At 51.9% G+C, this 142,562-nt stretch overlaps 2 protein-coding genes across 7 annotated transcripts in view; both read right to left on the reverse strand.

Moving 5' to 3' along the window:
* Positions 1-1,406: 1,406 nt before the first annotated feature.
* ACTN1 (actinin alpha 1) lies at positions 1,407-87,867 on the reverse strand. 5 transcript variants are annotated; one of them, XM_071222017.1, is made up of 22 exons: positions 87,451-87,867; positions 42,067-42,181; positions 37,781-37,900; positions 30,972-31,058; positions 29,094-29,181; positions 28,470-28,548; positions 25,059-25,140; positions 23,828-23,913; positions 16,336-16,428; positions 14,742-14,972; positions 12,953-13,100; positions 10,657-10,807; positions 10,035-10,143; positions 9,405-9,545; positions 8,199-8,381; positions 7,774-7,908; positions 6,420-6,599; positions 5,547-5,693; positions 4,497-4,577; positions 3,951-4,016; positions 2,576-2,734; positions 1,407-2,319 (listed from the first exon to the last, which is right to left on the reverse strand). In XM_071222017.1, exons 1-22 carry the CDS (start codon positions 87,553-87,555, stop codon positions 2,161-2,163), a joined length of 2,745 nt encoding a protein of 914 aa, XP_071078118.1. In that variant the 5' UTR covers positions 87,556-87,867; the 3' UTR covers positions 1,407-2,160. The 5 variants fall into 5 exon arrangements, with proteins under 5 accessions (XP_071078118.1, XP_071078117.1, XP_053784002.1 ...); XM_071222016.1 differs by lacking the exon at positions 4,497-4,577; XM_053928027.2 differs by lacking the exon at positions 4,497-4,577 and having other exon boundaries at positions 37,781-37,895; positions 42,062-42,181; positions 87,451-87,864.
* Positions 87,868-137,973: 50,106 nt separating this feature from the next.
* DCAF5 (DDB1 and CUL4 associated factor 5) overlaps positions 137,974-142,562 on the reverse strand; it is a 114,107-nt gene continuing 109,518 nt past the window's right edge. For both annotated transcript variants that reach the window (XM_053927596.2, XM_024568316.4), the window contains one exon: positions 137,974-142,562. This exon is cut by the window's right edge and continues 16 nt beyond it. In XM_053927596.2, the coding sequence (XP_053783571.1) occupies positions 140,818-142,562 (1,745 nt within the window). In that variant the 3' untranslated portion in view covers positions 137,974-140,817.

Below are 142,562 nucleotides of genomic sequence, written 5' to 3' on the forward strand. Positions count from 1 at the left end.
CTTGTTTAGACTTGCATGTGAACAGCTAAGACAAGCTGTCCTGTGTACTGACCTCTTCCTAACGACTGGAATCTGAGACCAGGCTCTGGCCTGCACTATGATGTTCCCTGGGGGCTGTGGCCACTGCAGACCTACTGTGAGCGTTTCCTAGACCCTTTTATCTCCCAGGGGTAGAACCTATAGGAATTCTTCTCAAAGCAAATGCTAACATCTCTCCCCATGCAGCCCCCTTTCTCCTGGGTAGCCCCCTTGTCTTGACCCTCTTCCCCAGGGTAGTGGGTATTCCAGAAACTTCCTGCACCAATTCCTCAACAAGAGGGCCTCACACCAAAGACTGTCGTCTGTCATCGCTGGCCCCAGATCAGTAAGCTCTGATTTCGTCTCCATCCTCTTCAATGAGGGGACAAGATCATGTTAAGGGTTTTAAGAGATTCAATGAACCCCTTAAAACTTAAAAAAAAAGGATTGACCACAGCCCTGACTGGTGTGGCTCAGTTGTTTGGGCATCACCCTGGAAAGCAAAAGGTTGCCGGTTCAATTCCTGGTCAGGGCACGTGCCTGGGTTGTGTCCCTGGTTGGGGCGCATACAAGAGGCAACTGATCAATGTTTTTCTCTCCCTCCCTTTCTCCCTCTCTAAAAATAAATGAAATATCATTTAAAAATTTACTACGGCTGATATGTATATGTACTAATATTCTAGGAGGTCAGTGTGTTATACCATCGACTTCCCAATAGCGCTGTGAGCCCCTCTTAATACCCGAGAGAACAGGAGTGCAGCTCCCCCATGCTGGAGTCGGCAGTCACGGATTGGGACCCTGGCAGCCTCCCCAGACCCAGCTCCCTGTAACCACTGCACTAAACTGACTTAACTCCTAGACACAGCTGTACCTGGAACACAGATCTACGGCTTCAGTTGCTAACTTGTATTTCTGCAACCCACAGCGCTGTAATTATCACCGTCATTGACAGCCTTGGGAACGAGAGACACGTAAGGAGGAAAAACAGGAGAAGCCAGAGCCAGTGCCCCCTGATCCCCTGGGATTTTGTTAAAAATGCAGACTCTGATTCAGAAGGTCTGGGGTGGAGCCTGAGTCTGCATTTCTCACAAGCTCCCAGGTGACTCTGGACGCTGCTGTCTGTGGGACTTCTTGAATAGCAGGGGGTGAGATGACCCTTCGTAGACAACTCAATTTGTCCTCTGTGACAAAAATGAAAGGAACAGGGGACATACCAACATCACAGAGCTGTCTGACGTTGTGGAAAACAAATGAAGAACCTGAAGCGCAAGAAGATGGAACGCACCCGAGTCAGAGACACATGAGGGGCGTGTATGGGTGCCCCACACTGTCCTAGAGCGCCCCCTAGAGCCCCCCCCCACACACTCTGCAAGGAGCAAGCCACGAGCTGCCAACACAGTTATGTTACTTTAATATGGCCTGGGCCAAGCAACATTGAAGTTGTCCACACTCCAATTCCGTCCTGACCGTTTTTAATAGGCAATATTAAATTTTTTTAAAGTGTGTGCTAAATTAAAAAAGTAAAAATAATAATAATAATAAAGTGTGTGCTGATGAAGAGGCCAATCACGCCCCTGGACTTAAAAATGAGACAAGCCACATAAATTCTCTTCCTTAAAAAACAACCATTTCAAAAGATTTTCTTTAATATCATAAAATATCTTCATGGACAAGTGAGCTGGCAAACACATGCACCGATGTGCCTTTTGACAGGATTCCCCCCACCCCCACCCCTTTCCCACAGCAAGATGGACATGAGATTGGAGAAATGAATACAGCAGATGGAACAGATAGAAAAAAATCGATAAAAAGGATGGAATATAACATTGTGCTTGGTTATTTTCCTATGTCACAACAAAACAAAACATTTTGGTGCAAACAGTTAATTTTTCCTCTTTTCCATTTAACTCTGGTGGAGAAAAAAATACTTTTTCTATAATAAAATATGCGGTTTTTTGGTTTTTTAACTTTTTTTAACGTAACTTTTTTCTTTTTTGCAGAAAATAACTTTGTAAACTGTCACTTGGCGGGCAGGGCGCTGGATGCCACGTGGGTCCCAGCTCAAAGGACTATGGGGCGGGAAGCGGGGCGGGGCGGGGCTTACAGGGGTAGGGGGCCAGGGCGCTGGAACCATGGGGCGTGTTAGAGGTCACTCTCGCCGTAGAGCGCAGTGGAGAAGGACATGTAATCCAGAGCACCGGGCACGGCGTCAGGGCCCGCGTAGGGGGCCATCCGCGCGATGCAGTACTCGGCCTGGTCCGGGGGAAGCTCGCGGCGCAGCTCGTCCACCGTGATGTAATTCTGCGGAGAGAGCGCAGTCAGGGTGGACGCAAAGCGCGGCAGCTGTGAACCTCACTGTGCCCCGTGCTGCTCGCATTCCAGCCGCTCCTCGCACTTCTGGACACACGCTGCTATATCCCGCATACTTATGTGCACACATCCACATAAGGAGACCCCGGGAGAATGGGCAGGGGAGGTGTGCAGGATCCTCCCTGCAGATGGGAGCCCAGCCAGTGCCTGCCACCCCAGCACAGCACGGACACCCTGGCAAACGCACCTTGTCACCAGCCAGGATCTTGAAGGAAGCCATGACTTGGTCTGCTGTATCTGTGTCGGCCGTCTCACGGGACATAAAGTCGATGAAGGCCTGGAATGTCACTACCCCCAGGCGGTTGGGGTCCACAATGCTCATGATTCGGGCAAATTCTGCCTCTCCCTGGAGAGAAGAGCCACCCCAGGCCTGTCACCCTCAGAGCCACAGCCTGCCGGGACTCTCTGTAGGGACCCGAAGCCCCAGGTGTGACAGTTAGAGGAGGGCACAGCGGCCCCTGACCTCACCTGGGTTGTGCTGAGGGGATGACAGGGACCTAACACCCAACAGTGAAGGTCCCACTCAGGGCTTCCCATCCCCTGCAAAGCCTGGGCCCCCCACCCACCCCCAGGAGCACATTCCCACAATGCTGATAATGACAACGATGACAACAGTGACAGCTGACACCCACACAGTATGTATTAAATACCAGGCACCGTTCTAAGTGCTGTGTATACTTCCGTTCATGGAACCCTCCTCACAGCCACACTAGGTGGGTGTTTACTGCCATCAGGTCTCTAGATGAGAAACCTGAGGCCCAGACAGGCTTAGTGACTTGCCCAAGGTCACACATGGGCAGTCTGGCTCCACAGCCTGAGCTCTCCCCACTGTGCTGTACTTTCTACGTGCCAAACAAATGCATAGCACTCGTGTAAGTTCCTTCATTTAACCCTTACAAGACTCCTGCAGGGTCCCCCTCTCCTCGTCCGGGCCCCCAAGCTGCTGATGGTAGAGGCGGGATTTACTCCTTGGTTCATTCATGGCTCCTAGTCCGTGCTCTTGTCCCTAGGTAGCCCAAGGGCTCTGCACTTTGCACCCTGGCCCAGGAGTCACCTGGCTGCCCGGCTAGGGCCCCTGCCCAGCTCAGATGGCCTGTTTGAGGATAGGCAACTGAGAAGGGTGGGAAGGAGCCTGGGGCAATGGCCGAGGGGCCACAGGTTCGGCTGAAGCCCTCACCAGGGAAATGGTAGAACTCTCCAAGCCTTGTACAAGATGAAGCATGCCAATCCAAACCCAGAGCATCCAAACCACCAGTCCCGGCTAGCCTTGGGGTCAGCCCAGCCGTCCATGATGGGCGTGAGAAAGCCAATCTCCACAGTAAGTACCAGAAGATGAACCGGCACAGACTCGGGTGGGATAGCCCGACCTTCAGGGCACACACAGGCTCTGCAGGGCGGCCTGGCCTTCAGGGCTCTGTCTTCCCCAAGGACCAGAACCTTGAGCCCCGTCTGGGGAGGGCAGGCCCTAGCCTGAGGGCATCCAGACCGCCACGGGTAGGACTTGGCCTCTGCGGCCGGCTGGCTGATCCTCGCCAGGACCGAGAGAGTGAGGTTTACATTACCATGTTGTAACCCATGGAGATAAGGCAGGCTCGGAAATCATCCGTGTCCATCATGCCTGTCTTCTTCTGTGGGGGCAGTGGCACCAAGACGCAAGGAGGAGGAGGAGGGGCCAGCCCAGGGCCAGGAAGACAGGGCACAGATGGCCGGAGGGGAGGAGGAGGTGTATGGTTTCGGGGTCAGGAAGGGGAGAGGAACAGAGGAGGAGTAGATGTAAATACACATCCAGGAAAACGTCCACAGGAAGGAGGAAGACAGAGCAGGGAGATGCAAAAATCCGTCCACAGGATGGAGAACGGCGAGGAGAGAGGATGGCGGGCACCGAGCAGGTTCCCACGAAAGACAACCGAGAGCAGAGTCAGAGGTCGGAGTAGTGGGAGGAGCCCGATGCGGGCCAGGTGGGGGCAGCAGGAGAGGACGAGCCCCATGGCCCACAGGAAAGGGGGACAGGGAGATCCGGACAGACAGAGAAGAGAAAAAGGAGAAACACGCGTTATTTGTTGCCCCCGAGGCCACCCCTGAGTGTGCTCCATGCAGGAGGCAAGTACCTGGGGGTCGTTGCCAATATCATAGCCCAAGCTGATGAGGCAGGCTTTGAACTCCTCGGGACCCAGCGTGCCGGAGTGATCCTGGGGCCGCCGTGCGTCAGGCAGCGAGCCATGCGGTGCCAGGGAGGTGGGGGCCGTGAGGGGAGGGGTGGGCCATGCCCCGGGGGAGGGTGTCATGTGAGGGGGGACACAGAAACAAAGGCATGCATACGGAGAGGGTGGAGGGTGGGCGGGGTGGGGGAGGAGGGGAAATAAAAGTGCACATGGTTAGACACACGGACGAGACCCCGAGGGCGCCCTGTCCCCAGCACACGCAGCCCTGCTCCGGGAGGCAGGCCAGAGGGAGCACGAGGAGCCATGGGGGTGAGAAGCCCCCAGAAGTGCCCAGCCCGCCTCCAGCCCGGTGCCCCACCCCAGGTCCCAGGAGGGCTTCACCCAGCCAGGGGCTGAGAGGGCAGTGAAGCAGGCAGACCGGTGGGCAGCACCCGACCCCATGCTCCCTCCTACCCCCTGTGGTCACCCAAAGCCCCAGGGCACTGGGAGGAGCACCCAGGTAAAACCCAGCCTGTCCCAGAGCTGCATGAGAGCCCAGGAATGAGAGCTCTGACATCCCCAGAGTGTCCCAAAGGGGTGGGGGTAGGAGGGAGCCTCCACCCCTGTGTCCTCAGGCAGAGGCAAGGGACAGTACCCACAGCCAGAGGCAAAAGGCCTTCACTTGAGGCCATGGTAACCTTGCTCCCAAGGGCTGATGATGCCTGGTAGGAGAGCAAAGGTCAGGGCTCTAAGGTCCTTTCTCCACCCACAATATGAGCTCTCCCTCCAGGAAAGCAGAGAGGCTCATGGGACACCGGAACTGGCTTTCTAAGGCCGGCATCGTGTGATGCAGCGTCAGGGCAGGCTGATGGCAGTTCCTCCCTGTCCTTCCTCCTCTCCCCACCTCCCCAGGAGCTGGATCCAGCATGGCTGCCCACACCTAGGGCAGTGCCCTCCAGGGCCCTGGGGCAGGGGCTGGGGGCTGCTCTACGCGAGTGCAGGGGGTGGGTCTCTCACCCGGTCAAAGTGGTTAAAGGAGGCCCGGAACTCGTTCATCTGCTCCTGGCTGATGCCCTTGGCATCCCGGGTCAGGATCTGATTCTCCACCTCATTGATGGTCCTGGCGATGGTGGTCAGCAGCTGCTCCCAGCCCACGCGTATGTGCTGGATATGGGCAAAGGGCCTATCAGCAGCGGGACCCTACCCCAGGCCCGGCTGCCCCTGCCCACTCCCTCCCCCGACCATCGAAATGGTCCAAGCAATCAAGCCAGGCCTCCTGTGCAGATCCGTAGTGTCAGCAGACACAGGGGAACCAGAACCAGACACCAGGACAGAGGACCCAGAGGATGAAGCGGGAAGGGTGGGCTGGGTGGTGGCCTCTGCCTGGAGCAGCAGAGACCAGAAACACCAGCATGGGTAGGGATAGGAAGGAAAGAAAATTTGGTATCAGGAAAGACTAAAGGATAAAAAATTGGGTAACTCTTTGACTATCCAACCACAGGACCACACACACACCTTCACAGTCAAAACCGTGGCCGATTAGAGTGCAGGTGCCCAAGGGAGCGCCTGGAGACCACTGGCATCAGAATGAGAATCACCTGGCTGCTCGAGTTAAAAATATGCATTCCTGAGCCCCACCCCAGACCTAGCGGATTCTAGGTGGGGCCTAGAAATCTGTCAACAAGCTCCTTGGGAAATTTAGAAGGCACTGAGGACTGAAGACCCAGAGCTCCTGGGCTGGGAAGTGAGCATTCCCTCACTCCAAAGTGAGAGTGGGTCCTGTGGCCGGTTTCCTGGGAAGATGATGGCCTCCTCCTGCCCCAGCCCAGGAAGAGTGGGCAGAAGGGCATCTGTGACTTCCTTCCCAGAGAAGCACAGTGAGACACCCACCTCCATGGTGTAGTTGGTGTGCTTGTTGTCGAAGATGAGCGCCTCCTGGATGAGCTGGTGGTCGCCCTCCAGCTGGTCAATCTTGGGCTTGTAGTTGATGATGCTCTTCTCGTACTGTCGCAGGTGGCTGAGCTGGTCCTCCAGGGTCCCGTGCATCTCGATGGAGATCCTCCCAATCTCCTGTTCAGCCGGGAAGGAAGCCCTTGTCAGACCACCCTCTTCTATGCCCCTGGGGTGGGGACTGGGGCCACCATGTCATTGGTCAAACCCTCAGATGATTCTCCGGCCCCAGGTCCCACTCCGGCACCTGGGAGCCTGCCCATCAGGGGTAATTAGTAAGCTCAGAGCTAGACACACTCAGTAAGAGTGCTCTGGGGTGTGGAAATAGCACCACTGAGGTGGGACAGGCACTGCTATCACTGGATGAATCACTATCCCCCCCATCCACGATCTCTCAGTTACCTGTCAGCCTCAGGAATGGGATTCAAGGTCAGCTGCTAACCTAACCTTGGCTTGCTATTCAAACTCCCTTCCCAAACCTTATTCTCGACCATCACTCAACTCAGGGACCTTTACTGGGCCCACTGAGCCAGGCCCTGGCAGCCTCAGTGCACTCAGCTTACCTGCCCCGTGGCTGCCTCAGCCCACCATACCACCGCCCGTCTCCGTGAGCCAGGCCTACCCCACATTTCTGCCGGCCCTTCATCCGTGTAAACAAACCCGTTTCTCAAACACTCTCTGTGCACTCAAATCAATCCAGCAAGTATTTCCTGAGAACTTACTATGTACAATGTGCTAAGCAGGTGGGGGTGGGGTGCAAGGCAGACATAAACATGAACTCAACCGGGGCTCTGCCCTGAAGAACTCAGAGGGATGCCATGCTGTAACCCAAGAGGAGTATCTGTTCCTTGACCTATAGCACCCCACGATCTGGCTCACAATTCAGCAGAAGGTCCCACACTTGCCCGAGGGTCAGTTCTCCCTCTGGGGACATCATCTTCTTTGCCCGTGCTCATGGCTTAGGAGCCGTGACAATGAAGGAAGAGACCTGGTCAGCCAGACCAGCCTAAGGGTAAGCCAAGCCAGCCACCCAGGCACTGATCCTGCTGGTGTGACTCTGTAGCGGTGTCCCTCTGTGGGTCTTTGCTCCCAAGCCAGACACCGGGATCAGCCTTTAGCCTTCCTTACGTGAGCTCCCCACCCTCTGCAGGGCAGCCGACCAGTCAGAGGCTCAGGGTCGGCAGGCTGCCCCAGGTTCTGCCTGGGAGGAGACAAGACAAGCCTTTCTGGCTGGGACGGTGCTGGGAAGGGGGGTGGGGGGAGCCTCATTCCTGCCTTCCACGGTGGGACCCACCTCCATCTTGGTCTGGATCCAGGGCCCGATGACGTTGGCCTGCGCCCCGAACTGCTTGCGTAGCCTCTCATTGTGCTGCTGGCGGGCGTGCTCCTCCGTCAGGGCCTGGTCCCTCCGAGGCACCAGCTGCCGCACCTGGGGCAGGAACAACCACGGGACACTGGGGGATGGGCCATCTGTCTGCCCCACATTTCAGATGAAAAGGGAAGGGGCCCATCAGTAACAGAACAGAAGTATAGATGCTGACTGCCGTAGAAATTCAGTCATTTGTTAACTTGACAGCATTTTGACCATGTGACAATAACAAAAAAAAAAATTTGAAATCAATTAAAAAAATATCAACCAACCATAAAAGGGACACAAATCCCTGCCTTTATGAAACTTGCAACAGCTCAGCCAGAGCCCCGTCCAGCCCTTGGACTCACGTGGTCCCATTTGCCATTGATCTCCTGAGGTGTGATGGTTGTGTAGGGGTTGGTGCCCGCCATGTTGACGTGGTAGGTCTGGACAATCTTGGACACCTCGTTGTGGATGCCCAGGATGGCGAGGCGCTCCTTGTCGGCATCAGGGAGGGTGGCCTTGAACTGCTCATGGGCTGTGGTCAGTCCCTGGACAGAGATGGGCATGCAGGACAAGAACAATGACTGGAGGGGCCGGTGTCTACCGTGGGCAAGATGAGCAGAGAGCACCCTGCAGATCCCAGAGTGGACATGGGTGGAAGGGCCCCCAGAGGCCGGGAGGTGACAACCAAGGCTTTTCATGGCTCAGAACCAAGGGGCAGGGCTGGCCTGGGAAGGTAGAGGCACAGACACCAAAGCAACAGCTTCATGTTCGGGGCTCATGTAGTCAGCAGCAACCCCAGGGGCGCTCACCACCCCATAGTGAGGTCAGGGAAAAGGGGTGCTCCAAGGCCTGCTCTCTGGTGACCTCCCTCAATATGGGCTTCCTCAGCGCTTTGCAAAAACACTTTCAATCTAACACTCTGAAGCTGTATAGAGGAACAACGAAGCGGTTCATCGATATGAAATAAGTTCCAAGGTAACTGTTAAATTAAACTTAAAGGTTCAGCCCTGACTGGTGTGGATTGAGCACCGGCCTACAAACCAAAGGGTTGCCTGTTTGATTCCCAGTCAGGGCACATGCCTGGGCTGTAGGCCAGGTCCCCAGTAGGGGGCGTGCAAGAGGCAACCACACATAGATGTTTCTCTCCCTCTCTTTCTCCCTCACTTCCCCTCTCTCTAAAAATCAATGAAAATGTTAAAAAAAAAATTCAAAATACAGTATGTTATACAAGCTACTTTTTTGTGTAAAAAAAAAGGGTATGGAGGCGAATGTGTTAATAAATGTATTTGCTCCCATATGCAGAGGCTGTGTGGACATAGCTTTCCTCTGGGGAGGGGCACTGGGGCCAGGGGAGAGGGGACAGGACCCGGAACTTGCTGCGTATCCTTTTTATCTTTTAGGTGTTAGGCCATATGCATATGTTCCCTAATCAAAATAAGTAAAATGCAATGGCTTCAAATCTAGGGAATCCTTGGCACGCTGTCCTCAGTCCTCTCTGCAGGGGCAGTCCTGCGGGAGTGGGGCTGGCAGGGTGTGGGCCACGGGCAGCTGGGGGGGCCGCAGCACACCTGGATCTCCTCGATGGTGTGCACGATGAAGGTGTCCTGAAGGTCCTCCATGGCCCCCTCCATCCAGTTGTTGAAGGGTGCAGCCCTCTTGGCGTACTCCAGGTACAGCTGGTCAATTGTTTCCAGCAGTTTTTCTGTCCGCTGGGAATGCCGAATGGGGTGGGGAAGGGAAGATGTTAAGCAGAGTCATATCCAGAATCCCTCCCCACCCCCCAAGTGCCTCCTGACCAGGCCCAAGTGATCCAGGTCTGAAGTACCAGACTAACTCAGGCAGAAAGAACAGGCTGCCTCTGGGGCACTGGTTTGTATGTGGAGTATATAGGCCACCCCACTTTAGAATCACCTAGCCTGGTCCCCAGAGTCCAGTTTGTAGACTAGGAAAGTTCTCAAAAGGCTGGAGTTGGACTAAGTGCTCTACACCAGGGAGATATGGTTACGGCAAGAAAAAAACACCTCCCCAGAGCAAAGCCCAAATCCAGCACCGATGTGAGCCGTCCACGCTCAGACCATGACTGGGGGGGCTCTGGGGGCCCAGTGGAGCCTTTTAGCCCAAAGCAAAGGGAGTCACAAAGCAGGAAGGGGCATGCAGAGTGGCGGGAGGCAGGCCTCCATCTCCCTTGGGACCCTCACCTCCAGGGCTTCCCTCCGCTTCTGGGTCAGGGCCCCTAGATTGTCCCACTGGTCACAGATCTTTTGGCACCGGGCGTTGACACTGGGTGAGTCGTAATAGTCCAGCTCACTGGGAGGGAAGAGATGGAAGCGTCAGGAGACCCAGGCTACCTCTGGGCTGGCTCTCCTCTTCCTGAGGCTGGAGGAGCTGCTGGTGTTGGGAAGCCAGGTGTACTCGCTTCATCACGACCTTCCAGAAGCCCTCCCAGCCTTCCAACTCCTTGGCTTTCAGGAGACCACTGAGAGAAAATCAAAGGCCAGTCCTCCTCCCTGAGGCCCCCCACCCCAACCTCAGCTGGAGGCAGTGCCAGTCTTGAGCTGATGCACAGCAGCAAGGAAACACTGACACAGTGGGAACTCAGAGCCAAGACTTGGTCACCTTCTGGTCACACGCCAGTTACAGGTAAGGACCAAAGGCCTTTGGCAGGAAGGGTCACGGGCTCATTCCCTGCTTGCGGAGATGTTCTTAGTCTTCCATACTGGCGACCTCCCTGACCCGGCACCAGGCTGTTCCCACCCCTCCCTCATTAGGGCCACTCGGCCCATCTCCAGGCCACATGGCCCATCTCCAGGCCACGCTTACTTGAGCTCCTGTGCAATGGCGGCGATCTGCTCCACGCGGTCCTGGTGGGCAGCCAGGTCGCTCTCAAAGGCTTCATGCTTCTTGAGCAGGGCCTTGATCTCCGAGAGGGTGGCCGTCTCATAATCCTTCTGCCGCAGCATGGCCTCTTTGCCTGAGTTCAGAAAGATGACACAAGGCTGAGCTGAAGCTGGGGCATGGGGGAGGGTGGACACCTTCTTGACCTGACCACCCACCCCTCAGGGCCCCAGGAGCTCCAGTTCCAGGGGCAGGCCCCAAGGAGATGCCCTCTGTACACTGATCGATCATCTGCAGTGCGAGACGCCAGGACGTCCACTAGGGGGCCAGGCCAGGGCAGTTAGTGTTCTCCATGGAGTATACATGGCGGAGCGGCATCTGAGTGGTTATGGACAAAGGCTCTGCAGGACTACGGGGACCGTATGGGGCATAACGTTAACTCTACAAACAGCAGGAAGCAATCTGTGCCCGGTAATGTGACCAGGAAAAAATAAGCCAAGCAGTCAGGAGTATCGCATTTTACAGTCACTCCAGTTACTGTTACCAGCCCCCAGCAGCCCCGCAGGGACCCCACCCCCCTCAATCACTCAGTGTGGTCAGCATGTCCAGGGCCCTCTACATTCGTTCAAGGCCTGAGCCTTCTCCGACCACCAAACGCACTGTCCTCTCTCTTTGGGGGCGGGCAGCTTGTATTTCTTCGATTTCTGTTTCCCAGGAGGAAAACAGGATGAGATATGACCTCCCAGGACTCCTGTTAGAGGAGGTTCCCAGCTGCCGTGTGAAGGGACTAGACCAGGGCAGGGACTGACCGGCCTCACTGCCCACCCCGTGTTTGAGCCCATGATGGTTGCCTGGCCCCTCTCAGTAAACGAAGGCTGGCCTACGAGGCCGAGGGCCAATGTGGCATTTCTTCCCTTCTGTCTACTCTTTTCTTTGAGTCAGAATAATAATACAATACAAAAAATCTACCGATGAGCCTACGTATCTACTCCTTTCCTTCTTTCCTTGCACGGGTGTTGTAAAACCACAGGGTATATGTAAGGTTTGCTTCCTGCTTTGGAAATAGCAGCACGTCATCCGAGTGTCTGCCTTGGCTGCAGTCCTCGCAGGGGCCACCGCCAGTGCTGCGTAGCCTTCTGTCGAGTGGCTGAATCACCGACTGTGGGCGGTCAGGCCCCTCAGCTCACTCCACTGTGGGTGGTCTCACCCCTCACATCTCCAGACATGAGATCTCCCCCATGTTTAGGATTAATTCTTTAGACGGTCTCAAGACACGGAGTTCCCGGGTTGGTGGGCAATACATCATTAGGTATGAATCCACGTGGCCAGACTGCTTTTGGCAGGTTGTACCGGCACGCCAGCATTGGTGGCTGGCACACTCACAGGGCAATCCCTGCTCTGTACCTTGTCTGAGCTGTCCCTTGGCCCCGGAGAGGACAAGATACAAGTATGTGGGTGAATCAGTACAACCTCCACCACCCCGCTCCTACTCTGCACCATCCACGCTGGGATATGTAACACCATACACACAGTGTACAGAGCCTAGCGTATGTACTGACTACAAGGAGCTAAACCCACCCCCCTTGGCTGAGTCCAGCACACTCCTATCCCCTACCAAGCCAAGCCACTACCAAGTGGCCACGGGGCGTGGCTGTCCCTTCTCGTCTCTAGCCTAAGGTGTGAGAGGCATAACAGTGGCGCAGGGAAGTCTCAGAGCAGTGAGCGCCGCTGGCCAGTGGGGTCTCCCCCGGGGCTCCAGCTGACACAGTCGCAGGGCCCTACGATTAGAGCAGCCCTGTTCCTCTCTCCACCCCCAGCCCAGGTTCCGAGGAAAAGACTGTTCCAGTATGACTTGCTCTCTTTGGAGTTACCTTTAGCTGACAATAAGCAGACACCGGACATACCCACGAGTGCCCCCAGGTTGGAGTAATGGAGACGCACACACGCCAAGGCAAAGGCCCTGCTTCTCTGTAACTGGAGGCCAGAGCAGGAAGAGGGAGGGCAGTGGAGGAAAAATACCCGGGAACTTGCCTCAGTGTTTCACGTGTACCAATTCATTTAATTCTCCGAAACCTACCAGACTGTTCCCATTATTATCCCCACTTCACGGATGAGAACACTGAGGCAACCAAAAGGCTAACTGAACTTGCCTATATCAAAGAATGAGTAAGAGAAAACAAAACTGACAAAAAGCAAGAGAAGAGAGTTGTGGCTGATGGGTGGGTTGGGGGAGCGTGAAAGTCAGAAGCCTCAGGAAGCCAGGAGGCCCGGCGGGCCTTACCATCCGTCCAGGCCTCGTGAATGGAAGCCTTCTGCCGGAACTTCTCTGCCAGGTGGTCAAGCCGCTCCAGCCTCCGGATCTCGTTCAGCAGCCACTCCTCATAGCCCTTCTCCGCCTGCTCTAGGCAGCCCCAGGCATTGTTGATATCCTGCAGGGACGGAAAGCACACGGTCAGTCCCACCTGGTCGCCGAGCCCCCCATAGCTGCTCCACACTTTGCAGGGGGAGCCTCTTCCCCATATCCGGTCATACCCACCGAACTCCACTGGTATTTCCCTGTGTGCCTGGGTACCAAGCAGGGAGTGGGGACCCGAGTCCACATGAGCGACCCAGCTATGGGGCTTTGGGTGTGCAGCTCTGTGGGGAAAGAGCCCAAGACCCTCTGTGGCCCCAGGACTGACTTCCACCAAGATTCTGACCAATCACAGAGCTTGAACAGCCAGCCAGGGAAACAGGGCAAGGAACTGAACCAGGCAAGCAGGCATAGGAGCCTCCCGTGCTCCCCACATTTCTTGATTGCTGGGCAGTAGCCTGGAGTCTGCGGATACCCTAACCTGGGTGAGGCGGCCACAGAGCAGAGGACAGTGACATGCTGAACACAAACCCGTAGCTCTTTAGACAGGGAGCCACTGACAGGGCCACCCACTAGTCACCATGAGGACACCAGGCTAGGTAGCAATGGGCTGAATCTGGCCTGCGTGCCCCTTGAGCCCCCAACTCGGTCCCCACCATGTGCCTGGGGGCCAGGCTGCATCTGCCCAAGGAGGGGTGGTGGTGGCACTTTTCCTAAATTGCACAGAGCACCCTCTGGTTGGCAGTGGCTCTGGTCACCTAAAAGCTGCTGATTCAGCCTGGAACCCATAAAAGGACTGCAATTTTCCCAACCGTACACACAATGCCAGCAGCCTTTTCCCCTCTCCTCCAGGCTTCCTGGGGTCCTGCCTCCTTCTAATGCCGTTGGCAGGTTTTGCCCAGGAGTCCCCCTGCCCCACTTCCTGCCTTACATGTCCAGGTCTTCTCATTACTGTCCATTTTAAAGGGCGAACGCTCTAACCTGGTGAGTTTTTAACATTTCTTTTATACTTGTCTGTGGCTTATAAAATTTCTCCCTCAGTCCTGGGAAGAGGGGAAGGAGGGAGAAACAACATATAAAGTGACACGTACGTCACGAGGACGTGGAAACTGGTCACAATGTTAGCTTTTTTAAAAAGCAGTTTATTAAATAAAACATGTTTTAGGATTGCCTTAAAAATTGTATTTATTTAGAAAACTAAAAGAATCTCTCCCGCTCCAATTTTTTCAAGTTAGTAACAAATAATTTCTAGTTTCTGTATTTTGATCTTTGAAATATCTTACCACAAAAATCTGTTACTTGTTTAAGGTAATACACATGTTTTTAAGTGCTTCAGCAAGATTCCACGGAAGTAAAAATTACCTTTACCACTACCGAATTACGCCCCGTTTTGGTTCAGTATGTCAAGCGGCATTCTGTTTGCAAAGTTGAGTTTTGTGGGAGGGGGAAACCGGCAGTCCTGAGGAGTCTGGGGGTGGACATTCAGGGGCCTGGAAGGGCAAGAGTGGCCTGGAGCGGTCAGGAGCGAGGGGGCTCTCTCCCTGGGGAGAGAAGCTGCCCCACATCGCTGAGTGCGGGCTGGAGCCTGGGGGCCACCTGGAGGGAGAAATGACTCTGCAGCAGTGTATGCAGGTCGGGCCCGCTGCGGCGCCACATGGGAGCAGCTCAGGGATGGAGGCCAACCCGGCTGGGGACCTGGGCCAGCCACGGGGCTCACCGAGACCATCCTGCCCTCGGAGGGCATGAAGGCGGGCCGGTTGCTGAGGCGCAGCTTGGTCTGCAGCGTGTTGAAGTTGATCTCCAGCTGGCACTTCTCCTGCACCTTGGGCGGCTTGTGCAGGCGCCGGTAGTCGCGGAAGTCCTCCAGCTTCTGCTGCATGGCGTGCATGGTGTTCTCGGGCGCCCGGTTCTCCAGCCACGGGATGGTTCGGCGGATCCACTCCAGCAGCTGCAGGGGGAGGGAGTCGGGGCGTGAAGCGGCTGGGAGGCAGGGGCCAGGCCAGCTTCCCTCTCCTCTGGAGTCCCTTCCCACACAGGAGGCGCTGGCAAGAGTCTTTCCTGAGAGCACACTTCCCCAGCTACCCCCTAGGCCATTCCCAGGCCGCGAGGCCAGGCCCCAGGTTCCCTCTGAGAACCTGGGCTTCACGAAACCCGGTCACTAAGCTATGTTAACTGACAGCCAGCATCACAGCCTCCCTGCTCGGCCATGGGAACAACCATAGATCTGGTGGGAAGATGGCTCGACTAGGAGCAAGAGACCTGAGCTCTAGTTCAAGGTCTACTTCCTGGCTGGGCTTCAGCTTCCTCATCTATACCACGGAGAGGGTTAACAGTTGCTCCCTGAGGGCCTTCCACATGACCTTCTAGGATTCTAGAATGTGGTCCCTGACGTAAAAGTGGCTGGGTTCTGGGGCACCCGCAGGAAAGAGCCTGGACTCTTTTCCTTTGAGTAGCTGATGAAGGAGGAGTAGAAGTGATGATAGGTAATATATCAATCACCTGCAAGCCACCAGGCACGTCTCCCCAACGAAATCATCTGAACAATCATGGGAATCACATGGGGTTAAGCGCTGTGACTCCCCACTCTCCCCCACAAAGTACAGAGGAGGTAACCAAGGCCCTGAGAGGTCACATGACTTGCCAAGGTGCCCCAGCTGGAGTGGCGGAGTAGTGATCACACCCAGGCACTCGGGCCCCAGAACTTGGGGTCCTACTCTGCTGGATGGCTGACCCACCGAGAGGCGGGGGCAGAGCTGTTCAGAAAGCTGCGTTCTTTTAAGGAAGAAACAGGTGGAACCTTTAAAACCCAAACGTAGTCAATGGCAGGACAGCAAACCCAGCCCTGTCCCATCCTGTCCCTGTGGGTGAGAGGGTGCCCAGCCACGAAGCACACCTGAGCCGGCACTTATCTGTGCCCAGTTCACACCCTCTTGGAACCAGACATACTGCTTTGCTAGTTTAAGCGAAACTCCCAGACCAGTCCACTAGGCTGGAAAGGCCTCGGAGACCCCTTGGCTCTCTTGACAAGTGAAAAAAAAACCAAGGCCCAGAGAGGCAAAGGCTCAGGCCCACTGCTGACAACAGAAAAAGCCAGGAACTCACTCCCTGAAGCCCAGAGACTGGCCCCTGACCCACCCTCTGCTTTCTGGGAGGGTTGGAGTAGAGCCGACACTCCCCTGGGTCAGGAACTGCACCGGGCCTGGGACTGTGTTCTAGGGACGGATTTGAAGGCACAGGTTCAGGGGCTCCCTTTCCTCCTGGGGTGGGGTCACAGGTCCCTGCTGGGGCTAGGGGACCCCGGGGGCACCTACATCACTGGCCAGCTTCTCGTAGTCTTCCATGAGCTGTTCATTCTCCTGGTTGACGGCCAGCACCTTGCAGATACGGTTGGCTGCTGTCTCCGCCTGGCAACAAGAGAAGGGGTCACGGTCAGCCACCTGCAGCAGGAGCACCTGGTACAAACGTACACCGACAAAGCCTCCTTCTACCCCTGCAGCTCACAAGACTTTGAATTTACTCCCTCGTCCCTCCTCTTTGACAGCCCGGGCGTAGTCCCATGGATCAGGGATGCTGGAGGAAATGTCTTCGTGGGTGAAGTATGTAGGCCCCTAGAGAAGGGCCTGAGTTTGAGACCCAACATACATGTTGGAAAAACACTGATCCAGTGACTGATAGAATCAAAATGCTCAGATCAGGCGATGAGGTAGTTTCACGCCCAACCTGTAGTTCCAAGTGGAGGCCCTGGATCCCAAGGCTCAGGATCTGAGCCTGGATTTGCGAGGACCTTGGAGATGCAGAAATTCAAATCAGGGCGTCCTGGAATAAGTGCTGACTGGAAGCAGTGGGGCCTCTCAGGATCCCTGCAGACGCTCTCAAGGCTCCTAGCCCCAAGCTCAAAACACTGTAGAGAAAACGGAGGCACCCACTACTGCGCAAAGAAAGGGCAAAGAAAGGGCAAGACTCACGGAGGAACCCAGCATGAGCAAGATGCCCAGAAAGCAGGCACGGGAACCTCTGGGAAAGCTACACACATACCGTGCCCTGGGAGGTGGGGCTCGGCAGCCAGGGGAAGGAAAGGGGACTGAAGGGCCACCACATACAGGGGTCCACGGCGCACCTGTCACCAGCAGGGGGCAGGGGCTCCTAATCCACTTCACTCAGCAGACTTTTAAATTCAGCTGTGCTCTCCCACACACCCTAAGCCAACTCCAGGGGAGGGGAGCTCAAAGCCTTTTGGGGCCTCTGGGGTAGAAAGGAAGACAGCATAGGGGTGAGAGCAGAGAACACCTGTGAGAAGACAGAAGCACCTTATGGCCCCAGAGAAGTGGGACCCTGCTGATGACAAAGGATGACAAAAGCTTAAGGGGTAGAAAGATGGGCCCTCACAACCGGATGATGAACAAGACAAAACGGGTTCCCACCGCAGCGAGACAGACGGAGGCCAGACATAAGGAAGGACTTCTGAGACTTTTAATTGGGAAGAAATGACTAAGAAAACGTAAACATTGTTTCCTTGCAGAACTTTTGAAACAGGACACACACCAACCAAATCATGTGATTCCTGGGGGACTGGCTGGGATGCATGTGTGAGGGGCGGAATGAGATCGTCACAAATGACCTTTCAAGCTCAAAGCTGAGAGACTGCACCCTGCAGGGCGAGGTGTCAGAACAGGTGGGCCTCCAGCAGGAGAACTGTGGGACCGGTCCGAGGGGGAGCAAAGGGTCCTCTGGTCTCAGGAAAGAGGGAAGGAGTCACATCCTCAGGCCCTCATCGCCCACCCCCAACTCAACTCTGTGCCAGAGATGGCATGGCCACTTGGTGCACAGAACTCCCAGATGACTGTCCTTCCTTTGGAGGAAGAACAAGTAACTAAGGGGAACCCCCAGAGGTGGCAAGGAAGGAAATTCCGTCCAGGAGTGTGTCCCAGAAGACGTGGGGCAAATAGCAGGGTCACGGAAACCAGGCAGACGTGTCCCATGAGGCTGGCTGGGGGCAGCAGTCAGCCTGAAGTCACTTGGGCCACTTCCCTTGAAGGCCAGGGCAGAGGACCCGAGGTAGGACAACACTCTCCTCTGCAGACATCTATGTCAGAATGTGGGGTAGCCGCAAAGACCCCTGCCTGATGTGCTTACCCCAAGAGGGTAAGAATAAGGGGGCAAGGTGGCCCCTCATCACAGGCAAACAGCAACAGCCTCTGTGATGTTTCAAGGATGAGACCCAGACCAGCACTAACGTGCTCTCCTCTGGCAGGCAGTCCTCTGCCACACCCCTCCTTAACCTTGTTATCCTCCTGACTCCTGCTGAAACTCTGGGCTCCCGGGTCATCGACTTCGATTAGTGTGTCCGTTTATCAAATTGGAGGGATGCCTGCACTTGGGGGAGTTCAGGAGACGTATCCTATGGGCTTCAGGAGCCTTGCCTGGCCCTCCAAGCCTGCCGGAGGTCCCACGGCCAAAGAGGCTCCTTTGGAACCAGGTCTGGGGGAGTTCCCATGTGGGCCTCCTGGGGACTCTTCACAAAGACCCAACCTCTGTCCCCAGTTGGCCCCTGCCCAGGCTGGCCTCACCAGGAGAGACACACGGAGAAAACCCATCATTGTAAGCAGGAAATCTGCTTTTGGAAAGAAAGCATGGCCATAATGGATCAAAAAAGGGCAAACAGAAAAGGCAACGGGCTGTCTGCAAACTCCATCAGGGGTGCCTCCCGCTGAGGGACAGCCAGCTCCCACTGCTATCGGAAAGCAGGCTGGAATCCGGATTTGACTTAAGAAAAAATGGCAGGTAGAATCTTCAGAACCTTGACCCTCCCTTGCTCTCATTGCTCAATTCCACCCTACCCCCCAGCAGGCAGGCACCCCTTGCAGAAGCCTGCCAGGCAAGGGGTTACACTGGCTCCCAATGGGTCCCTTTATAGAGAAGGGTTCGGTCCCCCTCCAACCGCAGCCTGGGAGGTCAGAGACCAGCCCAGGGCGCACAAACTTGGTAAGGCCTCCAGGACATAACCCTGGATGGAAAGGCAAGAGAGACTCCTGAGGATTGGGATCCAGGGCTACCCCGTCACCCCAGCTTCCTGGTGGTTTCACTTTTTTCTCCCATGGCCACAGGAACCCCAGGCCAGGAGAGAGGCGCTCAGTCCCACCACGTCCTAAAGAGTCAGCTTTGGTTCCAAAGCTCAGGGGAGGCTTGCTCCAGGGTGAAAAAGACCCTTTTCTGAGAGAAGCTCAGAAACTGAAGCCACTTCAGTTTTGGCTTCGGGCTATTTGCACAGGAGGAAAAGGAACCAAGAAGCAGAATCAGAACACCCAGCCCTTTCTGACAGGTGACAGAATTGTCAGGAAAAGGGAGACAAGCACAGGCTGTCTGTAAGAATAGCCCAACTGATTACTTCCAAGTGCCAAAGGAAAAGACTTGTAGAAATTTCTGTTTACTCTTCCATAGTTTATATTTTCACAGCCCAGTGTAAGCTGTGCTACCCACAACCTAACACAACCATATATTTGGCTTTATATTACAATCGTTTTTGTAAAAGCATGACTATTATTCCCAGAGTCCTCTGAGATCCCAAATGACGCCACACCTCGGCTACGCCAAGCCAAGCGCTCTCGAAGACCAGTGACTGTGCTCATCCGCATCACGTAGCCGCCACAGGTAGAGGCTGCAGAGGAACCCTCCTCAATCAGGGTGGTGTCAACCAATGCGGCCAAATGAACACCACCCACCCACACCCCACAGACTCACAGGAACGCCACAGAGACCTCATCTGTGATGTCTGTAGTCAACAGTTTCCCAAGTCTAACTAATTGCCTATTTTTCTCCTCCCAGGCAGCACTCACCCTGGCATCCCTGCCAGTGAGCCCCCTAGACCAAGGCGAGCTGACCCCACAGCTGCGCAGCCCTGACCCCCTGCCATCCCTGGCTTCCCCAGCACATCCTACTCCAGGCAGTAGGAGGAGACCCAGACCAGCACTCACTGCCTCTCCTCCCGCCGGCAATCCTGTCACACCTCGGAGCGTCTGCACACGCGGTGACCACCTTCCTCAACAGCACTGGCTGCCCTTCCCCACCCTCCTGAGCCTTTGACTTGTAGACCCCTGTTCAACCCCTAAGACCCTCAAGTCCAACTGTGTCCTGCCCAAGACAGTCTCACATCCTGCGGCCCTGAGCCCGCCCCACTCAGGTCTGCAGCAGAGCACAGCTCCAGTTAGACAGCAGCCACCCTCAGCATCTTTTTTTCCCCTTAAGACACTATTTGCTTATTTATTTATTTACTTTAGAAAGAGGGGAAGGGAGGGAAGAGAGAAACATCAATGTACGGTTGCCTCTCACACGCCCCCTACTGGGGACCTGGCCTGCGACTCAGGCGTGTGTCCTGACTGGGAATCGAACTGGCGACCCTTTGGTTCACAGGTTGGCACTGAATCCACTGAGACACACCAGCCAGGGCTCAACATCTTTTATGAAGGGTTTTCTTAAAGGGACCATGAATTCCTTGAGGACAGTTGAGGATTTCTTTCTTCCCCTTAGAAGATTCACAACAGTGACTAAAGCAACTGATAGGCAAAGGGAGGATGTCAACAGCACCATCTCCTCCTAAAACCATCCAGAAATACCTACGGCAGACCCACTTCACGCCTTAAAGTGTAGTTTCTCGGAAACAGTTCCCCCTAGATCATGACCGTGAACTTCAAAAGTTTCACAAACTGCACAAACACAATCTACTTGTGCTCTACAGGGGGAGAGGAGAGGAGAGCTGAGAAAGAATCCGAACCAAAACCACCGGGTCAAACGAACGCCAGGCCTCATCAGACTATGAAAACCAGCCTTGCACGTTTGCGTACCTCGCGCCTGGGTGGGCACACGGACTGCCACCTATGTCAGACTCTGCTGCCTTTCTAGCCCCACCATCCAAGGCTTGACCAGAGAAAGACAGTGGGGCGCTGGAGGGCACTGGGCATGGGTTTCGGAAGACTTCCCTCACCGGCTCCAGGCGGGGAGACGGTCAGGACTAGAAGAGTGTGAGAGTCTGAAAGAATCCCCCTTCTTCCATGAGAGTGGGGGAAGACACCCCTACCAATGGCCTGCTTAGCTCTAACAGTTGCCTGAATCCTTAGAAGTGGTTATGGGCAACTCTGGGTGAGGCCCCTGACCCAGGACACGGAGGAACACCCCCAACCCCACCCCCGCCACTCCCCTCCCCTCAACCGGTGACCCTGTCCTCAGAGGTGGACGAAAAGCGCGTGAAATGGCTGCAACAGGGATGAGTGACAGGGAAGAGGGCATGGGGGAGGTGGTATGAGATTCCGGAGGGAGAAAAGCAGGCTGCTACACACGCACACGCACACACACTCCCTTCCGAGCACTGTCATCAGCCAGGACACAGGGAAGCCTTCAGAGACAGGGAAGGCCAGTGTCAACAGGCATGAAGCCCAGGATGGAACCCGTGAAGGAGGAGAGGAGGAGGAAGGGGAACTGGAAAGAGGGGAAGCCAGAGCAGAGAGCTCAGCCCAGCCATGGACACGGGCAGCCAGGCCGTCCGTGGTTATCTGGGCTGGGAGCCGACCAAGGCAACAGATCGATGCCGCTCACATCCTGGCTGAGGACGGGGGGCGGGAGGGGGGAGGCAGGGTAAGAGGGGCTGGAAGAAATTGACGAGAGGGAGCAGCAGTAGCAGAGGTGGGACGAAGAGGAAGAGGAAGCAAAAAGCAGGCCAGAGAAGAGGCTGCAAGGGGCTAGAAGGAGTTGGGCATTTTGGGAGGGCCGGGACACCGTGAGACAGAGGGAGCCTCTGTCTCAGTCCGTGCCCAAGAGGCCTGGGAGGAAGGTGAGGAGGGCTTGGGTGCCCATCCAGGCCCGCAGTAGGGCAGCCACTAGCCCAGGTGGCTGGTGCCTTTGTGTAATTTTTTAAAGGCACCTCTTCCTGAGGGTGCTCCGCGGAAAAACGGTCACCTTGATTACGTAAGAAGACACTGATGCTGCCACACGCAGGACCTCAGTGATACGCAGTCACTCCTTCACTGTCTCCGCGCACACAGGGCGCCCTGGTGTAAGGTGCAGCCTGCTCCACTGCCCATGCAGGCCTAGGTGGGCAGGGCCAGGCAGGGCTCGGAGCCTCCGGCCCAGACCCCAGGGAGAAGGCAGGACAACTCCGCTCTGCCCTAGCTGCCGGATTTGAGGACGGCCTTGCCTCCGTGGGCCGGAGGGAGACAGAGGGGTGATGGGGGCCTGGGTATTGACAGGACTACTCAGGAACTCTTAACCAGGGAAGGAGCTGGAACCACAAGCTTCCTTTGGGTTTATGACATCCACTATGCCTGGGGGGCAGGGACAGGGAGGCAGGAGGCTGTGCAGAGGCTACAGTTCTCTGGCACCTTCAAGTGTCCTGTCCGAGATTCGGAGAACGCCCTGCCGCCAAAGGAGGTGGCTTCTCTAATTGCCTCTTTCACTCGAGGCCGGGTATCCAGGGAGGAGGAAGAGGTGGGCAGGGAGAGTGGGTGAGGCCGAGGGGAGCTCACCTTCTGCACACCGAGAAGGCGCGGCAGTGACATGAACATTAGGTCACATGGCCTTCCCATCCCGCCTTAGCGTGCCTACACATCTGCACAGAGAAGGAGAACAGGTTGAGAGGAGAAAGTGGGCAGCAGTAGCGCAGAATAAACAACCACAGCCACGGTGGACAGAAAGAACACCAGACGGACCGACAGAAACGAGGGAATGGGCAGAAAGAGGGAAAAATGAGCCGGTGGGAGGAAAAACGGGGTGGGATGGGAGAGAGCACAGGCCGAGACAAGGGAGGGAGAGCATGGGGGAGGATTGGGCAGAGGGCGGCAGTGGGGAGAGCGCCCCCAGCAGGCATGTCAAGATGGGTCACTCATGCCACGCTGAGGATAGGAAATTTGCCTGAGCACGGGACAGGGCCACAGCCAAAGCCATGAAGGCCAAGCCTGAGGTCCTGTGTCCATGACAACCTGGGTGTTGTGCTTCTAGGGTCCTGCCTGTGAGAGACACCCTGGGAGAGGGGCTCCTGCTGCCTGCGCTAACCTGGTACGGAGAACGTGCAAATCTCCAATGTCTGCAGGGTGGGCACTGCCCAGTAGTTGTGCTCCCCTCACCCAGTGCAGACCTGGCACAACTGGCCCTTAACCCCAGGCCTCCCCGAGCAAAACAGAGCTGGGACACTTAAAAGGGCTCACAGCTGCCCACCCCTCCCTCCCTCCAAGGGGTTGTGCTCATGTCCAGGAACACAGAGTGCAGAGTGACCCCGCATGGGGGTCCCAGGCAGGATATAGGAGAAAGCACCAAAGCTCAACGGGGATGCGCACAGACCTGCTCAGTCATGTCCCTGAGTGGGAGAAGCGGGGGCTTCCTGACACCTTTGCAAAATCGATCAGTGAAGACAGGAGACAGCGCCCCATGTCGGCCTCCCGGGGTCCTGCTGCTCTGATAAAGCCTGTAGCTCCACAGAGGTGGTCCCAGCGGGTGCTGCCACCGTGCCTCCCAGAGCCACCCCTGGCTGATCTCACCCATGCAGCCCTTCCTGCTTAAGATAGTTGTCTGGGTCCCAGAAGGTGAGCTCTTGCCTTGTTTTCTCGGAGAGAGCAGAGGAAGATGAGAGAAAGAGCGGAGGGGCAGGGTGGGAGAGGGCTGAGCAAGAACATGCCGCACGGGCACCAGGGGCTAACTCTACCGAAGAGACAGACCATCCAGACCCTGTCATCAGGGGGAGGTGGGGGGCAGGCAGGAGGGCATGGGTTCGGGTCCGGCATGAGGTGTGCGGGGCGAGGAAGGAGCAGGGGCCCCCGGTACCTTCTGGGCGCCAGAGAAGGCATGGTAGAAGCTGGACACGTAAGTCATGATGGCTTTCTCATCCGGTCGGGCGGTGCCAACAATGTCTGTCAAGAAAAACCTGGAGTTAAAGGCAGCTGGCGAACACACGAGACGCTCCAGAACCCCCCAGTCTTCGTGCCAAAACCGGGCCTGAACCGAACCAGCTTCTGCATTCCCTTCCACTTCGCAGGCACAGGAAAGGCAGAGGACCGAAACGGTGCCCCGAGGAAGCAGCCAGACAAACCCAGAACAAGAAACATCCCACGGGACAGCTGGCCCAGTTACTGCAACAAGCTCAACGTCGGAAATAAAAAGGGCGGGAGAAATACACTGATTAAACACCGCGTGCAGACCTTGGTTGCATAGTGGATGTATCAAGTCCTTATCAAGGACTCGCTGTCAATTTGTAAGGTGTGAACACTGCTTTATGGTTGCCTAAGAAAATATCCGTATTTTAAAGACAGATAGTCTGAAGTATGTAGCAGCGAAATGCTGTGCTGTCTGGAATTTGCTTTGAAACATTTCAACAAAGAAAAGGAAAAAATAAAGAGAAAACCTCAGTCATTGTTTTATCTGGATGACGGTTACAGGGAAGTTCATTATATTCCATTGTCTCTCTGCTCCTGTATCTATTTGAAAGCGCCCCCCACAGAGACAGAAACTGCCCCTAACGATCACATCTCCCATCTAGTCTCCGAAGGGGCCGTTCATCTTCCCAAAAAGTTATTTGCTTTTCTGTAAGTGCCCGGTCTTCCCCCACCATCCCTCATGAAGTTGCGTGTGTACACAGACCAGCCCCTGAGTTACTTCTCACGGCAGACTCCCATGCGGGTGAGATGCCCATGTTGGTAAACGTGTTCGCTTCTCTCTTATTCGTCCGACTTTGTCAGCCTAGCTGACGGGGCTCCCGCTGGGGAACTTAGAAGGGCATCAACAAAAGAACCCATGTCCCACGCCAGCACCTGCTACCCGATTCCAAGACAAAGGGGAGACCCATCTGTAGACGGTCAGGGAGGAAACCACTCCCCAAACACTTCTCAGCACCAGCTCTCACCTCTCCCTCCAAACTCCAGGGAACCACGGAACCCCTGGCAGGCAGGGGACCCCAACCTCCCAAACGAGGTCCCCCAGACCAGGCTTCTCCCTTCCCACCTCGGGCCGCTGGGTGGCCTGTGGGAGAAGAGCTGGAGCCCGGAAAGAAAGCCTTTACCTTCAGCATCCAGCATCTTGGGGATGTCCAGGTACTTCTCTGCCACATCGAAGGCCGTGTTCAGGTTTGTGAGAGGGTCGTCCTAGAGGGAGGCGGGGAGGGAGCAGTCAGAGAATGGGAGGTGTGATGAGACACCGACCACCCCCATCTGGGGGATCGCCAGTTCTCAGGGTGCAGAGGGACTGCTACAACCCTCCCACAGCAGCCAGCTCCGGGTGTGGACGGTTGGCCTCGCTGCCAGGGCTCAGTGGCTGAGGGTTAGAATGCCGCCTCTCCTCCTCAAGCCTCAGTTTCTCTGTCACAAAAATGGGGTGAACGGGACGAAGAATACTGGCCTGTAGCCCAAGAAAGAACGGCTAAGAAGTGAGTGTGAGAGCAGGGTGCCGGCCTAGGGACCACCCGTCTGGGCCTCTGGTCTCAGCTCTGCCACCAGGGGAGAGGCTGCTGAGTGTCCTGACCTCAGCTTCCCCACCTGTTACTGAAGCATTGGACCAGGGGCTCTCAGATCAAAATCCTGGGGCTCCCAGCCCCGAAATCCTGGGGCTCCCGCAAACAGCCGCAGCCTTCTGACTATGCTGATTTCTGCAACTTTCTCAAGGAAACCTATTTGGCGCTGGCGAGGATGTGGGGGGGTTGGAACCCTGTGCTCTGCTGGTGGGGCGGCAAACCGGTGCAGCCGCCATGGAAGACAGTATGGAGGTTCTTTAAAACGCTAAACACAGAACCACCACGGGACTCGGTCTCGCAAGATGAGAAGAGCTCTGGAGACGGACTGCGGTGACAGTCGCACACCAGTGTGGGTGTGCGCGACACTGCCGCACCATACACACGAGTGGTCTCAACAGTGAACTTCATGTTACACTTCACCACAATTTAAAAACAAAAGTTTAATGTGGGAAACAGCCCACAATGTAGTGCGGGGAGTTCCTTGTAGGCCTCCCACTCTATGCTTGGCTCCCCAGAATAATCTAAAGCAAGCTGGTTTTGTCATCCTTGGACGCAGTTTCCCCACATGCTCAGGTGGGAATCGCAGGACACAAAAAAATAAACACATTCATTTGGGATGCTTTCAGGAAGAAACTGCTCAAAATAGAGAAGGTGGAACCCTTCTGGGAAAGTCTCCCACAGCTTCCAGAGTGATAAAAAGTGCTGCCAAGAAGTGAAGGTCATTTCCGTCCAGGGCCTCAATACTCCTCAGACCAGGGGTGCCTGACTGACCCACCCAACCCCAAGGGCCTGCCAGGCCCCCACGCCCACCCACGGCTGGTGCAGGAAGGAAGAGCCTCCTGTCAGAGCTCCTCAGCTCCACCCCCCCACCCCCATCCCGTGTCCAAGCCCCAAGACCCTGGCACTCTGTGCTTTCTGGAAAGTACCCATGGTTCAGTGGGACCACATCTGTGCTAGGACTTGGGCTAGATTTTATTTTTTTAGTCCTCACCTGAGGATATGATTTTTTATTGATTTTAGAGAGAGAGAAAAGGGGAGAGAAAGAGAGAAACACTGATCGTTGCCCCCCATGTACACTCCAACAGGGGACGGAACCCACAGCCTAGGTGCATGCCCTGACTGGGAATCAAACCCACAACCTTTTGGTGCACAGGACGTTGCTCCAACCAACTGAGCCCCCTGGCCAGGACCGGGCTGGATTTTACTGATGCTACTGAATTAAACAGAGGAGGAGACAGACAAGTGAAACAAGGAGAAATGAACAGACACAGAGAGGGACAGAGGGTGGGGACAGAACTGGCCATGTATCAGACAAAGGCCACTGGACCCCTAACTCCCAAATGGTAGGGGCACCTGGAGCCTGTGGAGTGATGGGCAGAGGGACCACACAGCCCCAGTCAGCCCGGTCCCGCTGGATACGGGGGTGGGGAACAGCTGTGGATTAACTGGCTGCTGCCGCCCCAGCACAGCCACACAGGGACACACACCTGTCACCAAAGGGCAGCAGCTGAACAGTATGAACAGTTCGGAGATACACAATAATGCCTTTAAAAGAAAAATCGCCACCTCTAGGATTTCCGTCCTCTGCCCTGTTTGGTTTGGCCACGTAGCTTTCAGGTGGTTCAGGGAGTTTTTACATGGACTTTTTTTTTTTTTTTTTTTGCAAAGCTGCTGAGTCAGAGAGCTGGGATCCTCCTATCCCCCAAGAGAGTAGCTTGGAGTTGCCACCAGCTTGTCAGGCCCTATCACCCTAAAGGTGTCTGATCCCCAAGGGACCAGCCTAGGATGGGCTGCCCCCATCTGCCCACATCTGGGCACAGCCACACACAGGGTCAGGCAGCGGGCACCTCTGCCCCCAAGGGTGGGGGGCAGAGGCCCTAGCCTCAAGCTTAGGCCCAGCTTAGGATGCCCAGAGGGGATGGGAACCTGCTCCTTCCTCTCTCACAAACCCTTTCTGGCAGCTTACCCCCGCACACCCTGGAAACAGAGGGCCCAACACTGCCACGAGTGGCCAGAGAGGCTCCCACACCTGCAACGTCATAGCTGGCTTGGCCACCAAGAAGCACCAGAGGCCCCTCATGGGGGCACAGGTTAGGGGGGCTCTTCGCCAAACACCACGCTCTCCACATGTCAAGGTCAAGTGAAGAATACAAGAACAGTCATTCCTAGGAGCTGCCCTGCCAAGGGATTCGAGCACAGACCAGCAACAGTCCAACCCCAGCTACAGGTCAACCGTGGGCATGGGAGGCTTCAGGGGTGGCCTCTCCCGAGATTCCCGTGCCACATGCTGAAGCACAGGAGGGACCGAGAGGGGAGATGGGCCAAGTACAGTCGCCAAGGTCTGGGCCAGCATCCCTTAACCAGCCCCAGCCCTAAGAACCACCAGGAGGGTGTACACCTAGCTCCCACCTCCTAGTCTCCTGGCTACACACACACACACACACACTCACGACAATCCCCCAACAGCTTCATGACAAAATATAAATGAAATCAAGCAGCAGCAGAAGAAAATCCTGCAGCCGAACTTCAGCAAGGAGGGACACAACATCCGCCGTGGGAACCTGCCTAGGACTGCACAGCGAGTCCCAGACACGGCTGGGATAATTGCACCCACGGCTATGCAATATTTTAAATTGTGACAGCAATAGATCCACCTAATAAAACCCAGAAAACGGGAGCAGAAAAACTCCACTTACTTCTCCACCCTCACAGGACTGCTACAGTCGCTCGCACACTCCCTTGTGGGCTGCGAGCGTGGGCACGCACACGCATGCTGCCCACACGTGGCGCTGAGGTAGCCCTAACAGTGAAGGGGTTGTTCTCTTACTTCTAAACAGGCTGTCTTCTTGGCTACCCTAGGAGGCTGACACCCCTCGAGCTGGACCACGGGCTCTCAGAGCAGGGGCCCTGCCCCGCCCCTGCCCACTAGGGACGAACGGTGGGCAGTCAGGTGAGTGCACGTACCTTCCGCAGCTTCCCATAGTCAATCAGTTCAGGCCGGTGTCGGTGGATCAAGGCACAGAAGCCAAGGCCGTCCTTCCAGCTGCCCAGGGGAGAGAAGGGGGCACAAGCTGGTGAGTGCGGCTAAGCACTCACCACAAGGAAACTGCTCAGCAGGGCTCGGTCTCCCTTTTCCCAGAGGTGGATACACAACCCTTCAGAGCAGGAGCCAGGAGGAGACAGGATGGGCAAGAACTTTTCTATCTGCCACAATTCCAGGTACTTGGCTCAGGACTCTAAGGGGCTTGGCAAGTTGATACAGCTGCTACATCCCACGCTACCCTCCACCAAGACCAGGGCCCCGTCTGCTCTGTTCTGGAGCCCGAGGCTGGAACTTCCCGGACACCCTCCTTGGGAGCTCCCCAGGAGCCCGAGCACAACCAAGGTGTATGAGGCAGTGGCTGTGTCCGTCTGAGACACTGCTGGGAGGGACAGGGGGACACCGAAGGGTCACCAGCACCCCCTTCCCACAGCAAGTGAATTCTTCCCCAAGGGCCTCTGCTCTGTCCGAGAGCTGAGACGGGCCCAGCCAAGGGGCCTGCGGGGCCTTGCGGCTCCGTAAGAGCCCCTCAGCTCCCAGTCACTCACCTTATGTGGAAGTTCTGGATGTTGACGTTTTTGTAGGGGGCTGTCTTTCTCTGACACCACAAGAGCAGCCCTTCCTTCGCCGAAGTCTCTGCGGTGAGGGGAACGACAAGCAGAGAGGTCAGGGGGCAGCTTGGTGGAAGGAGGGCCATTGACTCGGGGGAGGCCCCCTTTGCCACACTGTTTCACACAGGGGGTTCACACAAAGACCCCTAAATTCCAACCCTGCTGCTACCAGGCCGTGAAGTCTATTTCCTTGACAAAGGCTGAGAATTCATCTGACAGAGAAGCAAGCCAGGAAGCTTTTCAGAGCCAGCCGCATCACGCATTGAAATGCTGAGATAACGCCTTTAAGGCCATCTCCCCGACACTCCCTTTAATTCAAGAAACGGTAACGATACAAAATAAGGTGGCCACCTGTGTCAGGTGGCCACCTTGGGAAGGTTTGGTTGGTCTGTGAAATCTAAAATCCAGGAATCTCTACACAGGGGCACCTGTGCCCTGCCTGAGGTGTACACACAGCCATGTGGGAAGGAAGCATGAGGACTCTAATGCAGATTTAGTGTTCGCCTTAAAAAAGGTTTCCTTACATTTGATGCATACATACATCACCAGCGCTGGTGTGTGTGAAGTGGACACATGCCTATCAGATAAGGCAGGTGGGTACTCCAGGGAACTGGGGGCCCCCAGGACAGGAGGGCTGCCAACCGCACTGCCCCCATGTGTTAGCATCTGTGAACTGCAGGCTAGAGTACCCAGTGATGGGGCTTCCCGAATGATCTCATTTACTTTCAATTCACAACGTGGTCTTTAAAATGACGTTAAACAATTCCGACAAAGATAATACAATCATTCAAGCACAAATAATTTTTAAAAATCAGCACAGCCACTGTTTCTACTCTTAGTTCAAGCTCTTTGTCAGCTATATTCCAAGACTAAAACAATAACTACTTAATCAGAGCTGACAAGAAGTCTGCCCAAAAGAAGCAAACGTACTAAGAAGGCTACTTGAAAAAGGGATCTACATCGACCATAACTAACAAGAACCCTGCCCTAAGTGACCGGCTGCTACGGGCATCTTTTTAACCACTTCCACCCTAAGCACCAAGTATTTATAAACCAAATCTAGATCTTCACCTCGTTGTAATCACTAAGTGTCAAGCCAAGAGTCCCATAACAAAGCAAGTTAGTCCACATTGTTCTCATGACAAAGTTACTTTGAGCAAAAATCTTTTCAAGATTTCTTTCAAGTTTCCATTAAAATGAATTAAAAAGCCCAAGACTCCATTAAAATGAGTTACAAGTATTATTATCTACATCTCATCTTTTTAAAAATTTGTTTTTGTGTTTGTGATATGTGTGGAAATACATACATATAAATTATGATGAAATAAACCCACATATCATCTGGGGTGTGGAATCAAGTTTAGAGAGATCACTCACTAACGGGTGGTGGCCCCTTGCAGATCTGCCAAGTGGCCACCAGAGGGTGCTGTGGGAGCAAAGGGGAAGACCTGGGATCAGCTCAGCATCCCAGGAAGCCCTCCTGGTGGCTATTCCCCTACCGTTTCAAGATTTAACAATCCGAGGAGCCAGGCGGGGTTTCCAACACACTTCCCCATAGCAACCTTGGGCTTTCTCAAAGTGGGGAGTTTCCCTGGGACCAAAACACCTGTGGGAACCAGCACCCCAAACAGTTCTCACTTCTCTACAGGGTACAAGGGAGGACAGGTGCCAGAAATGGGTCAGAAGCTCAGGATGTGTCCCTCAGTCAAGGTCAGAGGGCTCTCCGCTGAGCCCAGGGAGTAAAATGTGATGATGGAGGGACAGAGGGGAGGAGGGGCAGGCTTGGGGACGTCACTGAGCAGACAGAAGACCTACCTTCCACGGAGATGTCCTGGATGGCAAAGCGGAGGATGATGGTCCAGATCATCCCCAGGGTCATTTTCACATTCCCATCCACGATTTCTACAAAAACAGAAGCAGGATGCGTCTTAAAGGGGCAGAGGGAACATTCCCTGAGCCACGCGTCACCTGGGACGCCATGGAGGGAACCAAAGACCACACTGTTCCACTTCCAGAGGGAAGTCCATGTAACCCTTGAAGTTAGTGCAATTAAATTCCGCAGGTGACAAGATCTAGGGGTGTCCTGGAGGCACAAGGTGGTAGACAACCAGGGCTGTCCTGGGGGTACAAGTTGGGGGTGGTCAATTCCACTGGGTACATCAGGAAAAGGCGACAGAGGAGGAGGTGTCTTAACCCCTGGGCGGTGCTCACCAGCCGGACAAAGAGCGGGAGGGTTCCTAAGCCATTGCGGATGTGCTGGCAACTCTGAGCTAAGGACCTCTGGGCGCCCGTGCAGGCTACAGAACGCAGCCAACCATCCTGAAGGACCCACTAACTCCCATACCAACCTCATAATGCCATTAGCTGGGTAGCTTTTAATAAAAAAATCAAACAGCTTCAAGATCGTAACTATGAGACACCACACTAAATTCAGTCTAAGCAGCTGTACTTCTTCAAATTTTAAAATAAGTGCTATAAACCCAATGACGTAACTTTTTCCCTATCAGGCAATACAAACATAAAGGTAACCCTGTGTGGAAGAGCCCGAGGCATGGAGCCAGGTGTGGTCTTGGGGGCTGAGCAGCTGACAATCAAACGTAGACACCTTAGCCTCACCCGCTTCCAGGCCAGGAGACGCCACCCTGGCCCTGTTCTCTCAATTAAGAGTGAGGCACCCAAAGAATATGTTGGGGTTTTTTACCTGCAACACTGGTGTTTAGAGAGATGCGACAGAATCCTGAGAAGGGGCAACTTCTAGGGACTCCTGCTTCCCCAAGCCCACATCCACTAGAGTTTGCTTCCACAAGCCCCTTAAACCAGAGTGGATCCCATTAAGGAAATTACACTCTGAAGACCTCATTCCCTTCCTTAGAAGGGAGAGGAAAACTGCAGCTGCCGTGTGACCGACGAGGCACAGGGCATTCCCGCTGCTCCTTGCGGGGTGGGAGACTCTGCTGAGCCTGCACTGGGGTGCTGAGCAAAGGAGCAGCAAGTAAGGACTTTGGACAGGGGACAAGATGTAACTCTTCCTGCTCACAGGGGGACTCGAATGCTCCCGCCAGAACCCCAGACACTGGCTGGGCCTAGGCCTGGCAGGGGAGGGGGGCGGGAGCCCTGGGAAAGAGACACGGGGAGCTGTAGTGGCACACGACCACCTCCCTGAATAGGTACAACATCCAGCCTGCTCTTTGCAGAGTATGCGCGGTGGGGGGAGGCAGATACCAGTGGAGTCCATTAAGATTCAGTTCTTAACTGAGATTTTTTAGGTGCCCTTTCACTTGTGACTTCTAATGGTTTCACATCTGAAACATTTAAAGAGTTTATATAAATTGATAAGAAAAAAGCCTAAATTCACAACAAATAGGCAAAAGACATGAGTAGACACTTCATGAGACGTGAAATAGAAATAATCCACGCACAGGATGTTCAATGTCATTTATAATGAAGGAAAAAAGGCAAACACACATCTTGGTGATAACAAGGCTACTACACCGTGGCTAGAAGTAGACACTGGCTTTAAAAAAATATTAAAGGCTTTCTGGGAAATAATTTGGCAACAGCCCCACGCATCTGAAAGCTGTTTAACTTTTTGAGAGCCAGGTTCTACCCCTAGGAATCCATCCCTGGCCGAAGATGTGAAATGCAGAATGAGGCTGCTGTGTATGGTGCTGGCTGTGAGGTTGTCTGTTGCGGCCCCAAACCGGAAGTCGTGTGAAATGTACAAAGCACCAGGTGTCACTGAGTAAATCCCCAGACTCCGTCACCTCTCCGCTCAAAACCTCCAAGGCTTCCCCTCACTCAGAGTCAAGGTCAGTGGCTGGCTGGGCCCCTCAGCCTCTCTGCCCACCACTCTCTCCAGCCACAGCTCTCCCCTGCCTGGATACCCACGTGGCCGGTCCCTCAACTCCCTCCCATCTCCACTCACCCTTCACCATCTCACTGGGTCCCCCCTTGACCACCCACTTTGCTCCCCACTTAATTTTTCTCCATCTGATATAGGTACGTGTACATTTGCTCTCTCCCCTTCTAGAACATCAGCTCCAGGAAGGCAATGATTTTTTTTCTGTTCTGCATCCCTGCTTAGAGCCCAGTGCATTGCCCGGCACAGAGAAAGCCCCCATCAGCCTCTGCAGAATGAGCGAACAAATGGAGGGATGGACAAACACCGGAGGACACCAGTCCCACGCGGGTGAGTGAGCAGGGGTAACGCAGGCCGGTCAGCCCGGAGAGCGTAACAGGAAGGACCCAGGTCTGGGATAGCGCACAGCTGGGCCCAACACACAGCTGATTAACACAGCCATGAAAGTTACATCCATGAGTTCCCAATGACTAGGGAAAAATCTTTATACAGTAATATGGAAAGTAGAAAAAGCAGCCAGAAAGTTTTATGAACAGCATTCTGAATACAAGGGGAAATGTGTTTTCAAGTCTAGAAAAAACTCCAGTGTAATGATGCTGTCTCTTGGCCTTTCCAGGAGAGCAGGCTGCAGTGCTGCCCACCCCCCGCCCCCGGTGCCCCCATGAGCCCTGGGCTCGGTGCCCTCCCGGCACTAAATGAAGACAAGGCAGCTCCGTTCCTGGGTCTTGCCTACTTACTCCTCAGCTCCGTCCCCAGAAAACCCCCAGGGATTTTTGCTTCCTGAATGCACACTCATACCAAAGAAGCAGTTTCACTCCAGAAAACAGAGGAGCCCAGTACAAGCAAAGAGACGGGTGTGTTCAGTGACCACCCTGTGTACCCCCAGCTGCAGCACCCGCCCGACTCCTGTCCACCCTCAGCGTGCAACCCAGGCACCTCTTGAGTTTGCCGCAGGGACGCCTCATCTCACAGGAAGCTCTGCGTCAGGAGGCTGCCAGGAATGCTGGGCCCAAAAGGAGGGACGGAGGGTCGCAAGGCCACAAGTGGGCCCTGGGGGAAAAACCGCCGATGACAGATTAACCACGTCTGCCACAGGGGTGGGAAGGAGTGGCGGCGTGTTCCTGCTGTTCTCCTGGGCTACAGGAGCTACGAAGCTGCTCACACCCTGGGTTTACTTGAAACCTGCCTCTCCCTTCCCCGCACTCAGCCCCCTGGGGTCCAGGCATCCGTGCGGGATTCAGACAGCAGAATGAAGGACACTGAGGGAATCCCACAGGACAGACACTAGACGCTGGAGTCACCACCTCCGAGACGGCTGCTGCACCTACTGCGCCCACCGCCCTGGCACCCCAAGGACAGGCCTAAATCACACCCCCCGCCCCCGCAAGCTCTTGGCACCCAGCTCGATCACACTTCACTGCCCAAAGGGCTAAAAATCCTGCTTGCGTCCTCGCACCCCGTTACATCTCAACCACTCACCAGGGCAAGCCCCGGTCCCATGAGCCTAGACATTTTAGAATCGAGGGTCATACAGGAAACCTGAAGTGTCTACACTAACCCTTCCTGGGGCTGCCTCCTGTCTCTGCGTGAACATCTTCAGGGACAGGGAACCTGTGGCCTCCCCGGAGCCCGCAGTCCCTTCCCAAAGGTTCTGCATGATATCCCCAGTCCCTGCCCAGAGGTCTCCCTTCAGGGTCGATGAGGGAGTCTAGTCCTTGCATCAAGTGACAATCCTTCCAAGGCCTGGGGCCTCTGCCCGGCCAGGCCTGGGCCCCACAGCGCGAGGAGCTCCTCAGAGAGGACAACCAGCAAGGGCTGCCCCGCCCCAAGCCCCAGGAGAGTGCACCGCAGGGGGCCTGCTCCCCCCCTGTGTTTTCTAATATGCAGCAGGGAAGGCCATTTCATTAAAACACACAAAACCCATTTGCAGCTCATCTAGTTTCCCAGCTCAGCAGAGCGGCCATCCTGGCAGGATCCTGGTGCTCAGCTTGAATCAGAGAGATGATTTCAAAGCAGGAAGCCTCTGCCCAGGGTAGTGAGCCGATAAGGACTGTTTCGTTTTAAAGGAGCCTTTGAAATCTTTGGAGAACTGAGGCTTTTGAGGAAGGAACTGGAAAACCAAGGCCAGCAAGGTTCAGGGACTTCCCAAAGATCAAAGATGGGGCTGGAGTTTGTGTCATCGGTCCCCACCCCTCCACTGAGGCCAGCACAGCCCGCCTGACCCCCTACGTCCCAGCTGAGGGAAATGGCACACCCGAGTTCTGCCCTGCGCCCCCGTGGGGGAGGCAGCAATGCCTGGGGGCGATGGGAGCAGGTTGAGACCTTGGTTCTGGACCTGGAACCCCTGGGTTCGATCCTGGCTCTGCCATGTGGAGGCAGTCTGGCCCAGAGCCTATGTGCAGCCTCACTACGCGCTTCCATGCCAGCAACTTTCCTGAGCCTCGGTTTCCTGGAGTGAGGACCTGGCTGGCGGTGCACACTCTGCAGGCCCACTCACAGGAGAAGGGTACCATCGTGTGGACGAGGCATCCTGTCCAGCCAGGCGCACATCTGGAACTCAGCAGGTGCTATTTTTATTTTCTCCCTTTGGTGCTTGATGTCTTTAAAAATTTTTTTTCTTAGATAGTTCAATCTTCCTTTCTAAAAACTGTACTTCTGGCTTCTTTTGAAAAACAAAACAAATGGGTCCTGACTGGTGTAGCTCAGTGGGATGGGCATCATCCCACAAACCGGAAGGTCACCAGTTTGATTCCCAGTGAGGGCACATGCCTGGGTTGCGGGCGAGGTCCCCGGTGGGGGGTGTGTGAGAGGCAACCGATGGATATTTCTCTCACACATTGATGTTTCTCACCCGTTCTTTCTCCCTCCCTTCCCTTCTCTCTAAAAATAAGTAAGTAAAATCGTTAAAATAATTTAAAAAAGGAAAAATGGAAGATACAGCAGTGCTGGACCTGTATTCCCACACCGCAACAATTGGTCACGTCTACAACAATTGGTGCCCGGCCTAGAGGATATGCTGTCCCCAGCTCCCCACAGTCCCCACCCCCCCTCACCTCACACATCGTTACTTCCCTGCTCATGGGGCATCTGAACGCGCACCAGATCTGGGCGGCAATTTCTTCAGCTTCCCATTCCTGCCTGGTCGAAACTTTTTCTCCCTATTAGCACAAAGCATTCCTTTCTTCTCATAAAGAGGCAGAGAACATTTTCCTACTCACCAGGCAAATTACCCTGCTATGTGCAAATTTTTTCAAATATTTACTAAGCACCTACTAAGTCCCTCACACTACGAGAAGCTGGGGCCACAAGGGCATAGAGGACGCGGCCTCGGCCTCACAGCTGGTGGGGCCGAGGCCTGTGACTGCCTCAAGCTGTCCCGGGTGCCCAATAAAGCAGGAGTCAGCAAACTTTTTCTGCAAAGGGCTTGATAGGAAATATTTTTGGCTTAGTCGGCCATACAGCCTCTGTTGCAGCTACTCAACTCTGCCCTCTGAGCAGGAAAGCAGCGAGGACAGCATGTAAACAAACCGTGTGGCTGAGCTCCAATATTTACAAAAACCCACAGCAGCCAGCTTTGACCCCGTGGACCGCTGGTTGCAGACGCCTATGCTAAAGGCTCTCCGTTTGATGTAGCACCCTAAAATCCCTCAGTGCCTAGAAAAAAGAGGAGGGCCACCTGACAGTCGTCTGCCAGACAACAGACCCCTCCTACAGATGTACTGAAGCAGCACCCCACCCTCCTCACGGAAGGCCACTCTCTGGGGGCATTCCTGTGGGGCCACGCCGACGGATTTGAGTTCTGGCTTTGCCACTTAGGATGGGACCTTGAGCAAGTTCCTCCATCTAGTTAGGCATCTGTTTTCTTTTTGTGAAACGGAAACAGTCATTAGAGCCAGCTCCTTGGGCTGCTGTGAGGATTAAATGAGGTCACCGGTGCACAGAGCCCACCGCACACAGGGGTGTGCTCGCTAGCCACAGCCATGGTTCTACCACGAATGTGTGAATGAGTGAATGAATGAACGAACCAACGCGCGAATGGAGACATACTCATCCCGAGACCTCTGGCACACACAGCAAGTGCCCAGCACATCCTTGCTGAGTCCCTGGGACGCGGTCCTGAGGGGCCTGGTCAGGGTGTCTGTTCTGATCACCCCGACTGTCCCCCAGGCCTTCAGGGGCGCCACAGTGCACGCAGAGCAGTGCTACTGCCTTCTAACCACTGACAATGTGCTAATGATAATGGCTTACACTGAGCTTTTAAAAAAAACGTATTTTAAGCGAAGGAAAAAGAGCCAGATGCGCTTAACACGATTAAGAATGTCCCTAAAGGCTTGTGGACATCGGCCTTCCTGGGGCTCCGCGGAGCCTCAGGCCAGCCTTCGCCCTCCATCCCCCAGTGTCTGCACCCTCTCCCCAGGCCACAGGATTCTCCACATCGGGCAGCAAAGTGCAGCCAGGCCTGCAGATCAGGGAGGCCGCGCTGCGACACGCGGGGTCCGCAGCACTGGGACTGGCCGTGGGGAGTCGCAGAGTGGACCAGGGAGCGGACCTTGGTTTTCCAGGGACAGGGCTGATGGGTGGAGGAGGCTGGGACTGGATGGAAGGTACTGCTGTTCTATGAAGAATCCACAGGGTTGACCAGATGGAGGTGTGGGGAGCCCCACTTCCAAATGCCCCCAGGGATGTCAGGGTAGAAAAGGCCCAGGGACCAGAAAAGCCGAAACTCAGGCCCCAAGGTGGCAGCCAGCAGGCAGGCCTTACTCACCTTCCGCTCCGATGGACACCAGCTTGACGCCCTTGCTGGCTATGAAGTCCAGGGCCTTGTTCACATTGGAGATCTTGTGCACCCTCATTTTGCCTCTCTCCGGCTTGGCCAGGCGCTCACCTGAATACAGACCGAGAGGGGACAGGGAAGGGGAGATGCTGTCACCCAGGAGCCAGGGCTGCTCTCACGACACCCTCAGCCAAGGCACATCCCCGACGGACACACACTTGCGGGCGAACACCACCCTGGCGGGGAACGAGAGGGGGCACCTGCCCGGGCCCTTCTCTCTTCCACATCTTAGACCCAACTGCTTACAGTCACCCAACAACTCTGCACGAAGCTCCTAGTATGTGTCAGGGACCTGCCTGGGTGCCAGGAATAATATGGGGGTGAACAGAACCAGTTCCTGCCTTCATGGACTCACGGCCCAGGAGGACAGGCAGACCTTCAACAGAGAAACGCACAAATAAACATGCCAATACCGAGGCACAGAAATGCCTAAAACAACTGCCTGAGAAAAGGCTGCAGGAGAGGAGGGTGGGCAGCAGGAGGAGGAGTCACGCAGAGGTGGGGGAGGGCCTCGGAGAGGGAGGACAGCCAGGCCTGGACGGCAGGGAATGGTGACCAAGGCAGAAGGAACAGCAAGTGTGAAGGCCCTGAGTTCCGTCAGTCTAGACTGTCTGGGCCTGGGAGAGGGCGTGGGTCCCTCCAGAGGATTTTGAAAAAGTTCCCTGGGGGTTTAAATAGAGCTGCCCACAGCTCCCTCTCTCATTGAGAACCAAGGCCCTTGTCCTGTTAACTGTTCCTCATGGGTACCCTCGGCTCAGCTCCAAGTCAACCCCCACTCTCGCTCAGCTGTTGCCCCCCCCCACTCCACCTTCCATGTGGGAGCTCCTGCGGCTCAGGTTTCAAGGCCAGACGCTGCGTGGAAACTGGGAGAGGGGCTGGTTCTCCAAACACCCCATTAAGAGCACTTTTATCCCAGAACAGAGGCGTCCAGAAACCTCCTGAAGCTCCCTGAAAACTGGTCGTGTGCAGCACATGTGCCCACACCTGGGGAAGCGACAGGCCGCTTTCAGAGTCTCTAAGGCGTCAGAAAGCCCAAAAGGCTGAGAACCACCACCCCACAGCCTGAAACTCGGCCCTAGAACCTGCCTTGGTCTCCAGACTGGACCAGCCCCTCCCCCAGGCTTGTGAGTAGTTCCACTGAGCAGGCTCAAGGGGCCAGGCCCACCCCGTCGGAGCAGCTCTTCACCAGGGGCCTCCAGCGTCTAGAAGGGAGCAGACTTCCTGCACAGATGTCACTGGGCCTGCCGGCTCCCAGGGAGGCACAGCTGGGTTGTTATTAAGTCAAAACTTTCCACTTGCGGCTCTCCCAAGGCTGTGGCCACTGCCCTGCCCCCTCAGCACCCCACCATCACCAGCAGATGAGAAACCACAGGGGCTCCCGTCCAAAGGCTGCACGGAGGAGACAGTGCCCCGTGCCCCCCACCCCCCAGGTCCTGCGGAGGTTGAGCTCCCCAGCCAGCCCACCCGCTGTGCACACTGGCTGGAATAGGAATTCTCTACAAGGGCCAGGAGAGGCAGCAAGGCCAGCCGGGCTGCAAACTTCAGTCAGCACAAAACCACCTGGAGAACCGCTAACTACAGATGTCCGGCCCCCTCTCCCCCTGCCTCCTACGTGTCTGATTTAGGACGTCTGGGGTGGGGCTTCGAATCCTGGTGTGGGTGGTCCAGGGACCACACTTCCAGGACCTCTGCAGGCAGCGTCCCCTTCCTTCTCCTGCTGTCCCACCCAGCTCCAGAGATGCTCAAGGAGGCAAAGTCAAGGTCTCGGTGACTCGGTCTCCCCAGCCTCTGGGAAGAGACAAGCCCGCTTCCCGGCAGTGCACAGGTGCCCCCTGAGCACAGCCCACCGCTCAGCATTCGCAGTGGTGGTTACAGAGGAAAGCCCACGTCAGGACATTCAGTGGCTCTGACATTTGTTGAGTGTCACCTACATGCCAAGTACAGTTTTAGAACTGGGACACAGACATGGGGCTGTCCCTGCTACGAGGGCTCAGCGTGGAGCAGGGGGAAAAACCCAAGTGAGCCAAAATGATTTAACGGCACAGCAAAAGGCTCGATAAAGGAATCAGTGGACGTTATTGGAGCCAGAAGGAGGGCGGTTACTCACACTGCGGGTGGGAGGGAGGTCAGGGAAGACCTCCTGGAGAAACCCCTGCTCTGAGTTTTAGAGGTTGAATGAAAAGAACAATGCCAGGTTTGTCTGTTTGTTTAAACTAAGAAAATATTTAAATCAGTGGGGCAGCAATAGGGAAGGATACTCTAAAAGGTCATTGGGGAAAACAGTATGGCAGTTCCTGAAAACTTAAACATAGAGCCCTGGCCAGTGTGGCTCAGTTGGTTGGAGCATCGTCCCATGGACCAAAAGGTCGCCGGTTCAATTCCCTGTCAGGTCACATACCCAGGTTGGGGGTTTGATCCCTGATCAGACCACATATGAGAGATAACCAATTGATGTTTTTCTCTCTTACTGTCTCTCCAAGTGATGAAAAAATGTCCTTGGGTAAGGATTAAAAAAAAAAAAAACACCTTAAACATGGAATTACCACTCCCCGTCCAGCAACCCCACTTGTGAGTAGTGGAATATTACTCAGCCGGAAAAAGGAAGGAAATGCAGGCACAGCTATAACGTGGAAAAACTAAAAGACATCATGTGAAAGCACACAGGGCAGTCACAAAAGGATAAAAGCTGCGAGGTCCCACTAACGTGACGTTCCTAGAGCAGTCACACACAGAGACAGAGGAGTGGCAGTGGTCAGGGGCTGGGGGAGGGCGGGGTGGGGACTGGGCATTTAATGAATGTGGAGTTTCCATTCTGGAGCTGGATGGTGGTGATGGCTGCCCAACCACAGAAGGTATGGAATGCCACTAAACTGTGCACCTAAAAATGGTCAAAATGGTTAATTTTATGCTGTGTCTATTTTACTACCCACCCCCATACACACATACAAAGATGTCACCTGTAAGGGAAATAAACAGACAAAAGTATCAGGGTTAAAAAACACAGGCAGCCAGAGCTTGTACAGAAGCGCGGAGTGCAGGGAGGCAGGGGGCTGAGGTCCGAGGCCTTTTAGGGAAGGGCCAGTAGAAACAAAGCAGGTGCCAGCTCACGGAAGATCCTCGAGCTCTGCTAAGGAATGTGGGCTGCGGGCTCAAAGCCCTGGGGAGGCGCCGAAGGGCTCCAGCAGGGAACAGCCTGACCATATTTGGGCTGCTGCACGGACCCTCTGGCTGCGCGTGGGTGACGGCTGCGGGGGGAGGCGGTCGAAGGCCTCTGGCACCCACTAGGTGGGAGCTGACACAGGCCCACAGATACCACGGCAACCATGGTAAAAGAAGAACAGAGGAAGGAGCTAGAATGTACAGAACCTGAATGGCAAGTTGGAAAGAAGAGCAGAGGCAGAGCTGTCTAGGATGCCTGGATTGGCGTCAGGGGAACAAGATGAAGACTGCAGGAGGAAGAAGGTTGGCAGCGGCCAGGAGAGGTAAGCACAGTCTTGGCCATGCTGAGTGGGCCCTGGGGGACATCTGGGTGGGGATGCCCCGTGCAGTGCAGCAGTTAAGAAGGGGCTGGAGAGAGAAGGCTAGACTGAGCCTAGGTCTGGGACTCTGGCATCATGTGGAAGGTGAAGTGAAGGGGGCAGCTAGGGTTGCCCAGGGTAAAGCAAGGCTGGAGCACTGAGGACCGCCCATCTGTCACAGGTGGTGGAGGAAAGGTATTCTGAGAAAGCAGAGGTTGCATTCAGGGGGAGCTGCCCCTCCAGTTATCTGAACAATTCCAAGCTGGGGCCGACAAGGGACTGGGATCATGTGGCTCTAGGCAGAGAGGTCACAGCAGCACAAGGGTTTAGGGATGGTCAGCCATGGCTGCATTCTTGACCACAGAGCTCTGGCATTTTGGAGAAGGGACCTTAGAGACCATCTCACAAACCCCCTCTTTTTTGCAAATGAGATACTGAGGCAAAAGGCAGTGACTTGTTCAAGGACACACAGATGATCTGCAGCAGAGCCAGGGCCAAAGCCAGTCTAGTCTCCTGGTCTGAATTCACAGTCACCCCCACCTCTTTCAAGACACCCAGCCTAGCCATTACCAAAGGCAGAGCAGCGGCAGAGGTGCTGGGGAATCGCTCCCAAAGCGGCGGACCCGACAGGTGGCACCTTATCCCGAGAAGCCACGGGGCCCTGTCCACCTGGCACTCAAGGCCAGTGATCCACCTCACCTGAGATGACCTCCAGCAGCAGCATGAGCTTCAGGCCATCCCGGAAGTCCTCTTCGATGTTCTCGATCTGCGTCCCGGCCTTGCGGAGGTGGGAGTTGCACCATGCCGTGAACGTCTAGGCAAAGGGAAGAAGAGTAAACGGTCAGGCTCCCTGAAGCCACGTGGTCTCTGAGGCCCTCACGGGGGCCTCAATGCCTCTCACCACCTCTCCCGTTGTTCTGTATGAGGCACGGGTGGGCCAGTGGATGAAGGAAGCAGTACCCTCTTTCAATGCCTCCCCTCTGGTCCTTCTTCCAAAACATCGCCCCCACCCACATGCAGAAGTACCAGCAATTTACTACTTAGGTTATAAGGCTTTAATTTCAATCCTCACAGTTTTAAGAAGTGCCCCAGAGATAACATATCAAGCCATATATTACCACCACAGGGTAAACGAGTTTATTACATCCTCGTCCGCTTGGCAGCTGGCTAAGAAAAAGGATTAATCGCTTTTGTTAGGGACAGAGTTCAGAATCACGGTGCCAGGATAAAAAGAGAGAAAGGTAAATAGCTCACAGTGTATCGCCGTGTCTTTGGGGTGGGGGATGGAGGCACCTTAAGCTGCAAAAGTATGAAGAATTCCAGAAAGGGAATATAATGAGACTAAACGAAAGCCTATCGATGTTGGAACGTTCTAGTCTGTGGGGAGAAAGCAGCAACATTGCAATGCTGCTTCTATATTGAGCAGATGATCACAGGCCACTAACCGAGCTGTGCTGTGCCAACAGCACCCCCTGGTGGCTCAACAAGGAAAAAGGTCACAACAAACAAAAATGAGCGTTTTGATTTTGCGGGCCCCATCTACAACTTGGGCAAGTGTCTCTCCCCAGCTGTCACATTCCATGGGAAACAGAGATGAGCACTCTCCTGCTTCAGAGCCAGCCCATTCCTGGGCAACGCCAGACCCCTCTGCACCAAATGGCACTCACAACTACCGAGGGGCTCCAGAGCCAATGTTCAGACCCCCACAGCACCAGCAGTCACCGAAAGTGCAGTGGTGAGCAGGGCATTACTCCTCGGAGCGGCAGCGGCCACACTAGAAATGCCCTTCCTCCTCAGAAAGGTCACCAGACTCATGACCCCCACAACCACTTCCTCTTGCCCCGGGGAACACAGCAAAGGGAAGTGGCAATGAATGGGCAGAAGGAAGGAACACCACACCACTGATTACTGGGAAAAAGAAACAGCTGTATAGGCTTATAAGCAAGAGCTGGAAAGTCTGTGAGCGAGAAGGGGCAATGTGGGTCCACACAGGTGGGGAGGAGGGGGCGGTCTTTGGGAAGACTGGCACAAGGACTGGAGGTGGACAGGGGACATACTGACTCATCAGCCTGTCCTCTATGTCATGCTTGGCTAACACACACTCATCAGGCTAAGATACCACCTCCTCCAGGAAGCCTTCCTGGCAGCCACCCACCACGTCTGAGTTGGGGGCAGAACCACAGCATCCTGCACCCACTCCATCATTGCCCATGTCCTACTGCATGGTCCTTGCTTGTCCTGTCAGCTCCAAACCTCCAGACGGGGATGGACCCAATGCTCTCCCTGGGGTCCCACAACCCAGAGTCAGGGACACAGCCTTGAACTAAACAGCAAAAACCCCTGCCCTGGGCAGCAAATATTCTAGTGGATGTGAAAATCAGGCCACTGGAGGAAGGAGAAAGTGAACCCATACAAAAAGTGCGAGGGTCCTGGAAGATCCAACCGCACCTGTGGGCGATGCTGAATGATATCAGCAGGGGCGATGGGCCAGGCAGCGCTCTCAGGGACCCTCCAGAAGCAGAAGGCAGCTCGAGGAGAGGGGATGCCGGCGGGCAGGAGAGAGAGCCTACTGGGCCCCCTTCCTGCCACGTTGGCATTGCAAAACTGGCAGGAGATGACAGGCTACACTGGCTTTTACTTCTATTTTGTTGTAACTTTTGTTATTGTTGTAAAAAAATACCAGAGTTTCTAAATCTTTAAAATCAATATAGTTTATTTTGTAGTCCCACATCCCCTCCCAGCTGCTGTTTGTCCATGTATGCACTTTGGGCAGGCGTCATCACACTGCCCGTTCCCGGGGGTGGGCTGGGGCCGGGGCGCCTTTCCCCTGACGACCTCGTGGTCACTGCCATGAGCACTGCCATGGCACCACGCGCTCATCTCCCTTCCGGGCCCACGCTCAGCCTCTGCCTGGGGACTCACAGGGCACGGGACTGCCCAGCAACCCCAAGGGCTGGTCTCGGGTTCAGTGCAGCCATGGTTGGCGGTGGAGAGACCTCACTGTTTATCACCTGGTCTCGGAGTGGGGTTGGGTGCGAGGAAGAAGAAAGAGGCCACTTTCGTAAAAAAAAAAGATGCTTTCGCAAGAGGAAAAGTACTGTTGAAAGCAGCCTGCCTCATTTCCTGGGGAAGCTAGACTCAGAGCCCTGGGAGACAGACCACACCTGTGTTTGCTCAGCTCTCCCACACAAAGCCTGGTTCTGAGGCCTCGGGCCTGCTCTTCGCTCAAACCTCCAAGGCCCCATCCCCAGCTCCCACTGGTAACGGCCTTGATGGGTTCTCTGAGCACCTCCCAAATAAGAAAGTTCCCCCAGTAAGCGGCACCAGTCTTGAATCTCAGGCCTAAGGAGGAAATGGTGGGGGCACGCAGTGATTAAGAACATGCACTTCGGGGCGCACCAGATGCGTGCTCAATGCTGAAACCCACCATTTACCAGCTGTGTGACCTTCAGGTTAACCTCCCTAAGCCTCAGTGCCCTAGACAGTAAAAGGGAATTGTGATAGCATTTGGTAAAAGCCAGGAGTATTGTCTAGAAATATTTATGAGTGCCTGCCACTCAGTATTCAGTATATGGTGAGAAGGACAAACCTTCCCGTGGATGGGCCTCGGAGGACTTGTCCCTCTGTCCCCCCGGCCCACACCCTCCTCCCTGCCTGCAGCCACCAACCTCCATCCGGGCCCCAGCCTGCAATCACGGCACCGTACAGTCAAGGTGATGCCTGGTGTGTCTGAGAAAATCATTTTTTTTTTTTTAACTGGTGCTGACGTATTATGGGGAGAGGTCTAAACTGTGGTGAGGGGTACAGAAAGCCCAGGACTCTGACAGTGGTCTCGTGGGTCCCCAGCAGGAGGAGGCTAATGGGGCACAAAGAGGAGAGGGCAGCACCTGCAATGCAGGCTTCCACACATGGCTTCTCTGCAGGCACAGGGCCGGCCCTGAACCCTGGCCTCCCACATTAGGACAGAGAAGGGCACCTGCCCCTTTGTGGTGCCCCAGGGGTCCAGCAAGGAGGAAAAGCCAACAGTCAGCCACAAGTGATGCCAGTGGCTAGAGACCCAAGGCCCCACAGCCTCTAGTCTGGACACCCCAGCGTGGTGGGCAGTGCTACCCCAGCAGGGCTATGGTCAGCCTCATTCAAATAAAGGTCTAGGGGACATTTTATTGCCGCAGTCCACACCAGGACCTGCCCTGTGTGACCTTCCCATTGCTCTAAAAGCCCCATCACTGGGTCCCTGGCTCACAGCCTAACTAAGGAGATAGGGCCCTCAGTGGACCCACTATTGTAGAAACGGGCCCAGGGATGCTGAGGGGTCTCAGGAAGAGTGCTCGGGCACCAGGCTGGAAGTGCTGACAGGGCTGCAGCGAGGGCTGGTTCCCTCCTCACTCCACCCGCAGACAGCCCCGCTGCACAGCCCTTGTGGGCCCTGGACAGAGAGGGAGGGGCACCCTGCTCACCTTGAAGCATCTGCCCATACCTAACCTGGCATAAAGGCGATTTGTAGGAGCCAAAGAGAATACGCGTCCAGCACTGTAGTTCAAGTTGCAAACAGACCTGGACAACCTCCGGGGGGTGTGGAGGTTCCTGGCATTGATGAAGAGCAGAGAAGCATCTTTGTCTACGGGTCTCGCAGTCTCGCTTTCATACAGAATTCTCTCCTACCTTCCCGTCACATCTTTAACAAGTGCCTTGTCCATGTTTCCTTCAAAGGGGGTTGAGAAGGCAACTGGCTTGAGAACATGCTCCCCCTACTGCTCCCCAGCTCAGACGCACTAGAATGTAACTTCCGCCCCGAAGGCCCTTTCTGAACCTCAGTTTTCACATCTGCAAAATGGGGGCAGAAGCATCTACCAGGCAGGACTGCAAGGAAGGTTAAATAAGATAAAAGTGTTTCACCACAAAAAATTGGAAAAACAGATAATATTAACATGATGTTTTCATTTACATTAATAATAATGTATTATTAGTATTTGTTTAAAATATAGTAAGTGTGTAAGAAACAGTCATTACCATTATCATTACCATCTAAACTTTAGAATCTAAAAGGATACTGAATCATCAGCCACTCAGCTGGGCGCACCCATAAATAAGCATGATTTGGGGGCTGAGCTTTTGAAGTCCCAGGACTTCCTCAATCACTCCACAGAGCAAGCGTCCAAGACATTAGAAGGATTAAATCACCCTGAAGATGACAGTGCAAACCCCAGGTCCATCTCCCTCCAGCCAGGTGGTACCCTGTGACTCGGCATGGTCTGCCTCACAGCACTCACCTGTGAAATGGGGGCGATGCTGTAATTTCATGGCTTTGGTTAGGAGTCAATGAGACAATTCACTTAAAACTCTGAAAAGAGTACCAGCTCACTAATTACCTATTATTACAGCTACCACATAATTAGTTATAATTACCACGAGTTCATGCTATCCTACACATGGCATGAAAAAACGACAGAGCTGGAAGAGATGCCAGGCATCACCCATGTCAAACCTTCACCTTACAACTGAAAACACACGGACCAGAGAGGGTGAGTGGCTTCTCCCAGGCCACACAACCGGGTATGTTCACAGCTCGGCCTCCTGACTCCCAGTCTCACGTGCTTTCGGCTCCACCAGGATGACGTGGGTTTCAGGTGCAGGTGCAGGTACAGGTGGGGTGCTGGCAGGGAACAGCAGAACCAAGGCCGAGACTGTAACTGGCCAGACAAGTAGTGAAATGGACTGTCACTGAAAATGGGTCACTGTAAAGTGACAACAGTACAAGCAGTTGGAATCTGGGTGACTCTGGCTAGCACTGGCCCAGAGTCTGAGTTGATGGAACATCAGTAGAGTTGGCATGGGATGGGCAGCCTCTCTGGCAGGGAGAGGCAAGGATAGCGGAGCCCAGAGGCAGGCGAGTGGTGGTCCAGAGGTGGGAGATCATTCTAGATGGTGAGCCAATCAGAAACATGTTGGGAGGAACTCTGGGAACTGGGCTCTTTAACAAGGAGGGCAGAAAGAAGGATTCAGGGGCTCACCTCAAATATTTGAAAAACCCTCCCATGGACAAGCAAATAAATTTGTCAGGCACATCCCCAGGCAAAACAAGGCAGGCAGCACACACCAATGGTGAGGAATGTAGTTTATAGAGCAAAGCTGATCTGGAGCCAAGCCCAGCTCTGCCCCTCGGTGACCTCGGGCAAGTGACTGACTTCTCCAACCCTCAATCTCCACATCTGTAAAATGGGCATAGAACTAGACCTACCCGGAGGAGAGTGAAGATCAACGCAACAACACACAGCAAGTGCTAAGCACAATCATCCACAAATAAGGCTCAATAAATGGTAGCCTCAATTATTAGGATGAAGGATGGGAAGCTGCAAGGAAGTCTAGAGTTCAAAATAATAAAGAACAGACCAGCCCTGGCTGGTGTGGCTCAGTGGATCGAACGCACGCCTGCAAACCAAATGGTTACCAGTTCAATTCCCAGTCAGGGCACATGCCTGAGTTGCAGGCCAAGTCCCCAGTGGGGGTTATATGATAGGCAACCACACAGGGATGTTTCTCTCCCTATCTTTCTCCTTCCCTTCTCTAAAAAAATAAATCAATAAAAATCTTTAAAACATAAAAATTAAAAAAAAAAAAAAAACCCAGGCCAAAAGTTGGATGTACAGTGTGTTACCAGCCAAAGACATGTGCTTGGTGAGGGTCTTGGTGAAGGTCCCGGGAAAGGATTCGAGCACCCTGGGGGCTGAGCTAAGGTCCCTCATTAATTCTGATCATTCAAGAGCCCAAGGCCACCCTTGGAATGTTGGTTTACAGATGTGCTTGAAAAGCTCACTCAGACCAAGATCACCCAATTAAATATCTGAGTAGGGTTGCAACCTCAGTACCATTGGCTTGGTTCCTTGTATGTTGAGGTAAGGGCTGTTCTCTGCATCCTGGGATGTTTAGCAGAATCCCTGGACCCTACCCTCTACATTCTCCAACATTCCCCTAACCTAAGTTGTGACAATTAAAAACCACCCCCGGATGAGAACCCGGTGTGGAGGAGACAAACATGTGCCATAAATCAGAGTAGTAACTGTAACACAGTAATAGCCCTCACACCGATTGTGCACTTACTGTGTGGCAGACCCTCCTCTGGGTGCCTTGCCCCCTTTGACTCGTTGCCTCTTCCCAACACCATGAGGCAGGTACTACTACTATCCCCATTTTACCAGCAGGCTAACTCTGAATTTAAGACTCACAGAGGTCTCTGGTTGTCCAGTGGGAAATGTGAAATCTTCTTTCTTTAAAGATTTTATTTATTTCTTTTTAAAGAGGGGAAGAGAGGGAGAGGAACATAGATGTGAGAGAAAACTATGGATCGGTTGCCTCTTACGCACCCGCCACTGGGGACCTGGCCCGAAACCCAGGCATGTGCCCTGACCAGGAATCCAGCCGGCAACCCTTCGGTTGGCAGGCCAGCACTCAGTCCACTGAGCCACGCCAGCCAGGGCTGAAATCTTCCTAAGTCTCCTAACAAAAACAGGACGCACGGGGGAGCGTATGGTGTGTGAAAGCAAATGCTCCGCACACAGCTGTGCCCAACACAGTCAACACTCCGAACAGACCACGGCTGACATCAGCCATCTGGGAAGCTGCAAGCAAAGTCTGGGGGACTTCCTGGGAGGGGTGGCGGGAATCCTCTCACTGGGGCTTGGTCGAGGACCGATACACACACTTGGTGCTCGCACCCTGCCAGCTTTGTAAGTTAAAACAAAGGTAATGCTTTCCGTTTATTTCATTTGCAAAATACAGTTTCTGCTAATTCCCATCGCAGGATGGACGGGGTGATGTGGTACACTCCTGCACAGAGCAACCCCTCCACGGGACTGAAGTGGACGCAAACGCTCAGCCAGAAGCCACGAGCTACCAGGGTAAATACGCCAAAGAAAGAAAAGGCCTCGAGCACAAAAACGTTCTTGCCAGCATCCCTGCGAGGCTAAAATCGGAACCGGCCCACGTTAATTTGATGAAGTGTTAGTTCATTAAATACGGCTCATCCACTGAGTGGAACATTACACGGCCCAAATGACGGGTGCTGAAGCTACACATCATTATGGAAAGAGGTTTACATGTAATTAACAAAAAAGCAGGACACAAAGTTGTATGCCCTGCGGTTTAAAACTCTGTGAGCGATCACATCAACACGAGGAGACGGCTAACACAAAGCCCGTCCGATGCAAACAGAGCCCGCACTCCAGGCATGCGACCGTCCGTGACTCTTTCCTGCTTTCCTCGCCTAGGCGTCTGCCAGTGTGGCTGGTTGATGATCTACTCCCGACCCCTGTCCCTGTGGGCTCTCTCCTTTTCGATGTTGACTTGCCTCCTTGCACAATTCGGGCTGTGCGCTCTGGTCTGACCTCACCAGAGAACCCTCCACTGACAAAGGTGCTTTCTCTATTGTACTGTATTTACAGAAGAGTAAACAAGATAACCCATCTGCAGCCACAGGAGACTGGGGCGGCGCAGCGGTGGGACGGCAGTGCCACCTCCCCCGGCCACCAGGCCCCAGGCTCATGTGCTGACCACACCCGGCCTGGGCACATCCTCCTGCTCCTCTGGGCTCTGGACACTGGACACCAGCCACAGTTCACTCCAGGGGATCTATTGTGCAGAGGACAGGAGTCAGGAAACCTGGGCCCTGCCCTGGCTTAGCCAGGCATGCGTGTGACCTCGGATAAGCCACCACAGCCCCTTCTGGAGTCTGGCCGCGTTCCTGATTGGCGGGATCTTCTCCTGGTCAGAAGGGGCCAACACATCCCACAGGGACAGTATCATCTCAGTGAACTCAAAGCACGATCAGTGTTTCAGTGCCGGCGCCCACCCCTCCCAAACAGACGCCCGTTATTAGTTTACTGGACGGTCCCTAAAAGTTTCTGCCACTGTAACTCTGGAAGGATATAGGAGGACCTGAAACCCAGGCTGCCTCCAGGGAGGGGAGCCGGGGGCTCCTGACGGAGGGAGGGAGGGAGGGAGGGACACTGGCTTTTCATAGAACACCCTTTTGTTTCTTTTGAACTTTATACCATGTGCAGTCATTCACTGTTTTTTAAGCTATGCAAATGTACAAATAGTCTGTACGGAAATGTGTACATTTTTCTGTTAAGTCAGACCTCTGGAATGGGATACAGGGGCTTCCCATTTCTCTGGGAATTTTTTTTTAGTGGGGGAGGGGATCATGGCTCATGTATTCCCAGGGGGGAAAAACATTTCCAAAATAAAAAAAGAAAAACAAGAAAAGGATAAAAGGGGGAAAATTATCCCATCTATTTAAAAGAATTCGTAGTAAAAGGTGGCTTCCCATAGCATGGCCTTCCCTTCCCAGGAGGGAAGCAGCAGGACCTTGCTCTAGGGGCCCATCAACTCAAAGACAGCTCCCCCACCCCAACCCCTCCAGGAGGGCGCCCTGCCCTGGCTGCCACCAGAGCCTGCCCCTCCTCCTCACTGCAGGCTGGTTTGTGAGCATCAGGCCAGGGTCCCTGGGGAGGGCAGGGCCAGCACGTGTGCAAAGGGCTGAGTTCTCTGAAGCATCTCCTGGCAGGGAGGTCACTGCGGAGCCAGCAGGGAGCGTTCTTCTCCCTCGGGCCACTCTGCAGTCCCTGTGACCCCCACAGTGTGGCCAGGGTGTGGGCTCCGGGTGGTTTGTCTAAGCAAAGACCTGCCAGGAGTGATCTCAGATGCCCAGTGTTCTGGTAACGTAAACAGGGGTATCTGGTTAACTTATCAAGGGCTGACTGCCAGCCTTTCAAAGCGAGCTGTCAGCTGGTTCACTCACAGATGAAAAGCAGAGTCCTCAAGACATCTCCACCCAGATCTATTTACTTTCTACCCACCTGGGAGTGGCTGCTGAGAACCACCAGGCAGTTTCCTCTGCTCAGAAAAAACATCTCTCTAACAGACTGCCCCCCAAGCCATGCGAATGCCGGGGTCCCGGAAACTCAAGAGTGCAGGTGGCTCATGGGGGGGGGGGGTTGGGGGAGGCAGCAAAGGAGCTGGACTTTGGAACCGGACAGAGCTGGGGCTTCAGTCCCAGCCTCCACCTCTCATTAGCCGTCTCTTTGGACAGAACTCATCTCAGCCTCAGGATGCCCATCTGGGAAATGGGGATAACACCACTTACGATGGCACAGCATTCAAGAACGCCAAATTAGGTCTGACGCGTAGTTAGTCTGGTGCGGTGTCGACAACAGACGCTTAAATACATGAATCTAGCCAGCCGTTGTCACTCACTGGCTGTGTGACCTTAATGAACCCATCCAGGCCTCAGTTGCTTCACCTGACAAGTGGGGATACCTAATAGCACTACTTTGCAGGGCGGTTCACAAGATGAGGGCGCCATGGGTGCGAACCAGACAGCAAGATGCCCAGACAAGCGGCAGCCCAATAAAATGCCCGCTGTCATCCTGACCTCACTTCCCATTCCCTTTCTACTGAATCAAAGTTAATCATTCACAGAGCTCTACAGGTTGGAAAGAAAGAAGTTGCTATTTTTTCCTGCTGATAAGGAAACCCTGAGACCAGCCTCCGAGGGGAGCTGGGAAGGGAGCTGGGAAGGGAGCCGGGGCCTGTGTATTTCCTGGTTTACATCCACCTGCAGCCCAGTTCAGGAGACAGAGCACCAGACACCTGGAGGGTGGCCAAGGCCAAAAAGCAGGCAGCCCGGGGGCTCAACCTGGGAGGCAGTGTGACTTCATGAACATACCCGGGTGAAGAGCCTTCTGTGAGGCCCAGGCACCCCCTTCCCACGGAGGCCCTCGGACAGCAGGCTGCTACCTGGGCAGCTCAGCACCATCCTGCTGGTGCAGGAAAAACTGGCGGGCTCCGGAGAGAGCTCAGAGCTGTTCTAAAAGTCAGGTGGCATGTGGTCCCGTGAAGAAAAAAGGGCTGTCCTCTTAACTCCTGGCCAATGAGAGTTGGCTGCCCCCACCATCTGCCACCACCCACAGCCTGGCCTCTCCCAGGGACCAGAGAGCCTCCAGCAATGGCCCAGCCATCCCAGGCTCTGTCAACTACAGCCACTGCGATCCCAGACTCACTGAGCCTCGGTTTCCACATCAGAAGCCAAAGACAAAAAAGAGCACCTATTCTGTGCGGTCGCTGTGAGCGAGGGTTGTGTGAGCTACTCAGAGAGCTTAGTGCAGTGCCAGCCACAGACTAAGTGCTCACTTGATGTTTCAAAAAACCCTACAGAGACAGAAAGTCGAGTAGTGTCAGCTTAGGGCTGGGGGTGAGGGGCCTAGGGGGTGACAACTAAGGGGCGCAGCGTTTTGTGTGAGGTGACGAAAGTGATCTGAAAGTGACTAGAGTGGTGCAGCTGCACACAGGTGTGAATACACCAGAAACCATCCGACATCCACTTCACGTGGACGAATTGTATGGTATGTGAGTTATACCTCAATAAAGTTATTTTTATATAATGTTTTAAGGTTCACTTTATTCTCTTTCGAGAGAGAGGGGAAGAAGGAGAGAGAGAGAGAGAGAGAAACATCGATGCAAGAGAGACACCAATTGGCTGCCTCCTGCACGCAGCACAACCGGGGATCGAGCCCGCAGCCTGGGCATGTGCCCTGACTGGGAATCGAACTGGTGACCTTTCGGTTACAGGCCAACGCTCCAACCAACTGAGTCACACCAGCCAGGGCTAAAGTTATTTTTAAAAAAACTAAAATGTTCCGGGTTCCCACTAAGCCTGTTATCCAGGGTTGTTGTTGTGTGTGTTTTACCCATCTGATCCACTGGTAAGAATCCAATCTCAAAGGGAGGCACTAGACCCTCGCCCACCACAGGTACCATGGTAACTGAGCTACTCAGCTCCTGACTGGGGCGCCGTAAGCAAGCCGAGATGAGGACTCCACGAGTCTGGGCTGATCTTCTGCCACATGCAGCACTGGAACCAGGCCTGAACTGTAAGCTTTGTGCGCCAGAGGCCTGGCCCCTGTGAGTGAGCGAGCGGTTACTCTGAACAGCAGGCCAAGCCCCAGGGCCTCTGTTTAACCATCAAAGCCCAGGTGGCCACACCGCAGCAGGAGACCAGCCCACTCCCTGCGGCCCTCCCAGCTGGGTCCTGCCTGTAACACCTCCCCCTCATCTGGAGTCCGTCTGACAGCACAAAGGTCATGAGGGTCGCAGCTCACGGGAATGGTCCACACATTCCTTCCCCAAAGAAGGAAAAGCCACCCAAACGTGAGGTCATTTGGTGTTCCTGGCACAGATGCCGAGAGCTATGGGCCACTCGATTCTACAGAGAACTTCCCCGGATGACCAGAATTTGACGCAGCCCTGGTATTCATAAAATACAGGGAATCCGTGGTCTGCCTCAGGCGAGACCCAACCTGACTGCTCCGAGCGGTTGGGTGGCCTGAAGACGGCCTCATCCGCACGCAAGAAGCACATGAGAAGGATCGAACGCACACCTCCCGGGGTTGCAGTAAGAATTAACTAGCACAATACTTGACTCAATTTCTTGAGCAGGGGCTCAAGAAATCAAAGACCTGTTGAAGACAGTGGGCCAAGAACTGAGTCAATTCTCTCCGCCTGACATCTAAGAACATAAAGCTTCTTCTCCCAAAACACAAGCACAGATCAGCACATTATAAAACAGCCCAGAAATCCCCAAACCCCCTTATTAAGGAGCCACAGAGAACCTGGGCCAATGGAAAGCCACGCCCCAGGCCCAGGCCACCTGCATCACCTCCCCCCAGCCCATCCACTAGACCCGTCAGCAATGTGGGGGACCAGTGGCCCAGCACAGAGGCCTGCTGGCCAGGCCAGGAGGCCGGCCCACACTGTGGCATGGCCAGCCAGCTCGAGGGACGGGGGTCTGCTGCAGGGAGCAAGAGGCTGAGGAACAGGAATGTATCTAGAAACTTCAACATTTCTGAAACAGTGGAAAGAAATGCAGTTACAGGCAGATCTGGCCAGGACCCCCCAACTCTGTAGGGAAGGGGCAGCAGGCCACAGGGCTTTGTGTGTAGGTGAGTGTGCTCACAGCCCTGCTCAACACTCAGAGACCCATGCTGATCTGCCCCCCAGCAGCCGGTTTAGCCTTAGAAACTGTGCTGCGGGGGAGGGTACCACAGCCCCACCCCAGAGCTTGTTCCAGAGGCAAGGACAGTGGTGTGCCAGCAAAGGGGATGGTGAGGGCACGGTGGGCCTCTGGGAGCCCAAGGGGAGGGGAGGAGAGTTGCTCGAAGGTCTTGGCTTGGCTCTTACCACTCAGTGAGGCATGGGCCATCCTGACAAATCCACTCAGCAGTGTTAGAGAAAACCAAAGGTCGAAACTGAAGGTCAGAGCATTAAGCAACTTTCCCAGTCACACAGTTCTGAGAGGCAGAACTGAGATTTGCACGGAGGCCTGTAAGACACCCAAGCCTGAGCCCTCCTCTCTATCCTGGGGGCTGAGGTTCTTCCTGGTAAGCCTTCAACCTTCACCCAGGCCAGGGAATATGAGAAATCAGCCAGCACCACCTATCCCAACTAGCCAGCTCTGCCCACCATCCCACACAGGGACCTGTGTGGTGTCCCGACCAAGTCCCTGGCCTGAACCTGGGTAAGTAGCTAAAGGCAGCCCAGGACACTGGGCTGAGAACCACCCCCAGCGTTCACCTCCAGCCACCAGAGAAGGTTCTGGACCTTGTGGCTCCCTAGGGATGCAGAATGGCCGGGCAAGTTTACCCCCTAAGTTCTTATTCTTCTTAGGTAGAAGGAGAGTTAGAATTCTTGTCTCTTCTGGCTTTCTGAACACAAAGCCCATTGAGAAAGGCCATGAATTACGAAAGGGGCAGCCAAGTTGGGAGGTGTGCATGCCAGACTGCGTGGGCTCCTGGCTTGTCCGGGGCCGGACTGGCCCGATGTCAGCAGTTTGCCTGTCAGCAGCCACAGCAGATGTTCCCGACTCGCCCAGGCCCAGGCTTCCCCTGCCAGTGGGCTGGAGCCGTGCTCATTCATTCATTCCCTTACTTGTAAACACTTCTTGAGCAATGACTGTGTCAGGAACTGGGGTCATATGTTGGGCAAATACAGACACAGTCCCTAAACCAAGGAGCCTTTAGTCTGACAGGGATGACAAACATTAATCAAAGATTCGTATAAATGAGTGTGTATTTGCAAACTGAGCTTAAATGCGTGCAGGAGAAGTTCCAGAAGGCATGAGACTAAAGCAAGGTAACCAGGTCTCAGGAGGGACGGGGTGGTGTGGTGTGTGTGTGTGTGTGTGTGGCCACTACTCTGAGGAAGTCAGGGAATTTTTAAAGCTGAGAAATTTTAATTAGCTGAAAAGACTATAATCATGAAAGGGGACCATATAATTTATCATCCAAACCAGGACACCTGAAAACAACAGGAGGCGCTGTTAATAATTACACTAGGACCACAGGCACAAGCCGAGCTGTGCAGTCACCCTGTGCGCATGCGTTGGGTCAGGGGTGGTCAGGAAACAAGGCATCAAAGACCCCAGGGCAATGGGAATAAGGCCACTCCCACTGCTGGAATACAGCTACTGGTCTGGTACAGGAGGAGAGGAGGCCGGGGCTCAGCAGGGCACAGGGGCACAGGGCTCCTGCAAGCCCTTAGGATGGTTTCTCTTGAGAACCATGGAAGCCGCCAAAGAGGTTCTGTCTGATTTCAGCTGAGGGCTGGTAGGTGCAGAAATCAAATATCGGTTTGCACATAATTACATCTGCGTCTTGACAGAGACTGCTAATTGCAATGTGAAAAGCAGAGCCAAGTGGACAAGAATGGCACCAGAGACTAGTGAGGAGACCATGCAAGAGGTCCAGGCAAGAGACCAAGGTAGCTTAGACCAGGGCAGCAGCTGCGGTGCCGACAGAGACGTAAGTGCATAGGTGCAAGAGATACTCAGGGAGTGAGGGAGGGATCAGAGGTCACACCCAGAGTTCAGACCAGATTAATGAATGGGTGAAGGTGGCGCCCACTGAAACACGGCTTCCCAAGATCTCTGCCCGGACACCCACAGCAGCTCACTATGGTTACCGAAGAAGGTCCACAGTCCTCAGCCTGACAATCTAATTTGAAGGTCGAGCAGAAGGAGTTCAGCGACCAATTCTCCCAACCACCCTATGAGGTGGGTACTAACATCCCATTCTACAGATAGAACACTGAGACACGGAGAAGCTCACACAGTGGCTCCCAGTCACATTGAACAGCAGGTGGAGGAGCCAGAATTCAGGCTGCAGAGCCGGTGCTAACGAGGCTTTGGTCAGCCGGGACCTCCTTCCTCCCTCCTCTCTGCTGACCCTCCCAAGGGCCCTGTCAGATCCTTCCAGGGATGAGGCCTAGGACACGAAGCTCTCTAGGTAAAGATAATCCTACTATGCAATAGAGTGGACAACCCTGGCCTTGAAACATCCATGGAGCAAGTCCACTATTTCCCCTCTGCCACCACCGCAGCCTTTGGTGCTCACCTCCTTCCTGTAGCCCCATCTCTCTGCATCCCCTGCCCTTCCCATACTCTAGCAGAATGTTTGTAGGCACAATGGACACAGCCCTGGGAGAGCTGAGTTCTAACCATGACTCTGCCTCAGGGGAGCTAAGGCCTCAGGTCCGCTCCTTAAAGCATCAGAGTCTCACCTCGGAAGGCTCCCACCTGCCCCATACCTGCCCCAATGAGTCCTTATGGAGATCAAGTGATGCGGCCACTGTGGGAACAATCTGGGGAAAGCAACGTTTCCCAAACTGGCCTATTAAAAACACGCTGAAAATACAGATCCCACTCCGACAACAGCCATTCTGTTTTGGGTCTAGGGAGGGGCCTTGAGAGTAGGTATTTTAACAAGTAACAAGTACTCCAGGTGACTCCTACAATCAGGCAGTCACCTGTTTGGTGTGGGAAACTCTGGTCTCCGGAAATGCACAGGAAGTCTATCACCTGACCTTCGGGGCAGAGAAGGGAAAAGAAGGGTTTGCTGAGAGCGTTCCTGGGCTCCGTGCACACACGCAAAGTGACAACACCTGCCCCCACTTCGGGAAGCCTCCGGGTGCTGAGTGCCAACTACCTAAGTGGTTTACATCCATCATCTCATGTAGTCCCGGCAACGACCCTGCAAGACAGAGTGTCTTCTCTTTATAGATGAAGAAACTGAGGCTCAGAATAGGGGCCTGTCCAAAGACACAATTAGTAAGGTGGCAGCTCCAAGCCAGGCTACCCTCCTACACTCTCCCCCGAGCCTGGACATGACCCATGCATCCGTGGGTGGCCCCCATCATCCTATCCTGCTGGAGAAAGGGACACTCTACTGCATGGGGATGGAGGACATTATTTTCTGTCCCAAAACTTGAGGAAGACAGGGATCGTGCAATCTAGAGGGGCAGCTAGGACCCACCTAAGAAAGAGTCATACAGCAACCTAGGGCAGGGGAGTGTCCTGAGCCGAAGTGCCTGGTGCTGAAGTGAGGGGCGGCTCCGAGGGCCTGGCAGGGAAGGGGGCCGGGATGTGCCAACAAGTGGCATCTAGAATAAAGTCCCAGGAGCCAACACATACTATCCCGGCTTGGCGAGCAGCAGCTGGCTGCAGGACAGAGTTCAGCAACTCCCATTCCCTGGAGAGGAAGCAATTTCCTCCTGCAGAGGAAGCTGCCGCCACCCAGCCAGACGGCATCACCCAGCCCTTCCTCCTGTCACCCAGCCTCTCCAGGGGGAGCTCGGCCTGGGAGAACATGCTGAGAGGCAGACGGAAAACACCATGGCGGTCCCCAAACTGGGCCTTCCTGCACAGGGTCCTCACCCAGGCCTGGCCACTGGTGACTCCCACTTAGAGGGCATGATGACAGAGCTGACATTTAGTGACTCATTTACTAAGCACATTACTCTTTTTATCACATTTACTTATCACAACAAGCTTAAGAAGTACATTTCTGCTCTCAGGAGCCATAACAGAGCTGACAGGTGACTGCACACCTTGCCAGTGCGGCGCAGACTGAGCACCCAAGAGAGAACACTTCGCAGGTGCCTGCGGGGGGCCGGGGGCACAGTCACAGAAGAGGCCCCCACTAGGGAGCAGGCAGAAACCAGTCGGTTCTGCACAGGGTTCTGAAGTGTGGCCGCATCTGGAGGCCTGACGTGAGACAATGGCCACCTTCAGGTACAGCAGACATGGTGACGGCAGGAACCAGAGAGGAGACCCTGCTCTGCTAGTAAGAAATAGAACTTTGCTCCAAAGGAAGCTAGTTTTGCATTAGTGTCTGTAATTCACTGGCCAAAAGTCCATCACACACTAACCCTCCTGGAGAGCCTCAGGGTGAGACACAGCCTGGGGCAGAAAGAACTGGGAAGAGAAAAGGCTTCTGGGGGGAGTGGTGCCAACTGTGGGGTGTCCGTTCCTCCCCAGGGTGCCCAGGAGGTGGCAGCCCATCTTCCAAGGTATGCAGCAGGAGGAGGGTGGGGTCCTGGCCCCTTCTCCACCAAAAAATGCCAGACCTTCTCATTAGCTCAGCCCCTCCAGAGCTTCCCTGAGCTGCGCTACAGCCAGCACTGGACACAGCACGCCCACAGCAACCCAGCTGGCCAGCCCACCCACCTCTGTAGGCAGCTACTGTGATGGCCACCGCCAGCCAGGAACCCTGCCCCGGGGCAGGAGGGAGGAGGGAGGAGGGAGGAGGGGTGATGTCCAGGGCCCTGTTCGGACCTATCACACTTGCTTTGGGTACTCAACATGCCTGAAAGGCACAGTTAGTAAATACTGCATATAAAATACGGCAATTCCACTTCTGGGTGTGTACAGAAAAGAACTGAAAACAAGACTCGAACAGATATTTGTATACCCATGTCCACAGCAGCATTATACACAACAGCCAAAAAGTGGAAACAATCCAAACGCCCACCGACAGATGAGTGATAAACAAAATGTGGCCTATACACGCACTGTCATTCAGCCTTCAAAAGGAAGGCAGCTCTGACATATGCGGCAACGTGGCTGGGTCTTGAGTACATTCTGCATGAAAGGAGCCAGTCACAAAAGGCCAAATGCTGTATGATTCCACTTTAACGAGGTAGCTAAAGCAATCAAATTGCACGGAGAAGAAAACAGAAAGACGGTAATCAGGGGCTGGAGGAGTGAGGAGCTGTTTCCTGGGGACGGAGTTTCACTTTTGCAAGATGGGAAGAGCCCTGCAGGGGACGGTCGCGCAACAATGGGAATGTACTTAACGCCACTGAACTGTACACTTCACACGGTGGACCGTGGTCAATTTCATGTTGTGTGTATTTTACCATAAAAAACAGAGAGATAGATTAAAACCCGGTAGCTGTGTTGGTTAGAGCGCCGTCCCCATAGCCAAGGTTGAGGGTTCAATCCCCGGTCAGGGCACATACAAGAAACAACCAATGACTGCATAAGTAAGTGGAACAACAAATCCGTGTTTCAATGTCTGTTTCTCTCTCCCCCCCCACCCTTCTTCTCTCTCCAAAATAAATAAAAAAGATAGAACATGTAAAATTTTATACGTGGCACAGAAAAATAAGTGTCACCTGTGGGGACCTGTTTGTTGTGGTGGTGTTTTTTTTTTTAACCGTGAGCAGGTCATACTTTCATAATAAAACAAAGACATTGAAGACATTTAAGCAAAAATGTTTTGAATCATAACTCATGAAGGTGTTTAAGAACTCTGTGTACAGAATGAGGAGGCAATGCTATTACCTGACTTCTCTCCTTGCCCCCAGCACCAGCCTGCCCTGCAGAGAAGGACAAGAAACACCCCCAAAAGCAGTAAAGGCAGACTTGGGGTGCAAGCCAACTATGCTACACAGGGCATCCCCTGGCCCAGAGCCAGGAGCAATGGGGGGCTGGGGCCCCTGCCCCAGTCTCTGACTCCTGGGTGACTGCAGCTTTGCTTTCCCTGGAAGGAAATAACCCAGCCAGCCCTATTTCCCCTTCTAGGAAGGCACAAGGGAATGACTTAGTGTTCACACCCAGCCTTTCCCCCGAGACAGCTCTGGGGAAAGCACCCCTCTGCCCTCCAGTGCAGGGGCAGAGGAAGCTAGAAAGGAGAGGGAGGCAGAGGTCAGGGAGGCACAGGGGACAAGGTGGGCTTGTCCTCCTCCTGCCCTCAGCTCCCATCATGAACACACCAGGAGGGATGCGGACTTGGGTTCTGGTCTAACTCCGTGGCCTTGCCTCAGTTTCCTCATCTGTAACTTGAAGGGGGTGTGACATTTGCTACCAAAGGCCCCTTTCAGCTGTGAAACTCTAGACTTCTTCTGGAAGAGCTGGGTGACATGCCAGAGCTGAGGAAGGGCTGGAGAAGACGGGACCTGGCCTTGGGACAAGGAGAACTTCGGTTTGGAGACTCGAGGGACTGTGACGCGTCTAACCGGAACATCACTCCCCACCCAGTCTCTCACTCCCCACCAGGGACCGTGCTTGTGCTGGGAACAGCAGTGGTAAGTCAGCCCAGACATTGAAGCACTTAAGGCCTCACGAACACTGCCACCGAGTTTCAAGACCTGCCACACCACCCCCTGTCCCCAAGGCCAGCCCTTTGAGGGAGCAGAGTCCGGAAGAGTAAAACAAACTCCAGGCAGAAAGGGACCCCCAGCCAAAAGCACCAAACCCAACTGAGTGAGAAAGTGTGGTTTGAATTCTGAGTGCTCCTCTGATCTGTGACCTTGAACGCACTTCTCCAGCCCTGAGGGCCTCAGCTTCCTGAAACGTCAAGAGAGGCCTGGGTCTGGCCTCTCTAGGGCCTTCCAGCCCTGACACCTGGGTACCTATGAGACATAAGCCCTCAACCCCAGGATCCCGGCGGGGAGGCCTGCCATCCTGGACCCCGTGGACGCCAGAGAAGCCAAGCTGGCAGATGGCCAACTCTGGGAGCCCTGTGGCACTGGGATGGAGCTCAGCCTAGCAAGGTCCGACTGCGGAAGGCCACGTGAAGGCAAACATCTGCTTTAACCTCGGGGATAAAATCGATGTCCCAGTGTTCTCAGAGTCGGAACTGTTTAGTTTGGGATGGGTTTGGAGGAGCAAAAGGAAGCCTTGGACATTCCCTATGCACCACTGCCTAGCAGGGGAAAGTTGCGCCCTCTCCTGCCCCATTTCTGCCGAATTTGAACCATAAACACAGCCGGTTTCTGAAGGGAAGGACTTAACACAAACCAGATGCTGTAGGGACTTTCCCCCACCCGCTCCTGGCCCTAAAATTAAACGTTCAGTGTCTCCTCTGCCAGAACTCACTTGAAGGCCGAGACTTAAAGCGCCAGCACCTCTGGTTCTCACCCTCACACGCTCTCAATCACATCCCCGCTTAAACGAAATGTCAAAGTCGCCAAATGGCATGTGTGAATGGGTCGGCCCCCCAGGAGTGCGGGCACCCACGCCAACCAGGGACAGATTTGCAAGGAGAGGTCACTGGAGAAGGAACGCTGATCCTCCACTGGCCCAAGAGGGACCAAAGGGCAGCCTTCTAGGGATGGCTCCCCCTACCCCCTGGGGGATTTGCCCCTAGAAGGGTGCAGGAGGGGCCTGCAAACAGAGGGCAGCCAACCCACAGGGAACGGGACTCTGCTCCCTGAGGGACCCTGGGGATTCCTGGAAGAGTTCATTTCCTGAACTTGAGCTTCCAGGCTCTGGGAAATGGGGTAGATAACAGGCATCTCATTGACTCTGATCTCATTCAAAGCTGTGATGACCCAGACAGAACCCTTCTTCAGGGATGGGCTCTGCTGGGCTCTGCAGGCTTCCCAGCTCCAGGCTGGTTGCTCCTTCATCCTGAAAGCTCTCCTGGACCCATGGGTTCTTCCAACCTTGCTGAAGGCCCAGAACATCCACCCATGTCCCCCATCACCTCCCCACGGCCTCCAACCATGCCAGGGTCACACCTTAGCATCCAGCACAAATCAGCTTGCCCAGCAGGGGCACACCTTGTCATCCCCCTGCCCCGAGGCTCGGGAGACCATGTCTTACACCCCCGGCGCCTCACGGTGCACAGCATACATCGCAGTGCTCAGAACTGACGTTAAAGCTCACAGAGCTGCCACTCCTCGGGCCAAGGGACAGGGACAGCCGAAAAATATCTGGAGAGGGATGGTGCTTCAGAGAGTAACTCAGTCCCTGACTTGCCATAACGTTTAAATACTATTTTTCTTAAAAGGTATTTATTTATTTATTTATGTGTGTATGTATGTATGTATGTATGTATGTATTTTAGGATGGAGCAATCTTTTATTTTTAGAAACTTTCACAGAGAGGTTGTCGGTATATAAACTTCCCAGTAGAGAAGAACAAACGTGAAACTCAGCCTTCAGCACCGGCAGCTGCTCTGCTCAGGGCCTAGGTCCTCCTTGCCCGAGTGGTGGGGTGGAGGCGTGTACCTCTCCTTCATTAGCTCGTCCTGCGACCTCATGACGGTACTCAGTCGTTTCATCGTTTTCTGCCAAAGTGGACATTCTACGAGATCATCATATTCTATCTTGCACTTTCTTGGTGTGGACACCACCAATTCCATGTGCACATTTATCCATTCTTTTTCAAAAGCATGGCACCGAGACGGAATCCTGTGCGGCTGCTCAGCACTATGGATGGTCATCCAGTGCTCTAGGTCAATGCCCAGCCTTTCCTGCATATCGAAGAAAGGCATGGCGTCCTGCCGCGGTGCCCTTGTCGGTTCGCTGGCCATGGGTAGTGGATGATCTTCTATTTCTTTAAAAGTATTTAATCCCACCACCTTAACACTGCTGTTTCATTTTTGCATATTCCCTTCCTGATGGCACTGGTTTTACAGGTGCAACCAATTATAATGCACGTACCATCTCGTATTCTCCTACTTTCGTCAGTGTATTGAATAAAAAGAGAGACTATTCTTAAGCATTTCTTGGTTTCAGTTGGGTAGTTTCCTTAGGACACAGCCCGGGGTGGAACTACCAGGCTGAAGGGCATGAACGTTTCCAAAGCTTCTGCGACTTAAACGAGCCGTGACCCTCACCACAGGCTGCACCAAAGCTGAACGCTTTGGAGAGCAGTGCCTCCGCTGGCCCAACTAGAAACCGACCCTGCTAGGAATTCCTTATCCCTTCTTAAATTAGTTTCTCAGTAAAGGTGTATCGACTGGATGATTACCTCTTCTCTGGGCCTCCAGATTAAGCACTCTGGGGTCCTTTCCTTTAAACCTCAAGTCCAAGTCCCACCTCCTCTAGATTCATCCTGCAAGCTTGGTCCACTCTGATGTCAGTGGACATAGGGCTCCCCTGATGCCTTACCTCCCAAACTCAATCCCCCCATTTCTGAGATCCCTGACTCCCCTCCACTGAGGCCCCCACAGCACCACACCTCCCCCTGAGGAACTACCACTAGGCAGGGGAGAACAGCCAGAGGGTTCTTGACCTAGAGCCCCCAAAATGAACCCTAGGGGGGTCAGTCACTGGGGAATCGTCTGTTAAACTGAGTCCTGCAGGCCCCTCCCAGCTTCCCACTGCCTGGGCCCTGCCTCCTGGGGACAGTCTGAGTCAGTGCCAGTCACACCCACTGCTGAAGGACCCCGGGCTGCAACACCCATGCCATGACAATGGCAATGGGAAGGCGTTCACGCAGCCTAGAGCCAACCCAAGCCCCTGCTGTCACACTGTCTGGATGACGGCTAGAACCCAGACAAGAGCTCACAGTCAGAATTTGGCTCAACCGGGACCAGAGAATCAGAGGTCAATAAGGTAGGACAGGGAGGGGAGCAGGGCGAGGCAGGATACGGAATATTGAAAAGCCCTCTCTCCACAGGAAACAAAACAACAGAGCAGGCAGGTCACTGAAGGACACAGATGCTTGTGCCCGGGGGCAGGAGGGCCCAGTGAGCAGGCCCCTCCGCGCACCCAGGATGAGCAAGCGCAGCCTCTACCAGCATCACGGCTGTTGCTTTAAAGCAGCTCACCTGCTCCAAAGCCAAAAAAGGATTTACAGTCAAAGAAGCAAGGACAGATTTTCTTTCTCTTTACGTAATGGGGACTTGGGGTCCAGAACAGATACTTGGTCCACATTTGGCTGGGGGGGGGGGGGGGGCGGCGGCTAGTGAATTTATGGTCCAAGTCTACAAGGAGACAAAACATCATCAGCACGTCCTGGAGGAAGAATGAATGCGTGAAGGAGTTGAGTTTGCTCAGCTGAACTCCTACCATTCATACTGAAGCAACAATATTCCCTAGGTAACCCTTCAAAAATTAAGTAGGGAGCCCTGACTGGCTCAGTTGGTTGAGCATCGGCCTGCAAACTGAAAGGTCGCCAGCTCGATTCTTGGTCAAGGCACATGCCTGGGTTGCCGGCCAGGTCCCCAGTTGGCAACTGATCAATGTTTTTCTCCCTCTCTTTCTCTCTCCCTTCCCCTCTCTCTGAAAATAAATATATAAAATCTCCTTTTTAAAAAATAAATTAGGAAGCTTGCTGGAAATGAATTCAGAGCATTTGGTTCGGCAGGTCTGGGCAAGGCCCAGGGGGCTACAGTTTGTACATGAACCCTAGGTAGGCCAACTCTCAGGGGATATGGCCTTGGAGTGAACTCTCCACTTGGGTAGTAGAGGGCAGACACGCCCATGGGAGTCAGAATACCTACCGAAAAGTCGTGCTCACCTGGAGCGGGCGACCATTTAATCAGGTGTAGCCCTGCACCCACTCCTACAGCAAAGGAACCTACCTCTTCTTCACAGAGCAAAGCAGAAGTCACTGTCTTCTCAGGAGCCCCTCCCTCCCTCCCTCCCAACCACCATGAATCTTAAGTGGACCAGCCTTTAGAGTTCATTGTGGTTTTCTGAGTGGGGAGAGACGAAGAGGGTCGAACGTCTCACAAACCAGACAGAACAAATCAATCCCAGCCTGTCCACATGGCCACAAGCTGGAGCCCAGAGGGAGCTATTACCCAAACAACCAGAACAGCGGCTGAGACATTCCAGCGGCTTCCGCCTGCCCTGCCCCCAAAGAAAAGTCCCAACACCCAGATTTTCTCTGGTGAATTCAATGGCCTCAAAGTTCTGATCGTCCACAGACCCTAGACATTGGAAAACTGTTCCCCAACCATGTCAGACGGGCTGGCCCTAAGATACTCAGCACTAGGGACAGCAAACATCCCCTAGGTGCACCTCCAAGAGAGGCTAAGAGTTCCACACATGGGCAGGGGTAAGTCTAAGATACCATCATTTGAGTATCATCTCTTCCTCCCCCAAGAAACACCCATGGACCTCCAGCTGCAGTCCTGCCCAAATCCCACCCAACTCCAAGGAAAGGCCAGAGTCGAGGGAGAAAGGAAGCTCCGGAGCACCACCTCCTACATATTGAAAATGACACAAACATCCAGGTGTGTCACTACTGTGGGCACAGCACCAAACACTCCTAATGTATTCACTCATTTTGGCATTTGAAGCCACCTAAGAAATCCTTAGCCAGTTCCTGGGGACTGACACCTCAGTCTCTACAGCCCAACTTCTTCCCATCCCAGCAGCTGCGAAACTCAATCGGGCACTTAACTGCTCAGGTGACAGTGGAGCTGCCCAGTGACAGAAGAAACACCGTGGGTTAGGGGTGCCAGCACCCATCAGCCCAGAACCAGCGCCCCAGTCAAGAGTTCAACAAGAGGGCGGCCAAGCACAGAAAGCGGTCTCTGGCACCAGGGGTGGGGGGGGCTTCCTCCTGAGATGGGGGTAGAGGACAGCATCACCTGGGCCATGGTTGAGAGAAGTGACGTGGGGAAGTGAAAGCCGGGTGCAGAGAGGGCAGGTCTGGGTTCCCGTTTATGACTCTCCCACTTCCTTCCAATTTTACCAACCCCCCTGGCTCTTCTGACAAACCTCGCAGACGGACAGGAACTTGGGGGACGTGGTCGGGAGCCAGGTCTGAGCAAAATCTTCTCAGACACAGATCCCACATCTTGACCACTTCTCCCACAACACTCACCAGCCGGAGCCCCTGCCCCTTCGGTCTGCTAAGTTGCCAGAGGCTGACACTAACTTCACATTTTCCTGCCAACCACTTAAATTCTGACAGTGTGGAACCACCTTCTATGCACCCAGCGCTGGATTAAAACATGAATGAGGTCTTTAGAACCTTAGAAACGTAAGCCCACCTCCAGAGAGGCCAGGGGCCAAGAGCATATTTTGGGTCCGTGGAAAATCAGGTGCCCCTCTACCAGGCAGGGGGCACCCAGGGGCCTGCTGGGCTCAAACCCCGCCTGGCAAGAGCCAGGCCACTGCAGGAGCCCACCCACCCCACAAACACGTCCACGCTCCCGGGGCAGCACAACTGCAGGTCATCTCATCTTCTTCTTTGTACTTGGCTCTATTTCCCAAACTTCCCACGATAAATACTACTTTTCTTTTTAACTAGTAAGGAAAAACAGGTGTGTACTGGTGGCGGCACAGGAAGCTAGTCCGTCTGTAAACAGAACGGGTTGATATGTAAAAGGACACATAAAACGATCGTTCTCCTTTGACCAGTTAGTTCCCAGATATTACCCTAAAATGCAGGAAGAGGTCCGCAGCAAAGGAACGTTTATAAAGGAGTTCCCTATGATAGCCCCAAACCGGAAACCGTGAAAATGCCCAAGAATGGAAGAATTAAGAGAGCGCATGTCCCCTGGCCTAGGGGTGAGGCAGCGCGGGGAAAGTGCCATCCCAGGCCAAACCCTGACGGTCCCAGTGCTTCCTTCCTGAAGAACCCAAGAGCCTCCTCACTGCTCTGTGGTGGAGGCCCGAGGCCAGGATCCCCGTGCGGGGACACAGAGCAGACCTAAGAGGGCTCCTAGGAGGCAGCATGGCCTCCACGGCCTTTCTTCTGAAAAGGTGAGTGGGCCAAACTCACAGAACTTTCATTTTCCTAACAACAGAGCAGCTGGGGACCAGTGCAAACAGTCCTCTTCTCAGCAGAGGCCTGGGAGAACCCTGAACGCCAGCCCAGGATGGCCCGCACACAGCCTGCTCTCCAGCTCCTGTCTGACGAGCACAAGGGCGTCTCCAGCAAACGCCGCCGAGCATCTCCGCGGACGGAGGCCTCGCTTGTGAGGCTGAACCTCTAAGAAACAGGAGAACAAGATTTCCTCCGTCCGCTCCCACAAGCGTGATTTCACACCATGCCTCCGGATCCAGTGGAGGTTGATTTAAGAACCATCATAGAAGAAAGGTGTCCGTGGGTTCTGGGGCAGGAACCCTGACAGTGTCAGCCACCACTCGGCCCTCCCGCACTGGCCAAGCCCTCGGGCGTTCAGTGCCTACACAGTGCCTCTTTCCCATTACCTGATGCATTTCCTTCTCTTAGGGAATACACCTGTGACTCTCGAAGCTCCCCTTTTGTTTTGGCTGCCAGGGAGCTCAGAACAAGGGTTGCTGCTGACTTAAAAATAAACGTCTTTTAACATTGTTTTCTCAGTTACCGCACCCCCACCCTGACATAGCTCTAGATCTTCTAACTTTAATATAAAGCTCTGCTACACACAAGCCTTTTCATGTGTTCTACTCAACTGCTTTTTGGAAAGAGGCGGGAAAGTACAAATAAATACGTATCCATGAAACTATCTCTATCCTTGGATCTCACTTTCTCCCGGGAAGGAACATAAAGGCTGTGTGGCTATGCAAGAAAAAATGCCTTTGCCCTGGCTGGTGTGGCTCAGTGGATTGAGTGGCAGCCTGAGAACCAAAGGGTCACCGGTTTGATTCCCAGTCAGGGCACATGCCTGGGTTGCAGGCCAGGTCCTCAGTAAGGGTCGCACAAGGGGCAACCACACATTAAAGTTTCTCTTCCTCTCTTCCTTCCTTCACCTCTGTCTAAAAATAAATAAATAAAATCTTTAAAAAGAAAAAATGCCTTCAATAAAATGCCAAGTGGGGAAATAAAAGATCAGGACCCCACTGTATATACACTTTGATTATGACTGTTGAAGTGATGTGAGCATGAGGATAAAAACAAAAATAGGTTTCTGAAAATAAGTACTTGCGTTTGGGTAAAAGGGTTAAAATGGCCAATCTTCCCCCCTGAAGTTCTTTATCTTCTCAAATAGCAGCAGAGGTGAGGCAAGCAGGCAAGTAGGAGCTGGAAAAGCAGTTCCCTGACCTGTCCAATGTGCCCCCAGACTACCACACTGGGAGGGAGGGGACAGGCTACAAGCCCTGTTCTGGGCCCACGGGGACTGGAATCCAGTAGGTGATGGTCTGCATTTCTTAAGGTCTTGGGGAAGACACCTGGTGCTCTGCAATCACAGCTATTTGAGATTCCTGCCAACCCCTGAACACCTGGCTCCCAGGGAGTGGGGGCAGTTGCCAGGAGCCATGACTCCTGACTTCCAGATGCCTAGGACTTCAGTGGCAAAGAAGCTTTCCTCACCCACCCCAGAAACTACCCCTACCCCTGACCAAGACACTCACAAACAGCCTGTCCTTCTTCAAAACCTTCAGCACACCTGAAATCACATCCTAGCGTCTATCCAGGTCACAGGGCTGCAAGGCCCAGCAGAGCTGTGGCTGGTGCCCAGCCACATGAGCAGAGCGGCTTACTGGTAGGATGGTTCAGTCCTGCTAAGGGCCAATATTTGGCCATCTGCAATAAAGGCATCCTCCTGCTTCCCCTGGAGTCAGGATCCCCAGGGCTGCCAGAGTGGCTGGCTGCTGCCTCTACTGCCTCCATCTGCTCTCTCGTGACAACAGTCCACACGGGGCAGAGAAGGACAGTGGTCAGAGGAGGGGCAGAGGCCAGGTGTGCTGCTCAACTCCCTGCTTTGTCCTAGAGAGCAAGCAGGACTTCAGAGGTGGGCTGACTCATCACCTGGAAAGCAGAGTGAGCTCATTCCCTTCCAGCGCGTACTCCAAAGGAAACCCACAGCAGAGATGGTTCCCATGGTGATGGGCCAGCACCTCCTCCACAGCCACCTTCCTTGGAGCACCCTTGGCCTGTGCCCACAAGCCACTAAACCTGCCCTCCCCCAGCCTCAACCCTTAGAACACAGAGTGAGGGGGGCCAGGCAAGGCAGAGCCCCCCTCCCGCCCCCGGCTTCAATACCTTGAGTCTACCTGACCCCATTCAAAACAGGAAACTCATCTTCTAAGTTATAATTACTATGTTGCACACCTGGAACTAACACAGTATTGTTTGTCAACAGTAAGTGAAAAATTTAAGTATTTTTAAAAGGTTGTAAGACAAAAGATGTTATATATTTATAAAACATCCAATACAGAAAAAGAAAAAAAAAGACCAGGAAACTCATGACCTGACAGTTCATTCCTTCTCTGGAAAGTGTGACTGCAAGAAATTCTGTGCCAGAATCCATCCCCACCCAACTCCCACTCCCACCGAGTCCCACATCTCCCTGTGGGCCAACCAACTCGGAGAGTCCAGCAGAGCCCCTCTTCCCCAGGACAGCCAGGTTCCTTCGGTCCTGCTGACACAGCCCTCACATTCCCCACCCTCCACACGGAATGGTATCCGTCTCTAATGCCCTCCGCTCCAGGTGCCAGTTCAGCTGAGCACTGAGCAGGGCTGACGACGGACCGGGCCCACTGCTGCCCCAGAGATGGCCTGAGCTTGCCCCTCCACTAACTCACCCGGTACTCACTGTCACCCACCCCCAGGCCTCTTTGTCTCCAGCTGCTCCCTAACTACTCCTTCGCATTTGTCTCCTGCTCCTCCCTTCCCAGAGCCTGGCCCTCACGGTTCACGTCTTTGGTCAGACTCTTTGTCTGGCACACCTGCCCCAGCCTTCACCACCAACCCCCAGGCCTGACTCACTCTTACATACTCCAGATTCAAATCTAATTCACATTGTCACCTCCTCCAGGAAGTCTTATTTGTCTCCACCAAGGTGGACTGGGCCTTCCTTGGGCTCCCTTCACTATACGGGATGTGACATCTTTGACCATGGCAGGGAAATGCCATTCATGCATCTCTCACCCACCGGCCTCTTCAGAGGCCGGGATCATGCACCTGGCCCTGATCGAGAAGGAGCGAGTGCTTACTGTTTATTAAATCTGGGCGGCAAGCACATGGGTATTTATTTTACTGTTCTCTGTACTTTATTTTTTATTGCAGATGACATTCGATTATTACTTAAAGTTAGTTTCAGGTGTACAGCACAGGAGTCCAGTCATCGTATACTTCACAAAGCGCCCGCCTGTCTCCATACAGTTATCGCAATAGTATTGACTATATTCCCTACGCTGTACTTTACATCCCCATGACTAATTTGTAACTACCAATCTGTACTTCTTAATCCCTTCACCTTTTTCACCCATTTCCCCAACTTCCCTCCCCTCTCTGTACCTTTTCTTGCATTGCAAGTGTCATTTTTTAAAAATGATCCCCAGTAACGGTGATTTGAGTGGATGAACTATCGCTGGCGGCAGTGCCTTCCGCCCAGTGTATGATTTCGTGTCTGCTGACCTCATCCTTCAGAAACTTTCCTCCCACCCTGGGGCAGGGGCGCGATGCCACCTGGCCAGGCCTGGACTGCAGTCGGTTCAAATCTTCAGTGGGTACCCGCAACCTTGTGCCTGGCACAGTGGGCACAGCAGCAACACAGAGTGAGTTTTTATCACTACTGTAGTATCATTTTATCTCCGCTTGTTCATTCCAAGGCTCTAATCTCATTGTAAAATAACCCGGATGACTAAATATGACAGGCAGGTTCCGCTGCTGATTGTTGAAGCTGGGCCTGCAGTGAAGGGGGAGAAACACTTCTACGGCTGTGTCACAGGGTGGGGACCCGGAGCACCCGATCTTGACACAGCCAAGAAGTAGCCCCAACCAAGGCAAGGCCAGCACCCCCCGCTCCCAGAAGACAGGGAAAGCAACCCCCCCAGAGGTAAGGCCCAGCACAGCCTCATCCCGAGCCCACCTTTGGGGGTGGCCAGCACCTGGGGTACCCTGCAGAGCAAGAGGGAAGGGGAGCAGACAAGAAGAGAGGAGGAGGGCAAAGAGGTGTGTGGGAGGAGAATGCAAAGCCCGCGGGTGAGGCAGAGCCACTCCTCCCCCACTGCTCAGCGCAGCTCTGGGACCTGCAGTGTCGGGCCCAGAGGGACGCCCCCTCCTGGTTCCTCAGGAATGTGTGTGAGGACAGAGGTATCTGGGAGGATGGAGACCCAGCTCCACCTCTGGTGAGGGGCTTCGCTTCTCCAGGCAGGGCTGACTCGCCCCCAAGCAGGAGTGTCCTGGCAAGAGGAGACGGCAGGGCAGTGAGGGTCCTGGGCAGGCAACTGGGTTCACAGGCCACAACCCCACCCAAGAGCTGTGTGGGCTGGGGCAAGCCATTTAATCTCAATAATCCTCAACGTCTTCTGTGAGGTGGAAGTGAAAATGTGGTGCACCCTATACTTCACAGGGTGGCTGCGATCATCCATTGATAATGCACTCAGCAGCACAGGGCTGGGAGTGTGGTTAAGTGTTAGCTGCTAAGACCAGGACCAGGACCACCACCGCTCGTCCCTCTGGCTCACTCCCTGCTCCCCTCCTCACCAGCCAAATCAGGGGCCAGTCCCAGGAACATCTGAGTGCTGGGGCAGCCATGCAAAGGGCCCACCTGCCCATCACCACCTCCAGCCTGGCAGAGCACAGCTGCCAGCATGTGTGAAATTCACCTGAACTTGGCCACCCACACACCAGCCAGAACCCCAGCAGCTCCACCTGCCTTCAGAGCACATAGGCTCAACCTGCCTGTCTGTCAACAGGTGTTCAGGAGCCCACCCACAAGGATGACTCCTGAAGGTGGTTTACATGCGCCTGGAATACACAGTCTTTACCCAAACCAGCCCCACAAGCACTGACGTCATGGCAGATTGCCCCTTGGACAAGTCAGATCACTGCTACGGACCTCAGTCCCTTCATCTAAGGGGTGAGGGTCAGGTGACAGTACAGGTGGTCCCTTCTGGCTTGGACATTCAATGATCTGATTTCTTTCAACTGCTACATGGGAGAGAAGGGAGAGAGCTGCGTTCTGGGAGCAAACAAAGTGAAAAACAAGGCTGCCTCTTGGCACCAGTCTCTTGGGCAGATTCCAGGCTGAAACCCTGGCTCCCTGACTCTGACTGGGGTTTCTCCTACCCACGGCAGGCCACCTCCCTCACAGCAGGCCTGGGGCAGCCAAGCCAACACAAAGGACCCATTATGAACGGTCCACCTTGCAGCCGGCAGAGATGCTCTCCTGATTCCTCCTGAGCCACCCCCATGCACCCCACCCTCACCCCTGGAGCTGGAGCCAACGGACCTTCACCTTCACCACCCCCAAATGAGGCCGTCTTTACTCTCTCCCCTCAGGCCCCTGGCCACACGCCAGCAGGCATTTCCAGAGTAAGAGAGGGCAGGGCCCCAGATGCCAGCCCCTTCTGGATCCATAATAAAAGCTCAGTCACCTGGCCCATCCATACCCTCCCTAAAGGGTAAGAACAAATTCCTGAAAGCCAAGGACACAGAAGACCCCTAAAGAGAAGGGATTTTGTGTTAGCATAATAGTTAGCTTAGGGGCCAGGCTAGGAAGCCCTGGGATCAACCTCAAGAATGAGCCCTGGGATCAACCTCAAGGTCACCTCAAGAATGGCTTGACTCTGCTGAGGGTCACCCCTGTCAAGAGGACAAAAAAGCAGAATGCTAGAGGTCACCTCCACACAATAACCCCAGAGGAAATTCACAACAGAGCGCCACTGCTGTCCCATCACCCAGGCCCCTCCTTTTCTAGGTACGGATCAGGTGTGACCTGTCAACGTCAAGTAGCCACAGGCAGCTCTAAGATGAGACCCGGGGCCATGGTACATAACGCACAATCGTTCTCCCTGTCCAGAGGGAACAGGACAGGGTCCTCCCAAGCATGTCTCTGGCCTAATAGTGCAAAACAGTCTCTCCACGCCTGCTGCTCTCCTAAGTGCCACCCGCAGGGTCCCAACAGAAAAGCAGCAGCAGGAGAAGGCAGGTGGGCTGAGGTCCTGCGTCCTGGCGAGCTGGAGGGGCCGGAGGCTCTGTCTGGTCCCACACCTCCCTGGGTGCTGTGACTAAAGACAGAAAGCTACTGACGTCCCTCACTCCAGAGAGCCCTCAGCGCTGGGGCTGGAAGGAGAAGGAAAACCAAGGCCCAGCTTTTACTTCCGCTGAGGCCTCTGAACCCACACAAGAGGACAAGAAACTCCCTAAGATTTTCTAAAGTAGGGGCCCCAGCCAAATGCAATAGGCAGGGAGCAGAGGGACAGGTTAGCATGGCCAGTACCTCAGAACAGGAATCCAAAGTGGGCTGTGGGCCCGAAGAGGAAAAAACACAGCTGGACTGCCTCACAGGGAGCAGGGGGCCTGTGCTAGCTCCCGCCACCCGGCAATCTGACAACCAGGGAAGGGGTGCCAAGCGGTTTGGCAGGCTGGGACCCCATCCCAAGCCCAAGGCTCTGCTCTGGGTACTGGACTCAGGTCCATCACTGGAGCAGCCCTTGGCAACTCAGAGGGTCGCCACCCAGCACCTTAGCATCTACCAGACGTCTCCTCGGGACTGCGTTTGTCACACCTCCTCCAAAGGCACGCACCCCCACTGTTCATCACATCCAATGTCTGGAGAGCACCTACTATGTGCCAGTGGGAGGCTCCTGAGGAGTTACCCAGGCTCAGGGTGCAGGAGCACATCTCCTCCCCGAGCCTGGGCCTCCTGAATAGAGAAAAAAACACACAGCTTTGACTATTTCGCGGGGAGGGAGAACAGGCAAGAGGTAAAAAATGTCAGCAAAGTGACAATCTGGCTCAGGACCTTCCTGGTGGAGTGTACAGACAACCCCAGTTCTTCTGTACCCCCCTCCTCAGCCAGCAACTTTGCAGTGTCCTCTCAGTTGCTAAAAATGCACATTCTCAGGCCCCACCCCAGACCTCCCTGATAACAGGCTCTGAGGATGGGCCCCCCCGCAATCTGTGCTTTAACAAGCCCTGGTTCACGTTCATGGTTGAGAACCACTGTCCCACCCCACAAGCCACCCCTGTCCTGCTAGGCTCCAGGGCATGAGTGTGTCCAGATCTCATGAGTTCAGCTTCGAGGACCCCCAGTAACAGATCCCTTACTGGGGCACCCCAGGAGAACCCACAAGTACACCTTCAATCATCCACGGAGTCCCAAGTCACTCATAAATCAGTGACATCCCCTGAGAACCCTCCAAATGTCCTCAGAGCCAAGAGTTTCACAACAGTGGCCAAAGCGAGCGTGATGAGGCTGCCAACACGTCTGTCCTTTCCAGCTCTCTCCAGCCCATGCTCTTCCCAGGCGCAAAGTAAGCGAGGCAAGGGCTGAGTGGCCCAGAGCCAGAGGAAAAGGGAGAAAATGCCAGAGCCAGGAAACCTGGCGGAGACAGGGAGGCATATCTGGAATCCCACTGGCTGTCCCTGGGTCCCAGCCAAGAGGGGCTCAGCCATGGCTCCCCTCCCCTGGCCTCTTCCAAAACTCTATGCACGGAGAAGGACCAACTTCCAAATGCTGCAAGGTGCCACTGTGGGACACGAAACAGAATCCACTTAGAGGCATTCCCTAATCAGGCACCGCAGCTTTCGTCTTTGCGTATTCGCTTCATCAAGGAGCAACAAAAGCGCAACTGCTACCCTGGGAATAGAAAAGATGGCAGAGTGGTGCGAGTCCCTTGAACCTGACTCCCAGAGCCCCAGGAAAAGAGGGCACTGAGCAAGGGTTCAGGTGCCCCCTGGGGACAGAAACCAGATGCCAAAAACCCACGTGGGAGGAAAGGAAAGAAATTGAGTCTGACTTGTCCTGCCCCCGCTCATCAAACACCACGTAATCTTTGAACTCAGACAGGGCACAGAGTGGCCACCGCGTAACACAGAGCACCACTGCAGAGACGGGAAGCCCAGCTTCCAGTGCCACGTGCCACCTGCCACCTACAAGTGCTGTGTGACCTGGGCCAGCCCCCAAGCCCTCCAGGCCTCAGCAGTCCCATCCACAAAACGGGCTGCTGAGTCCATCTCAACAGCTCCGGGTTGCAGGAGAGGTGTGAGCAGAGGGGGCCGGGTGCACAGTGCACATGATACCATTTGTGTAATCTTTTAAACAGGCGCAAAAAGACAACTACACAAGCAGGAACTATAGAAACATGTGCTTCAATGAACACACTGAACTGGACAGGGGTTAATGCCAGTGAGGGAAGGGAATGGCATTGGAGAGAAGCACGCGGAGGCCTCAACTCTACCTATAACGTTCATGGTCTTTGGGAACTGGTCTTGAGAGCAGAAAACCTAGAAATAACGGCTGTGACCAGGTGAGGCTCTGCAGGCCTTTCTCAATGTCCTTGCCCCCAGCTAAACCGCCTCAGAAGGGTGTGGTGAGGATTAAATAATCAGTATCTGTGAAATGTGCCTGGCCCCTACCACAGTACCAGGTTAGTCCGTGCTAGGGGAGGGGAGGTGGCTGCTCAGCTCCATATTCCCAGATACATGCTGAGCCGCAAGGTGGCGGGCCCTAAGCTGGGCCTTCTGAACTAGCAGCTTCTGTGGAAAGGGAATCGGGGCAGGGCCCCCAGCCAGGCAGCCCCGGGGCCCACTGTAGCCTCACCTCACGCGCCAAGCAGCCGCACTAACGCACTTCCAACCAGGCCCACAGAACTGAGACCCCAGCGTGGCATTCCTTAATTTTTTAAAAGCTGACTATATACAATAAACCTCTATTGCTTAACTTAACAAAAAAATGGGTGGCTTTCAATGGGGCTAAATTTTGGGAAATTATCCAAATTTCTAAAAAGGGGTCTCGGGGCCTCGAGCAAGAGAAGCCTGCTCCGCACTGTCCCAGCCATGGATGAAGGTCAGGAAACCAGGGGTCTGGCCCTGCTTCCCCTGCTCCGGGAAAGCAGGATCCGTGAGCCGCCTCCCCCAGCTCCCAGGGCCAAGTCTGCAAAAGTACTCTGGGTTCCTGGAAAGAAAGGCCTTTCCGAAATATCGGGAACTCTACTGGAAAGTGCCATTATATATTATCTGGAGGATGTCTGTGGTGTTTGAAGGGGAGCCACGCCCCCGAGAAAAAAGGTGGTGGCCAAAAACAACAAAGGGGCTTCTCAGAGCAGCACACGTGCCTGACTCACATGCCCACTGACAGACCCAGACAGACACAGAGGTCAGAGAGTGGGGCCTTCGCAGAGCTGCTGCCCCGCTCCCCTTGCCCCACTCCTCTCTCCCCACTCCCCTGGGGATGGTAGAGATCCTGTTTCCTGGTGTTAGGACTTAGAGTTAAAAGCCCCACTTCTCTCTCCACCCCCAAACCACAAGCTGTTCTGTGTGGACATTTCCACATGGGACATAAGGACAAAAGATAGAGTCTGCCTGCAGCAAGCCCCTCCCACCCACATGCAAGGCTTGCTGCCTCTCTTCCCAGATGGAAAGCCAAGCTCCACTAGGAGACCTGCCTGCAGGAGGCCACCCACCTCCACGTTCCCTCCCCTGGTATAATTTCACCTACAGAGGATTTGAAAATAGAGCTGAGCACCACTCCACTCTACGCCCATCAGTTATCATCAGCTTTACAGATGGCTTTAAAAAAATAAATCTTCAGGCCCATAAAAATGCTCCCCAGCAAGCCCTGGCCTGGTCTCAACTCACAGGCCTGTGACCACCCCCTGAACAGCCGCATAGCACCACCACCCCGAAACAGGAAAAGCAAGGTAGAAAGAAGGCCGCTTGTCAGGAAGGCACCCTTCCGCCAGTGGTGGCTGCTGGGCTGGGCCCTCAGCTGCACCATTTGGGCCTTGCATTTAGGTTCAAAGCTGGGGTCAGGAAGGGCACTGTCTTCTTCCTGGCCTGGCCTGACCCCCAAAGCTTAAAGCCAAAAGCAAGTACCCCAACCTAAGCCCCCACCCCTTCCCTCACCAACTCTCTTAACAGCCTCAAAGCTTAAACACAAACCTCTACCTCTGGGCTCACGTACACAGGCTTTCACAGCCAAAATACACACTGAGCCTCGCTACCTGGTTCAAGGGCTGTTCGGTCCCCCAGTGACCAAACTAAGGGACCAATAGGAGCAGGTGACACTGAAGGAATCGATACAACAGAGGAGGAGGACGTGTCTGAATCTTCAAGCAGGGAAGTCAGTTGCAAAAGCAGGGATCAGCTCTATGGAAGCCACCGGGGACACGGTGGGGTGGGGGGCCTTCCAGGTTGAGGGGACCTGAGTCTCTTCCTATTCCCGACAGTCTGACACTTTCTACTGAAAGTGTGGAGAAACACAACTAGAATCCTCCACTGCCTTTTCGACCAGAAAAAAAAAAAAAAAAACTTCAGAAAGACCCACGCCCACAGCCTCACAGACCCACCAGTCAAAGACCTGGCTTCCAAACCAACTGCACCCCGCTCGGGCTGTGAGGGAGGCCTGGTGAAGTCACTTACTCTCTGAGCCCCACATGCCCTATGAACGGGGGACGGGGCTTCCCAAGTTGGCACATCGTGACTGATGGAAAGAAAACGACATGTGAATGCATAAAAGTTTAGTCATGATTCACAAGAGTACTTCATTTTACACCACCCTGAACTGTTGCTTTTTATTTCATTTATATAAGCCTGTCTCTCAATTAAAATGAAAACTCCAAAATAACTAAGGCTATGTCCTGGTTAACAGACAAGCTGTGAGGTCAATCCATCTGGGTTCATTCCATACCTGGCTTACTGTTGGGTTGGCCAAAAAGTCAACCAAACCAGTAAGTTTGGTTTTTCCAAAAAATAAAAGACACATTTTCCATTTTCGCCAATGACTTTGTTGATTTGGATATTTTGAGTATGTTGGCTATCTCCTGCGTGGCAGAATGTTGATTGCTCTCAATTAATGTCTCAATTTGATCACTATCAACTTCAACTGGTCTACCCCACCGTGGAGCATTGTCCAGCGAGCTATGTCCAGCACAAAACTTCACAAACCACTTTTGACACGTTTGATCAGTCACAGAACCTTTTCCATACACTCCACAAATCTTTTTTTTTCTTGCATTTCAGTTGCATTTTTACCTTTCTTGAAATAACAAAGCATAATATGCTGAAAATGTGTATTTTCTTCCATCTCCAATATTAAAATGGCTACACAAAAATTCACCAATTTTGATTAAGTTTTTTGAAATGCACACTGATATGACAGCTGTCACAATACGAAATTGTTTCAAATGAAGTTAACGACAACTAAGCACTACTAGAGCCATCTCATGGGAAAAAACAAACGCACTTTTTGGCCAACCCAATAGCTGGTCCATTTGGGCAAGTTACTTAAACTCTGAGCCTCAATTTCCCTGTCTGAAACAAAGAAAAAACATTATCTTCCTCAAAGTACTGTTGACCAGACAGAAGTAATCCAAACCATGCAACCTTCAATCCGTGTGAACTATTAGTTTTTACTTGTTTGGGGAGCTGACACGTTTTTTATAAACACTGATTGATTGATTGGTTGGTTGGTTGGTTATAAAACAGTTAACTATTGCCCTGGCTGGTGTGGCTCAGTGGATTGAATGCTGGCCTGCAAACCAAAGTGTCGTCGGTTTGATTCCTGGTCAGGGTGCATGCCTGGGTTGCAGGCCATGCCCCCAATAAGGGACAAGCGAGTGGCAACCACACATTAATGTTTCTCTCCCTCTCTTCCCCTCTCCCTTCCCTTCTCTAAAAATTAATGAAACAGTTAACTCTCCTTTCCAGCCTCTTCCTCTTTCTCTCATCTCTTCCCTTCCCAGGAGGTGGACAATGCTGACATTACCTCCCAGATTTTGGACTTGTGAAATGCGTTAAATCAAAATGAAAGGTTTCCTCTAAGGACCAAGGGTACCAGCACCTTCATCCCCAGCCCTTTCTCACTGTGAGGCTGTGAGACTGTCATTTTGTCTCTCTCTCAGCTCAGGATCTTCCTCCTGCAAGTGTGATCATCCCACATACCTTACAAGACTGTTGCAAATGTTAAATGTGGCTGCTGACAGAACACAGCTAACACATAGGCCATGTCAAGAAGGGTTTTCTGTCCTCCATCCACTGTCACTATGGGTGACAGGACCCTACAACCTCTCAGTGAAGAGGGGATCCCAGCCCAGTAGCCCACTGTAGCCAAGGACCAAGCAAGCGGTTTCCAGGGTAACAGCATCCTCTGCATCTATTCCCCATTTCCATCTCTGGCTGCCTTTTATTCTCCCCCCACCTCTGTAGTAGGCTAAGTCACCTTTTCCCAGTATTGCTAGGCAACCCAAGATGATGCAGCTGCCTCCTGGGGGAGGACCCTAGTCCTCTCCTCCCTTCCCTCCACCATGCCTCAGGCCCTGGAGAAAGCTGCCCTCCTTAATTATTTCCCTCTTCCATTCTCCCACTCACTCACCGTGAACCCATATCCCTGACCTTAAGAGTAAACAGTGTTGGGGGGGAAAGAAGCACACACAGATGAGAGGAAGAGGGATGCGGAGGACAGAGAGTATCAGAAACTCATGGGCGGGTACTTACCTCCGGGAGGTGGGATGACAGGCAATTGTCATTTTCTTCTTCTATTACTAGCGTTTTCTGAGGGCTTTTTGAGCTATAATTATTACACCACAAAAGTCACCCATTTAAAGCATACAATTCAGTGGTTTTTAGTGTATTCACACACTTGCCCACCATCACCACTACCTAATTCCAGAATGTTTCCACCACTGGGGTTTGTTTTGTATGTTTGCCTTTGGTTAAATGCCCCAAGGTACAGGAGCATTTTGTTTCGTAAGCAGCAGTGCGAAGTGGTGAGGAGGCAAACTCCAGAGCACACTGCCCGGCCTCTGCCCGGCCCGGACCCAGCTCCCCCTCGGGCTGGGTGTATGACCTCGGAGAAGTGGTGTGGCTGCTCTAAGCCAGTCTGCCCATCTGCGAAGTGGGTTAGCAGCAGAACCCCTCACAGGGTTAGATTTGTTAATGCATGTAGGGTCCTGAGGACAGTGCCTGACACTTAGCATGTGCTCAGAAGACGTGAGAAACTATGATTATCATAAGAAAAAGAATTTCTTAACTTAAGAAAAAAATCCAGTCCTGCTCCTTGGAAGATGAGCCTGCCCAGGTTGCCAGGGACCACCATTGTTTTTCACGGTTTGTCTAGGAGGGGCTGGAGCTGGACTAGGGCCTGTCACTCCCCATCCGCCATCCCCTCTGCAACCAATGTTGCCATTTGGGAGTGGCTGAATGGGGCACACAGAGAGGGCAGGTTGGGGTCATGGCTTTGGGGCATATGCATTACTGCACTGGACTCATGGTGTCCCACACATTGAGATCCTGCCCGGTAATTCCCATCCAGGACATGACAGGGAGGAGAGCAGGTGAGGTAGGGCAGAGAGCACCTGACCAGCCCTCTCCATGCATTCACCTCCTACCTGTTGAGAAGGGAGGATGCTGGGACTTGACGCCCAGCCTGAGAACCAGCGAGAACACTTGGCTGTGTGTTAAGAGGAAGGTGGGCTGCCAGGGTGGCTCTGAGCCCTGGCTTGCTGGGTCTCTTGCCCCTACCACTCCGAAGCTCCTCGCCTCCATCAGGGCCAGGTGTGGACAATGCGTGCTTAGCAGGATGCTGGCACCTGGGCTGGCCAAGATAGAACCCTGGGCTGAATCATGGGTCCACCTGGGGTGACCCAGTCTGACCAGGACTAAGGAACCAGGCTACTGAGGTTCCCTCTGCCCTCGGCCTCGCAGGCATGACCTCGGGGAAGCTGGCGAGCTCCAGGACTGCTCTAGTGTCCTGGATGAGTAAGCCTAGCTCATGAGCCTTCTGCAGACGAGACCACGCTGAGAGGGGACAAGAGCGGGGACAAGAGCAGGGCGGTGGGGAAGGTGCCCTCATACCACAGCCCCTTGGCCAAACACTGGATCCCAGGAAAACCTTGGCTGGTTACATGTAGGGGCAGCTCACGAGGGGTTAACTGGCTGGGACGTCCCAGGACGTCCCAACACCACCTGCACCAGTGGTGTGGGGCTGCAGGGCCCCACCTGGGAGCTGTGCAAACAGCCTGGCCTCTCCAAAAGGTGAGAGGGCTCAGCTCTGGGAGAGGAAAGAGAATGGGAAAGAAGGACAATGAGGGAGAACAATAGGAGGAGTGTCCCCAGGATACAGGCCCTGAAAGGAAGACAAGGAGTTGTCCCCGCTGGGCCCTTCCAGTCTTCTCCCTGACCCTTCTGTCCTACCCCCCTCTACACACGCACACACAGCCTGACTGCCATGGAAAGAGGAGGTTTCCCAGAGAAACTGCCATCCCGCCTATCCTTGAAGGTGAAGGTCACGTGCCCCCCGGCCCTTCGCCTTCTCCGTCCCCACAGGCTACAGTGTGGCTCCTGCCTGGCAGTGACCGTGGTGTTTGTCTGGGCAACACTTCTGGCCATTATAGGTGCAACCTGGTGTAATTCTCTGTTTTTCTGGCTCCCTCTCCACCTGAACCACAATCCATGACCTCGCATGGGTAGAGCACCTGATACTTAAGAGGGGTTCAATCCTCACTCACTAAATGACTCCACAAAAACCGTCACCATTCTCACACTGTTAAAGAACTGGACAGTGGAGAAACAGACACACCACAGCAGATACCCCAGAGACACACGGCAGCAGGTCTGTGACTGAGACTAGGTCCTGTCTCAGGCTTGCGCCACCCCGCCCTGGCTCCAGGCACACAGGAGGCACCAGGTCTTGTGTGACAAGTCCTCCAGCCAAGTTTACGGTTTGTGGAGATCTTCCTCAAGAAGATGGAAAGAGGGAGCCCAGATCCCAACCACAAACCCCAAACTACTGGACGCTCATTGGTTTGACCTCCTCGGGCTCAGAACTGCCCCACAAGGAAGGGCCCAAGGGTCAGGGCCCACCCCCCAGTGGGAACAGTTTCTAGCTTCTCCTCAAGAATCCAGACTTCAGGAAATATGTTTCCTCCTTTTCCATTGAAAAGGCTGGGGACCATGGATCCTGCAAAAGCCTGCTAGCCTTACTCCTCAAGCTCATCCCAAGTGACCCCCAACAGCCCCTCCAGGGCCCCTCCTTCCTCAAAACCGGAAGGTCGGGTTCTCCGTGCAGCCCAGGCCTTCTCACACCTGCCTGTCTGAGGGCGGCCTCGGTGGCAGCCAGAAGCAGCCGGCCTGCCTGGTGTGAGCCAGCTGGCCTCCACGCCCTAATGCTCCAGGCCCCCGTCCATCTCTCCATCAGGCTTTGTCCATCACTTGGACAACCAGTGGGACACCTGTTTTCACTGCACCCACAAGGGACAAGCTGTGGAGAGAAAGCAGCTGCAATAGGTCCTGAGGCACAGCAAGGCTGGGCAAGCTGCTGGGAAGGGGGGAAGGCGGGGGCCGGCCAAGAATGCCCCAGCTATTTAACAGTGGGCCTGAAGGCAACGCCAGCTTGTCTTTTTGAGAAAATTCCTAGTTTGAGGTCATGGTACCTGTCCTAAAACAAGCTAACAAGCACTTTAACATGCATTTCTCCATCTTGTACACCTAGGAAATAGGGAAAGGCCGAACAGGTATTTTACACCGTTCCATAGGCGAAAGAACTGAGCAGAAAGGTCAAGTGACACTGAGTTCAGGGTCAGAGGTCAAGGACAACACAACTCCCTAGGCAAACTTGGCTCCTTCTATGATGGGTTTCTATACTGCACCTATCTCAAAGCATATTGGGTAAAGGCCACAGACACTCTGGTACCTCAAAACTGTTAACATTTATTAAGCAGTGGCTATCTGCTAGGTGCTACGCCGAATTCCCTACATACATTACTCGGGTTTAAACCTTCACCCAACTACATCCATCAGGCAGAAGTCATCATCTCCATTTCCTCATTTGCATCATCCAGCACAGAGCAGGTAAGTGACTCACCAAGATCACACAGCTAATCAGTGCAAAGGCCAAGATTTGAACCCAGTGTGCTCAGAGCACGTCTATCTGCAGGGCCTGGAGCCAGATACAGCCCCAGGATGGGGTGGGTAGTTTATCTGGAATGTAAAGCATTTCATCCCTATCTCCACCCTCCAGCCCAGAGTTAAGAGCCATGCAAGACACCAAGTTATTTCTTGACCGCCCTCTAAGACGCCTGGCTGCTGCTAGGCACTAGGGATTCAGCAGAGAACAGGACAGGCTGGGTCCCTGCCCCCACAGACACTGGCAAGGGGTGAAGCAGGCAGGAGTCAGAATAGTGAGAAGCATGAGGACGGACCCCAGAGCCAATGCTCTCCTCTCCCAGGTCTTATTTCTGCCAGGCCTCGCCCTGGCTTTAGGAGCCCTAATCTTCAGGACGGGCGGATGTCATCGCCCCATCTTTGCAGTCCTCCACATTGAACGGTGTCCTTGGTTAGCTCCTGTGATGGTCACACAGTCCCGAAGCAAGTGTAAACAAGGAGGCCTCTCTTCCTGCAATCTGGCATGTTCTTACACCTGCCAGGGCTGCCTCTGTCTCAACATCCATTAGCTCAACAAATATTAAGTTCCACATGTGAGAAACCCCAGGGCTGGCATCTGTAAAATACACAGTAAACCAGAGCCTCCAGGATTCAAGGAGGAAGAGAGAATAAAATTTAACAGCAGAAGCTGCCAATTTGCATATCTTCTCCATCAACGGGGAAGGGGAGGGTTATTAATTCCTTTTTTTAAAATAAGGAACTGAGAGAGTGACAGAGGTGAGTGATTTGCCCGAAGTCAAAATCCTGAATCTGTAGAGTCTGGATGCAACTCAAAGACTATGCTCTCTCCAGCCTGCCCCCCTATCCCCCGCCCCCTCCCCCATGAGCATAAGCGAGATCCATCGGAACTGTGGTTGACCCAGAAAGATAGGTGCCCTTAGGAAAGGTGACTTTGGGGCTCAGCCTCAAAAGTCAGGAAGACTATGAAAGCCAGTAAACTGCTCTAATCCACTGAATTTTGTGTCTGAAGCCCAGGGAGTGAGTGAGTCCAGCCTCATGAACTCTATCTACACTGAAGCATTCTTTGAAGAAGGAACAAGCCACGGACAACCGCCACAGGTTCCTGAGTCATGCCTCCTGCTTGCACAGACTTCTACTTGCCTCTGCAAGGGGCCTCACCATTCCTGGAGGAAGTACTTCTACCAGGTTATTTAATCCAATCCCTGTAAGAGCCCGAGGGGGTTAGCAGGGCAGGAATACAGCCCCTTTACAGAGGAGGAAACAGAACGGACAGATACCTCATCTGCCTTGTTCATGGCTCTATCCACAGCACCTTGAACCATCCATGGCACAGAGATGGTGCTCCAAAAGTATTTGTTCAATGAGCTAATAAAAGCTCAGAAGTGAAATGACTTGCCCAAGTCTCAAAGTTATGGTTGCACCAGGGATAAAAGGAGGGTCTTCTGCCCCCAACTGCACTGGGTGCCCCCTCCCCACCCCGGGACTCACTCTTGTGCCTCCATCTGGAATGGTTGTACTCTGTCCACTTGTCAGCTCTGGTCCCTTTCAGTCCTTGCTTCCCAGGGTAAGCAGCGAAGATGTCAAAGGCAAGCAGTTACTTTAAGTCTGATTGTCCACAGGTAATACCACTTATTTATGTTCCGCTAAGAATTAGGTAGAATCTACAGATAAGGAAACTGAGGTCCATGCAAGGCGAATTCATGGCAGAAAACAAACTTTGGACTTGATTTTCCAAGTCAGGCTCAGAGCTTGTCCCATCCCACCACCCCCTCCCACCCTCCCGCCAAAACAGGTGTTGTCTCCTGTTCGTTCAGATTCTGGCAGATCTGGATGCCAGGCCCAGCTTCCTGCCTCCTTCAGCAATGAGGGGCGAGTGAGGGGAAGCTGCCTGCCCCGAACATGGCTGCATCCCAGCCCCACTACACACCAGCGTGGGACTCTGGGCTGGTTAACTTCCCCCTGCCCCTCATTTCCTCATCCTCACGTGTGCCTGGCTCACAGAGCTGCTGGGGGTAACAACTGGAACAATATATGTGCCTAGATGAGAGCAATGCCTGGCACACAGCAGCCACTTGCCCAGACAATTGGGCAAACTGTTGATGGGCCTAGTCAATTACCAAATGTCCCACATGACCCCATTCCCACCTGGTTACCCAGAGGCCTGGCACACACCCACACCCCCCGGGGCCAGAGTTTTATGAATGTGTGTGTGTGTTATGTGTATATGTACAGAGAAAGATAGACGATATAACTTTTCTTCCCAACTATATTGAATACATCTATTCATTCATTTGATCATACTGAATAGTATTGTGCAGATTTCCTGGTCAGTGCTGAGAAGACAGGAGTTTGTGCTGCCCAGGAACTTAGTCCTCCCACAGTCCTTAAAAGGACCTAATTCCTAACTCTGGGGCAGTCCTGCCTCTCCGGCTCCTCTGTGTGCCTGTCACTACTAGGCACACAGTAGGTACTCAGTGAGCAAGGACCTCCCACACTTCCCACTCTCCATGTTAGATCCCAAGACATCCACCACCCTAATCCCACCACTTTTGCCCAATTAAAATATATTCTCAAGAAGCCTTCACCATGAATTTTTTAAAAGCCCCTCTGTCTTGCCCCCACGGGAATTTCTCAATTATTCACTCCATTCTCTGTTCCTCCAATGCCCAGTTGTCCCAGGAAATAAGCGGGTGAGTGGGGGGCAGTCGCATCTTTCCCCAGCTCTCCTAGAGGGGGCAGACAGGAAGCGAAAGAGGGGTGTTAAGTAACTTTAGCATTTTGAAAAAGTTAGCTCAAAGCCGGGCCCAGTGTCATATAGGGCTGGACCCAGGAGAAGTGGGCCTGGGTCTCAGGTCACCTGACTTTGAGGAAGCCCTTTGTGCGTCAGTTTTAAATTACCTCTGCTTGTCTGATGAAGTGAGTAAAAGGGCTTAGGATTCCTGAGTGAGCTAATACAGGATGCCTTTGGCTGGAAAAAAAAAACTTCAGTCGGCTCCCTAAACTCCCCCCCTTTTAAGTTTAAAAAAGGGAATGAATGTTACCATTTTTGGACATGAGCGTTCTCCCTCAAGCCCAGCCCTAACCGCACTATCCAGAGGGACGCGCCATCCTCTCCCCCCCCATTCCCAGATCAGCGGGGGTGGGGGGGCGGGGGGCGGGGACGAGGGTGGGGCGAGAAGGGACAAAACGAGGAGGGACCGGATGGGAGCGGGCAGAGGGGGAGGAGGGAAAGAGGGGTGCACAGGGTACGTGGCCGCCTGAGGCAAGAGCTCACCGCGCAGGCAGGAAGCAAAGGCTGTGTTGGGGCGCTCCCCCACCCCCACCCAAAGAGTGGTTTCTGATCTCTTCCTGCCACTGGCCACTGTGCCGCTGTCCCATCGTCAGCTGCAAGCTTTGCCCCGGTGGCGGAGTGCGTGCCGGGTACAAGGAGCCTGGGACGCGGCTCGGTGGCTAAGCAGGGATCCCGAGTGACTGACCCTAAACATCCCCGGGAAAAATCCCCTGCACCGGAGCCCCTCAGCTCAAATCAAGTTGCCCGAGTTCGCTTTCTCCCAGCACAAGCAGGGGTCGGAGGGGCAGGACACAGACTCAAGTCCACCTCCGCTCGCAGCTACCAACCCCGAGTTAAGCAATTTAAACGGTACGCCACCCTGATCCTGCCCCCCCCAGGGCCCGCTGGGGAGCCAACTCACACCCCTGCCTTTCCTCGGCCCCAACCCCACTCCAGCAGGTCCACCTCCAGGCCGGCCCCGAGGCAGCTTCCAATCCCTTCGGCTCCCTCTTTCCCCTCCGTCAGCGGGCTGGGGCTGGGAGGTGTAATGTCCCGCGCAGCTTGCCCCCTACAGGTACCCAGCCTAGGGCGGCCCAGGAAGGGCGCTGCCACCGCATGCCATATGGAGAGGCGGCCAGGGGGCGGGGAAGGGAAGGGAAAATCGATCCCGAGCTGCAGCCACCGAACCAGGGTCTCAGCCTCAGCCTCCCAGGCACCGCCCCCGCCCCTGCCCACGCGGGGATGGTGAAGAGGCAGCCGGGCGACCCAAATCACCCGCCCCAGGGCGACCTGCCTGCCGGCGGCCCCACTTCCCCCTTCGCAGGCTCTGGGGCAGGGGCGCTCCCCCTTCCGCCCCACGCCTGTAACCCAACACCCCACCTAGCAGCAGCCGCGCATCCCCCGCCCCCGTTCCTGCGCGCCAGGAACCGGTTCCTAGCCCCGAGCCGCTAGCGCGGCGGGCGGAGCGGGCCAGGGCGGGGGGCTGCGGCGGGCTGGGGCAGCTGCTGACCTTTCTCTGCTGTTTCTCCCAGGCCGGGTCCAGGAGCAGGTCTCGATCCCAGTCCTCTTCGGGCTGCATGTAGTCGTTGGTTTGCTGGGAATCATAATGGTCCATGATGGTGCGCGCGTGCTAGGACTGGATTTCTTCCTCCACCTTCTCCCAGCAGCGGCGGCGGCTGCTGCTGCTGCCCCGGAGTGGGGAGGGTGTCAGGCCGGGCTGGGCTGGGCTGGCGGGGCCGGGCTAGCTCCCCTGCGCCCGGTTCCGCCGCGGCGCTGCTCGCGAAGTCTGCTGCTGGCGGCGGTGTCGGCAGCAGCTGCTTGAGCTCGCGAACTGCCTGCCTCTGGGCGGGCGCTCGGACCTAATCTCCACGCACACTGAGCCCGGCAGACACACTAGCGCTGCGGGAGCTAGGCAGGCAGGGGCGGGGGTAAGGGGCAGAGAGCCCTCCCTAGGTTCTCCATTGGCCAGGCCGAGTTGCCCAAACTTCCCCCCATCGCCTCTCATTGGGAATTCCTGGCATCCGTCAGCTGGGCCACGGCGCATATAGGTGGACTTCCCGGCGCGCACGCCCCCGCCCACTCCCGAGGTTCCCACTGCCCCGCGGCTCATGTGACACCACCTTAAGCTAAACGGGACAGAAGCTGGGGGACGCCTCCCAGAGCTCACGGACCGAGCGACAGCGCGCTTCGGAGCTTGAGGAGCCTCTAGGGATTGGTCACACTCCGCGTCGGCCAAAAGGCCCCAAACTCTGGCGCGCCGGCGTTATTGCGCTCCCACGCGCGCTCCAAACCCAGACGGCCAGGGACTTGGAAAAGGGCCGTGAGGAAACCCAAATTCACATTTCATTTTCTGTTTCCCAGAGTTCGGAGTGATGGGCACCCAAGGAAAGGGGCGGGAAATGCGGAAATGGAAAGGAATTTCCTGGGAATTTCCTGACTCCGCCGCCCCCACTCTCCATCCCGCCTTGCTCGATCCGCCTGACCCCTGCCCTGCGGCAGCCGGGTTTCGCTCCAGACAAGTGCGCTCAGAGTTTTCCCGCCTCGCCACAGGGTCCTTTCCCGCCCGCCCTTGGGCTCAGGACGCCGCTAAGCCACGGGGCTTCCCGGGTGGCAACTACCTCGCCCAGCTTCCCGGGATCCCCTGCCTGTCGCCCTGGCTGGCGGACCCGGAGCTACGCACCGCACTGTGGCTGTATCTTAAAAACTGGGAGGAAAGATCCTGACTGACGTACCTACTCCACTCTTGCGGCCTCTGCCCCAACACGCACACCTGGAAGATGGGGGGACTGAGGCTCCAAGAGTTGAGCTTGAAAAGGGATTTAGCGAGTTTTCAGGACTCCACAAGCCAACCCTGTAACCTTATGCCAACAACCAACAAAGGTTTATTGTTATTGGAGAAGGAAGGATGGCAAGACTGACTAAACACCTCTAACTTCTGAGTCCTGCCTGGGCTTCTTTCCTCGGACCTAGTAAGAGGAGGGAAGGTCTAAACACCTGCCCAGCAGAGACAGACATGTGGGAGAGGCGGGCCTTGCATCCTGGTGGGCTCCTAAGACGTCCCAGGGCAAAAAACAAAACAAAACAAAGAAAACCACAGCAGCAAGTAGACCTCCAAAAGCGTATGCACATAATAGTGCTTAATTTATATTTGTGGCCCCGAGGGATGGCTGAGTCAACTGCAAAAACTCAACGGTGGCAGTCCATTGGTGAATGAAGGCGTTGGAGGAAAATTCACTGACAGGAAGAGCCATGAATTAGGATCCTTGAAAGGCCACAGATGGAAATGGTGAAGAAAGTGCCTCTGACTCCCAGAGAGGGCCAGCCGATGCTACTGTAAACAGATATCCATGCTCCCTGCCTCATGCGTGGACCCCACATGCTTATGCAAGTGTTACCCGTCAGCACTCTGCTTGCCACAAGTCCCTGACTGAGAAAGCACACTTCTCCTGAGCCACAGAGATAGCAGATTTATGGGCTATTATTTATAACTGCTTCTAAACTACGGCTCCAAATCTACATAGAGGGTAATGATGCTGCTGTATCCACTTATTCACTCAATAAATATTTGCTGAGCACCGACTGTGTCAAGGGAGGTGCTACATCTTATAGAGAAATGAAGAAGACACGCTCCCTGCCCCTGTGCCGCCCAGCAGAGACCCACAGAAACAAAAATACCTGCAATGGGAGAGCTGCAAGGAGGTAGATCTGCCTCTGGGGGCACAGAGGAACGCTGAGCCCAGCCTGGGAAGGGAAGCTCCGGGTGCAACTTTTTGGAGGAGGTAACATTGAAGTGAGCCTTTGAGAACAAGAGTCAGCCAGATGAAGAGGAGTGTGGGAGGTTATTCCAGGCAGAAGGAACAGTGTGAGCTAATACATGGGGGCAGAAACTGCATGGTGTGAAAGGAATGCCTGCCATTTCAGTGTGGCTAGACTAGAAATTCAAGGCTGAGAGGGGCAAGAGACGGGACTGCAGAGGTGGGCAGCAGCCAGACGGTGAAGGGCTTGTGTGCCGAGCCAAGTGTGGGACTGACGGGAGCAAGGCTGGCTGGAAGCTGTGACAGTTAGTTTCAAAGCTGTTGCAATAATCCGGATAGAAAATACTTAGTCCTTTTGGGCTACAGTAACAGAGTACCATAGACTGCGTTGCTTAAACAACAAATGTGTCCTTCTCATGGTTTTGGAGGCTGGGAAGTCCAAGATCAGGTCCAGTGTCTGATGGGAGCCTGCTTCCTGGCTCATAGATGGTCGTCTTCTCTCTGCGTCTCCATGTGGCAGAAGGGGCAGGGACCTCTCTGGAGGCTCTTTATAATGACACTAATCCCATTCGTGAGGGCTGTGCTCTTATGACCTCTTCCCTTTCCTAATACCATCACTTTGGGGGTTAGGATTTCAACATATGAATTCGCCAGGGGTTGAGTCTATGGCAAATGGAGAACAGTGAATAGACGTAGGAGATACAGCTGAGAGGCCCAGGAGTCTGGAGGTGAGGATGAGAAAGAGGGGTCTTTGTTGCTCTCAACAAATGTCCAATATGGACAGACCATGCACTTTACCTACATTACCCTATTTAAGCTCCGCCCCTGAGATGAGAATTATCTCCATCTTACAGAGAAAAACAACTAAGTCCCCAAGAGCTAGCCAACTAGTCCAAAGTTACCCAGGCACATGTGGCTCCTAACCCCATGGTTTTCACCTAGTGGTTCTCAACCCTGGGGTAGTTTGACAGCCCCTCTCAGGGATATGTGGCAATGTGTGGGGACATTTTTGGTTGACTCAACTGGTAGGCTACAATTAGCATCCAGGGGAATGAAAGCAGGGATGTTGCTAAATGTCCTGCAGTAGACAGGGCAGTGTCCCACCAGAAAGAATGACCCGACCGAAAATACCAGCAACGCTGAGGCTGAGGACCTCTGCTTTAACTGCGGTTTCTGGTCTGAATGATCTGGTGAGTTGGTGGAAACACAGCCACTGAGATAAAGACTTTCAGGTGTGGGAGCAGAATCATGGACTGAGTTTGAACACATTGAACTTGAAGTGCTCTGAGAATGTCCAGATTCAGCTCTCCAGAAGGAAGTTGACTGCATAACCCCAGCCTCGGGGGGAAACAGAGATTCGAGAGTCCCCTGCACATGCGTAGTACTGACACCATGAGACCATCCACAAGGAATGCCTGGGCGGAGCTGAGAAGACCAAGGACAGAACCCAGGAAAATGGGGCTTAAACAGGGAGTGGGAGGAACCAGAACCCCTGAGGGAGACAGAGAGGAAATGGTCAGTGGACCGTGGAGAGTCTGGACCACATGGTGCTGTAAAAGTCGAAGGAGTGCACCTTCGAAGTGAGAGGAATCGGCTACACCGAGTGTTCTTTGGATGTGACAGTTGGAAATTCCTTGGTGGCCTTTGCTTGTGGAATTTTAGTGACATGGCCAATGCTGTGAATTCAAGAGCCACTAGGAGCTCAGTACATGGAGACGGTGAACCTAGAAGGGAAAAAGAAATATTGGGCAGTAGCTAGAGGGGAAACTGGGGTCCAAGGAGGAATTTTTTAAGAATAGAAGAAGCTTGAGATCTCTGTAGTCTGAGAGGAAGAATTCAGTTGAGATTAAAGGCTTGGAAATGGAAGCTACAGCAAGTTGAAGGATGGCACCAAGTTCTCGCAAAGACAGGAGCATGTGGGCTCCAGGCAGCAGGCTAACGGGCAGGCCAACAGGAAGAGGAAAGCCCCTCGTGTTCTGCGAGAGCGGAGGGGAAAGAAGGGTGATCAAGGTTGTCCCTAAGTCTGTGGGAAGAGGGGAAGAGAGTGAGTTGAACCAATAGCTGATGAGCTTGTCTTCTCAATAGGGAGGATGCCCTGAGGGATGGACCAAAGCTGATGAATTGACCAACCTTTCTATCTAGGACTCGTGGGTGGCCATCACATTGGTGATGTTAGTCCCATGTAACACTACCTTCTAGAGAGAAAACAGTTACTAAATGTGTTGATTTCTTAGGGATACTAAGGTACATGCATATTTTAAACCTCCATTCTTTTTTTTAAATTGGAGTGTAACACACAGAAAATGCATGAATCAAGTGTACTCATCTTGAGCATATAGCTCAGTGAGATTTCACATGGCTGCGCTCATGGAGTATCTCCAGCGCATCGGGTTTTCTCCTGCCCCTTCCCAGTCCGTACTCCCAGGCCTCAGGACGTTCACTTATTTTTGAACTTAACACAAGTGGAATATACAGTGTATGCACTTTGGTTTCTGGATTTTCACTCAGTTTAATGTCTATGAGTTTGTTTATGTTGTGGCTTGTATTAGTAGCTAATTTTTTGTTTGTCTGTTTGTTGTTTGGGGATGTTTTCCCTTATGTAGTATTCCATTGATAAGTATATCCAAGTAGTTTATCCACTCTCCTGTCGATAGGTATTTTTTCATTGTTTCCGGTTCGGAGCTACAACGAATACAGCTGCCATGAACATTTTACGTGTTTTTCTAGTGACCATGTGCATTCATTCCCAGTGGGCATATGCCTAGGAATGGAATTGTTGGGTCATGTGGTAGGTGTGTTTTATTTTAGTGTGTATTGCCAAGCAGTTCTTCAAATTGGCTCTAAGCAGCTGGATGTAAAAATTTCAGTTGCTCTCTATCCTCCCACCACCCTGTATTGTCAATTAAAAAAAAAAATTTGCCAGTAGCCCTGGCCAGGTAGCTGAGCTGGTTAGAATATCGTCCTGTTGTGCCAAGGTTGCGGATTCGATACCCATTCAGGGCACACACAAGAACCAACCAATGAAGAAATAAATGAGTGGAACAACAACAAATCGATGTTTCTCTCTCTCCCCCTTACTCTAATAAAAAAAAAATCAATAAAAACAAATAATTTTTCACCCTGGCTGGTGTGGCTCAGTGCTTGAGTGCTGGCCTGTGCATCAAAGGGTCGCTGGTTCAATTCCCAGTCAGGGCACATGCCTGGGTTGCGGGCCAGGTCCCCAGTGGGGGGCGTGTGAGAGGCAACTACACAATGAGGTTTCTCTCCTTCCTTTTCTCCTTCCCTTCTCCTCTCTATAAAAATGAATAAATAATCTTAAAAAAACAAATAATTTTTTAAAATTAGCCATTAAGATAGGTGAGTAGTGGTCTGTTTTTGAGAGGTTTAATCTTTTCATGTGCTTATTGTCCATTTGAATTAATAACTCTCATCGCTGCTGCCATTGATTCTAATAGAGATTGATTCCCAATGTATTAGCTGCTTGAGATAAGGGACAATAGCAAGCATACACTAATTTCTCCACATTTAATTTATTCAACAAGTATTTATTGACCAACTGCCGTATGCTTACTACCGTGCTGGGGACTGAGGTGTAAGAGCGAATTGGTAGGTGGAGCCCCGTCCCTCTTAGAAGAGAGGGCAGATGCTCAACAGATATTCCATGAATGATTATTTGGGGAGGCTGTTTCTTTGCTTTGGTGGGAAGCTGAAGCAGGTCTATTTCATATGAATTTTCAATAAAAAGCTTAAAAAACAGCTCTAAAAAAAAAAATCCCTGAGGTCACATGAGCAGCCAAAGTGGGAGTGAGGTAAGATCATGCAGGAAACTGGGAGGAGTCCTCTGGAAACAATCCTGACTCCTTTCTTCCCAGTTCAATGCTAGTAAGTTCCTTTTACTTACCCTGGTGTGTGTAACAGGTCATACAAGGGCCCCGTAGGGGAACGCAAACCAGTAGGAACTCCCAGCCTGGAGGACTGGGGCTTTCCTTCTTGGGGTCCTGAACCTCTAACTGTAGCCTAATGGTAGTGGACTCCCTACGGGCCTTCCCTAAGAGCTAAAAGCCTGGCAGTGTTTGCACAAGGCCAGGAGGGAGGGAACATCGCCATGGTTTAGGGGTTTTCCACTCAGAAGGCCAGAGACCTCAGTTTTGTTCCCAGTCCCAACAGCAATCTAACCCACGCACTCACTCTCCCTCAAACACCTATAGCATACCATTTATAAGTGAGATAGAATTCTCTGCTTTACTGTGGTCCTTTATCCACATTTTATCTCCTACTGTCCGGGTGTGGTCTCATCCCCTACCTTTCCTCACACAGCCTAACACAGGGCCTGAGACATACTAGGTATCCCAGTTGGATATTTGCTGAGTAAAAAATGACTTTAGTCGAATTCCATCTCTGTGCCTCAGTTTCTTCCACCAACCATGGGAGGCCGCAGGAGCCCAGTTCTTTGCCGCTGTCCACTGAAGCATTCCCCAAATCCTCTTACCTCTCAAAACTCCAGTGCCAGAGAAAGCTACTTGGCTGTCTCTCTCATCAAATGCCCCAGACAGCAAGCACTTCTCAGCCCTCACCAGGCCTAAGTCCTGGACCACCAGCGCCAGTGAAAGGTTGCTTGTTTCTGGGCCAGTTCCTGCCCTCCCGCACCAGGCCAGTCAGGGGAGCAAAGAAGACAGTGGGCAGTTTCCCTCTTGCCGGCTCTCTAGTGAAAAAGACTGGCCTGCAGGAGGCAGGAAAGTGTCTTTTGTTCCTGTGCTCTACCTAGCCCTCAACTCTCAGGTCTCAGGTCATGGAACAGGGGGCCTGTCTGCTGCCCTCTTTTGCATCTTTTTGCATATACCTCTGCCCCAAATTCCAAGGGTCAAATGCAGGCAGGGCGCTCAGAACTCTCCACCTCAGATAGCTACCCTGAGGTCAGCTCTGTGAGCAAGGGATAGTCATACCCAATAGCTGCCCAACCTAAGCCCTAGGAGAAGGGTGGGGGAACTCTCCCCCACCTCTCCAGTTCCCAGCAAATACCAGAGGAAAAACACCCAAATCACAGCTGGGAAATTCCAGTGAGTAGGCACCCCCTCCCCCTACCATCCCCTTTGGGAGCTGGCAGGCAGAATCCTTGCTGGGGGAGTCCATTGCAGGGGAGTCTGGTTAATCCCAGCTCCACCCCCAACCCCAACGCTCCCAATAGCAGCAGAGTCCACAGAAGCTCAGTCCTATGGGCCTGCCCAAGTCACCCCCATGGACACGATGGGATGGCTTTTGGGAGCAGGTGTCCTTATCCGAGAGGCAGAGGAAAAGCCCTGAGGTGAGAAGACCTGAGCTCACTGTACTTCAGGTTCTTCATCTGCAAAATGAGAGTCCTGCACTCCCCAGGTGATCTCCAAACTCTGAGCCTAGACAAGAGGGTTTGAGTCTTCCGAAACAGTGTTTCTCAGTCTGAATACTAAGCGAATTCCTTTAGAAAGGATACAAATTCTTAATTTTAGAATTCTTAATTCTTAATTCTTCACAAAGTTACTTAATTTTTGTTTTGATGTTCCTTAAATGTGCAAAGACATTAAAAAAAAAAAAACTAGATACAAACTTCTTAAGGTTTTAAATTTATAATCAACAATAAGATCAAAACAAGCTTATAATTCTAAAAGAAACTTAAATCGAGTAAGATTCAAATTAGTCATATTAATTTAACTGTTACTGTTGCTATTTGCTGAAACTAAACTGCTACTCCCAGGGCGATTTAAGTTCTCACCAGAGCAGGTGGCTCTTTTACGCCCAGGACACTCGCATCACCGTGTGCCAGAGGATGACTCAGTTCTCCTACCGCCTTCTCTATCTGAGCCACTTCGTCAGGGCACCATTTAACCTTAACTTGGTGGGAACACACTGTAATGCACTAGTTCCCCTCTGCTGTTTTCTCATTAGCACTCAACAGTTATAGTGAATTTGTTTTCTTTTTAATCATTTTGCCAGTGGAATCCTTCTCTCAGGTTTTCACGTCTTTATTACAGAAGGAGAGTCACCTTTATCCACCTACTCCACAGGGTGGCTGTGAACATTCATTCATTAATCCGACATTATTGATCGAGTGCACGCTATGTGTCAGATACTATTCTGGGCACACAGGGTATAGCAGTGACCAGATGGACAGGAAGTCCTGCCCTGTGTAGCTTATATTTCCATGGGAGAGACTTATAATAAATAAATGATGAGGACAACATGAAAATGTTTAGGGGGAAAATAAAGCAGGGAAGGGGAGTAGAGAGGACAGGGACCCAATATGTGGGCTTCCCCAGTACCACAGGCAATTCTCTGACAGCAGCTGGGTGTTCTACAGTTCAGCTCTGACACCATCTACCACGAGACAGCATCAGATTCCACAGGCTAAGGGCTTATAAGACTTTAGATGTCAGTTGTAATGCAAGTCTGGGGTGTTACCTGTGCTTCTTGCCGATGGACTACTTATAGGACGTTGCCACTACACCCTCCTTGGGTTTGGTTAATTTGCTAGAGCAGCTCACGAAACTCAGAGAACCATTTTGTTCACTAGATTATGGGTTTCCTATGAAAGGATGTAATTCAGGAGCAGATGAAGAGATGCATGTGGCAGGGTATGAGGAACCGGTACCTCTGTTCCAGAATCTCCTCATGTTCACCAATCTGGAGGGCCTCCGAACCTTGTCCTTTTGCATTTTCATGGAGGCTTCATTTCATAGAATGGCTGATTAAATCATTGCCCACTGGCAATTGATCCACCCTTCCGCCTCTCCCCTCCCTGGGAGTTGGGGCTGCTGGACTGAAAGTTCTGACCCTCCAGCTACACGGTTGGCACCCCTGCCCCCCTTCCTTATATGCTTTCCAAGTCACCTCATTAACATAAACTCAGGTGTGACTGAAAGGCATTTGTTATAAATATCAAGGCATCTTTATTGCTCTTACCATTTAGGAAATTTCAAGGGTTTTAGTTTCGTGCCAGAAATGCAGACAAACACCAAACATATATTTCTTAATATATTTCTTCATATAAATCATAATAGCCAGGAAGTAGAGGGAGGTTACATTTTTTTTTTTTTTCCAAATGAGATGCTCAGGGAAGTCTTTGTTGAGAAGGTAACATTTAAGACCTAAATAGATGAAGAAGCAAAAGCATTAAAGGAACAGCTTGTCAGGTGGCTAGTGTGGAATAACGCACGAGGCACACACAGAGAAATACAATACAGACGTGGGTTTAGTAGATATACACTGTTTCACTGCCCAGCAACCACTTTCACTCCAAACAACTGATCCTCTAGGATTTTTCTCTGGGGAGGCACCCCCTGCGTAGTCCCTGTGCTGTGCATAGAGTTGACTCCACCCCTAACCACCGGGGCCGGGCTAATGATGGGCCTGGCCAATCAGAGCCCAACAGTTGGTTTAGGAATAGGCACAGGGCCCAATCAGAATGAGTGACACACAAGGAGACTCTTGCTGGCACTCCTGGGACAGAGGCACAAAGTCTTTTCCCCTGGAGATCCCGGTAGTGAAGATGATTTGAGCCTGGGGTTTTCCGGAGCCCCGCGTGGAGTCTGAGTTAAAAAGCCCGTGCAGAGGAAGGCAGATCGAAGAGGTAAAGAGAAACTGAGTTCTGGTAACATCTCTTGATGCGGATCCCTTGCACCAAGTTGTACCACTTCTGGGCTTCTCAGGAGCACCAATTAATTCCCCGCCCCCGTCTTTTATTTTCTTAAGCTGGCTGGTATATTAATTGTCTATTACTACCTAACAAGTTACTGCAAAACTTAGTGGCTGGGAAGAAACAAACATTTATATCCCACCGTTTCCGTAGGTCGGGGGTTTGGGAGCGACCTAAACTGAATGATTTTGGCTCAGGGCCTGTCATAGGGTTTGGGTCTAGTTACTAGCAAGGATTCTGAAGGCCTGACCGGGCCTGAAAAATGTGCTTTTGTCCTGGCTCACCCAGGTGGCCACGGCCAGGAGGCCTCAGTCCCCTTGCCTTGTGAGCTCTCCACAAGTCGATTGTCCTCACAGCAGGGCAGCTCACTTCCCCCAGAATGAGCATCCGAGAGCAGGGACAGCAGCCCTGTGTGGCCTCGCCTCTGCAGTGCGTTGTCACTTCCACCTACTCTGCTTGTTAGAAGTGAGTTAGTAACAAACTCACTCGCTGGGCTCAAGGGGAGGGAAATCGAGCCCCACCACTTGAAGGGAGGAGGGTCAAAGAGCATGGGAAAGTGTTTTTGAAAACCACCTCACCTAGTTTGAGTTTGGTTTTCCATCACGTGCAACCAACAGAGTCCTGATAGATATTCGGGAGTTTATCACTGTTGCATTATTACTGGTATAATATGGCTCTTGGCAGAACAAACCAGCCAAACACCAGCTGCTGAGGAAGTGCTAACAAAGCACATGTTATAAATGCCAGTTGATCCTTTCCCACCTAAGCTTAAGTCTCCAATGGCCCTCGTTGTCCAAAAGTCCAGACTACTTTGCATCGGGCACGTGGCCCATCACAGGTTACTCCTAGAGTCCTCTCTCCCACTCTCCTTCAGAGCCCTGCTTCAGAACCCCCAGGCTGCTTGTTCCTCCCCGAGTCCGCACACTTCCACGTCTCCGTGCCTTCGTCCACGCTGTTCTGACCTCTCCCTGGAAAGTTCTGTTCATCTCGCAAAACCCAATTCAAATGTCTCCTGTGAAGATTTCTCTGACTTCTTTTTATCATTTTTATTCAGAAATGATACTCCTTTATTGATGCCTACTGAGTATTAGGCACTTCATATTTATTACATCCAATCCATAAACCCATAACCCTGACTGTATGAGCTCTTTATATTAGCCCATTTTACAAATAAGAAGAATCAGGCCTCTCTAGAGAGGCTGAGGAACATGCTTACAGTCACCAGCCGGTAAGTGGCAGAACAAGTTTTAGTGCACCCTCCTTAGTTAGGTATTCCTTCCTCTGCCCCCGAACCCCCTGTTTCTATGCACCGAACATAGTTATTGACGAATCTGGCTCCCCTGAGAGACCAAGGGCTTCCCGGGGGTCTGGCCCATCCTCACAGCCACCTCATGGAGTACTCAGCATCTATGTTAGGCACCGGGGGCAATGTTGCCCCCTATCCAGATGAAATTAAGGCTCAGAGGCACTAAATGACGGAGGTGTGACTTCACACTTCATGCCCTTGTCCCTCACCTGTGACAGTGCACAAGATATTGTCAGTGCTCAATATGCATTTGTTGGGAGGCGTGACTAAAGTGAGTGAGCACTGGGAGGGCCCACAGGCTCCCCAGCGCCCACCAGCTCCAGCTGGGGGCTGTGAGGTTGCTGTGTACCTGCCTCTGGTCGGGTGGGGCCCGCAGACAAGGGGGAGTGGAGTTGTAATACACCAACTGGAAGCCAAGGGCCCCAGCTTCAGTCTGGGTTCAGCCTCCATCTAACTGGGTGCCCATGGGAGTTCTCGCCACCTCTCAGGGCCTCCTTTTTTTTTTTTTTTTTTTTTTTAGAGAGTGAGGAAGGGAGGGACAAAGAGAGGGACCCTGATGACATTGATGTGTGAGAGATACATCAACCAGTAACCGGTTGCTTCTTGCATGGCCCCATCTGGGGACCTGGCCCGCAACCCAGGCCTGTGCCCTGACTGGGAATCGAACCAGCAACCATTTTGTTTGCAGGCTGGCACTCAGTCCACTAAGCCACACCAGCCAGGGCTCAAAGGCTCCTTTTCTAATGTAGGGTGAAGAGGTAGAGGTGCTGAGATTTCACCAAGCAGTGCCAGGTGGGATATGATGTGACTCCAGACAGGAAGGGGAAGCCCAGACCCCTGAAGGTCCAGCAGCTGCTCAGGAGGCCACAGCCCAGGGCTCCCCTACAGCCGGCATGCTGCTCACTCTGGGGGGCCAAGGGGGCCTCTACCCTGAATTGAGCGAGTACCCATTCTCTGTGGCCTACTGCAGCTTCTGGGGCTCCACCCCTGGGCCTGCGTCGGAAAGGAAGCTCAGATGAGCTCTCACTCCAAGTGCTTTACCTTGAATGTGTTCGAGTTAAATTTTAGCTGCCACCCTTGCCTGGGACCTGGAGAAGATTAACTCCATCTGGAGTTTCTCGCAGGCCTCGACCGCCTCCGCCAGCTGAGATGCATTTGGATCAACAACAAAATTTATCAACTCATTTCCGCCTCCAACCCTTACTAAAAGCATTAAGCCACAGCAGCCCCTGGGCTGACCTTTGCAGCATCGATTGTTATGGCTGTTATTACAGACACAAATAATAGCCAGGATAATAACTCACGGTTAAATGGTTCTTTTTAGCCAGAGGGCTAGAGGACTCTGAGGCCATTACCTCAGGGGCCTGCTGACACACCCCCACAAGCCTCTCCGCAGGGCCCTCTTCCACACCCCTGCCTTCCAGAAAGCCCTCCTCCACATTCCCTCTAATTCTATGTTGGCCCAGCTTGGCCCATGTTGCCAGGTCCCAGCCTTGAGGAGAAGCCTCATGGAGGACGTTGTTCGGGCTTCAAAGGTCTTGTCTCCCGCCTTAACCCTGAGCAAGCTCCTTCACTGACCTCTTGCTCTGTATGCTCAGAAGAAAGAAGAATCATTAACAGTAGCTGTGTTGTGTTCTCAAAGACTGAGGATGGAGAAAAAAACTGGGTGAATACAATCTCATAGCTGGTACGTGGCTTGCTGGGCTTGTTGGTGCCCCTGCTCGTGGCTGGCTGGAGGTAAAGTAACCTGCAAGTACGAGCTGTTCTTGCAGAACTATCACCATAACGTATTTATCACCTTGGTCGTTGGGTTACTGGTTTTGTTTTCTTGACTCTCCTTTGTTCTTCCTTTCTTTCCCCCATCTAAGCGTCAGAATACATTTGCTGACACTTATGTATCATGTCAAACCAGCCAGCCTAAGTCAGGAAGAAGCTAGCCTACTCCCTAGATATCTCCAAAACATTCTGGAATCACAGCAGTTCCAAAGGCGTAGGCCAAACACCTGAACTGTTTTGGAAATAAACCTACAGGCAGGGGGAGATTAGCTGGAGTGAGAAAGCAGTGTGCAATGGGTGGGGAAAGAAATAGAGATTAGAAAGACAGTCTCCAGGAAATGCCACCTTCTCTCCAAAACCACGGTGGGGCTTGACAACCAAACGGAATGTGTGGGTTCTGAAATATTTGCAACAGAACCAGGAAAGGCCCGTGAATGTGTTTAACTCTCCCACGAATATCGATGTGCCCAACTCTCTTTGGAAGAAACAGGGAAGAATCACAGATCCTAGATTCAGGCATGTGGTGGTCCCGGTGGGGAAGGGGGTGGGGATGGACCTTCCACCTGGACCAGGTGAGCTGCAGAGTGCACAAAGACCTGGGCAGAAAGGAGGGAAGGGGCAGGGACACCTGAGTGGGTGGTGGTGGCTCTGGCTCAGAAACATTTTATCCACCTGCAAAAGGGGGATATTAGCCATATCTCTGAGGCAAGGTGTATCAGTCGGGTTTTGTTTCTCTAGAGAAACAAAACCAACAGGACGAAGAATTGGCTCACGGGAGTACGGAAATGGGCAAGTCCCAAGATCTGCAGGGTAACCAGGTAAGCTGAAGACTCTGGAGAGCCGATGCTGTGGCTCCAGTCTGAGCTGAAGACCTGAGAATCAGGAGAGCTGGTGCTGTACGTCCATTCCAGAGGCCAGCAGGCTCCAGACCCAGGCAAAGCCAATGTTTCAGTCCGCTCAAGCCCAAATGCAGGAAAAAGCCAACATCCTGTTTGAATGCCATCGGGCAGGAAGAATCATCTCTTACTCAGAGGAGGGTCAGCCTTTTTGTTCTAGTCTGGCCTTCATTGGATTGGGTGAGGCCCACCCACCTTAAGGAGCACAATCTGCTTCACTCAATTGATCAAAAAAATTTTTTTTAATTGATTGAGAGAGAAACATCACATTGTTCTTCCAGTTACTTATGTTTTCATTGGTTATTTTTCTGTGTGCCTCTGAGCCAGGATCAAACCTGCAACCTTGGCACATCAGGATGATGCTCTAACCAACTAAACTACCCGGCCAGGGCTTAAATCTCATCCAAAAACACCCTCACAGAAACCCCCAGAAAAATGTTTGACAGAAGAGCTGGGCACTTGTGGCCCAGTCAAGTTGACCCATAGAAGGTTATGGGTCACAAGGTTATTTTGCGGACGTACCAAGTGAATTGAATGTGTGGAGGCCATCATTTGCATTCACGTGTGTAGACGGTGGTCAGCCGAGTTACGCTATGCCTGTGCCTTGTTCTTGGCCTGAAATTCCCTCCTGTTGCTTCCAAGGTGAAGTGTGTCCTTGAGCCGAGGGAAGGGGATGAGCACAGCCATGAGAAGAAACGGGAAGGGAAGGGGCAAGTAGATGAATGTTTCCGTGAGTAGCAGAAAGCCAATGGAGACCCAGGAGCATCTGGGGGAACTTTAGGGTTAAGAAAAAAGACAACTGGAAAGGCTAAACTATAAAGCTAGAGAGAGGGACCCAGGCAAGGCCTGGCCAGTGGGGGGAACTGTCCCCTGAGGAGCCACAGGGGAGACAATCCCTGCCTTGAGGCCTGTCACTCCTACCAGTCTCGGTGCCAGGGTCAGGAGGCCAGCCAGTCCTCATGTCCCATGGGTGCCGTTGCTCACACACATCCACACACACACACACTCCCTATAAGGCTAGATTAGATACAGTTAGAAGAGGATTCAAAATCTTATCAGAAGCTGGGCAGCATTAGTCCAGAATCTTCCTTTGGCCTTCAGCCATCTGGAGGAGGTAGGAAGGGCTCCCGCCTCCACCCCTGTGATACAGGATCTCGCTGGAAGGTAGTTCTTACCTTATTAATGTAGGCCTCACGTCACAGTTCTGAGGAGAATGTGCTTCTCAGCACTCTAAGTGGGAGCCAAGAGAATGTTCACAAACACGGCCTCTTCTGCTTCTGGACCCGACTCCACGTCACCCAGCCCTCGTCCTCACGTGCGGCTAAGCAGGGTCAGCGCACAGGAGCCCCCGAGCATCTCTACAGCTAGTTTCCCAGCGTCCCAGACAGCCCATCCCACGGGGATGCCTTCTGTCACAAGGAACCCAGCACTGCTGGGGCAATGAGCACACCTGAGAACCAACCCCTATCACCCCAGCCCACCCATGCTGGCCCCCCCCACATGGGTCAGGAGGATGGGTATGTCCAGAGAAAGTGAAGGGAAGGTGGATGGGGGCTTGAAGCCCAGCTCTGGAATGTAGGTTCTGTGACACACTGGGCTAGCTACCCAGCCTCTCGGTTTAAATTATCTCCTAAACACAGTGGTTCTCAATCCTGGCCAGAGTCACTGGCTAACCTTCAGAAAACAACCATGCCCATGCCCAAAGCCAGACCTATAAAATCAGACTCTCTAGTTGTGGAAGCCGGGAACTGGTAAGTTAGAAATGTCCCAGGTGATTCTAAAGGGCATGTCGATCTTTTCTAATTTGCTTCCTGGAATCTGCTGGCTGGGCAACCAGATAAGGAAGATTATTAGGGTGGAGTAGGGTGGGGAGTGGGGTAATGATGAGGCCAATTCCACGTGGCTCCACCAATCAAACTGGAGCCACGGGTGCAACTTACAAGAAGGCAGATTTGGGTTCAAGATTAGCAGAAAAATTCTAACCATTCCCGAAATGCCTCTTTGGGACTTGCCTTCATGACCAGCCTGTGAACCACACAAGATGCTCAGTCTTGTGTAAATTTATAGCGAACGCATCTAATTTTGTCGAGCTGGATTACCTAGTCTAGAAGACTGCTCCAGACAGCCTTTGGCTGCTTCCAAACATCAAAGCCATTCCCAAGAGTTATTGCAGCGCCTCTTACTGCAAGTTCCTTAACCTCTGAGCACCCTGGTTTCCTCCCTATGCCAGCTGTGAGAGTCACCCACATGCCTCACGGTTTCAGTGACGTAAGGAAAGAATGTGCAAGTTCCTGATTTCCCTGGTGGAAGCTGAATGAAGGTGAAGCCTCTCGCCATCAGTCAGGATCGATGGGACAGCATTCATTCCAAGTTCTGAGGTCATTCTAACCCTGGAGCAGAGAGGGCTTTGGGCCAGGGTTCAACTCCCAGCTTTATCACCCAGTAGTGACAAGATTTGATCTCTCTGAGCCTCGATTTCTTCACCTATTCATAGGACTATGAGGATCAAGTGGGAAATACTTAGAAAGCTCTTAGTTAGCACGGAGCCTAACGTTTGGCAAATGCTCCATAAAGGTTGATATCTTGTTAATATTGTCACCCCTGAGGTCAATCTATAACCTAGCTAGGTGGCTGTTTTGAAGGAGACACAGGGAATGGGGACGTGGACGTCTGCACCGTTTGCGTGAGAGCAGCCCCACCGCTCTGCTCACAGTGCCCATGTAAGTAAGTGTGTGGCGTTCCATTCACGTCCCAGGTCCTGGCCTCGGGGCCCCCTCCCGCAGAGCCTGTCTGGACATGAGAACACGAGCCAAGGCGAGCGTTTGCTTTGGAACAAGGAAGGGACAGGGATGGATTTCTGGAGGTGCTCGCCAAGTCAGAGAAAGGAGACATCTGGTTCTCATAAGATGGAGTGCGGGGAGCGGGCTCCATTTTCCTGAACTGTCTGGGACAGTTTGTTACTAGGCTGGCCGCAGCTTCTGTGGGTCGGGAGAGGGACTGACTTAGGACCAGGGCCCTCCACGGCCAGGCCTAGACTTTGAGAATAGACTTGAAATGTTTTTTGAGTCTTCAAAGGTGAGTCTACAGGCATTTCTAAGCTCCTCTCCTCTCCTCTCCTCCGTAACTGGCCGAGTGTGTGAGTGTGTCTACGTGTGAGCGCATGGCAGGGGGCACTGTTGAAGGTGAAGGTGTCCAAGTGAGCAGTTCCGTCACTGGCTCTGGAAAATACTGCTACGGCCCTGATTTAAATTTCTAAGGGCTCTTTAACCTCTTCTGTCCCTCCCGTGGGATTCAAGAAATCGCATTCCTGATGCAGCCGAAAGTGTCAGCCTGGCTGCACAGCCAGGCCTCTGACAAACCTGCCCATCAGTTAGGAGGCCAAGGTGCTTCTCCGTGCGGGTTTTGTTTCTCCCCATTGAGCTCCTGTGTTCGCGTTTTGCTTCTAATACCACCACCACCACCATTTCATTAAACTTAAAATAAGATAGAAGGCACCCACAGCTCAGAGTTTTGTTATTCTTTTTGTGTTTATCTTCTAACTGTTGTTAGAGCCAAGGCATGGAGCCAGTGAGGTTCAGAGGCCCTCCTGGATGCGGACATTCCCAAGGCTTTTTGTGCCGCTTGGCACCGAGGGGATGGTTTGTGGCAAATGAGGCAGGAAGGCTCCCCCTCCAAACATTCAGTCCCCCCACCCTGCCGGTCCGATTGGTGGCGGCGGCGGGGAAGAGGAGCTGCCACAGCTTGCTGCGAACGGAAGGCGGATGCCGGAGGCTGTCAGTGCTCCATCTCTCGATAGCTGCAAATTACTGCCCCGGGACGGATGTGGAAAGAACTGGGAAGTGTGGAGAGACAGAACCACCCATGCCTGCTGCTTAATAAGGACTGAGTGTCTGCTTCCCTCAGGAGGAACTATGACCTCATTGCTATGCCCCTGGGGTCCATGGGAAAGTCTGGTCAGGTGGCTTTGTCTGCCTTTGCCAAGAATGACCATCTTGCTAGGGGAGGGCAAGAATCAATTGTTCAGGGAGCTTGTTCCATGAGCCAACTTTGAGCTAAGAGCTTGACACACTCTCTCATTAAATCTTCACTGTAACTATGTGAAGTGGGTATTATTCTCCCAGAGGTGGAGAAACTTAGACTCACCTTCTGCATTAGCCAGGAGACACTAGGTTGTATGGCAGTCACAAATAGCCCCAAGAATCTCAGTGGTTTTATGTAATGAGAGCTTATTCTGCAAAGCCTCATGAAGGTCAAAGTTTGTTAACGTACACTGGTTCACCAAATCCCTAAAACACCGTAAAGAAGCAAGCAGGGCAATTTTCACAGCCCCATCTCTTGAACTCCACAGCCCAAGAAGCTGCGATCAGGAAGGTGAAGAGGCTTGACGTGCTCAGAGCTAGTCATCCAAATACCCAGACTCAGCCTAATGTGAAGCTCTTCCCAACAACACACCCAACTCCTGTCATTTCAGTATCTGGGAAGACCACCTCTGCCCCCAAATTCTCTCCTCTCCTCTACCTGCTCACTAATGCCTAAAATCCCGACATCAGGACGTCATGGCTGCCCTGGACCCTCCTGTTGGGGAGCTCATCATTCCTGCAGACACAACAGTTAAGGGGCCATGTTGTGGAGCCTTAGGTTTAAGAATATCTGAGATAGCCCTGGCTGGTGTGGCTCAGTGGATTGAGTGCCAGCCTGTGAACCAAAGGGTCACTGGTTCGATTCCCAGTCAGGGCACATGCCTGGGTTGCAGGCCAGGCCCCCAGTACGGGGTGTGTGAGAGGCAACCAGACATTGATGTTTCTCTCCCTCTCTTTCTCCTTCCCTTCCTCTCTCTCTAAAAATAAATAAAATCTTTAAAAAAAGAAAAAAAAAAAGAATACCTGAGACAGAACTTAGAGAACAGAGAGATCAGGGTGAATGGGAGCATCTTGCTTTGAGAAGCTGCTGACTTTGGTAAGATGTGGGAATTCATTTCAGATAAAAATTCCTTTCTAATTCTCTCTTTCCTCTGTTCTATTCTGTTGCATTTTAAAATGCGCAGTGCTTTCCCATGAACTATTTTATTTAATTTCCTGAAAAATTCTGTTAGTAAATCAAGAGGTTACTCACATCTTTTTTCTCATTTGACCAAAACCTGAAAGCTACAGCCGTGGCCCGTGTGGCTCAGATGGCTGGAGTGCTGTCCCATAAACCGAAAGGTCTTGGTTTTGATTCCTGGTCAGGGCATGTGCCTGGGTTATGGGTTTGGTCCCCGATCAGGGAGGCAACCGATCGATGTTTCTCTCTCACTCTCTCTCTGAAAACAACAAAAATAAAAACAAACAACCAAAAGCACCCCTGAAACTTACAGAGGATGAAGTGACTTTTCGAACATCAGCATACCAGAGTCTACACCCAGATTAAAAAGCAAAAAGTTAAAGAGTAATAATCATCAATCATCGTGTGTATGAGGTTAAACTGTCACATTTAGAGCTACCTGGTCATGTATAAATTAATACATTTGGTAAGACTAAGTTTTTTAGCATGACATATTTCATATATACAATGGAGTTTATATAATGCATATATGATATTTAAAATACTAAAATGCTATATCTACCACCTGCTTATTCCAATGTTCTAAAACATTAGATCACTTTAAATTACAAAAATGATATATACTCTCAGCACAAAATTCAAATCATGCCGAAGATGGAAACTTTGAAGTCCCTTCTCCCATTCCTACACCTTCTGGACTCCACCCCCAGGGCTAGGGACTGTTACCGATTGGACACATGACCTTACATCTGTTCCTTCTGGAAAACAATCCGGCAACATATATCGAGTCATAAAAATGTCTATATCTTTCGGTCCTGTCATCCCGTTGTTATAATTTATTTCCAGAAAAGACCTCCTAGTCTTCCTTCCCTTCTTACAGACAAGACAGTCAAGCTCATTACCACATGCATCTTTCCCCTTGTTGTTTCCTCTGGCTGGAACCTTGTTCCCCTAGAGTTGCTCATGGTTGAATGTCCACTCAGCTCAGATGTCACCCCCTCGAGAGGCTGCCCATGGCCACGAGGGAGGGAGCACCAACACTTGCCCTCTCCCCACAAACCAGCAGGAACGCAGTGGGTACGCACATCTTAGCTGAGGGGATGCACGTGCACTCATTGAAAGCACCACGTGATCTATTAGGGAAGGATGTTATTTGACTCACCTTGGAACCCTGGCGGCTACTTCTGCAAAGATACAGTTCTGACTGGCTTTGCAGCCTCTAAGAAAAGTCTGTGAGGGAGTTGTGGCCACCCTGGGGCTGCCCTGGCTGCCATTTGGCCCAGCAGAGGGGCTGCTTTTCAGATGGAGGCACTGCATGGAAGGCGATCTGCCCTCCCTCTAACCCCTTTTTATTCTTGGCTTCTAAAACAAAGAAGAGGTAAAGAAAATCCTTGGGTGAGATCTGTATGCCCTAGTTAATTAGGATGAATAATTTAACACTCTCAAGTCAGACAATGGAAACATTGAGTTTCCACCAAAACATAAACTTGGCCAAGTGGGCGGGGTCTCCAGAAGTCTCCAGAACATCAGGGGTTGGAGGGACTTCTTGTTTAATTACGGAGTATAAAACTAAGGGGGGAAAAACATTCTTAATTAATATTCCCATTAAATGATTAAAATGACAAACGATACTAGGCTAGGTACTATCATTACTTTTAAAGTCTAAGTTTCTAAAAGTTTTATTTTTCAACCAATAGAAAATTGATCTGGTTCCCACTATTAACTGCCAGACAAACTTTATGTTTAAAAACGAAATATTTTTTGTTAAAGAGCAGATTATAAGAAGTGGTTTTTGTGCCCTTAAAAAAAAAAACCCCAAAATTCTGATATACATAATGACTCTAAATCAAAATTCACAAATGGTGGTTGAAATTCTGTCAACTTTCAGTCCAAAGCAACATAAATCCAGTTACTGTGCGTGAACAATTTAAAGTTTATCATGGAAATGACAGCGAGCCATAACTAGCACACCGCTACTAATGGGCTCCTGTCTCCTTCAAACAGGCACAGCAGATGTGCCCGTCTGACCAACAGACTGCTTCGAAAATTAAAGCTATCAGTTCTAAAAATAAGGAACATGTAAATATGAACACTGTAACAAAGCCAGAGCATTAGAGCTGTTTAAAAAAGTAAGATGTGACATAAGCATGTCTGATAGTTCTCTGAGTAAGCCGCTCTTCATTGATTTATAAAGCTATGGTTTCATAATTCTTAAAAGTGTTGCCACACCGCTGCGTGCAGTAATTTCATCGTACGTTCTTGACTACAATGCAATCTTCGAATCCTCTCGCAGCGCTTGACGTGTTATTAGGATTTCTCCAGAAAGTCAGCTTATATTTTCAGCAGCCTTTAGTGCTTCAGTAGCCTTGCGAAGTTCCCTTATAACTGATGATAAAGCTTCTGGGGTCATTGCTTGTTCACAAAGCCATACAAATGGACAGTCTCCACATCTAAGCCAGTATTCAAAATTCCTGAAATCTCGAGCAGAACGTCCACCACCACCGCATTCAGATTCACCGCAGCTGCCGCTGCCACTGCCCTGCCGCTGCTACCACTTGCCCCGGTGGACGCAGAGGGTGTGTCCCTGCTTTCTCTTTCCTTCCGATCTCAGAGAAGACCTGCGGCCACCTGACTCCCACGGTGGTGCCCCATCTCTCTGCTGTGCAGCTCTGAAACCTCCCAGCAGGTCGTCAGTGACCGCAGGGTTCTCCTTCTCTCTGCAGGTCCCATGGGCTTGTCTGCGGCTCCATTTCTCCCTTCTTCTGTAAACAACATCCCACTCGTTGATTTGTCTGTCTGTCTGTCCTCGCACCTTCGTCTCCTTGGGTCCCATTCACTCCTGTCCTCACTCTATCAGGCCTAAGTCCTGGCCACCCTGCTGAAACTCTCTTGTCGGGGTCACGATGGCCTCCAACTTGCCAATCTAAACATTTTGGGGTGGGTCCCTATCTTACCTCCGATTGTAGCTTTTGGCCCAGTGAGGCCCTCCCGCTTTCCTGCCTGTCTGAGTTCCCTTTGTCCACACAACCCACCCGCTTGGTGCACTCTCACCTTGTGGCTCCTCTTCTCCAGTCCCCTGGGCTGGTTCAGCTTCCTTTTCCGGACCTGTCCCAGGGGGAGGACCAGGGCTGAGTGCTCACTCTCCACCCCCTCCCTTCTAAGTATCGCCAGGGACAGCGGTGGGATCATCTGTCCCACAGCTGTCAGTTCCATCTACAAGCTGTTGAAGTGGGCGTCTTCAGCCTGACCTCCCCTCCCTGACCCTCACCCCAGCTCGGGACTCAGAGCTTCACTCAACATCTCCCCTAGGGCGCCTGACAGACACCTCAAACAATCCCTTACTTCCTTCCTCCCAGCGGGGCCGCCAACCGAGAAGCTCACCTGGAGAACCTAGGAATCTCCTTTACCTCCTCATTCCTCACACCTGCCTCCAACCCATTATCAAGTCTGTGAGCCCCACGCTCAGAATACAGCAGCCGCTCTGCAACCCACGGCTCCTAGCACCTCCAAAGCTCACCCTCTAGTTCCCACCTCTCTCTCCCTGACCCACTACAGTGGCCTCCTGACAGGTCTCCCTTCCAGGCCACTGCTCTCTACATAAGAGCCGAAATGAACGTTGGAAACATAAGCCGGGTCTTGTCACTCCTCTGCCTAAAGCCCCCTTGGCCTCCAGAGAAAGAGGCCGGACTCCACAAGCTCCAGTGAGGCACCTGCCTAACTCTCCTCCCCCACATGCTACCATCCACTCCTTCCCTCCCCTGGAGCCATTCTGGCCTTGTTATGCCTCAAACACCCGATTCCTTCTGGCTGCAGAACTTCCATACCTGCTGTTCCCTCCCTCAAATCGTCCTTCCTTCTGACCTCTGATCCCTGTGTTCTCTTTAGAACCATTCTCCGGCCTCTGAGAGTGAACAGCTCAGCTCTTCCCACCCCAACCACACTCTCTCCCCTTCCTCACTTCGTATTTCTTCCTAACAGCACTAGACTTGATTATGTTAGATTCCATTTGCTTATCATTTTGCTGTCTGTTCCTTTCTTGTATGTAAACTCCATGAGAGCTGGGCCTAGTCTGTTTCCTTCACGCCAACCTGCAGAGCCCAGCACGGTGCCTGGAACACAGAGAGTGTTGAAGGAAGGAAGGAAGGAAGGAAGGAAGGAAGGAAGGAAGGAAGGAAGGAAGGAAGGAAGGAAGGAAGGAAGGAAAGAAGGAGCGAGTGAGCAGGTGTTGCCTTGGACACTGTACACTTGCTGTGAGGAAGGTGCTTCAGCTCAAGCTGCTCCACCTCAGAGACCCCATGTCCTCCCTCAGAGCTGCTTTTGGAGAAGAAGCCAGAGCCTGTTCAGGGATGGTCCTAGGGTCACCTGCGCCATGGCTACGGCCCTTACGCCTCGCTCCCAGGAACCCCTCAGCCAGTCCTGGAGGCCAATTAGACCCTGGCCTCTTTCATCCCCATTTCTGGGTCTCTACAGCCCTAGGGACAGTCACAAAAGGTTCCTGGACTAGGAGCTAGAGCTCCAGGAGCCTTCCCAGACTGAAAGCCAGCCCCATGGCCTCTGCCCCCTGGGTCCAGTTGCCCTGGAGGATGGTGTGAGTCCTTGCACCAGTCTTTTCAGCCCAAGATGAGAAGTTAGAGAAACATCCTTACAGGAATGAGCATAATGTAGCCCCACCTCTCCCAAGGAGCCTCCCATCTCCCTGCCCCGGCTCCTTCCCTGGCTCCTGGAATGAGCCCTCCTTCAGCGAAGGTGCCTCCTCCTCTCTCCCAGGCCTCTCCACCTCCACCTCCTCAACCTGCCCAGGTACACCCAAATGCTGGGCCTGCGTATTCTTCACGCTGGTTTCCTACACCTCACTGTACAAATAAAATAGTAATAAGAAAATAAAAAGAAAGAAACCCCTTAGGAAGGGGTTAGAAGTATAGACTCCTGGGACCCATCCCCAGGGTCTGATTCCTCTGGTTTGGGCTTATGCCTAAAATCTGGATTTGAAACACACACTCTGGTCTTCTAACACAAAGACCCTCAGGTGGCACTGAAAGACACCCTGTGAGAAATGCTGGTGCCTGGGCCTCAGCCCCAGGGATTCTGATTTGGGTAGTCTGGGTAGGTGGAGCCTTGGGACTTTAAAGCCCTCTTCCCCACCCACCCTCACCCCTCTCATTCCCTACAGACTCTCCTGGGCAGCCTGGGGTGGGAACGCTGGCTTACCGGTGCTCATCGCAGGCGTTGACTGGAATGGAGTGGCTGGCTTAACGTGAGCATCTCTCTGGGGGGGGTGACTCACTCAGCCACTCTGCCTGCTGTGAACAATTCTGCCTGGCGGGTGTTTCCGAAGGAGCCCGGTGCCAGGCCCTTGCTGGTTGCTTGGGAAATACAAGATGTGGTCCCTCTCAGAGTTTCCATTCGCCTTGGAAAGCCAGGGTTCAGGAAGTGGTTTGCCATCCACTCGGGGTTCTGGTGATGAAGTGCAGGGTAAAGAGAGGAAATGGCTGCTGTGACAGGGTGTCGACCCAGTGCCAGGCCAGCTCAGTTGGTTCAGTCTTTCCTGCACACCTGCCAGGAGTACGTGTTATGGATGAGGAAGTGAGGCCCACAGAGCTGCGTAGGCCCTTGAACCAGGTGTGTCTTAACCACTATCCTGTCCTCCCTCCAAAGCTGTGTGTTAGTGGAGACAGGGCCCAGGTGGTCAGCCCTAGGCATTTGGCCCTTGAAGACTGGAAGGCCTTGGACCCTTGCTGCCCAGGGTTAGGATCCCTCCAGCCCCAACCCCTCTGCTCTTCAACACTTCTGCCCCCCAATCTTCTGTTTCCATGTGCCCCAGATCTTGGACTTAAGAGTGTGAGCTCCTGCCCTCAGCTTAATCCTAGGAACAGCCAGTTCAGGTGACCTTTAGACAATGACTTAGTAGACTTGGGGCTTGATACTCAGGAAGCCAGTGGTGCTTAGTCTTTTTTAAACATTTTATTTTATTTTAATTAATTAATGTATTAATTAAATTATACTTTATTGATTATACTATTACAGTTGTCCTGATTTTTTCCCCTTTGTCCCCCTCCACCCAGCGCTCACTCCCTCCAGTAGTCCCCCCACCATTGTTCATGTCCATGGGTCATGCATATAAATTTTTTGGCTACTCCATTTCCTATACTGTACTTTACATCCCATGGCTATTCTGTAACTACCCATTTGTACTTTTTTAAAAATAAATTTTTAATAAAGATTTTAGTTATTTATTTTTAGAGAGTGAAAGGGACAGAGATAGGGAGGGGTACATCATAGTGTGGTTGCCTCTCTAGCACTTCCTACTGGGGACCTGGTCCACAACTCAGGCATGTGCTCTAGACTGGGAATCGAACCTGCGACCCTTTGGTTCTCAGGCTGGCACTTGATCCACTGAGCAACACCAGCCAGGGCCCTATTTGTACTTCGTAGTCCCCTCATCTCTTCAGCCATTCCCCAGCAGTCCCCTCCCATTTGGCAACCATCAAAACACTCTCTGTATCCATGATTCTGTCTCTGTTCTTCTTTGCTTAGTTTGTTTTTTACATTCAATTGTTGATAGATATGTATTTTTTGCCATTTTATTATTCATAGTTTTGATCTTCTTTTTCTTTTTTATTGTTTTTTATTTTTATTTTATTCTTTTTATTTTTATTTTTTTTTTAAGATTTCATTTATTTATTTTTAGACAGAGGGGAAGGGAGGGAGAAAGAGAGGGAGAGAAACATCAATGTGTGCTTGCCTCCCACATGCCCCCAACTGGGGACCTGACCTGCAACCCAGGCATGTGCTTGGACTGGGAATTGAACTGGGTACCCTTTGGTTCGCAGGCCAGCATTCAATCCACCGAGTGACACCAGTCAGGGCTGATCTTCTTTTTCTTAAGTCCCTTTAACATTTCATATACTAATGGTATGGTCATGATGAACTCCTTTAGTTTTTTTCTTGTCTGGGAAGCTCTTTATCTGCCCTTCAATTTTGAATGATAGCTTTGCTGAGTAGAACAACCTTGGCTGTAGGTCCCTCCTTTTCATGACTTTGAATATTTTTTGCCAATCCCTTCTTTTAAGAAATAAGCTGACAGTCTTACGGGAACTCCCCTGTAGGTGACTAACTACTTTTCTCTTGCTGCTTTTAAGATTCTTTCTTTATCTTTAACCTTTGGCCTTTTAATTATGATGTGTCTTGGAGTGGGCCTCTTTGCATCCATCTTGTTTGGGACTCTTTGTGCTTCCTGGACTTGCATGTCTATTTCCTTCACCAAATTAGGGAAGTTTTCTTTCATTATTTTTTCAAATAGATTTCCAATTTCTTGCTCTTTCTGTTCTCCTTTGGTCACCTCTATGATGTGAAGGTTGGAACACTTGAAGTTGTCCTAGAGGCTGTTTATACTACCCTCATTTGTTTAATTCTTTTTCCTTCTTGTTCTGATTGGTTGGGATTTTTTTGTTTGTTTGTTTTTTATTTTTGTTTTTGCTTGCTTATGTTCCAAATCATTGATTTGATTCTCAGCTTCATCCACTCTACTGTTATTTCCCTGCAAATTGTTCTTTATTTCAATTAGTGTATCCTTTGTTTCTGACTGGGTCTTTTTTATGCTGCTGACATCCTCACTAATTTCCTTGAGCATCATTACAACCAGTGTTGTGAACTCTTCATCTGATAGAGTGCTTATCTCTATTTCATTTAGCTCTTTTTCTGGAGTTTTGATCTGTTCTTTCATTTGGGCCACGTTTCTTTGTCTCCTCATTTTGGCAGCCTCCCTGGTTGTTTCTGTGTATTAGATGGAGCTGCTTTGACTCCGTGTCTTGGTAGTGTGGCCTAATGTAGTAGGTGTCTTGTAGAGTCCAGTGGCACAGCCTCCCCATCACCATAGCTGGGTACTCAAGGTGTGCCTTTTGTGTGGGCCGAGTATGCCCTCCTCTTGTAGTTGACCCTTGATTGCTGTTGGCAGATCAATGGGAGCGATTTACCCATGCCAGTCAGCTGCAAGGACTGGTCCTGACCACTGACCACCAACCTCTGCCCTCCATGGAGGATTAGCTGTGCAGAGGCAGCATGGTGGTTCTCCAACAGGGTCTGTAGCTGTCCACTGGGTGTGCTGGCCCTGGGGTTTCCTGGTGGTAAAGGTCAAGCTCAGCCCCTACCTGTGTTTTTGCCATGGGCCACCATGCCTGAGTTATAAAGCTACTACTTTATAGCACAAGATGGTTGCTACTTGTGCTGGGCTTGGAGATTCCCAGGCGAAGCCAAGCTACAAATCTAAGCTGGCTGCTGCTAGTGCTGGGCCTGGCACTCACTGAAGTCAGCTGTTGCTTGTTTGATAAGATTTAAGAACTTATAAAGCATGAGCCTAGACAAGCCATTCATTTGGAAAAACGGCTTGGGTGGGCCAGAAAGTTGGGTGGGGCAGAGTCTCTGGGGATCTCCATAGCAGGTCTAATAGTGTTATCCAGGTTAATGGAGTCTCAGGTATAACACCAGCTTGCTGGCCCTGTGGGGGGAGGATTTAGCAAAGGGAAAATGGCCTCTGCTCACCCCAAATGCCAGACACTCAAGTTTCTCCCTGTATGCCACTGGTGCCTTTCAAGCTGCTACCCCAGTGCTGTAGCTCAGAGGGAGTGAGTCTGAGTAGGTTAGTCTGTGTGGGTTCTTTAAGAGGAATAGCTTGGGGATCCAGCAGTGTCTTCCACCAACTCAATCCCTGCTTTTTTGCAGCCAGAAATTGTGGGGACTTATCTTTCTGGCACTGGAACCCTGGGATGGGGGGCCTGGTATGGAGCAGGGACTGTTACTACCAAGATATCCCTCCCTAATTTTTATCCACCACGTGTGGGTGAGGGATCAACCTGTTCTGTGTCTGCGCCCCTCCAACCAGTCTGGATGGATGTGGTGTCTTAAATTCCATAGTTGTCAGACTTCCATTCGACTCAATTCCTGAGAGTTCTGAGTGACAGTTGTTCTGTATTTTAGTTGTAATTTTCATGTGGTTGTGGAATTGGCGAGCCATGTCTGCCTATGTCGCCAATTTGACCAGAAGTATTTAATTGATTTGAGAGAGAGAGAGAGGGGAAGGAGTGAGAAAGAGAGAGAAATACTATTTTGTTGCTCCACCCATCCATGTACTCATTGGTTGACTCCTGTATGTGCCTTGACCAGGGATCGAACCCACAACCTCAGTGTATTGGGACGACTCTCTAACCAACTGACCTGGCCAGGGCAGAGATGCTTAGACTTGGCAGCCTCCTAGAATCACCTGGGGAGCTTTTAAAAATGCCCCATTAAATGAAAATCTCTGGCAGTGGACGCAAGCATGAATATGTTTTAAAGCTCCCCAGGAGACTCCAACAAGCAGCCGGTGTTGGAAACCAGTGCTCAAAGCCCATTCCTCATACCCAGTAGCGGCAGTTCTCTGATGGCTGGAGGCGGGGCATGGGAGTCAGACGAGTTTGACCAACTCTTGACCTATTAGCTACATATCCTGGCAGAAGTTACTTCAGATCCCTCTCACTATTTTCCTCATTTGTAAAGTGGGGGATGGTACCAACCTCACAATAGGGTGCTTGATACAAAATAGGTATTTAATATGTATTATGATTTATAGTCCATAGCTCAAACTTCCCCTCATTGGATGAGTAAACCTTCCAACATGCCAAGGAGATGTTAACACACACACACACACACACACACCCCCATCACATTTTAACACACACCCCTCACATTTTAAATTCTGTTTCCTGAGGCTGCATCAATCCTATTGTAAACCTTCTTAGCTCCCCTCTTGCCTCTCACCATTGCCAGCTAGTTTCTTGGGATTGTAATGTCTCAGAGGTTGTCCCTGGCTGCCATTTTTAAAAACATTTATTTATTGATTTGAGAGAGAGGGAGGAAGGGCGGTGGGGAGAGAGAGAGAGAGAAATATCAGCTTATTGTTGCACTTATTCATGCATTCATTGGTTGATTCTTTTATATGCCCTGTCCGGAGACTGAACCTGCAACCGTGGTTTAATCGGGACAACACTCTGACCAACTCAGCTACCAGGCCAGGCCTAGCTGCCATGTTAAAAGCCTCTCTGTGTCCTCCTTGTGTCTGATTTGCCAGGCGCTGCTGCTGCTCGTGGGTCCCGTTGGGTAGGACTTTTTCATTTGAAGTCTTCAAATCCCTGGGTTAGTAACGGGGAGAGGGGCCCCAGTGTATTCGCCCAGGAAAAAGCTCACAGCCTGATTAAACTGGTGTTACCTTGCTTTGGGCTAAAATTATCTCACCTCATGCTGATTGGAAACCTTGATGCCTTTGATTAATTAAAATGCACAAACAAATCAATGATTATTTTTTCCTCAACAGAACCTCTCAGATGTGAGATTTCTAGAGAAAAATCCTGGCAATATAAAGGGTCTCTGGTAAGGGCGTGATCAGGGACCCCTAGACAGGACAAGGTCGATGAGAGGATGCTGGTGGGACAGCTTCTAGCCAATCATAATCAGGCCTTGGGGTTCAGGTTAAAACCGACACTGTGGCTGACCTTTGTGTGCTGAGTGTCAGGAGGCCACACTCACAGAACCTGTCTGCCACCCTAGGCCAGGGCCAGTGTCTGAGGTGAGGGGTGGGAGCTGAATTATGGGGAAACCTTAATGGTTGAGCTTTGCCGTAATAGACACGATTATTGTAATAGATATGGTCTCTTAGTTCCCACCATATACCAAGTACGTAACATACTTTATCTTGCTAAGTTCTCCCAATGGCCCTGTGGATTAGGTACTAATGTCCCCAGAGAGAATATCTTCATTAATTCATCCAAAAGTATTTATTGAGCTCCCACCATGAGCTCAGTCCTTTTTGGAAGCACAAGCCAACACAGTCCCTATTTCATGCAGTTTACAGTCTAGTCGGGGAGACTACTATTTCTTAGATAATAATACACGGATCGATGTATCAGAGCACTTGGCAACATACAGATTAAGCTATTTCAGGCAACCCTCTCTTGTACCATATAGAAATCCTGCATGAAAGTGTAAGGAAAACACTTGAAAATGTATGGCTGAGCTCAAAAGAAAGAAAGAAAATGTTCACATTCCAGAGGTAGTATAAGAACTCAAAGCCAGGATGAGCTAATCTTATGATTCACAGGGTTTTGACTATATAAAGGCCTTCAAAGCTTGGAGCCTGGAGTCCTAAGGCCCTTGTAAAGATAGGAGGCAGCCCCAGGCTGTTTAAGGCTGGAGAGTTGGAACTTGCCCCTTTGATTTTATCCCTTTAAGGCTTGGATTCTTGAAGATAACTCTAACCAGGGAAAAAGGAAGGCTAGAAAAACTCTACCAACCAGGCCTGCAGAAGGAGCAACAAAATGTTCTCACTGTCCTGGGCTTGGGAGAAAAGTTCCTGGCTGGGTAGCTCAGTTGGTTAGAACATCTTCTCTACATACCAAGGTTGTGGGTTCAATCCCTGGTCAGGGCACATGCAAGAATCAACCAATGAGTGCATAAATTAAGTGGAACAACAAATCACCATCTCTCTCTCTGTCTATCTCTCCCCCGACTTCCTCTCTTTTTCTAAAATCAATAAATGAAAATTAAAAAAAAAAAGAAAGATGGAAGGTCCCGGCCTGCCCCACACCCCGCATGCGCCCCACATGGAGGACTGCTCTGCCATAACCTCCACCCTCGGTGTGCCCCCAGTCCCAGGACTCTGTGCCCAAAATTTAAAATGAAAGTTAGGCTAGAACTTAGGTCCCTGACAGAAGCAAAACCCAAAGTGCTCTGTAAGAATATTTTTGTGACTCAAGGCTCACAGATGTCACACAGCAAAGCAACCCCCACTGGCCCTGACCGGTGTGGATGAGTTGGCTGAGCATCTTCCTGCAAAGCAAGGCTGGAGCCCCTCGCTCGAGGGTGGGGCTCACACTTTCCCGCAGGACCTGACACAGAGGGTGCCGTGCAATGCCTAGTTTGACAGGTTCCTTGTTTTCCGTTATTTCATATGAAAATAACCGTGACTATTAGCCCCCTAGAGCAACTCTGTGTTCATTAAAATGAGAGAACCATTACATGAGAGGAAGGCACATCCTTTTGCAGCCGCCTGGGCCCTTCCGATAGCCATTTGCCCTGAGCTGGCCGTGGCCCTGCTTGCTGCTGGGTTTACTCCACTCTCCTTAGCCCAAAGAGTGCATGGGTGGATTTGCCGCTGTGAGGCCTCCAGGAGCCAGTGGGGGGCTGGCTGAGTTCTAGAGCCAGCCTGAGTGCCCAGTGGGCATAATGCGCCTGCCCTGGTCTCTACATGGGGACACGTGACATGGGTCTCAGGCCCTCAGAACGCATTGCCCCTGACCCATTCCCACCTGGCACCTCTTAGGAAAGTAGGACAGGAGCTGCTGGGCTGCAGGCAGGGATCCAGATTTTAATATCTAGTCTCTAGGGTTGTGCCAGGCCCTAACAGGCCCAGTCTATACTGCAAGGGAGTGAGGGGTAGGGAGGAACTTCCTCATCCTCTACCTCTGAGAAGAGAGAAAACACAGGGATCCTTTTGCACATGCAGCCAGAATGTGCCAGAATTATTTAAATATTGAAATGATTCCAGTCTGGTTGGTAAGCAGTCACAGTCCTGAGCTCCCCCCAGAGCCACCCCAGTCCTTCCCCAGAGACTGCCCTCCAGCTCCAGGACCCTGACTCCGCCCCTCAAGCTGAAATCAGTTCTGTTTGGTCTGTGCCCGTGAGTGCCTGTAGGTATGTGGAGTATTTCCCCACTTGTGGGCTTTCCGTACCCAAGACACCAGCTGCTTCCTGGCTGAGGGGTATGGCATGGGAATGGGCAAAAGAATCACTTAGCTAAGACTACAAGGGCTGACCTATATATGATAACAGCCAAGGCGAAACCAGGTGGCAGCTGGCATTCTTGCCGGGGTTCTCATGTCCAGGAAACGACTGGCACAGGGCTTTTGGGAGGACTGTGCTCCCCGTGCAATAGTGGAAACAGCAGTAAGACTCTGGTCCTACTCTGGTTCCGAATACCCAGCTCTGTGACCTTGAGCAATTTACCTAACCTCTCTGAGCTCCTGCAAATATCCCTTGCGTAAGGTTGCCAGGGTAATGAACATATTGAAAACTTGGGAGCTCAGTGCCTTGCCTCAAGGTCCTGTGCTAAATCCAGACCTGTAAATATAGCAGCAGAGGATCTGCACCCGCCTGCTGGCTCCTGCTGTTCCCAGAAGTACTCCCAGTTCCTGGCGATGGTTACCAGGATGCCGGCTGTAACCAGGTGCTCCGGTGGCCAAGGAGAGACGTCCCTCCTCCTCTGAGGGCCTGGGGATAAATAAGCAGGGAAGTGACTGGAAGGGCAGCTGGCCCCCATGCCTTTTTCTCTGCCCTGTCTGGTTGCTGGTGAGGGGGGCTCATTGCTGGGGGGCTGGGGGAGGTGGTCACACCCTCTAGGATTCCTCATTATGGGGGGCAGTCTAGCCTTCCCCCAGCCCCATCCCACCCTGACACTCCCACACTACACATTCAAGCACACGTAGGAACATATGTAGATTTGCATGCATTCTTACACACACATTATTTGTAAACACATACACACATCTACACTCACCTACCATGCAGCCACACTTATACATGCCTCACATACATATTCACACATACATGTTCACACTCACCAACACACACACACACACAACATACAAATGCTCACACACATTCATACACATATTCCCAAGAACACGTAAAAAATGCAGTACCTAAAATAATTTGAGGTGGTTCACATTTAAAAATACTTCTGGTAGTGAGGGATGTATTTCAATATGTAATGAAGAAAAAGTGGCACACCCATCAAACTGGGATCCGACAGCAGTGATCGTTTAGGACAAAGGTAAAGAAGGTAGGACAAGATTTAAGTGAAAGGGAGTGTGTTGCTTTTCTTTTTAGAGATTTTATTTATTTATTTTTAGAGAGAGGGGAAAAGAGGAAGAACAACATTGATGTAACACAGAAACATCAATAGGTGGCCCCCAGGAATCGAAGGCGACCCTATGTTTTGCGGGATGACGCCCATCCAACTGAGCCACCGTGGTCAGGGTGGGAGTGAGCTGCTTTAAAAGGAAACGCTGAGTCAGTTGTGGCAGGAGTTGTGTGAGTGATCCCGGCAGGCCCTCGCTTTGGGGAGGGGAGGGCTGGAGGCTCTGCGTGGAGCGTGTGGGGAGTGCTGGCACCTCGAGGTGCAGGGGCCGTGGCAGCTGTGTGTGGGGCTCTCCTAAGAGAAGAGGGAAATTTATCCATTTTTTTTCTTTTATGGTTATTGCCTTCTGTGCCCTATCTTAAAAAATCTTTGCCTACTCTAAGCTTATGAAGGTAGTCTCCCATGTTTTCTTCTAGAAGTTTTAGAGTTTTAGCTTTGATGTTGAGGTTTGTAATTAATTTTGAAGTACATTTTGTGTACAGTATGGAATGCGGCCGAGGTTCGTGTCTTTCCTGTGCACGAGTAACTTGTTGCTCTCGTACAGTTTGTTGGTATAACTTCCTTTACCCATTGAATTGCCTTGATGTCATTGTCAAAACCAACGGACTGCATTTTATGCGGACCTGTTCCTGGACTGTGCTGTTCCATTGATGTGTTCGTTAGCCTTTGCCAATACCACTCTGTCTTGATTATGACAGTTTGATCATGTCTTCAAATCAGGAAGTGTAAATTATGCACATTCCTCTTATTCAAAATCATTTTGACTAATACAGGCCCTCTGCATTTCTATATAAATTTTAGAATCAGCTTGTCTTGATGGGATTTTGATTCGGATTGCACTGAATTTGAGCAACACTAACAACTCTGCAACACCCTTTCAATCCAGTAACACGTATTTCACTCGGCTTATTTCGTTCTTTAATTTCTCTCAGCAATGTGCTGTCGTTTCTAATGTATAGGTTTCACACATCTTTCATTTGAATTCGTCCTAGGTATTCTATATTACATATATATCATTAACATTATATATATATATATCTTGGTGGGAATACTAGCCACGTGATTTTTCTGTGTTGACAATGAAATGCATCAACTTTTGGAAGGCTTGCTTATTCACTAAAACAATTCTTTCCAAATAACGCACAAAGTTACAAACTCATGCAGGGGGAAGATCCACCTAAAGTACAAGGCAGACGCACGGATTTTAATGTTGCAGCATGTTGAAAGGCTGTGGAATAGTTTCGGATTTCACGTTGCAGTTGATCTACAAGAAACTACTGCTTGTTAACTTCTGGAGTAGTGTGAAAGAATAGTCACGATAACTTGAAAAGGCTACTAGAATACTCCTCTCTTCTCCAGCTACAGATCTGCATGAGGCTGAATTATCTTCATAGACGTTGATAAAAATTATGCATTTCAGCAGAGGGGGTATACTGTAGAATGTGAAACTCCAGCTATCCTCTATTAAAAATATTTGCAAAAACGTAAAGGAACATCATTCTTCTCAGTAAGTATTTTTGTTTTGTAAAGTACAAATAACTTTTGAAGTTAAAAATAACAATGTTAACATGTAATGGGTTGGTTATTGTTATTTTTTAATGAATAAATAAATGTGTTTTAATTTCTCAGTGTTAATTTTTAACATGGTAAATATATGGATAATAAATATAGCTATAACCTGCATAAATAAAAGTTCTTTGTGGTCCTTAGTTGTTCAGACAGAGTAGAAGGGGTCTTGAGGCCAAAACGTTTGAGAACCGCTGCGTTAGAGGTGAAGTTGTTCATCAAAATCTGTGGATGAGGAGACGGGCTGAGAGGTCAAGTTTTTGTCCAAGCTTTACTCCTCCACAGGGGGCTGCCTTGCAACAGGTGAGTAAACGAGGGATAGGCCTCCTACAGCATGGAAAGATCTAGAAGGAGCTTCTGTGGGCCACAAAGAGCCAGCAAGTACATCTGAGAGGTCTGCACAGGGAACCAGGGAAAGTCAGTCTCTCTCTCTCTCTCTCTCTCTCTCTCTCTCTCTCTCTCCAGGAGAAAGTTTATTTAGAAAGTTGCAGAGGTAGAAGAGAGCCCTAGAAAAAATGGGCTCAGGAAACAAGTTACAGAGACAAAAGAAGGGCCCCTGGAGCTTAGGAGAAAGAGGGAGAGAGATACACACCTTTAGGGACGAAAGAAGGAGGAGAGGCCATGCTCTGGAAGAGAGAAAGAGAGAGCGCCCTGGGGAAAGAAGCTTGGGGGGCGGGGGAGGCGAGGGTGTGCTCCACAGAGAGAGCCACCCAGAGCACTCCGCCCTGAGGGCTTCTATCTGGAGGCTTAGGGGAGAATCCCATTAGAACATTCATCAGCTCTCCAGGTGGGCCCCCTCATGGTCTCCACTGACTGGTCAGTGCCAGGGGGTCTTTAGTCAATGCAGCGGGTCCTGATGTCAGTCATGGCAGAGTGACACCAAGGCTGAGTACACGTGACACCTGAGCTGAGATTTGAATCACAGGTAGGGTTTTGACAGTCCAAAAATTGTGGGAGACTTCATGAATCTTTTTGTTTCATCTCAACAAAATCCAGATCTGGAATCCATGAGGCCAACCTGATGGACTCTGGTTATTTAAAGGTGTGACGTGTCCTGGCCAGTCTGAAGGGTGGAGTCCGGCTGTTGGCTTATGGAAACTGTCTCCTGCCATTTGTGTGGGCTCCACAGCTTGCTACTGAAGCACTTCCATGCATGCTCTTTAATTTGATCTGTATAAAAGCTTTGGGTGGGAGGCTGGGCAAGTATCATTGTTCCCATTTTACAGAAGAGGAAACTGAGGCTCCATAAGGTTAAGTAAGAAACTGATCATTGTACTTAACTCCAGCATAGGCACTGATGAATTATGAGACAGGGGTGGGAGGGTAATTATTTGAATGTTATACATGTGCATGGATTAACTATTTAAGCAAACACACTGAATGGTTTTTGTAAATGAGGTCTAGCGACTTTCCCAAGGTCACAGGGCTAATAAATGGTGACACTGGCATTACAGCTCCAGTAGCTGGGCTCCAGAACCACATCTTATCCATAATGCTTTCTGACTTCCTAAAATATGCTATTTTCCAGACTTAAAAACTGTGACACATGGACACAAAAGGACAATTTTTTATCATTGTGAATAATAGCAGTGAACAGAGGGCCTTTTGGGAGACTGAGACTTGGGTTTGTCAGGAGTGGCTTTTGTCTAATTCATGGTGGGAGATCAGGCCAGGGAAAAGGAAAGGGGCACCAACTCGGACACTGGGGAAGGGCAGCTTCTCTTCAGCCCCATGCTAATCCAGCAGAGAAAGCCAGTGCACCGAGAGAGCAGGTGAGAGACGACAGACCACAGAGACAGATGATGGGGCGTTTCACCAGCTGACTTGCTGGTTCCTAAATCCAGATTCTCTGTCTTACTAACCACTACCTAGCCCTGACTATGTTAACCTGAGAAAGCGTGAACGGATTTCTGCTTCCAAAACTAACCCAGTCCTGACTGAGTCCAAGCATTAGGCACCTGCTGGGCCTGCACTTTGCTCTCACACTTTATATGCTTCTCTGGTCCAGGTTATTGTAACAGCCTCCCAGGAGAGTCTTTCTCCTCCCAGGTGGTCTTCCTGTTTCAAACCTCGCTTCTCTTCACCTGTTCTCCACACAGCAGCACACACAGAGTGAGTCAGCTAAAATGTCAGTCAGATCACGTCATTCCTTTGCACAGAATGCTCCTGCCTCAGGGCCTTTGTGCGTGCTGTTCTCTCTGGCTGCACCGCTCTTACTCCAGGGACCTGTGTGACTCACTCTCTCATATTTTTTTAAACTTAAAAAACAATCCTCACCCAAGGATATGTTTATTGATTGTAGAGATAAAGAGGGAGGGAGAGAGAGAGAAACATCGATCAGTTGCCTCCCGTACATGTCCCAGTAGGGGATTGAACCTGCAACCTTGGTGTATCAGGATGATGCTCTAACTGAGCCACCTGGCCAGGGCCTCCCCTAGAGCCTTTGACTGAATAATAACCTGTGCATGCTTAGCTAAAATTCCATGTGGTCCAGCAAAAACAATTTCTGAGGAAAGAACCATTATTGGGGAGCTGTAAACAGAATAATTCCTAGAGCTCATACAGGGCCTAGAATGGTTAAACTTTCCTCTAGTCAGAGTGGAGAAACCTTGCTAAACACATGGGCATTCCATGGAGACCCGCCTCTTAGAAGTGAGCTAAACTGGCCCTGGAATGAGACTACTGTAGTCCATCCCTAAGGGAGCTTGAACACAGCCTGGAAAGGATTGAAATAATCTGCATGTTACTTAACTGCCTGCCAGATAGTCTGTCATTCTTTAAAGGAATAAAACAAAATCCAGCACTCAACAATGTAAAATTCACAACATCTGGAATCTAATAAAAATATTCACATACAGTTAGACGCAGGAAAATATTACTCATAATGAAGAGAAAAATCAGGCCATAGAAACATACCCAGAAATGACAGAAGTTCTTCAGGCAGAAATAGACCAGTACACACACACACGCACACACACACACACACATTCAGTCAACAATTTTACAAAAGCACCAAGGTTATTTAGTGGAGAAACAATAATATTTCCAACAAATGTTGCTGGAACAAATTGATATCCACATGAAAACAACTAACTTCAACCCTTATCTCACACCATATGCAAAAGTTAACTCAAAACAAATTATAGAAATACAATCGATTTTTGTATGTTGACTGTGTATCATGTGACCTTGCTAAACTCACTTGTTAGTTTTGTCTAAGGAGATGGGCAGTCAGGACAAGGGAAAGTGGGGTGAAGTCATGTGGGATTGGCTAATTTAGATCTGGTTGGGTCAGGGAGGCCTTCCTGGGAGAAGTGACAGATGAATGGATTTGAAAGAAAGGCAGGGAGCAAGGTGGAGAGAGCCACGCATGGAGCCCTCTGAGAGTGGGGTAAAAGGGTGGGTGTCTTCCAGAGCTCCCCAGAATCTGCACTCAAAACAATGGTGGCAGCAGAAGCAGGGGGCTGAGCTCAGGTCTGCCCTTTGGAAACAGCCTGAGAGAAGGTGCTTCTTTAGGGGCTGGGGGGTAATGCAGGCTGTACCTTTGGGCACCCAGACTGATTCTGGTAGCAGGCTGACTGGGGAAGCAAGTGCCTATTGTCTGGGTGAAGTGGTGCATGGAAAGTCACTTGTCACTTCCCAGACAAGGAAGCCCCAGCTCAGACCTTAGATAATTTGTCCAAGGCCACACTGCTAATAGGTGGCAAAACTGCTTCTCCCCAGGGCCCAGTGTGGGTTCACAGCCCGGTGGGTGTTATAGTGATAGAATGGATGTCCCAAGTGGCTGTGGGCTTCTGTTAGACACCTGGAGCCCTTGGGCCAGATCCTGCTTCACATTCAGCCAGCCATCTTATCCTGGAAACGCTGCTGCTCTGAGGATTACACAAGAGCTGGCCAAAGGCTCCAGCCCAAGGGCAAGTCCGTTCACACAGAGGGAGAGCCCTGTGACAAAGGGGATCATTGGCCAAAGGCCTGACTTGGAGCACCTGTGAACTCACAAGGCTGACGGCACACCTGTTGAGTCTGCAGATATAGAAAGCACTTACTGCTGTGTCTGACACACAGTAGGTGCTCAATCTCTGGTTGCTATTATTACATTAAAGACTTAATTTCCTTCTGTAGAAATTGAATTGGAAGCTGGATTCCCTTCTGGGCTGAGACCTGGGGAGTTCTCCAGGGCCAGAGCTGGGGGAACCAGATGAAATTTGTTCCTAATGGGGGTTCTGTGGAAGCTCAGCAAGTACTTCTATCAAATTAGTGGGCCCACCAGACACGGGGGAGCAGATTTCTTCCTGAGCCTGGGCCCTGCCATCCCTTGTCCCTTGAAAATCAGATTACCAGGAGGGCAGGGCCAGGGAGGAAACTGAACTAACACAATTACCAGCCCCAGCTTGTCCGTCTCAGCCTGGGGACAGGGTGGGGAGGAGGGGAAGGCAGAGGGGAGTCAGAGCCTCTCAGGAAATTACGAATCGGAGAAAGTGGACCGGATGAGCCCATCCCTGCTGCAGGGCCCCATCTCCACCATCCCATCTTGGGAATGGTTGCCTCATCTCCGTGCGGTTCCCACGGAGCGCCAGTAACAGAGGCCTCTGTCCTCCCTTGAAGATCAGTGTGGTAATCCCTTTTATAGCTGTGATGCCATCCAGCCTTGGCTTGCCTCTCCCTAGCGATGGGCTGTTTGTCACCCATCAAGGCTTTCCACTCCATTATTGGTTCAAAACCAGCCAACTGCAGACTTGGGGCAGTGAACACACAATACAGTATCCAGATGAGGTATTGTAGAATTGTACACTTGAAACCTATATAATGTTATTAACCAAGGTCACCCTAATGAATTCAATTAAAGAAGCAAAACAAAACAAGAAACCAGCCAACCGTAGCCAAGACCACTGACATCTGGTCTTAGGTTTGCCACACACTAGACGTAGAACCTTGGGAGGCCTTTGGCCTCGATTTCCTCGTCTGCAAATGCGGTTTGTGGCCCTGTGGTTGGCATTGTGTCTATGTTCTCAGAGTCCTTCCACCCTCTCCCATGGTTAAGTCGTGCTTTTCCAGGTGGACTCTATTTGTCAAAGTGCATCAGCCCAGCGCCAGGCCTCTTGCCATCTTAGCCTCAGGAGTCGTCATGGGTGTTGCCTTGGCTATGGCGTCCCTTCAGACTCTCCCTCGGTGACTGCAGGAAGCCGCTCTTGCCCCACGATGGGAACACGGCGGTGTGTTGCTCTGACTGGTTATGATGGAGGAAGCCAGCCTGAGACGAGGCAGACACACACGGAGGCAGGCAGGGCTGAGAGAACGGCAGGGAAAGACAGCCCTGATGAATCATAAGGCCACTCCACCACAGGACTTTTCAGTTCTGCGGGGAGCCAATCAGTCACTGTCATTGTTCCTGCGGTTTGAGCTGCATTTTCTGTCACTTGCCACCACCAGTCTCCTAATGGGGAGAGGCTTCTTTCAGGCTTAAAAGTGCTGGAATTCCTGAGAGGAAATTGGACCCTGTCCTTTCCACCTGATGACATCAGTCCCAGCCCTGGACACACCCACTCTGTTTCCCTGGAAAGGGAGATTAGGAATCTGCTGGAAGATTCCTCTCATATCTCCCCTGGTCAATAAGCTAGGAGGGATAGGAATCTTTCTAGGCCATACAGCAGAAGCCCATCCACAAAAGATGACGCAGAGGAGGAGGAGGAGGAAGTCCTAATAACTCAGCTTGGTTACTGAGCCACTGCACTCCCTTTCTCTGCTGCTGCCACTTTAAGTTGAGTTTCTGTCACTTGCACCCAACACTTGACTGCAAACCATTCCATCCATCTTTGTTTCCCAGCCACCAACACTGTGCCCAGCACACAATAGACTCTGGCTAAGATTATGGCTTTACTTCCCATGACCTGGACTCTCCTACCAATTTTGCCAGATCAAGATGGTATTAATATTTTTGGTTGTCTCTTTGGAGGAGCAATTTAGATTTTTGTGGAGGCAGATTCACCAAACATCTGCCAAGTACTGTGTGTTAGGTACAGGGTAGGTGTTTTCACATGGATAACTTCATTCACTATCCCAAACAGCTCTAGATGATTTTATGTCCACTTCTCACAATGAGAAACTGAAGCTCAGAGAAGTTAAGCAACTGTTTAGTCACACAGCTCATACTGGCGAAGCCAGGAAGGAAAGACGTGTCTTCTGAGTGACACTGTTGACTATTGATAAGCACAAGGTTAGTTAACAGAACACCCAAGTCCCTGAGTGTCCTTTCCAGCTTCCATTACTGGAAAACCCTCGGTGGCAGTGAGCCTCTTCAGGCTCCGGGAGAAGTGGTCTACGTGCAGCCCGTTAGTTCTGCCCTGGAGCCTTTGACCAGTGCTGGGTTTTCGAGCAGGAAGGGCCAGAGGCAAGTGGGAACCATTCAAGGGCAATGGCCCATGGGCAGGGTTAAGGTAGGTGAACTTCACCCAGTTCCCACAGGAAACCAGAAGCACAAAGCAGAAGGACCAGAGGGCAACCACGTGAGTATGTGCTCCCCCTTCTGTTTTCCTTTTTAAATGTGTTTATTGAGATATAATTTGCATACCATAAAACTCACGTGTTTAAAGTATATAATGGTTTTGACTCTTTTGTACAACCATCACTACAATCTAAGTTTAGAACACTTTTTAAAAGATTTTATTTATTTATTTTTAGAGAAGGAAAGGGAGGGAGAGAGGGAGAGAAACATCAATGTGTGGTTGCCTCTCATGTTCCCCCTACTAGGGGCCTGGCCTGCAACCCAGGCATGTGCCCTGACTGGGAATCGAACCGGCAAGTGACCCATTGGTTCGCAGGCTGGTGCTCAATCCACTGAGCCACACCAGCCAGGGCAGTATAGAACATTTCATCACCCCCAAACGGAAACCCTACATCCATTAACAGTCACTCCCTGCTTATCCCCAACCGCCCTTCACCCCAGCCCTAGGCACCTTAGTCTTATCTTAGTCTTCCTGTTTCTTTAGATTCGCTTATTCTGGACATTTCACTTAAGTGGAATCATACAATATGTGGTCCTTTGTAATTGGCTTCTTTTACCTAGCATAATGTTTCCAAAGGCCATCCATGTGGTAGCACGAATCAGTACTTTATGCCTGTTTATGGCCAAGTAATTGTATGTGTTGAGGTCTGTCCAGAAAAAGTCCAGCCATTGATAATGTAATAAGAACAGTTGTGGGATATCGATGTAACCCAGCAGCCAAGGAGAATGGACTGGAATGCGCATGTGTGAACTATGACGACTGCATTGTACAGTCAGTGGGGGCGGTAGACACTGTGGAGTGAGCACGTGTACTGTGTGGCTGTTGCATTCAAAATGACTGAGAGAGCAGAGCAACGAATCTGCATCAAATTTTGCATCAAGCTTGAACTTTCCTCCACAGAAACTATTTGGATGATTCAGAAGGCTGCAGCTGTGGGCAACTGGTGATTGGCAGCTTCATCATGACAACGTGCCTGCTCAGGTATCACATCTTGTGTAGTGTTTTTTGGTGAAACATCAAATCACCCAGGTGACTCAGCCCCCCACAGCCCAGATTTAGTGCCCAGTGACTTCTGGCTTTTTCCCAAACTAAAATCACTTTTGAAAGGGAAGACATTTCAGACCATCCGTGAGATTCAGGAAAACACAGCGGGGTAGCTCATGGTGATTGAGAGAACTGTGTGAGGTCCCAAGGTGCCTACTTGGAAGGGGACTGAGGTGTCACTGTTCTATGTACATTGTTCCTTGCAGCTTCTTCAGTACATGTATCTATTTTTCATATTACATTGCTGGATACTTTCTGGACAGACCTCATATACCATATTTGACTTATCCATTCATCAGTTGATGGATATTTGGGTCATTTCCACTTTCTGGGTATTATGAATAATGCTGCCATGAACATTTGTGTACACGTCTTTGTATGCTCCTCCCCTCTCTTGGCTTATTTCTGTGTGCCTCCCCATCCCCACTCTCGTTTTCTTTCCCACATAAACACTTCCAGTGCATGCAACGTGTAGCTTTTGTTTTATGTGTTAATGATAAATGTGTATGCCTCCTGTGTGAGTGCACTTTTAATTTATGCATGTGATATTATAATTCTTATTCTATTTTTCTGCACTCAGCACTGTGTTTTTAGGGTCCATCCACGCAGCTCTGAGTAGCACATGTGATTTAGGGGTGCTGGGTGGCCCTTGGGGAGGGCGGCTAGCACCTTTCGCACACCTACTCCCAGAGAAGCAAACATCTCACTGCCCCCACCCACAAACCCGCGCTGGACGTCCTAGTGCATGTCTCCTTCGGGACCTGGTGAGAAGGCCTGGAGTGTCTGTCCAGGAGCGGATTGCTGGGACACAGGACACGCGCACACTTACTTTGAGTAGTGCTGATTGTGAACGGTCTCCTGGCGGCAGGCAACAAGACTGGGGACGCAGGGAGGAGGCAGAATTGTGTTCATCCATTTTTCTCACACAGAAATAATAGCCAAAACACACACTCACCGCACAGATCTGCAAGCTTCAGGACACCAGTACTGAGATGCACCGTGCCCAGGGAAGGAAAAAGATAGACAGGCCTTTTTGTCTCACGTTTTACGTCACTGGGCTAAGTTTCTAGAACAATGACTCCATTTAAACATTCTGGCCTCACAAAGTGAGGCTGCTTTTAATCCTTCACAGATTAAAATTTTGAAGGAAAACTACAGGTTCCAAAACTTTCCTTTGTGCAAAGATCTGTGACCTTATGATGACCATCTTTGTGTTTTGTGACTGAAGAGTAGGTGCGAGGAGGGAACTGGCTCCAAAAACCCTCCTCAGCACGCAGGAGCACCAAGGAACGGGAAGGGTGGGTTCAAATGACCAGCTGGGAGTTTTTACCTCTGATTTGTGGTGACTTCCTAGAGAGAGAGGTTGATATCCATATATATAGTGGAACCTGAGAAATGTCTTCCCTGGGGCAATTCCTACATGATGGGCCGACTGACCATCTCAGCAAAGCTCAGGACGGTCATATCGCTGCAGGTCTACTGAAGAGGAGGTGTTTTCATTTTATTTATTTATTTCTAGGGCGAGGGGAAGGGAGGGAGAAAGACAGGCAGAGAAACATCAATGTGTAAGAGATACATCACTTGGTTGCCACTTGCACGCCCTCAGCTGGGGACCTGGCCTACAACCCAGGAATGTGCCCTGACTGGGAATTGAACTTCTGACCTTTCGGTTCCCAGGCTGGGCACTCAATCCACTGAGCCACACCAGCCAGGGCATTTTTATTTTTGTATTTTAATATTTCATTTCTTTATTTTCGGAGTGGTTTCATTTTAAAGAACTCACCGTAAGGTTACCTGCACCCCCATGCCCAAGGGTGCCTCTTTTTACACAACAGATGGGCACCATCATTAGTCTTCTGCAAAGAAATCATTTGTACGTAGTGTGAGTCCCTTTGTCCTCATTTTGGTTTCTCCTAAATTCAAATTTCTCATAACTGGATTTTCTTAAAGTGAAGGCCATACTTCTGCTGGACAGCCTGAAGCTCTGTCTGCACAGTCCCAGTGAGTTGCAGGAAGAGCAGCCGGGAGGGGATGCGGTGCCCAGTGTACCCTCTGCCCACTGCCACTCCTTTCCCTACACTGGCCTCTGGTTTTCAAATTCTAGCTCTGAGGCATGGCTTCTGTGGCTGGCTTTACTTGGAAGTATTTAGGACAGAAAGAGAACCCAACATTTCACAACACTAAGCTTCATTTCAAGTGCCACTTTCTCACAGATGCTGAGAGGGAACAGACAATGAAGAGATGACATCTTTGAAGAAGTCATCAGGACCTCTCTATGCCACTTGTCCTCAAAATTTTGAATAATACCAGCATCATGGACATGGGGTCACTGGTCAGCAGGTCACAGGCCCTGAAAGAAGACATGATTATGATGCCAATAGCAGCTCTCTTCATCCAGTGCCATTGGCCTGCTTTATATATACTTTTACTAGTCCACACAGTAATATTGCAAGGTAACCTCATCTCAACTTTGTGTATGAAGCAATTCAGGTTCCGAAGCCTGTCCTGTGTCACAAAGCAGAGATTTACCTAAGTCTCTCTGGCTCTTCAGGCCATCTTTTTTCTACTACCCGAGGCTACCCCGGACCACCACTTTTCAGCCCACCACGGGCCTCATCTCTCCCTGACTCACTACTTCCGCTATTCCGGGGCAACAGGGCTCTGACTCAGAGCAGGAGGGAAGGAGGTTTCTTGATACCAGGGAGGTACACAGGGCTCAGCTGGAATAAATTTGCTAGTTCCCTCTCTGCTGGGATGGAGGGGAAACAGCAGTAGCAGAAGAGAAGTGCCCAGAAGGAGGCAGGAAGGGGTGAAGGGGCATGAGGTTACAAGAGGCTGCTTCTCAGTCTCCCCCTCTGATCCTGCTGCCGCTCAGAGCAGGGCCCGTGGTGCATCCTCAGGGGGAGGACTGAGCAGCTGAAGCAGCCTGGAAAACTGGGCAGCTGGACCTCTCCTAGGCCTTGAAGTGACACTGAGGACTGAGAAGAAGAAGGTCCCTGTGACTGTGGTGGGCTCAGCAGGTGTCGGTGTCATGGATGTTTTCCCTCTCCCCCTGCCTTTGTAACAGCCTGGGCTCCTCCAGAGCCTGACTGCTCATGGGGATAGCGGATTGGTCAGAGAGGGGAAAGGAAGGAAGACAGGAGGGGAATGTGCAAAGCTCGGGGGAGCATCCCTAGGGCAGTTGGCATGGGGGGCAGGGACTGAGAGTTCCACTTGATGGAGCTTTGTGAGACGGTGACGTATACTTGAGCAGGTGATGCCTCCCACAACTCTGGGTGGTGCCATTCAAGTAGACCACTGGGCACGCCACAGGCTGCAGAAGCATAGGAGTGGAATTGGCTCCAGGCACCTACCCTTGGGTGCCTAGAAATCATTTTAGAGAGGCTTACCATTACTCTAGATTTTGATGGCAGGATACCTGGAGCTTAAATCCCACCCAGGAACTGAAGAGGCCATCAGCTGTCGTGAGTCACCTGCTCCTGGCAAGGGCCTAGCCAGAGATCTTCCTGGTTGTCAAAACCTTGTCCCTGGCTTTCTAGGTACCCAGGGCTGAAGGGCCCAGAGTCCTTGATCTATCACTGCGTCAGCATCCCAAAAGCCAATCCCAATTAAACACAAAGTCTAAATGGTTTCTTTGGACACAATAGCTGATCCTCTGGAATGAAGACACAGGTTGGCCTTTTAGCCCTGCTGTTCCAACAATTCCTGACTCTCGTAAATTTATTTCTGAAGGAGATTCCAGAGGCAGGTTTGCCGTTGGTCCTCGGCCTTTCCAGGCTCCCATCCTCCTCCTGTCTCCGTCACCCGTGTTGTCCAGTGCACCAAGTTCAGAATCAGCCCTGCCAATGCCCCTCTTCCCTCCCTTCTGAGTGGAACCCAAGAACTCACTTTTCCCTGAATTCTTCATTGTACACATGTTCACCTGAAGGATGGAGAGGTGAAAAACAGTGTGGGCATTTAGCAGGCAGGGGGTCTGAACATCTCCCTTCAGGGATACCTCAAGTACACCTGCCAATCTTAGGAGAGAGTTGCCGACTGTACCCTGAATCAGGAGAGAAAGTCAGTGGGTCAGATGTAGCTGCTGATTGGGCTCAGCTGGCCTCACAAGAAATAAGAGCACCCGGATTCAGCAGGAGCCCAAGACTGGGGCATCCTCATCGGTTTCTCCACAGAAGGACAAGCTGGGGGAGGTGTGGGATTTGGATTCTGGCCTGAGCAGGACAAACTTGCCTTTGTGCCAATTCTTGCCCCTACAGTCAGCCAGACCTGGAATGAGACAGCCTCCACCAGCTGTTCTACCTACTGGGGCCGGGCCCACGGCTGTCACATTGGCACTGACCCGCCTTCCGCAGTAATGCTAAACTCGGCAGTTCTGGCCCATGAATTCCAACGCAGGCAGCTGCTTGAGGAACAACGTGCTGGGAGTTTCCTTTGGACAGGGAACTTGAAAACAGAGAGTGATAAAGGGATCTGAGCTGTGAGCTGTTTCTCACAGCTAGTTCAGGAGAAAGATCTTCCCAGGACCTCATAGGTGAGGAGAGCACAGCGATGTGAACCAGTTTTCTTGGGCCTGCAGTCAGGCAGATTCCACTTAAAATTTATTCCTTCCTCTTCCGGTCCTTGGGTGCTTACAGTTTGAAAGGTCTTCCGTTATTGAGTCCCTGCCTTCCTAAAACCTGATGACCTCAGCTCCCACCCTCTGGTCCCCTTTCTGTTGCAGTTCCCCTTTGTGTTGGTCGTGCCTGTCTGAAAGTCCTCCGAGGGATTCATGGACAACTCTGGTGCTTCAACATCAGGACAGCCGGCACTCAGCAACCAGAGTTGCCGAAAGGTACAGGGACAAGTCACATGTTCATCTGCGTGTAGGTCCCATGGTTGATTTTGTGAGGGTGGTCCAAGCTCAGCTGGCCCTGTTTTTCCTTTGCATAAAGCTTTTCCCTCACACCCCACCTCCCCACAGGCCATTTTCAATCCCTTGTGACTGCTGTATACTGTAAACAGAAACCCGCTGGAGTCATGCTGGATGAGGGTGGGGAGATCAAGGTAAGTGCCCCCATGCTCACAATTAAGCCACATCTAGAAACAGCAAGATGTGAGGAGAGCACTAGCCTTAACAGGCAGAATAAGCCACTATTGGCCTTGGGCTCTCCATCTCTAAAATGAGGGGGGTTAGACTGGATGATGTAGCTAACCACCCCCACCTCCTTCAGAAGGTCAAAATGCTAAATTAGGCCTGAACTCATCAATGACCTCCCAGTCTCCCTGACCCCTTGCTCGGGCTTCTCTTCTGGCAGATGTGGTTTTATTTGAAAAGCTTGTTCTCCCAAGTATAATTCCATTGCCTCTTTTCCATCAGCAATTCAAAACCTTCCTCTCTCATATTTCTCTCTGCCTGCCCTCTCCAAGTGCCACGAATATGCTCTTGAATCTCTATCCCAGATCTGTCCCGAGGGTTTAGTGGGGCGGAATGAACTCTGACCCTTTTCCCCTTGGTTAAGCCCGACATTGCAAAACATTTCACACACACACACACACACACACACACACACACACACACACACACACACACACGAAACAATCCTGCATGGAAAACACCGGTCAAAACTTTCCTTCGGCACAACGCAGAGCATTTCCGTGGCTAGCCATTCTGTTCTCCAGGGCTGGCCCAATTCCAGATGGGGGGATTTCAGCTCAGGCGGCCAGAGAGGCTTGCCGTCCCAGCTCCTGAGGTCTGGGCCATCTCCAGCACCACCATAGTAAGACTACGGTTTACTCTGCCCCTCCTCCCCCACCCACTGCAGACTTGCTGCCTAAGCAAGGATCCGTGAGGCCTCCATCAGCCAAGCCTGGCTTTTTTTTTTTTTAAGTTCCCAGCTCTCAAGAGTCTTTAGACAGTTGGCTCCCCATTTGGAGTTGGTGTCCAAGGCTCCAAACTCAGCTTTAGTCAAGTCCACTCTGATGAGGATAACTTACTTTTCTCCCTGTGGTTTCAGATTAAGGTTTGCTAATAGACAGTAAATTCTCTCTCTGTAGAACTCACTTTCCTTGGCGGACCCCATCCAAAAATGTCTTTTATGTGGCGTACATGTTGCTATCAGCAAGCAATGAGACCCCGAGAGAGGATGTGCTAATGCAGTAAACACCAGTGCTCTGTTTAGTCCCTTCACAATGTGCCAAGACGGGCATCCTTTCCCCACGGCACAGGTGAATGGGGGCTCTAAGCTGTCACACGCTTGCCAGTGTGGCTTACCGACTGGTTCTGGTGGGCACTATGGAGGTATCCTGAGAACTCCTTTGGACAGCCCATGGAATGGGAAAAATCACATTTTAAGAGTCGTGCGGGACCTTCGTATTAGTTTCCAAGAGTTTGAGTAATTTGCCCGACTCATGCAGCTACTCCATTGAAGAGCCAGTATAGAATTCATTACTTTTGCTAGTACAATACCATTTCTAGTCCATTTGCAGGTCTCTCTTAGGAGGAAGAAAAAAGAGGTTAGCCTTAAAAACTTAAGGTAGGGTCTTGGAGAGACTAGAAATGTTAGGAAACACTGATCTGGGCCTTGGCTGTGTAGCTAAGTTGGCTGTAACATCGTCAGGATATGCAAGGTTGCCAGTTCGATTCCCAGTCAGGGCACATACAAGAGTCAACCAATGAATGCATAAGTGGACCAACAAGTCGATCTTGCTCTCTTCCCCTTCCTCTCTCTAAAATCAATAAAGGAAAATAAACAGGGACAACTGTACCTAAACAATGAAAAAAGATTAAAATAATATAAAAAAAGAAAACATTGACTGAAATATGAAGAGAATATAAATAAAAATGGTGGTAGGGGTGGGCCCAAAACAGCATGACTAACCTGTCTGGGAAGCCAAGTTGGGAGATGTCTGTTTCCCCATGGAAGTCTATGCCAATCACCAACAACCACGCACTCAACCGTTTCGGTCGATCTTTAAGTGTGCTGCTGTTCAGGTGATTATATGATCATTACTTAATAGAATTCATGCATTCAAAAAAAGAGGATTTCTCCCAAACCAATCTGCATTTTTATTGATGTGCAATACTGTAAATTCAGGATTTTACTCGGGGATTGTGGAGTGTTGAGGACCAAGTGTTCCACATGCCAGTTCATGCCATGTTCAATGCCAGTTCTGTGGATCTGGAAAGCTTTGAACCCACCTAGCATCCAACTTCTTCCATTGTGGTCTTCCTAATTTTCTTCCCTCCCAGTTTCCCTAGACCACAAGAATGTCTCTCATGCCTAAGGATCCTGGGTTGGCACCCAGATTTCTTAGTATTTTATTGACTTTCTCTGGTGTGGGGTACTAACAAAGCCACATAGTGGGAGACTTGCAAGCTAGCGTTCTGTACTTCGGCTGAAATATTCCATTAGCTCATGGCTCTGGGCTCCAGAAAGAAGTCATTTCCCAACTTCAGCCATTTGAAATGCTAGATATCCCATTTCCTTACAGTGGGGCTATCTCACAGATAAGCACTGCCGGACCCTGAAGCACAGCTTGAGTAAAACCTGTTGAGTGAAGAAAACTGAGCAACTCCTCCTGCTTGCTTCTGGCCACGTTAGTGCTGGCCCCATGAAGTTTATCTTTGTCTCTAAACCTCCATTTTCAGAAGCATTTTACCACCTTTGTACTAACAGTAAAATGCAATTAGGGTACCAATGGCTCAGATTTTCTTTTCATACACACTTCTGTTGCAAGTAGAAAGCACTGTTCTTTGGAGAAATTCGAAATCACTTCCAAGCCACTTGAATTCATGTTATTTCAGCCCAGAATGGGTACTCAAGGACAACGAATGAGCACTTAGGCTGCAACACCCCTCCTGGGAGAACCACGCACCTTGTCCAAAGCCATTATCCTGCTGCTGTGGGCAGGTCTGGACTCACCCAGCCTTTCTTCGCTTGAGTGCTTAAACCCTGGCACAAAGCCTTGCTCGGGCCATAAGGTAAGGACAGGCTTTCTTTGGAAGGTCTGTTTTCCTCACAAGAGTCTCGGTTGGTAAGAACTTCTCAGTAAACCAAAGGAGGCAGCTTTACAGGCAGAATATGTAAGGTTTTGGTTTAATTATTATTATTTTTTAAGAAAAAAAAAGTATTCAGTGCCTGCCTGAGACAGGGCAGGAAAGGCAGTCTGAAATTTGCAAACATGAGAACACATAATTTCTTTGGGGGCAGTTTGTCATATTGCTTCACTGCCTCACCCCCTCAGTTCCACTGAATAACAGGGTCAATTCCAGGATCTCCCATCCTGAGACCATCTAAGCCTGGTAAAGGAGACCAAGTAGATACCTCTCCCTACCATACATTTTGCTGTCCAGATGTGACCTTTATCCCAATTCCAAAAGTGACAGTGACCACTGGCAGGGATGTGGAATACCAGTTTTCCTTTTGGTCTTCAGTGTAGCTTTGAATCAAGTTTCCAACTAGACAAGAATTAAAACAGGAAAGAAATGAAGGAGGAGAGGTGTCAAGGAGGCCGTGAGAAGTGAACAACAGGTTTATTTGCATACACACAGGGGAAGAGTTAGCTTTGCTGGGTGGGCCTGTGAGGAGGTAAGGCTTCAGCAGAGGAAGGCACCTTGACAAACAAGGGGCTCCCGGCCTAGTAAATCAAGCACAGTAGCCACCTTCGTTTGCCCCTTGCCGACTACTCATTTAACTCATTTACCCACTGTCCTAGAGACACAGGAATCACAAAACCAGGTGGAAAATAACGTGAAGATAACGGTTTTTTAGGTCTGGACCGCCCACTTAAAATTTTATGTACAGGATGCAGAAACGTTAAGAGGCCCTTTTGAGCAGCTCTTAATGTAATCAGTGCCACTGTCCTGCTAGTCAAAATATCTAATTTGGATTAAATGTGCCTCCAAAGTCAGAACATCAGTTCTATAAGGGGTTAGGCAAAGGGACACTGGAAGTGGTTCCTGCTAGGTTTCCAGGACCACAATCACAGACAGATTTCTGGAAATGAGAGTGGAGTGGCTACAGAAACAAGCATTTCTCAGCCTGCTCCTGTGGGGCTTATTTCCTGGCACACTGAATCTGGGGTGCTGGGAAGAGTCTCTCCCAAGGATTAAAGGCATCCTTATTAAAACACAATCTTTCTTGGATACTAAAGTTGAGCCAGAATGAACTTTGACTTCTGAGTACCCAAATGAGATTAAGGCTTTTAACACAAAAGACCGAGTTCTGTATTTGGGAGCAGTAACCGCCAAGTGACTAGTTCACAAGAGAACTTGAACTATTTCTTTATTCTCCAGGAATATATGTGGATTATCCTCAGAGAAGTCAGGAAAGGATACCTACTGGTTAATTAAAACAGAAAGATTGGGTATGCTGACTAGGAAGGGGAAGAGAAACACACACTGAATGATTATATTTTTTTGTTTTTTGTATATAAAGGATTAAAAAATTCCAATTTAATAAATTTTGGAAAAGCAAATGTAAAATGACTTGGGCTTATAAAACCAGAATTTACAATAATCTGTGAATAGTCAAAAACAAATCATAAAACCATTTTGATTACAAATCCAAATAATGCTAATGGTTACAGAATCACTTCTCCCACTTCCCCAGTGAGATTACAGGTGTTAAACTGTAAGCATCCCCACTGCTACTCACACTCCTTCATCTCCTCCTCCTAAGGTAGTGTTTTCACACCCAAGTCACATCACACATACCGGCACATCTTTCCTTTCTCAAAGCTTAGCAAAATGCTATCTCCTCTTGGCTTAGGTCAACAACCCTTTCATAAATAACCGCTCTCCTCCCAGTGCCTAAGTCCATCCAAGTCTTCATTCTCCACAGGTTGTCTCCCCTTGGTCCCAGTTCCAGTAGGACAGGCCCTCCTCTAAAAGGGTCAGTGAGACCACACCAGTCACACCATAGGTCTTCCCTACACCAGTGCCGGCTGGGCTTCTAACTGTCTGGCACCTTTGTGCCCAAGAAAGTCACAGTGCTCTCCTCTCTCTCCCCCTCATTTCTTGCCAGTATTCTCCTGCCTTTTCATGACATCCATGACAACAAGATATCTGGTCATTTTCCTAGTTCTTCCTGTCCTGTACAACCCTCCACGGACAGCCAAGTGACTGTAACTATCACTGCAATGCTGTGAATCTCCTGGTCTTTTCCCCCTCACAATCTTTTATCTACCTCAATGAAACGAGAGTCTCCTCCGAGCCAGGCCTCTTAAACCAGTGACCCCTCTTTCCACGCGCTCTGCCTCCTGACAGACCTACTCAATAAAGATCTGTTACTTCAAGATGCCCACTGCTCTGCAAGATCTGGCCATAACACCACAGCCTCTGTCAACTGCGAGCTTGTGGGAAGACGCCAGCCCCGTCAATTCTCACCAGTCATGTGGGGTTGAATTAAATTAATATAGTATCATACTCTGTTCTTTACTATACCTCTTAACACACATATAACATCCCCTTTAGTAGTTTGAGCACAAAGCTCTGAGAGCTGTCTTTTCGATATGCTTAAACGCCACCACATGTCACCAAGGAAGCGCCTGCAGGCCTTCTGGGTGCCTCTTAGAACTAAGTATCTAACTGGTTAAAGTGTTACCCCCAACTAGTTACATTTTATGGCCTCCATACAGTACGTTTTGCAGCATTGCTCAATTTGCAATCAGTGAAATTTACCAGGGATCTACATTCTCTTGAATCTGATCTTAAGTGCTAACCTCTCATCAGCATTAAAAATGCTTCACTTTTAGTCTGTCTACGTCAAATGCTCAATGTAGAAGCGCTACTGAGAAAACATGGAAGATTTCTTTAAGAAAGGAACCATGCTTTCCTTTCCGGCACAGCCCATGGGCTGAAGGCCTGTTTCCACTCTCCTCTCCAGTCTTTCAGCCTAGACCCACTTCTCACTGGCGGCACCACCGGATCTCATCAGCACTCGTTGTTATGACCAGAACAGTGGAGACTGGAACACCTACGGCATGTAAACAGGGTGAGATGGCAAACAACACGGGTCCACAGACCCTTCTCTGATGGAGGACTGAAGGAGAGGTCTGAAACAGCGAGCTCATGCGTGCCGGTGCGCACACACACGAACGAGTCCAACGTCTCAACAAGGGTTTACTTTAACAGAATCTGCGCGGGTGCCTATGCTTACGTTTTACTAGAAAGAAGTCACTTGGATTTCTCCCTTTCTTAACACAGCACAAGCCAATGGCCAACTAAACATCAAACCCATTGTTGAATAGAAGGGAGCAGCATCAGACACAAAATTCAGGCCCTGGTTTTATGTGCCTTTAATACTTTTTTTTTTTTCCTTTCCTCTGTGTTCACTAAACAGGATTAAAAATTTTTTTGTAAAGCTCCTTTTTGTAGCTTTGTTTTTTCCCTTTGTATTTATCATGTTTTTAATTTCTTCTCTGAGGAGGAATTCTCTGAATCTGTATCTTCCAATTCGACTCGGTGCCTTTTGAGGCCACTATGGCCACGAACAGCCCTGCTGCTGTCCACGCCTGGGGGGTCAGCGGGGTCCTCTCTTGTTCCAGCACTCGGGGTCTCACAGGACATTTCAGACCCACAACAATCTTTGTGTAGGAGTGTCCCTGTCAGGGACAAGTTATGGTCAGTGTCTGAACATCCCGGGGAAGAGCAGGCCACTGCTTCCAGCTCCCCAAAGTTCTGTCCATTGTTGTGGAGGTGAGGGGGGCGGGGGTGTAAGCGTCCATTGTTGTGGTTAGCACAGACGGTTTCGAGGCTCCTCTCTTCACTGTCATCAGCCTGGGTCCTGGGACAGTTGCCAGTCTCACTGTTGAAAGTGGAGCCAGATGTCTTGGGGACAGGAGGAGAGGGTGGCTCCTCAGCCCGGCTGCTCAGGGCCTTGCTCAGGGCCTTTCCATTGAGCTTCTTGGTTTCAAAAGAGTGTTCTATAGAGCCACCATTGTTAGTGTCCTGAGAGGCATCCTCTGATGCCTCTGCCCAAGAGTGGCAGCTGTGCTCATGGCCTGGGGCAACGCTGGGATTTCTAGAAGTCTCTTCTTTTAAAGCATCCTTGTTTTGGCCTTCAGGGGGCAGGTCCTGGTTTCTCTGGGCCATGGCGGTGTTTAAACAAGCTTCCTTACTGGAGGAAGGGACTGGGTTGTCTTTATGGCTGGTTCCTGCTCTCCCTTCATCTGCTTCCCCAGATACCAGGGAGCTCTCCCCATCTTTGTTTGAGTAGGAGATATAGGAATAGCGGAGCCACTTGTAAGCTTTATAAATCTTCCGCTCAACTGACTCTATGTCCGAAGTTGGTGATGCCCGGCTTGGCTGAATCTCCAGAGCAGAAGTGCTCCGCTCAGGGGAGGACGTGGGGGAGGAAGAGAGGTCATCCACTTTGATCTGGGGATAATCGTAGTTGTCTTCGCCAATGTAGGTGTTGGAGGGCTTGGGCGGGGCACTGGGCCTCTCTTCTCGGGGTGTCTTTTGTCGGCGCCGCATGGCATTCCGCTGCCGGGTGGATGCCCGGCGTTCATTCAATTCCTCCTCATCCTCGGAGCTACTGGAGCTGCTAGAGCTGCTGGACTCATCTTCAGGGCTGGGAGACCGGGGACGGGGGAAGAGATCTGTGTCCAGTTCAACTTCACAGGCATTTTCTTCAGAATCAGACTCATTGGAAAGAGCCAGGAGGCGTTTGTCCTGGTAGCGCCGCAGAGCTGACAGGCGCTGCTGGCGAGAAGCAGCATCCTCACAAGTGGGTGGTGGCGGAGTCGCCGCCACTGCGTTTGTGGTGGTGACCCGCAGGGGCCCCAGGTGGAAGGCGCTGTCAGCTGACTCATCCACTGTAGGAGGAGGAGAGCGCGGCAGCGAGGCCGAGGACTCGGAGTCGGTATAACCTGAGCGCTCGCTGACCCCTGCGTGCAGCTGGAGGATGGTGCTCTCACTCAGGTCGCTGTCCGAGTCAGAGCTCCAGCCCTCGATCTCACGGCGCACCAGGGAGTCAAAGAATGCCATCATCCGAGGGTCCTCCTGTACAGACTGGTTGGCGTAGTCATGCGACAGGCCGCTCCCACTGTTCAGTACAAGGCTGATGTACTCTTCGTGGGTGTAGAGGCAGCGGGAATCATCCTCAATCCGACCGTCTAGGTCTCCGGTACATCCTGGCTGCT

This window comes from Desmodus rotundus, chromosome 7 (assembly GCF_022682495.2).
Source record: "Desmodus rotundus isolate HL8 chromosome 7, HLdesRot8A.1, whole genome shotgun sequence".
Classification (NCBI taxonomy): domain Eukaryota; kingdom Metazoa; phylum Chordata; class Mammalia; order Chiroptera; family Phyllostomidae; genus Desmodus; species Desmodus rotundus.

Excerpts from the sequence above, each read along its gene's own strand:
- ACTN1 (XM_071222017.1), bottom strand. The coding sequence starts at position 87,555 with ATGGACCATTATGATTCCCAGCAAACCAACGACTACATGCAGCCCGAA. Across the intron at positions 42,182-87,450 it reads GGGAGAAACAGCAGAGAAAG|ACGTTCACGGCATGGTGCAA; the intron begins GTCAGCAGCTGC and ends CCCTTTGCCTAG. Across the intron at positions 4,017-4,496 it reads ATATTGGCAACGACCCCCAG|AAGAAGACAGGCATGATGGA; the intron begins GTACTTGCCTCC and ends CTGCCCCCACAG.